Source organism: Phaseolus vulgaris, chromosome 2 (assembly GCF_000499845.2).
Source record: "Phaseolus vulgaris cultivar G19833 chromosome 2, P. vulgaris v2.0, whole genome shotgun sequence".
In the NCBI taxonomy this organism is placed as follows: Eukaryota; Viridiplantae; Streptophyta; class Magnoliopsida; order Fabales; family Fabaceae; genus Phaseolus; species Phaseolus vulgaris.
The window spans coordinates 3,922,614-4,026,647 of record NC_023758.2 but is presented as its reverse complement, the minus strand read 5'-3'; the positions used below and the strand labels follow the sequence as shown (position 1 = coordinate 4,026,647).

At 32.8% G+C, this 104,034-nt stretch overlaps 17 protein-coding genes across 45 annotated transcripts; 11 read left to right on the top strand and 6 right to left on the bottom strand.

Moving 5' to 3' along the window:
- Window positions 1-7,485: 7,485 nt before the first annotated feature.
- LOC137810355 (probable RNA helicase SDE3) lies at window positions 7,486-12,427 on the top strand. 3 transcript variants are annotated; one of them, XM_068611581.1, is made up of 5 exons: window positions 7,486-7,639; window positions 8,107-8,920; window positions 9,016-9,189; window positions 10,139-11,590; window positions 11,891-12,427. In XM_068611581.1, exons 2-5 carry the CDS (start codon window positions 8,144-8,146, stop codon window positions 12,200-12,202), a joined length of 2,715 nt encoding a protein of 904 aa, XP_068467682.1. In that variant the 5' UTR covers window positions 7,486-7,639; window positions 8,107-8,143; the 3' UTR covers window positions 12,203-12,427. The 3 variants fall into 3 exon arrangements, with proteins under 3 accessions (XP_068467682.1, XP_068467683.1, XP_068467684.1); XM_068611582.1 differs by having other exon boundaries at window positions 7,595-7,835; XM_068611583.1 differs by lacking the exon at window positions 7,486-7,639 and adding an exon at window positions 7,838-7,939.
- Window positions 12,428-12,727: 300 nt separating this feature from the next.
- LOC137809870 (non-specific lipid transfer protein GPI-anchored 19) lies at window positions 12,728-13,512 on the bottom strand. Its single transcript, XM_068610931.1, has 3 exons — window positions 13,161-13,512; window positions 13,014-13,073; window positions 12,728-12,927 (listed from the first exon to the last, which is right to left on the bottom strand). The coding sequence occupies exons 1-3, from the start codon at window positions 13,468-13,470 to the stop codon at window positions 12,728-12,730; spliced, it is 570 nt and encodes a 189-aa protein (XP_068467032.1). The 5' UTR covers window positions 13,471-13,512.
- Window positions 13,513-14,383: 871 nt separating this feature from the next.
- Window positions 14,384-15,729, bottom strand: LOC137810361 (non-specific lipid transfer protein GPI-anchored 20-like). Its single transcript, XM_068611588.1, has 4 exons — window positions 15,370-15,729; window positions 15,118-15,144; window positions 14,971-15,018; window positions 14,384-14,750 (listed from the first exon to the last, which is right to left on the bottom strand). The coding sequence occupies exons 1-4, from the start codon at window positions 15,698-15,700 to the stop codon at window positions 14,569-14,571; spliced, it is 588 nt and encodes a 195-aa protein (XP_068467689.1). The 5' UTR covers window positions 15,701-15,729; the 3' UTR covers window positions 14,384-14,568.
- Window positions 15,730-18,543: 2,814 nt separating this feature from the next.
- LOC137810354 (non-specific lipid transfer protein GPI-anchored 5-like) lies at window positions 18,544-20,117 on the top strand. The gene is made up of 3 exons (XM_068611580.1): window positions 18,544-18,916; window positions 19,842-19,898; window positions 19,987-20,117. The coding sequence occupies exons 1-3, from the start codon at window positions 18,598-18,600 to the stop codon at window positions 20,103-20,105; spliced, it is 495 nt and encodes a 164-aa protein (XP_068467681.1). The 5' UTR covers window positions 18,544-18,597; the 3' UTR covers window positions 20,106-20,117.
- A 3,951-nt stretch (window positions 20,118-24,068) lies between these two features.
- Window positions 24,069-25,274, top strand: LOC137810351 (non-specific lipid transfer protein GPI-anchored 5). Its single transcript, XM_068611578.1, has 3 exons — window positions 24,069-24,529; window positions 24,808-24,864; window positions 24,953-25,274. Exons 1-3 carry the CDS (start codon window positions 24,208-24,210, stop codon window positions 25,075-25,077), a joined length of 504 nt encoding a protein of 167 aa, XP_068467679.1. The 5' UTR covers window positions 24,069-24,207; the 3' UTR covers window positions 25,078-25,274.
- Window positions 25,275-25,495: 221 nt separating this feature from the next.
- Window positions 25,496-29,822, bottom strand: LOC137810350 (protein CDC73 homolog). 4 transcript variants are annotated; one of them, XM_068611575.1, is made up of 4 exons: window positions 28,658-29,779; window positions 28,264-28,346; window positions 28,040-28,157; window positions 25,496-25,807 (listed from the first exon to the last, which is right to left on the bottom strand). In XM_068611575.1, exons 1-3 carry the CDS (start codon window positions 29,658-29,660, stop codon window positions 28,065-28,067), a joined length of 1,179 nt encoding a protein of 392 aa, XP_068467676.1. In that variant the 5' UTR covers window positions 29,661-29,779; the 3' UTR covers window positions 25,496-25,807; window positions 28,040-28,064. The 4 variants fall into 4 exon arrangements, with proteins under 4 accessions (XP_068467676.1, XP_068467677.1, XP_068467678.1 ...); XM_068611576.1 differs by lacking the exon at window positions 25,496-25,807 and adding an exon at window positions 25,809-26,217; XM_068611577.1 differs by lacking the exon at window positions 25,496-25,807 and adding an exon at window positions 27,153-27,799.
- A 303-nt stretch (window positions 29,823-30,125) lies between these two features.
- LOC137810352 (uncharacterized protein At2g34160-like) lies at window positions 30,126-31,138 on the bottom strand. The gene is made up of 5 exons (XM_068611579.1): window positions 30,935-31,138; window positions 30,769-30,817; window positions 30,558-30,620; window positions 30,411-30,475; window positions 30,126-30,335 (listed from the first exon to the last, which is right to left on the bottom strand). Exons 1-5 carry the CDS (start codon window positions 31,073-31,075, stop codon window positions 30,231-30,233), a joined length of 423 nt encoding a protein of 140 aa, XP_068467680.1. The 5' UTR covers window positions 31,076-31,138; the 3' UTR covers window positions 30,126-30,230.
- A 1,244-nt stretch (window positions 31,139-32,382) lies between these two features.
- On the top strand, window positions 32,383-37,160 carry LOC137810349 (uncharacterized). Of its 2 annotated transcripts, none has more exons than XM_068611573.1 (6): window positions 32,383-33,149; window positions 33,351-33,516; window positions 33,657-33,833; window positions 33,924-34,007; window positions 36,399-36,480; window positions 36,574-37,160. In XM_068611573.1, the coding sequence occupies exons 1-6, from the start codon at window positions 32,776-32,778 to the stop codon at window positions 36,999-37,001; spliced, it is 1,311 nt and encodes a 436-aa protein (XP_068467674.1). In that variant the 5' UTR covers window positions 32,383-32,775; the 3' UTR covers window positions 37,002-37,160. The 2 variants fall into 2 exon arrangements, with proteins under 2 accessions (XP_068467674.1, XP_068467673.1); XM_068611572.1 differs by having other exon boundaries at window positions 32,398-33,149; window positions 33,654-33,833.
- A 2,089-nt stretch (window positions 37,161-39,249) lies between these two features.
- LOC137810347 (uncharacterized) lies at window positions 39,250-46,522 on the top strand. Of its 13 annotated transcripts, none has more exons than XR_011080886.1 (9): window positions 39,250-39,469; window positions 39,721-39,897; window positions 40,396-40,689; window positions 40,780-40,887; window positions 41,136-41,306; window positions 41,983-44,005; window positions 44,898-45,030; window positions 45,609-45,727; window positions 46,202-46,522. XR_011080886.1 is itself a non-coding variant. In XM_068611569.1 (9 exons), the coding sequence occupies exons 3-9, from the start codon at window positions 40,560-40,562 to the stop codon at window positions 46,307-46,309; spliced, it is 2,700 nt and encodes an 899-aa protein (XP_068467670.1). In that variant the 5' UTR covers window positions 39,250-39,469; window positions 39,721-39,897; window positions 40,528-40,559; the 3' UTR covers window positions 46,310-46,522. The 13 variants fall into 13 exon arrangements, 11 of the variants coding, with proteins under 11 accessions (XP_068467670.1, XP_068467669.1, XP_068467668.1 ...); XM_068611569.1 differs by having other exon boundaries at window positions 40,528-40,614; window positions 44,915-45,030; XM_068611568.1 differs by having other exon boundaries at window positions 40,528-40,614; window positions 40,777-40,887; window positions 44,915-45,030.
- Window positions 46,523-48,211: 1,689 nt separating this feature from the next.
- LOC137810346 (protein CDI) lies at window positions 48,212-49,783 on the bottom strand. The gene is made up of 2 exons (XM_068611559.1): window positions 49,538-49,783; window positions 48,212-49,320 (listed from the first exon to the last, which is right to left on the bottom strand). Exon 2 carries the CDS (start codon window positions 49,306-49,308, stop codon window positions 48,529-48,531), a length of 780 nt encoding a protein of 259 aa, XP_068467660.1. The 5' UTR covers window positions 49,309-49,320; window positions 49,538-49,783; the 3' UTR covers window positions 48,212-48,528.
- A 3,968-nt stretch (window positions 49,784-53,751) lies between these two features.
- Window positions 53,752-57,500, top strand: LOC137810345 (growth-regulating factor 4-like). Its single transcript, XM_068611558.1, has 3 exons — window positions 53,752-54,243; window positions 54,818-55,187; window positions 56,904-57,500. The coding sequence occupies exons 1-3, from the start codon at window positions 54,051-54,053 to the stop codon at window positions 57,292-57,294; spliced, it is 954 nt and encodes a 317-aa protein (XP_068467659.1). The 5' UTR covers window positions 53,752-54,050; the 3' UTR covers window positions 57,295-57,500.
- Window positions 57,501-64,193: 6,693 nt separating this feature from the next.
- On the top strand, window positions 64,194-73,450 carry LOC137810344 (ASI1-immunoprecipitated protein 2-like). Its single transcript, XM_068611556.1, has 11 exons — window positions 64,194-64,726; window positions 65,996-66,791; window positions 66,925-67,010; window positions 67,120-67,214; window positions 67,407-67,709; window positions 67,835-68,332; window positions 68,521-69,211; window positions 69,322-69,552; window positions 69,660-69,784; window positions 70,866-71,260; window positions 71,841-73,450. The coding sequence occupies exons 2-11, from the start codon at window positions 66,027-66,029 to the stop codon at window positions 73,110-73,112; spliced, it is 4,461 nt and encodes a 1,486-aa protein (XP_068467657.1). The 5' UTR covers window positions 64,194-64,726; window positions 65,996-66,026; the 3' UTR covers window positions 73,113-73,450.
- Window positions 73,451-75,936: 2,486 nt separating this feature from the next.
- LOC137810342 (uncharacterized) lies at window positions 75,937-78,130 on the top strand. Its single transcript, XM_068611554.1, has 5 exons — window positions 75,937-76,072; window positions 76,279-76,420; window positions 76,924-77,017; window positions 77,651-77,731; window positions 77,818-78,130. Exons 1-5 carry the CDS (start codon window positions 76,039-76,041, stop codon window positions 77,959-77,961), a joined length of 495 nt encoding a protein of 164 aa, XP_068467655.1. The 5' UTR covers window positions 75,937-76,038; the 3' UTR covers window positions 77,962-78,130.
- A 1,066-nt stretch (window positions 78,131-79,196) lies between these two features.
- LOC137810339 (pentatricopeptide repeat-containing protein At5g13270, chloroplastic) lies at window positions 79,197-84,744 on the bottom strand. 3 transcript variants are annotated; one of them, XR_011080883.1, is made up of 4 exons: window positions 84,589-84,744; window positions 80,485-84,086; window positions 80,194-80,233; window positions 79,197-79,571 (listed from the first exon to the last, which is right to left on the bottom strand). XR_011080883.1 is itself a non-coding variant. In XM_068611552.1 (2 exons), exon 2 carries the CDS (start codon window positions 83,944-83,946, stop codon window positions 81,649-81,651), a length of 2,298 nt encoding a protein of 765 aa, XP_068467653.1. In that variant the 5' UTR covers window positions 83,947-84,086; window positions 84,589-84,744; the 3' UTR covers window positions 80,383-81,648. The 3 variants fall into 3 exon arrangements, 1 of the variants encoding a protein (XP_068467653.1); XR_011080884.1 differs by having other exon boundaries at window positions 80,485-84,081; window positions 84,589-84,705; XM_068611552.1 differs by lacking the exons at window positions 79,197-79,571; window positions 80,194-80,233 and having other exon boundaries at window positions 80,383-84,086.
- A 2,766-nt stretch (window positions 84,745-87,510) lies between these two features.
- Window positions 87,511-89,913, top strand: LOC137810340 (protein RGF1 INDUCIBLE TRANSCRIPTION FACTOR 1-like). The gene is made up of 4 exons (XM_068611553.1): window positions 87,511-87,665; window positions 87,791-88,036; window positions 88,624-88,839; window positions 89,108-89,913. The coding sequence occupies exons 1-4, from the start codon at window positions 87,663-87,665 to the stop codon at window positions 89,339-89,341; spliced, it is 699 nt and encodes a 232-aa protein (XP_068467654.1). The 5' UTR covers window positions 87,511-87,662; the 3' UTR covers window positions 89,342-89,913.
- Window positions 89,914-92,632: 2,719 nt separating this feature from the next.
- Window positions 92,633-97,730, top strand: LOC137810337 (pentatricopeptide repeat-containing protein At1g06710, mitochondrial). Of its 8 annotated transcripts, none has more exons than XM_068611547.1 (4): window positions 92,633-95,785; window positions 96,039-96,169; window positions 96,258-96,317; window positions 96,996-97,730. In XM_068611547.1, the coding sequence occupies exons 1-2, from the start codon at window positions 92,915-92,917 to the stop codon at window positions 96,078-96,080; spliced, it is 2,913 nt and encodes a 970-aa protein (XP_068467648.1). In that variant the 5' UTR covers window positions 92,633-92,914; the 3' UTR covers window positions 96,081-96,169; window positions 96,258-96,317; window positions 96,996-97,730. The 8 variants fall into 8 exon arrangements, with proteins under 8 accessions (XP_068467648.1, XP_068467643.1, XP_068467644.1 ...); XM_068611542.1 differs by having other exon boundaries at window positions 92,781-95,785; window positions 96,993-97,730; XM_068611543.1 differs by having other exon boundaries at window positions 92,781-95,785; window positions 96,242-96,317; window positions 96,993-97,730.
- Window positions 97,731-98,942: 1,212 nt separating this feature from the next.
- Window positions 98,943-103,654, top strand: LOC137810338 (uncharacterized). 2 transcript variants are annotated; one of them, XM_068611551.1, is made up of 8 exons: window positions 98,943-99,069; window positions 99,337-99,389; window positions 99,959-100,229; window positions 100,316-100,377; window positions 101,273-101,468; window positions 101,547-101,643; window positions 102,418-102,500; window positions 103,239-103,654. In XM_068611551.1, the coding sequence occupies exons 2-8, from the start codon at window positions 99,342-99,344 to the stop codon at window positions 103,244-103,246; spliced, it is 765 nt and encodes a 254-aa protein (XP_068467652.1). In that variant the 5' UTR covers window positions 98,943-99,069; window positions 99,337-99,341; the 3' UTR covers window positions 103,247-103,654. The 2 variants fall into 2 exon arrangements, with proteins under 2 accessions (XP_068467652.1, XP_068467651.1); XM_068611550.1 differs by having other exon boundaries at window positions 99,029-99,213.
- Window positions 103,655-104,034: the final 380 nt, after the last annotated feature.

Here is a 104,034-nt window from a genome sequence, read left to right as displayed (position 1 = left end):
TTTGTCATAACAATCTTGTCAGATTCAAATGACACTTTAACCCTAACTTTGCTTAGTAATGCCACAGAGACCAAATTAACTCTAATTGATGGCACATGTAGCACATCATTCAAAGCTAGAGTTTTACCAGATGTGAGCTTCAAAAGAACTTTTCCTTTTCCTAGGACAGGAGTTGTCTTGGAGTCACCGAGATATACTTGTTCTTCTCCATCCCCCACACTTGTGTAGGAGGTGAACACATTTCTGTTTGCACAGATGTGTCTGGTAGCCCCAGAGTCTACCACCCATTTGCTCACATTTGTCACAAGGTTTACTTGTGAAACGACTGCCACAATAGTATCTTCCCCTTCGGCTAGATTTGCCTTAGGAGGATAGTCGTTTTTAGCCCTATTTCTGCACTGAGGTGCATGATGACCTGGCTTTCCACAGACAAAGCAATTACCTTTTTTCTTGAAAGTGGGGTTAGTTCCACTGGGACGAGAGAATTTGTTATTAGGTTTATTTTTGTGATCAAATTTTTTCTCGTACCTTTTTGGAGCTGGTTTGTCTTCTATCACGTTTGCTTTGGCAGACAAAGCTTTGGCCTTTGCAGCAGCGCACTCCTTCGTGTTTGTGTCTTCGATGATGATGTGGGTGATCAAATCTGATAGAGACATCTGTTTCTGTCTGTGCTTCAGTTGTTGTTTGTAATCCGTCCAAGACTGCGGAAGCTTTTCGATCAAGAGTTCGGACACGAATTCATCTGGCAATTTTATGCTTTCAGTTTTGATATCTTCAATCAGCTTGTGATATTCGTTTATTTGGATTTGGATGTCTTTGCCTTCGATCATCTCCCAGCGGTAGTAGTTTGCAATTACGAACCTTTGTCTGACGATGTCTTCAGCAGTATATTTGAGGATAAGAGAATCCTAAATGTCTTTCGCATTCTTATAAGAAGCATAAACATCGAACAGATCGTTAGATAACACACTGAGTAAAGTGTGACGACATACCTTATTCGCATGGATCCAGTCGTCAACTTGTTTCGCAGTCGTGGTTGAGTCAGGTTTGGCAGTTGTAAGTGCATGAGCAACTCCGTACATGTCCAATAGGGTGGACACGCGTTCTTGCTAACGTCGAAAGTTCTGACCGGTGAAGACTTCAATTTTGGAGACGTCCGGAAATGGTTTCACAAAAATGGTTTGCGTTGTGGAAGCAACATTTGATGTTTCCGGAGCAGTGTTGTCGTTGTTGTTCGGATTTTCAGCCATAAGTCCTTACGATTGTAGTAATATAGGCTTAAAAACAAACAAAATTGGTTTCCCGAGGCGTGAGTAATCACTATCCGTAAGGACTTATTCGCGGTGTATTGCGCAAGTCCCCCAGAATTCAATAGGAACTTCCCGGAGATTTCCGAGGATCAGAACTAGCAAGTTACTCCTGATAGAGTAAGAACCCAATGTATCCAGAAAAAAAAATATAATAAAGTAAAATAATGAATGAAGAGAGAGAAAGAGAAAAGTGTGAATAAGGGGAGGAAGAGGAAAGGTTGCAGCTTTTAGTTGCTGAAAAAGGAGAGGTAAAGATTCTCGTGCCTCTTATTTATAGGCAAGGTGAGAAGCTCAACAACCCACTAGAAGAGGAGAGTGCGGTTCAGGTGGAGGTGACGCCGGAGACGTGCCGGTAAAGGTGGAAGACCCAACTTGCAAACGAAAAAGGGAAACCCTATCTCGCAACGGTAAGGGATTTTGGATATTTCGCAGAGTTGTTGCATTTCCGCAACCTCTTCCACAACCTCCCTTCCACTACCTCCGAGAAACTCTGCAACGGTAACATCTTCCACTACCTCCGAAAGATCTGCACATACTCTGGTTTTTTATGTTTTTTATTTTGCAATATCATGGATTTGTTTTGCAACACAAATTACGTGCTAGATCGTCTATCTTAAAACATATACTAAAAACTAGATGTCCATAAACGAATTACATACAAGATGATATTCTAAAGGCAATTGCTTCCTGCACCATATCACTGCACCCAATCACAGGGGAAAAACCGAAAATACACTTAAAAAAATGGGGTACATATAAAATTACATTTCGGACTTCCTTTTCTAGAACACAATAATCTCTTCCGGATAATTTTTTCTGGAATTTATTATTTTCAGTTCCGGATTTTTTAATCCAGAATGGGATTTTGATTTTCTTTTTCTGGATTTTTATATCCGAAACACAAAATTCTCTTCCAGATTTATTTTTCCAAAATACATTATTTTCAATTTCGCATTTTTATTTCTGGAATAAAGGGTATTTTCGGAATTTTTTGAAATTGTGTTGGGTGCAGGTTCAAAAGTGTTAAGTGGAGGGAGCATTTGCCTATTCTAAAACTATCTTAAAACATATACTAAAAACTAGATGTCCATAAACGAATTACATACAAGACGATATTCTAAAACACATCGAAAAATAATGTTATAAATTATTTTCATCTTTATAAATATGTTTTTTATTTTTAATCTTTATAGTGTTATATACCGTAATAATGTTGAGTTGTTAATTTTGTTGAAGTATATATCATTGTAACTTTATGCGACATCATCCATTAGAATTAACAAGAAACTAAAAGAATTAACAAGAATGAAAATACAAAAATAAAATAGAAACCAGAATCATTGTTTATGTTACGGGACGAAAATGTTAACTAAAAAAAGTCAATTGATTGAAATGGAGTAACAACAGTATGCATTCATATGTAAGGACTTTCAAAAAGGATCTGATACTAAGAGAAGGGGATTTCTTTTTGCACCCCACGGTTTCTTTCTACACCCCATGTAGTGTGTATGACACTAAATTAAGTCTAAACAATAACAAAATTGGAATTTTAACATAGAAATACAAAAAGAAAGCATGGCTTGTACAAAGAAATCCTTTGGATATGATAGAGTTAGGACAAACTCTTCCTCCACCTCCTTATTATGAAAAATCGATTTTAATATTTTAATATTTTTTAAATAATTTTAAATAAAGTATAACTTTACCTTCACCTGTCCTCATATATTCATTTTATTCGCAACATTCTTCTTCAGCCGCAGCAATTGAGAGAATAATCTCAATATTTGAGTGTGTGAAATGGTTTAATAGACGATTTATTGTATTTGTAGTTCTTATTGTAATTTTTTTTTTAGTTTTGTACTCAATTTTTGCACCTTGTTGACTTTTTTTGTTTTGTGACTTTTAAAGAAATGAAAAAATAAAAATAAAAACACAATTATCATCACTAAAAACATCACAAAACTTATCTTAATCACCAACATTCATCACCAGCCACTACAAACAATTACCTTAAAAATGAAGAATAAAACACTATATTATTTACAATACTCAAAAAGGTATTATTAAAATTAGAAAAAAGTATGAAGGTGGAGAAAGAAAGAAGGGATAGAGATGAAGAAAAAGATTTGCTTATAGTGAGAGATATAAATATGGACTTTAGGACATAAAGATGTGGCAGTTTGAGGATATATAAATAGAAAAAAAAAATACATTTTAGATGGTAGAATTTAAAGGTATATTTGAATTCAAAAATAATATTTAGATTTTACAATTCAAAATAGTTTTTTTACCTATAAAACAGAGAGAAAGAATCTAAATATGATATAGAGAAACAAGTTAATTTGTGGAGATATTATTTTTAAATAATCTGGAATTTTTTTTCTAAAATAAAAAAAATTGAAACTTCCAGAAGAAGTTTGTTGCAACTAAGTTGTTATGTATGTCTAAAACTTTCTCACTGTTCACGTGTTTATTGAAAATGGGAAAAACAATATTATTGAAGAAGATTCTTCTCTCAATACCTTTATTTTTCTATTATATATATAAAAAAATAAAGTTTTTTGTTTTCATTTTGATTTATATTTATTTAAGTATTCTTTTGGTAATATTTATGCTTTGAGGTGTAAATTTATATCAGGAATAAAATAATAAATTTTTATGTTTTAAATTATGATTTTTAATTGCCAGAATAACTTATTTTCACAAAATGGACTAAATAATTAAAAAAATTAGAAGTTACACTGTTATATGAATCACATTTGAATATCTAAAACTCATAAAATAATTTTATTATAGTTTTCATTTTTTTTAAAATTATCCTACAATGTATAAAGTATCTACAAAATACGGAAAACCATATATACACTTGTTTATTTTGGCATTTGTCCAAGGTAATTTTTTGTGCAGAAAATTGATTAGAGCCATACTTATAGTAGATAATTAATTATAGTTAAAAAAACAACCTCACACATAATATAATTAAGACTTAAAAAAATAATAATAATCGATTATGTAAAAAAACATCATCTTTCATAATCAATTAGACTTAAAAAATTATTAAATGATCCATTATGAAAAAATAACGTCTTTCATAAATAATTAAGACTTAAAAAATAACAAATCAATTATACCTAAATAAAGAATGTCTTTCATAATTTGTTAATTCCAAAAATTAAAACTAATCTATTATATTAAATTTGTAATCGATTATGTGAGAGATTTTTGTTTTCTGTTGTAAATTTTATTTTACAATTTATTTAAATATTAAATTAATTTTAAAATATATTATTTTTTAAATTTATATATGAAACATATTCGATTATATATTATATATAATATAATAAAAACAAAATAACATTAAAAGAATAAAAATGAAAATATTAAATACTACATATACTGTTATTTATAAAAAAATTATAATAATTATTGTTATAAAAAATTATTATAAAAATAATATTATCATTTAAATTTAATACAAAATTAATTTCTAATTATACTTTTTAAAATTATGAATATTTAAATTATTTATTTTATCTAACAATTTTTAATTTTTACATATATTTAAAAATTATTACAATTATGAATATTATCATTTTATTTTTAATTGAAACACAATTATTTTTTTGTTAATTTTTTATGTCAAATATACATAACCTATTTGTATTTTTCCAAAGTCAATACATACACAATATAAAAATATAATATTTTAATTACAAACAATTAAAATACACAAATAAATAAATTATATATTTTTAAAAAATGATAAATTGTAACGATGTAATTTGTAATTTTTTCTGAAAATAATAATTACTCAATAGTATACAAAATTTCAGTTACCTCAAATATAGACAAAAAAAAAACATCATAATTTATTATTTAAATATTTTTAAAACAATAATAAATTTATAAACTTATATTTTACACATTTTAATAAAATTAAAAATTTTCTCACAACCATTATATATCACTAGCGGGAACACAGGCACTGACGTGCCTGTGTATCCGCATTTTTTATTTTTTTAGTATTTTTTTATTTTTAAAAACAATTTCTCTTAATAACATTAAAATGAGAAGTTAAAGAGTAGTTTGTATCCGCATTTTTTATTTCTCTTTCTTTAGTATTTTTTTATTCTTCAAAAACAATTTCTCTTAATAAGATTAAAATGAGAAGTTAAAGAGTATACCGTTAAAGAGTAGGTTAATAAAATAGTGGAGAGTGGTAATTAAAAGTTACATATGGTAAAGAGAATGAATGAATTTTCAAAATTTAAAATTCAAAATTGCTATTTGAATTCAAAACCGTCTCTCATAGAAAATAATTAAATAGAATTTGAGTTTCATATTTTTTTATAATTTTTAATATTTTATTAATTATGGGTAAAAATATATGTATTTGGTAATAGTTAAAATTTATTTAAAACTACAAACTCAACCGAAAAAATAATTAAATAGAATTTGAGTTTCATATTTTTTTTAATAATTTTTAATATTTTATCAATTATAGGAATTAAACCAATATTTTTCATTAGGTCTATAAACAACCAATAATATATGACAATCATTACAATACATATGACACCATTAAACAATAAACCAACAAAAGAAGAAAATGCAATGAAATCTGCTTCTTATCTTCACCTTGGACCCTTGGACCTGTATGGAGACTCGTTTAAATTGTTCCCATCTTTCGCACCCAAATCTAATGTTCCTTCGTTGAGCGCAACAACGAAATATAACATGTAAAACATAGATTTAAGAACACGATGACATACCTTCCCTACATAATGCTCTCTGGTGAGCAAACCTATTTTGAATGTGGTCTCTAAAATCATAACTTATGAAAAGTTGAGATGATTTCAAAAATCAAAACCTAAAAGAAGAAAATATAGAAGAAGAGCAAAGATAAAGAAATGGTGATGACAGAAATCTTAAAAATCAAATTGGAAGTAACTTTTCCATAAAATATGAGGAAATGATAATATAGTTTAGTTAATGCTCCGTCTTGTTGAGTCCTTCTTATCCCTCTAGTCACATGTTTCCATCACAATTTTAGAAGACAAATTAGTGTTTTACAAATTGAAATGCATATAAAGAGAATTACCAAGCGCGCAACTTTTTTGAGTCTTTTCGTTCCCTCTAGTCACAAACTTCAATTACAATTTCATGAAACAAATGTCAAATTAGGGTTTCACAAAGATTAATAAAAGAAATATGATTTTACATGAAAGTGAAAAGGAAAGAGAAAAGAAAGTGAGAAGTATGGTAAAAAAGAATGTGTTATGTGTAGTGGAGAACAATAAAATCGGTTTCTTAAATTAATTTTAATAAAAAAAATATCAGTTTAAATCAGAAAAGTAACGTACCAAATCTCCACTCTCCTGCTGGTCCACAAAATATTACAAATATCTTTAATTTTTTATTTAATAGAGAAGAAGATCTCTAAAACAGAAAAGTAACTAATCAATCTCTCCACTCTCTCCCCTATATCCATTCTCTCCACTCTCTCCACTATCTCCATTCTCTCCACTCTCCAGTTAAATAATAACAAATAAAATAAATTTTAAAATTAAAAAATTATTTTATCAATTATTGAAATTATAAAATGTCCAAATAACCAAAATAAATTAATACAATAAATTATTAAGTAAGGATAAAATGGAAAAAAAATTAAAAGCAGTTAAGAAGGGAATAAGAAATGACACAATAACCATAATACAATAATAAAAGTAAATATTAATATAAGGATAAAATAGGAAAAAAAATTAAGAACAGTTAAGAGGGGAATCCCCTTTATATATAGGTATAGAGGTATAGATTAATAAATTTTATTAAATATTTCTCACAAATACATCATAACATACTTCAATTAAAATCATCTCACTTACTTTGCACTCTTATTTAAAATTATTCAAAATTCACTCACAAATCTGTACCAATATGTGCATATAATCGAATCCAAAGAGTGATTTATTCATGCTAAATACAACCTATATTTTATATTTGGATTAACTATGCTTTTTACTAGTTCCATTTTCTCTTTCTCTATTTTTCTTCAGTGGTGCTATAATTTTTTCCCCAATTTTTTTCAATGTATATAAAAAATAGTGTCTAGAATTCAATTTTTGTAGCATATATGCTTAATTCTTAGAAATATGGAAGAATCATATTAGAGATTAGAATAAGAAAAATGAAAAAAAGCAAAGAATGAAAAGTTGCGTTGATTTAACAGTGACTATGATGGAGTGGGAAGAGTTGAAGTATATATGATAGCATCGATAACGAAAGAAACCATTTTGCAAACTTTATTCCTTTTCCAAACTTTTGTTAAGGTAAGGAGTGAGGAAAAGGAACAGTTTGTTCCAACCAAAACCCATTTTACATTGCGATTTTCAGTGTCTTTGTTTTCTGTTTTAGGATCATACACACGCAGCTTCAATTCAAGGGTTTTTTCTTTTTTGTTTGGTTTTTTTAGTTATTAGGTTGTAGCATGACAATTTGATTTAGGTTGTACTGAAAGAAAATTAGGTAATAGAAGAATGAATTTGGATTTACTTTTAGAGAACAGGAGAGAGTAATGCTCAAATTTTTAACAAATGCATGTTGTGTGTTTGTTGTTTGTTTCTCTCGTGGTATGAACCTCTCCTGTTATTTGTAAAAGGAGATAACTGTGGTCCATGATTGTAGTTTACTCGAGAAGAACGAAACCTTGTCGTTTTGTAGTTTTCCTTTCTCATAATTTCATGTGTTTTTGCTAAAATGTTGTCCTGTATTTATTTTTGGGTGGTGTTTTGTGTAGAGAGATCTTGGAGTTGGAGGTGGTGTAACAGTGTCCGATGAGTACTGCTGGATGGTCCGATGAGGAATGCTCTGTCATTGGAGATAAGGCAGAAATTGGGTTTCTAGATTTTGAACAAGAGAAATCTGTTTGTAGTTATGGTGATTGTGAAGGGGTTCCGGTTATTGTATCTGCCCCATTTGCTTTTGTTGATGGCAAGCCTCGATCTGTGTTCGTAGGGGACACTGCTGTGGATTTAATAACCGTCAGGAATACTACTGATGAACCTGTGGACCTGTGGGGTGTTCATATTTTTGCCTCAAATCCTAAGGACAGTTTCACTCTCTCTCTCACAGAACCTCCATCGGAGAATTCAAATGCAGAGGAAGACCAGAGTTGCTTAGAATCTTTCTCTTTGGAGGACAGGGTGCTTCAGCCTCGTGAAAACCTAAAAATATGGTTGTCTTGCAAGGCAAAAGAAATGGGCATGTATTCATCAGTTGTATATTTTGATGCCGGAGATGAAAAAATTGAAAGGGTGGTTTTCCTCTTAATTGAAGACAAAATCTCCAAGTCTTTGGCTTCTAATAAGCCTTATTCAAGAGCAAGGAGAAAAGACAAATTTGTGGTAGATACTTATGTTGCAGGTTCACGTCCTGCAGGGAAGCCAACTCGAAGATACGTAAATAGGCTTCCAAAATATGACATTCCCAGGGCTATGAGAGAGTTGCTTGAGAGTAATCAGGTCCCCCAAGTTGTTGAAGAAGGTCTTACAAGAAGGACCTATTCATCTTATTTTAAAGCATTAATAATAATGGAAGAGATTCAATTGGAGGTAATTTTATTTTCTATACTTTTAGTTTCTAAGAGTCATGAAAACTTACTGATTTTTTTTTCTTTTATTTCCTTGTCTCTGGCTTCTACTTTCAGGAAGACATGAGGACTTATGACATGGAATCCGTATCGATGAGGAAGAGGAACAATCAATTTTTGTCTATGGAGGTTCCTGGGCTTGCTGAGAGAAGACCATCTCTGGTTCATGGGGATAATATCTTTGTTAAGCTCGCATCTCGACGTGGTAATAACACCACACAGGTTTATCAGGTTTGGTCCTTTTATATTTTCTTTATGTAAGATAGAGCCTGATCTGGTAGATTGTAAAAACACATGTCTTTGCCATAGTGTTATCTTGATCATCGGCCAAAGAATGATATCTCATTTGTGTTGATGTATGTATGATGGAGATATTTGTTATGTGTGAGTCATCTTCCCTATCTACGACTGCATTGACAAACTTTATTCAGGGATAGCTAAGATAGATTAAACCACTCTTGCAGTGGTTTTCCTCTGAGTGTTGGTTGTAAATCTTGAATAAAATTAAAGCCAGCTATTATTACGGAAGTGTTGAATAATAAAAGTGATAACTTTGTCTAATAGATTTGACATGTCTATCCTCTTTTTCTCTTGCACCCATACTAGTCTGCTGGAATGGAACTTGAGAGTCCCACAGACTATTTATTTTCATTTGTATGAAGATTGAAACAATTTAGAAAGATAAAATAAAAGATTGACGAAAGAAAGAAGAAACAGATATGGACTTCTGTTTGACCTGACTGCATGAGTAGTCTGCAGAAAAATGCAGCATATGAATTGTAATATCCAAGCCATAGAGGACAAGTTCAGGAATTCACTCTCTGCTATGTGTTACTGCACGAGTGAGTTGTATTGATTTGCATGATTCTAATTGCGAATGAAACGATTTCTGTAACCATGTGTATGATCTTTAGAGTAATTTAAAGTGCTGTTTACTTTGAGGAAATGTTTGCTTACCTTTGGCGGCTTAATGAGATAATATTTAAAAAACTAATCAATTATTTTCCAGAATTCAATCATTACGTCTAAATAATAAAGTTAATTATGTTATTCATTAATTTTGTGCATCTTTTATTTTTATATATAATTATCAAATATGATTTTTCCATTAGTCTACAAATGTATTTATCATTTACAGTTCAGACTCTTCTCTCTATAAAATTTATGTGAATTTCTCCAGGGCTTTATTCACCGAGTTGAAGCTGATGAGATTTATTTGAAGTTTGATCCTGGATTTCACTATTACCACAGGGATGAATATGTCTATGATGTTCACTTCACCTACAACAGGATCAATATGAGAAGGTTATATCAAGCAGCTGAGGCAGCAGAAAACTTGGGTACGGACTTCCTTTTTCCATCTACTTCATCCAAAAAGAGACACATTAAAACCACTGCTCTAGTACCCATATCTGGTACTTTTAACGAGGAGCAAATTTGTTCAATCAAAATGATTCTCGGTTGCAAAGGTGCACCGCCTTATATGATTCATGGACCCCCTGGTACTGGAAAGACAAGCACAGTAGTGGAAGCAATCCTGCAGCTCTACAAATATCACAAGAATGCTCGGATTCTTGTGTGTGCACCCTCAAATAGTGCAGCAGATTACGTACTAGAGAAACTCCTTGCTCAACAGGACATTGAATTGAAAGAAAATGAAATATTCAGGCTCAATGCAGCTACCAGGCCATACGAGGAAGTCAAACCTGAAATTATCCGCTTCTGCTTTTTTGATGAAATGGTATTTAAGTGTCCCCCAGTCAACGCCCTCAGTTATTATAGGATCATAATATCCACATATATGAGTGCTTCTCTTCTTCATGCCGAAGATGTTGCCCGTGGTCACTTTTCCCATATTTTTTTGGATGAGGCTGGCCAAGCTTCTGAACCTGAAACCTTGATCCCTGTATCCCACCTCTGCACAATGAATACTGTTGTTGTTCTGGCTGGAGATCAATTGCAGTTGGGTCCAGTAATATATTCCAAGAAAGCAGATGAGTATGGGTTGGGGGTTTCATACATGGAACGATTGTCTGAAGTTCCTCCATATGCCAGTGGAGATACAAATTATGTAACACGATTGATTCGGAACTATCGATGCCACCCTGCAATTTTACACCTTCCTTCAAAGTTGTTCTATTGTGGGGAGTTGATTGCCTGTAGAGATTCCACAACTTTCATGACCATGGGGGAGTTGCTACCTAACAAGGAATTCCCTATTCTTTTCCAAGGCATCCAAGGATGTGATGAAAGAGAAGGAAATAACCCATCATGGTTCAACCGAATTGAAGCTAGTAAGGTAATAGAAGTTGTCAGGAGGCTGATAGCCGGAGGGAATATAAAGGAGGAAAACATTGGTATAATAGCTCCATATAGGCAGCAAGTGTCAAAAATAAAACAGACACTTGAAAATCTAGATATGCCTGACATCAAAGTGGGTAGTGTCGAACAATTCCAAGGACAAGAGAAGGAGGTTATTATCATATCAACAGTTCGATCAACTATCAAACACAACGAGTTTGACAAAGTTCACTGTCTGGGCTTTTTGAGCAATTATAGAAGGTTTAATGTGGCTATGACTCGTGCTATATCATTGCTGGTTATAATTGGGAATCCACATATAATCTGCAAGGTAATTCATTAAATCCAACAAAATGTGACTATCTTAATTATCTAAAAGGAAGAAAAGAATTGGATGATTCCAAAGGAATCCAACCACCAAAACTCTCTAATGTAGCCAAAAAGTAGAAGCCAATTGTAAAAAACGACAATAATTATGGTCAGTGTATCTTTTTAGCGGGATAATTATGGTTACAAAATATTCAATGATGTTGATAATATTAAAACAGGTTCAAACCATGATTGTTTGCTAGATCCTTATCCCTGATAGCTATGGTTGTTTATGAATCATTCTTCATTTGTGATTTGGCAGGATGACCATTGGAGTCAAATGTTGTGGTACTGTGTGGACAATTCATCTTACCAGGGTTGTTCTCTTCCTGAAAGGGTGGAACTGTATGATGATGAGGACACTGGAGAGAACCCATGCTTGACTGAAGATAATGCAGAATGGGGTCAAGATTCATCAAACAATGCAGAATGGGGTCAAGATCCATCAAACAATGCAGAATGGGGTCAAGATTCATCAAACAATGTAGAATGGGGTCAAGATTCATCCCAGATGGGGCTCCCTAAACCTGTTTACGATGAAGCTGAATGGTCTGATGGCTGGAGAAGTAATTAATCCAGCACGTTGGACTTCAACTTGGACTATATTTTTGTGTCTATATTCCTTTTTTTTTTGCGTCTGTTTATACTCCATGCCTGCAGTTGGATCCTAGATTCTGAATCCCCCCAGATTTTATACAACTTTAGCTTTTAGGTAATGCTTCGGGAACGTGGTTTTCTGAGTTGTTCTGGCTTTTTTACCAGCCCTCCGTTTATCACCAAAAAAAGGGTTTCTAGTTCATTTCTTCTTTTTGCAGATATCTTTTTGCAGTAAAGTTTATCGTCGGTGCACCACACTATTTTTAGTCTGCATGAATTTATTAATACTTGTAGGAGTTGAAACAATAAAGAGGAAAATAGAATAAGCTTTTTCATAGATTAATTTTAGTTTGCCGAATTTATTATTCAATATAGCCCTTAAACACATGAAGTTACGTAAAGTCTGAAATGTGAAGTACATGCAAAGAAATAAAAACGTGCATGCAAACAAGATTTGGTGGAGTGTGATAATTTTGCATGTATTCAACAACATTTACAATATTCAACAACTATTTATCCCATGAACATGAAAATAACAGCAAAAGATGGCTAGGAATGTTGAGAAAGTGGCGAGTGGAGTGAGGGTTGAAGAAGAAGAGTGACCATGAGGAACTGTTCCTGCTCCACCGCCCAAAATGGGTGGCCTTGTCTCAGAAGACCTTCCTCTAGTGCCGGACCCTGACCTTCCTCCTCCTCCTCCTCCTGCACATGCATGCATTAGTATTAATAACAAAGTGATTCTTTATTTGTTTCTTGTTCAGGTATATATATGAAGATGAAAGACTCACTAGCAGAAGTTCCGATGGTTTGAGTTGATGGTGTGGTGAGAGGGGGTAGAGCAGAAGAATCTGTGAAAGAAGAAGAACAAGAAGAAGGTGGGAAAGTGAAGAAAGAAAGGAAGAAGAAGAAAGAAGAAATAAGAAAGTAGAAAGTACCTGAAGAGCAGAGAAAAGGGAAGGAGGTTGAGAATGGAGAGGGACAGAGGGAAGAGAGGGAGAGAAGTCTGGTGGTGTTGAGAGGGAAGCCGAGGAAGAGAGGGTCGCGGATAACGTAGCAGAGGCAAGACGATTCCACCGCCGAGGAGAAGGCCTTGCAGCATTTCTCCGAAGCACTTTCTGTGAGGTTGTTCGGTGGATACGACACGTATGCCAGACATGCTGAAAACGATATCAGCTCCTCCCTGCACCCCTCCGCCGCCGCACTCACCACCACGAGGACCAACGCTGCTGCATTCATCACCTTCATCAAACTATATCACTTCAACTGAATCTTCCACATTCACATCTCTTTAACCCTTAAATATCTTTTAAAACAAAAAGTTTATGACTGTTTTTCCGGTATATGTTGTTAAATTTTTTTCATTTCTACCCAACAAAAAGTGTACGAGTCCTTAGTAATATACTCATTGGTTCGTTCGTCATATACCGATTAGTCCGACCGATCTGTCTTATTATGAATTTTCACGTAATTATATATTGGTGTAATAACATTAATTTAGATAAATATATTATAGGAATCAATCTTATTAATACACCACTAACTAATTTTAATGTATAATATTTTATTATTTTTAATATTTTAATTTATTTATTCAATATTTTTTATTATATTATATAAATGTTCTGATAATATTATAAAATATTTTGATTTATATATATGATATTCAAATTTTATGAAAAGATACTATAATATGTTATTAAAACTTGGAGAATCGTGTATCAAAAATCTTATGTTCTTAATGATTTAAGTGTCAGATTATTTTTCAGATTTTATGAAAAGATAAAATGATTTGCCATTAAAACTTGGAGAAACAAGTGTCAAATTCATGAAGGTTAATAAATAGATGACCACTCCCACGGAGTATCTCAACTCAAATTTTAACACTATATTAATTATATACACAGGATGTTCTTAGTGACTTAAGTGTCAGAGAATTTTTTTGAAAGTGGAAATCTCTCATTCTTTAGAGGCTAAATCACTACTCAGAACCCTCTCGAATACCGATCTCATTTTGGCGAAAAGAGAACTTTTTCATAATATGGTGTTAAATTTTTCATTTTGATTTCTTACTAGTCTTTGTCGTTAAAAATGTTTCTTTAAGGAGATAATTGTTAAAAATTTAAGTATGGGTTTAAATTTTACATAGAGTAAAAACAAGTTGATCAAACTCAATAAACTTCTTGAATGGATAAAGCATCAGTGATTTGTAATCCATGCACTCATATATACATTACAACACAAACGTGAAATGCCTTTTGATCTGGTAAATACTCCCCCAATGTGGGTTTGAAACAATCTGAGAAAAACCGAACTGAACAACCACACAAAAACCTAGTATAGTGCTTAAAGAACAGCAAATCCTAATGCAATTAATACAACAGAAGGTAGGAAGCTGTTAGATGACATGGCAGATGATGGAGTCAGATCAGAGCGTCCACTTCCAGTAGTTGCAGACGATGGAGTCAAAGGAGAAGGGTTTGTGTCAGACACTGGTTGCAAGGAAGGTGAGGGAAGTATGGAGGAAGCTGTTCAATGGAAAAAGAAAAGATGCTGACATTAGACTCATAATCAAACTTTAGAAGCTATATATTGAAAACAGTAACGATACTTTTTTAACAATTTGATACAATAATAACAAGGTTATTTTTATTATTTCATATAAACTGGTATAAGTTTTAAACCTAAAAATATGATTTTAAACTGATAAGTTGTTAATATATTATTTTTGTTGAGTAAAGTAAATACCTTGAGGACTAAGAGATGGAGAAAGAGATGGCCCAAAAGCTGCTGGTCCTGCCAATATGAATAAAAATCACACAAAGCATTGGTTAAAATGGAAAGATTCAAGGATTATACTTAAAACAGTAAGTTTTAGGCATATGATGATAGTACCTGGAGCTGGAAGTGGTGAAACTGAGGCTGAAAAATGACAAAAAAGAAATCTTAGTCTCATGGGTAAACAGTATAAGAAGAACTGATTTAGTAAGAAATAAACACTTTTAAGTCTAACTCAATTTTATAAAACTAACTTTAAGTCTAACTCAATTTCATAAAACTAGTTTATAAGATAACGATGATGTTTACGTCCACTTATACTGTGTGAAATATTCTAATCTCTAGTTGATATGGATAGAATGTGCATACTTTTGCATTGAAGTGGAAGATTAGGCAAATTGCAAGCACGAGGAAGAGAGATGGCCAAGGTTCGGTTGATTGGTATTGTAAAGGGAACATTGCCTGTGACAATGAGACAGACACAGTCCATGCCAGTACTTGTGAGAGACTTTATGGAATTGCAGCACTCAGCAGAAGGTGAAGTGCCATTGCCACTGCTGTTTGTGAGGAAATTCATACAAGGGTTGAACACACTGTTTATCATTGATGCGTTGCATGGCGTGGTTACCTGAGCTTTGGCTGGTGCAGCTATCACCAGAGTCATGGCTAATACCACAGTTAGGTGCACAAAGAGCTCCATTGTTTTGGTGTTCAGAACTAGAGTTTGGAAATTGGATAGTGGGAAAGTGCAGGACAAGGAAGTTAATTTATAGAGAGGTGTTGCAGTTGGTTTAAAAGCTCAACTACCATCACCAATAAATGGAATAGGTGAAGAGTTGGAGAGGCAGTGGATTGACTAGACTGAGAGATCGAAAGTTCAGATTGTCAACAACATGATAAAAACTATACTAAAATAAATAAATAATAGAATAAAAAGACACTATCAAAGTTTATATTTAGAATATATTTAATAATTACAAGATGTAAAGATGTAAAGAGTAAAAATTCAATTAAATCAAAGTTTAATTGATTCTGACTTTATCATTGGAGTCTCTACAGTACACACCCGAGAACAATTTCGAATTCAGTTTTATTTTGATTTAGGAAAAAGTGAAATTTCATATCCAGTAACTGAAAACTAGACCAGATCCAATCCTGTAAACCTTATAACCGAAAATCCAGGATAATAGTAAAAGACTAAAATACCAAGATAGAAAGAAACTAGGTATATTTTGTACTTAGTTATTTGAAGCTTTTCATTGCCATCTAAATCATCTTACCTAAATCTGTGCTATAAAATGTGAAACAAAACCATTGTTTATTGATTAGGTGAACTGTTCAGGTGGATAACCGAATCTTAGTAGTTGCTCTCTACTTCCTGCCATTTCTCTGCATTTTTAATATACTTTCTCAAGTCGTTTTATAAGAAAAATAAATAAATAATAACTCATACAACTTCCACTAAACTTACTCAACTCGTTTAAGTGGCCATATTATAATATGAGCACAAGAAAAACATATTGTGAGATTACAAAATTGTCATTTAACATATTATTGCCAACATATATTATTGCATGCAAAAGAAAAAGTTCTCAACATGCAATAATATATTTCAACATATTATTGCAACATATTTGGCAAATTAAAGGCAATTGGGACAAATTCTTCGTGCATAATATCAATTTCAACATGTACCTAATCTATTATTTAAAATGACAAAAATAATCTTAAAGAAAAAAAGTGTAATACTTTTAAAATTTATTTTTCAGAATATATTCCTAAATTTGTATTTCCAGAACATATATTTTTTTTTTAAATATGTTTTTAGATTTTATGTTCTGGATTTTTTTTCCAAAATACATTATTGGATTTACATTTCCATAACACATTTTTTAATTTTAAAATTTTTTTTTAAATGCATTTTCAAATTGTGTTTTAGATTTTCTTTTTTATAATCTATTTTTTACATTTCAGATTATCTATTTCGAAACAAAATTTTAATTTTTAAATTCATAATTTTAAATTCAAAATAGAAGGTAATTTTGAAAATTTTAAAAGATAATATTTAGGTTAAAATTGATATGGTATAGAAAGAATTTTCAATAATTAAACCTAACTAAAGTTTGTCTAGTCTAGGGCCAAAGCCCAAAAAATATGCCTATATACTAGGGCAGTTTCTTCCTGCACCCCCACAATTTTGTAAATTCCGAAACTGACCCCACAATTTCGGGATCTCGGAGTGTGCTACAGATTCATCAATCCGGAAGTGAATCATGTTGCATTCTGGATGAGGGGGTGTTCCGGAAGCAAAGTTTGCATAAATATTGATTTCCAGATTGCTGAATCTGGAAGCCCAATTTCTATTACGAATTGGTGTATCCGGAATGATTTTTTTCAATTATGAATTTCTGAATCCGGAATGCATATTTTGAATTACGGATTGGTGGATTCAGAATGGTTTTTTCAATTATGGATGTTTTGCATTTTTTTATTTGGATTAACACTATTATTCATGTACTACTGGAAGTATCAATCCGGGAGATTAACGGATGTGCCAATCCAAAAATTTACCGAAAGCGCCAATCCAAAAATTTACCGAAAGCGCTAATCCAAAAATTTACCGGATTTCATAATCCAGAATACAAAAGAAAAATAAATGTATAATTTATATAGTGACAGTTTTATCTTTGCGCAATCTTGTGGGGATGCAGGAAGAAAAATGTAGGGGTGCAGGAAGAAACTGCCATATACTACACTCAATTAATTAACCATATAAAAAACTTACTACATATTTTGGTCAAAATATAAACAAAATAAATCGATTTGTCTACGCAAATAAGTTTCGCAGATGGTATAAAAATTGCTTCGAATTATTATTTAGGTGAAAAATTGGTATAAAATATTAAAATTGCAAATCTATAAGAGGAAGGTTAGCGAATGTTCCTACAATAATCAAAAATAGAAATTAATTTAAAAAATTGAAATAATTAATTATTATATTAATTAAATTAAAGATTATTTTATAAATTAGAAAAATTATTATTACCTAAAATAATTTATATTATTAATAAAATAATTTTTAAAATAGTATCTAATTATTAATTATTAAAATTTTATTTATTAATTATTTATATTCTAAATTAGTGAAGACTAATTTAGAATTAAAATATCCATAGTTAAAACATTTTTAAATATTAATAATTTTTTATTTTTTGTAGTATCTAATTCAATTAATATAATAATTAATTATTTCTATAATTAAAATTAATTATTATTTAATAATTTTCTTATAACGTAAGATATGAAAATAAAAAGTAAGTGATTTTTTCTTTATTGGTGGTGTTTTCAAAGTCTACAGCTTTGTAGACATAAAGTGGTTCATCTCTTTAACCCTAAACTCTCTACAAAAAGTTGCATTTAATCATAAAAATCCAAAACTTTGAATTTCTACCAAATTGGTATGTTCATCACTTTCCATTGTCATTTTCTTCCCTATAAAAAGCCATGCTTCCTTCTTCCAAAACCATCAAACACCTTTGCTTCACCCCTCTCACAACAAACCAATTCCAACATTTTCCATCAAATTAAACACTTCAAATGGCTCACACAAGAATGCACACTGCTTTGGTTTTGGTGGTGATTGGCATGGTGGTTGCAGGAGTTGCAGCTCAATCCAGTTGCACAAATGTGTTGCTGAGCCTGTCACCATGTCTCAACTACATCACAGGGAGTTCTTCAACCCCATCTTCTGGATGCTGCTCTCAGCTTGCCACCGTGGTAGGCTCACAACCACGGTGTTTATGTCAGGTTCTTGGCGGTGGACCAGTTATGGGGATCACCATCAACCAAACTCTAGCTCTGGCCTTGCCTGGTGCTTGTAATGTGCACACCCCACCCATCAGTGAGTGTAACAGTGGTAAGTAGGACAACAACTATTTCATTACACAAAATACAAAAATAAAAATCATTGTAGTACAGAGACTACGAGATACTATAATCTCTACCATGTATAATTTCTACGATGTAAGAGAAGAGATACATATCTATTTATTACATGTTTATGATTCATATTGATTGATAATAAAATATTTACGTCTACAAGCATGTTTCAATTTTCTTTTGCAGAGAGATGTTTTTCATAATTGGTTCAAAAACATTTAAGTAGGGCAACAACTATTTCATTACACAGAGTAAAAAAAAAAAAACCTATGTAACATATGACATGAATACTGATACGACACGGCCACTTATATAACACGAACACGGACACTGAAATACATATAATCTCTAAAATGTAAGATACGGAAACATGATAAATCTATATATTATATCATTATGAATTATATAAATTGATAATAAAGATTATTATCAATTATGTTTCAGTTTTTTTTACCAGAGAAGTTTTTTTCATAATTGATTCAAAATGATTGTTACTTATTTTTATAGTCATAATAAAAATTTATATAATAAATTTGAGTTTTTAGAAAATTGATATGTCTCCTTTTAAAATTGTGTTAGAACCATGCTAAAAGTTATTAGAAATTTAACAAATATTTATTTGAATTAGACACTTCACCAACATCCATTTTACAAATATCTTAAGAGTATCAGTGTTCAATATAAACACACTTTTAAAAGGTGTGTCGGGTCTCATAAAGAGACATAATCATAAAGAGGATTCTCAGTATCAAACCTGAATATGAGTATGAATATTGAGACAGTGTATATGATCTATGGAGGAAATGAATAGAACAAAAAAAGAACTATAAACTCAATAAGATAACCATGATCTGTTTTGATCAAAATTATTTGCTAACTTGACATCTTTTCTCCATCTACAGTGGCTGCTTCAGCACCAAGAGGAACAGTAGCTGAATCTCCAAATTATGCTCCATCAGGTATTGAATAATGTTAAATCTCCACATTTTGAGCAACTATTTTGGTTGATGCTTCACGGTTTCATAACCCATTTTGTTCCTTCTCCAGGATCCAAAACCCTGCCCCCAACTGGTGGCGGCTTTTCCGCCGGAGATTCCATAAAGTTATCGATTCCTCTGATAATTATTTTGGCAGCAACATATGTCTCAACTTTCACAGCATACTGATCCTGTGATCAGTTATTTGTCATCTGCTATTTTTTTGCTTGTTTTGAAATCATTTGGTATTATTGAGTCACCTTAGATTGAAGGGTATTCATTGGTTACATGGTTTTGTATAATCAGAGATATTTGCTCTCTATCCATTATCAATAAAGATGATTTAACTTTGTGGCACTGTCAAACGAAATGAACTTTTAACTGAATCTGAATTTATCCACTGTAAAAGTCAATCCACAGACTAAAAAGCCATACTTGGACCATGGGAACTACTTCAAGCACTTTCGATCTAACACATATCGATACGAACACAAAAATACGTATAATTTCTAAAATGTAAGACACGGGAAACACGGATCTATATATTATATTGTGTGAAATAGTTGATGTGGAGAGAATGTACATACTTTTGCATTGAAGTGGAAGAGTAGGCAAATTGCAAGCACGAGGAAGAGAGATGGCCAAGGTTCGGTTGATTGGTATTGTGAAGGCAACATTGCCTGTGACAATGAGACACACACAGTCCATACCAGTACTTGTGAGGGACTTTATGGAATTGCAGCATTCAGCAGAAGGTGAAGTGCCATTGCCGCTGCTATTTGTGAGGAAGTTCATACAAGGGTTGAACACACTGTTTATCATTGAAGCGTTGCATGGCGTGGTTACCTGAGCTTTGCTGGTGCAGCTACACCATAGTCATGGCTAATACCACAGTTACGTGCACAAAAAGCTCCATTCTTTTGGGGTTCAGAATTAGAGTTTGGAAATTCAATAGTGGGAAAGTGCAGGACAAGGAAACTAATTTATAGAGAGGTGTTGCAGTTGGTTTAAAAGCTCAACTGCCATCACCAGCTCAACTGCCATCACCAATAAATGGAAAAGAGTAATGATATATTGTCACATGGAAAAGAGATATATATTGCCACCCTCTGACATTAACATATATTTGATGCTGCAAACGTAGCAATGATGTGACCGAGTGAGATTACGAGCAGCGCGAACTTTAAAATAGGGTAAAAAAAAATAATACATCGATTCTTAGAAATATCTGGCTGGGTAGTTCTGGTAGGGTTATTACACTGGTTAAGTCATCTAATTGATGTAATATATGATTTTTATTAAAAAAATGATTTCTTTTTCATGAAAAGTGGGTGATTATAAACGTCACATAAGTAACCATTTACAGACACACGCGTAATCAATTTTGCGTGTGCTACGGGTCATATATTTGAGGGAGAGGATGTGTGAGGAAAGTGTGAAGAAAGTGACGGTGTTTGGATTGAGGTATGTTAAGGTGGGATGTGTGAGGAAAGTTTATGGGAGTTTGTGAGTGATGTGATGGTTATGATGAAATTTTAATTTTGTTTAAAAGTGTGAATTGTTACTTTACAGATTAACCCTTGCCTATTAAAAAAATTAATAATAAAATGAGTTGTTTTTGTTTAAAAAGAAAAAACTTTCACACATTTCGTAAATTTAAAAATTATAATTAAAAAAATATATGTTAAATGTAAATATATATAATATAAAAACTATAATTAGAAAAAAAATATGTATTCAACAAATTAAATAAAAACAGAACTTCAAGTAATAAAATTGAAAAATAAATCAAATCTAAAAAAGATATTATTTTTTAATATTAAAAATCCTCTAGAAATGAAAAATAAAAAATACTACAACAACAAAAATATAACGTAATTAACAATAAAAAAAAATTATAAAAATTTATAATAAAATAAATTATAACTCATAAACATAATAACTATATATAGAAATATATTAATATAAACATAAAAAAAATAAAAACAAAATTTCAAATAATTTCTTTAAATATTAAACATATACTATAAAATTAAAAAATAAATCACATCTTATATAAATAAAAAATTACTATTTTTTAATATTAAAAAACTTCACAATAAAGCAATCTAAAAAATACAACATAACAAAAATATAACTTAATTTACCATAGAAAAGGATTTCATAAAAAATAAGGATAAAAACGTATTAGTAGTATAATCCGATATAGTTTAATAATTAATTATTATTATTTTTATTAATATTTGTGTTAGTTAAATTTATTTAATAACTAATATTTATAATAAAGTGTAGTTTTTATTAATAAATTATGTAAAAATACGTGAAAATATATTAATTATATTTTCAGTTTCTAATGAATAATTTAAGTTAGAATAAAATTATTTTAAGTGATGGATTGTTTTTAGGGATTTTTTTGTATTAAAAAAATTAAATATTTAGTATAAAATAAAATGAAAAATGTTTAATATAACCTTTTGGTGAGGACCATGATCCAACACAGGTAATATTTTCAATTTTAATTAGATATAGTATATTTTTTTCTTTAAAAAAAACTAAATTCAACCACATTTAATAAAATATCTTATTAGAACTTGAAAAATAGGTATCACCTGATCTACTCTAATAACTAATATATAAATGAAATATTTTATTTAACTATATTTTTCTTTACACTGATTTATAATATTTTATAAAATAATAAACAAACTTAAAACTTTCTTAAAATTTATTATGATTTGTTTCTTCATTTTAAATATTATATATATATATATATATATATATTTTAAACATTGTACAATAAATTTTTTAAAATAGTAATACATTCCAATGAAGCATTGTGATACATTCAAATGAGGGTAAATTTGGAAATAAGGGATGCTGACATGGCTTTCCTTCTACATCTCTTCATTTTGAGGGAAGAAGATATTTACTGTTCACAGGTATATCCTCTCCTTCACTTCCCTGCACATCCCTTGATCCAAACCATGTATATCCACTCACATCCTTCCTCTTGAACAGTACATCCATGGAAGCAAACAGGGTGTGTTAGTGACTGGGGTGTTAATAAGACATTTTTTAATGAAAAATAATGTGAAGAGTTGAAGTAGGTAGTGTATTGGTTAGGTCAAACAAAAAGTTGAGAAGTCATAAATATGATAAAAATTAAATTAAAATAAATAAATAAATAATATAATAAAAAGATATCGTATTAAAGCTCAATAAATAGACTCAAAATATTTAGAATATATTTATTAATTGTAAGGTGCAAATAGTAAAATTCAATTAAATCAAAATCTAATTGATTTTAATTTTATTATTGGAGTCTCAAGTACATACATCAATCCGAGTGCAATCCCAAACCCAAAAGCCGAAAGTTGATCTATCTTAAAAAAAAAAAATCATACCCAGTAACTGAGACTAGACCAAACCCAATTTTGTATACCTGTAGTCGAAAGCATAAGATAACAGTAAAAGATTGAGATACTTGGTATTTTGTAGATATTTGAAGCTCTGCAATGGCATCTCAAACATCTTACCTCAATATGTGTTATAGAATGTCAAATAAAACCATGTTTATTGATTAGGTGAGCTGTTCAGGTGGATAACCGAATCTTGGTAGTTGCTCTCTACTTCCTGCCATTTCTATGCTTTTATAATATACTTTCTCACATGAAAAACATATTATAATAATATATAATAAACATCTTATTATAATAATATATAATAAGATTATTGATGAGTTAAATAAAATTGTCATTTAATAGGATCTTCAATATATTATTGCATGCAAAAGAAAAAGGTCTCAACTTTAGTAACATACTTGGCAAACTAAAAGCAATTGGGGGAAATTCTCCCATGTCAATTCCAACATGTAACAAAAATAATTGATATTTAATGAGTTTCTCCTAATAAAAGTGAAAATAAAAAGTAAGTGCACGTGTTTTTTTCTTGATTGGTGGTGTTTTCAAAGTCCAAAGCTTTGTAGACATAAAGAGATCGTAGAGGGTAGCCTCAGATGCTTTAGTTGTTTATCTGTTTAACCGAACTCCCTTCAAAAAGTTGCACTTAATCATAAAAATCCAAAACTTTGAATATCTAACAATTTATAATGCCACCCCAAAAATACCAAATTGGAGGAGTGGTTCACCCACATCACCTTCCATTGTCATTTTCTTCACCCCTTTCCCTACAAAACCCCATGCTTTCTTCTTCCAAAACCATCACACACCATTGCTTCACCCCTCTCACAACAAACCAATTCCAACATTTTCCATCAAATTAAACACTTCAAATGGCTCACACAACAATGGACACTGCTTTGGTTTTGGTGGTGATTGGCATGCTGTTTGCAGGAGCTGCAGCTCAATCCAGTTGCACAAATGTGTTGGTGAGCCTGTCACCGTGTCTCAACTACATCACAGGGAATTCTTCAACCCCATCTTCTGGATGCTGCTCTCAGCTTGCCACTGTGGTACGCTCACAACCACAGTGTTTATGTCAGGTTCTTGGAGGTGGTGGATCAACACTGGGGATCAACATCAACAGAACTCAAGCTCTGGCCTTGCCTGGTGCTTGCAATGTGCAGACCCCACCCACCAGTCAGTGTAACAATGGTAAGTAGGACAACAACTATTTTATTAGACAGAGTACAAAAACAAAAACCTAGGTAAACAGGGACACAGATACATATAATCTCTATAATGTAACACACATGGAGGATTCTCCAGTTAAACCTGTAACAAACTTGAGTATTGAGTATGAGTATTGAGACTGGTATGTGTATGGAGGAAAAGAATAGAACAAAATAAGAACTATATACTCAGCAAGATAACCATAATCCGTTTTGATCAAAATTCTTCTGCTAACTTGACACCTTTTTCTCCATCTACAGTGGCTGCTTCACCACCAACAGGAACAGTAGCTGAATCTCCAAATTCTGTTCCATCAGGTATTGAATAATGTTAAATCTCCACATTTTGAGCAAGTGTTTTGGTTGATGCTTCACGGTTTCATAACCCATTTTGTTCCTTGTCCAGGAACCGGATCCAAAACCCTACCCACAACTGACGGCGGCTCTTCCGCCGGAGATTCCATCAAGTTATCGATTCCTCTGATAGTTATTTTGGCAGCAACATATGTGTCAAGTTTCACAGCATACTGATCCTATGATCAGTTATTTGTGATCTGCTATTTTTTGCTTGTTTTGGAATCATTTGGTATTATTGAGTCTTCTTAGATTGAAGGGTATTCAATCTATTCATTGGTCACCCTATTGGGTTACATGGTTTTGTATAATCAGAGATATTTGCTCTCTATCCATTATCAATAAAGATGCTTTAACTTTGTGCCACTGTCAAACGAAATGAACTTTTAACTGAAACTGAATTTATGCACTGTAAAATAAAAGCCATAATTTGTTTAATTGATATAATGCATGACTAATATTTTAAAATGAAAGAGCTAGCACTCAAAAATATTTTTATTTTGGATGGGTAAAATGATATCTCTAATGTAAGAAGTCTAAAACATAAATCATAAAGACAAACTTTTGTTTAACTTTTAGTTGAGTAATAAATATCAAAGAGAAAGAAAGAGATAACCTCTAAAATTAATATTTAAAGATTATTCAAAAACCAATTTAAACGTGTATTTTATCAGACAACTTGGAAACAGAACAAATATCATATCATACTCATAGGTACTTGCTTCCTATTAATTTACATTTATTTAAATAATTTTTTATTGCTATGTTACACATATTTAGCAGGTTTGGCCATAGAATGGCATCTCTCATATTCTTTGTCAGTCATCTTCTATATCATCTCTGTTGACAACCATCATTCAGGGAAAGCTAAGATAGATTAAACACTCTTGCAGTGTAGGTTGTAAACCTTGAATAAAAGAAGCAATAAGATTATTAAAGAATTGTAGAATATAAACAAGTGAATACTTTGTCTAATAGATTTGACATGTCTATCCTTTTTTCACTTGCGCCATGGAATGGAACTTGAGTCCCACAGACTATTTATTTTCATTTGTACTAACATTGAAACAATTTAGAAAAATTAAATAAAAGCTTGAAGAAAGAAAGAAGAAACACATAGGGACTTCTGTTTGACCTCAGTGCATGAATAGTCTGCAACAATATTGTTTCCTTAGCAAAAAAAGCTGGTTATGTTTAACATAACCTATTTTCAAACATGCACTACATGTCCAACTTGAAACTGGGACAACACGACAACATCGTCACCCTCACTAACGTTGTTTTGGTTCGTTTCTAACTCCCCAAATTTCCTCCACCCTGTTTCGTTGAGAAATTATTAAAGGCAAATTGTCATATCAGTTCACAACCAAAATCGAAAATTGTTACTTGAGTTAGCAAAATAACAAATAGCACTCCAAGTTAGCATGAAAAGAAAAAGGCTTGGTTTCACAATAGAATAACGTAGTCTCAGGAAATTCGCTCAGCAGGATAAATGGATAAAAATTTAAAATGCACGCACAGAAACAAAGAAATTCATCTGCAGTGCAATGGAGGAATAAGCCCATAAAACCATAAATCCATTTACAGTGCAATGGAGGAATAAGCCCAAAATCAACTACCTTTGCTACCACCCTAGCAGCTTCCCTCACCCTGTTTGGTTGAGAAATTATTACATGGTCCTAAACCAATTAATATTGTACCGTTAGTTTCTTAGAAAATAATATACAAGACAAGAGAAAAAGTTTAACCACTTTATTCTGTTTCAGTTTGTTCTTGGGTTTCTGGCCATTATAGAGCAAACCTGGCTCATGCTGAAGAGATTTATTTTTCCTTTTCAAACCAGCTCAAACCCCGGCTTAAGCAAGCTATTCAACAGGCTTCAATTCTAGACCATGTAGCACAGACACAAATATGAACACTGTAATCTACAAAATGTAGGACATGACAAAACAGATGTGTTTATGAACATCATTATGATTATTTAGATTGACAATTAAGATTTATATATTCAAATATAACAATCTGAACATATTGTTACTAAATAAAAAATGAACCTAATCCATTTATCTAAAGTCTAAAACATAAAAAGAGGATTTAATTCATTTAAGATATTTCACCCCCTTCTTGATCATCATTGAAAAAGACAATGTAGTCAAGGTTCATCTAGAGACAAATTAGCAACTTGAAATAATTCTACAATATACGAAGATATGATACAAGAATAAATAAAAATGTTCTTAATAATACATATAAAATTTAAACATTCATGATTATATAGGATTCACTCCTTATATGTATAACTACAATACAAACTTACACAAGTTTCTAACTTACAAAACAAAACACCGTGTTTGCCCTTATTTACATTGTGTGGAGTCGTGTCAAATGCCCAAAAAAACATTTTTTTTTTTAAATATGACACTTCAACATAGTGTTTGATGTGTTATGTGTGTCTGTATCTGCTACATGTGAGACAAAGGAACACACCATTGAAGGCATGTCTAAGTTTCATTTATAACAAAACTGATGCATTGACAGACTAACACGACTTCCAAATAGGCACAGCAGAACACATGAATAAATAGGTAGCATGTCATGAACCACATGAATATGGAAACTCAACAAGTAGGAGGTACAGACAATCACATTTCATGGAGATAACTATTAGTGTGTTTGGATTACCGTTTCAAACGGTGGTTTGCACTTTCCAAGGTACTAAACAGACACAGAAGATAAGTGTTGGATTGAAGCAAAGGAGGGCTTAACTTAGTTTCAATTCAACCGTTTTTCAGACACATTGTAAATATTAAATGTCCAACTTGAAAGCATGACAAGACAAATAGACAAATGAATAAAGATCTAGAACTCTTCGCAACTCAATCTCTACATCTGGCAATTCCTGATGAAAAATAGAAGTATGTTCCAAAATAAGCACAGAAATTAACCTTATATGGACAAAAACTAGGGTATAAATTTGACAACGAATCTGTAAAAGTTCATTGCAGGTGTAAAGATTTCCATCCATTTATACAAGGCAAGTTATTATAAATACTTATCTCATAATCTGATAAAACATGAATATGACAGAAAGTACAGTCTTGCAGTCCCAAGGAACTTCAAATCAAAACTAAGTACGTACATGATATCTAAATATGGCACAAAAATCAAGAACGTGATCTTGCGCGTACAAATTCTTCTAGTCTCTCCCACACATCCAATGCCGCAGCCCTGTCCTGATGTCTCTTATTCTTACTAATCTGCAAATGGCAACAAGTTAAACATGCGATTAACCTACAAGTTTAACAAGTGAAATCACAATATAGCAGAATACTAGATTGATATAATAATAGAAGAAGAACCCACTGAGATAATCTTGACATTCCACTGCTTGACATTCTTTGCTGACTCCAAACTATCATCTTCAAATCGCATGAAAAATCCAATAACTGCAAGAATGGATGAATCACAAAGGTTCAGACACATATCGACAGTTTTACAACATGTATGAGTGAAGTGTTCAATTCATGTTTGAATTTATGACAGGATTCTTAACACAATTTTAAAAAGGAAAAATACATTAATTTTTAAAAATCTCAAATCTTTATTTTCAATTTATATAATTCATAATTGTGTCCATAACTAGCTTACAAACAATCAATGAGAAGCAAGCAGGGATTGATGTATATGTGTCTGTGCTATATAGCTTACAAACAATCAATGACGGTATAATATACAGAAGGAGTGGAGGTGGACTTACTTTTGTTGAAAATTTCAACATGGTCCTTGAAAGGCCATTCCTTAAACTGCCACTCCTTGCCCAACACGAAAACAGCAACAACCCGATCCCAGTCGTCGGGTTTAAGAGTAGAAGGCTTATCCCTCACTTCATAAGCGGTCACAACCCTATCCCTACTGAGCTTCTTCTGCACAGTGACGCAATCGGGCCTGGCACCTTTCATCTGCTTCACCTTAACATCAGTGGGTATATAAACACCGTCCTCCAAGAACTCCTTCACGTTGTAGATAGTGATAAGCGTCTGAAAGGCACTGGGGACCAAGATGATGGGGACGCCCTCCCCAATTTTGGTGCCCTTCAAGTGCATCTTGGGCTTCGGGGTGGGGTCGTAGCCGCCCATGTCGTCGGAAAACCCTAAACCCCTGTCATCGGCGGCCATCAGGCGACTCTTGGCCACGAGCCCGTCCTTCCTCTGCTGCGACTCCATCCTCTGGCGGTCCTCCTCCCGCTTGGTGGCGGCGACGAGGACGCTGTAGAAGTCGCGATTCTTGCACTCGAGGAGGGCCTGGCGGTCCTTCAAGGGCCTCTCGACGGAAGTGATGAGCGAGATGAGGTCCAATTTGTCGGGCTGATCCTGGGGCTGGGCCTGGGCCTGGGCCTGCGAAGGGAGGAGGGTGGATTTGGGGGCGAAGGAGGGGTCCTCGGGGCGGTACTCGATGGAATCGGTGGAGGCGAGGGTGCCCTGGAGGTAGTGGAGGAGGGGTTTGCGGTCGGGGAGGGTGACGGAGGGGATGCCGACGGCGAAGGTGTTCTGGATGTACTCGGTGTGCTTGAGGTGGTGGTTCTTGATGTAGTGAACTAGGGTTTCAAGAGTGTAACGGTTGCCCTTGGTGGAACGAAACGCGGTCTCCACCCAGCAGGGGAAGGTGTACTCTTCTCCGAATCGGAACTCATTGTTGAGACGCACGATCTTCTCCACTTCCCCTCTCATCGTGAACTCTCGAAGCGCCGACAGCGGATCCATCGCTTTCCGCCGCTGTCACTGCAACCTGCGCTCATACGATAGATTCTCTGTTCCCAATGCTCTGTTCACCTTTCGCTACTATTCATACTAAATCAACTTTTATTTTCTTTGTGTTTCCTTATGTAGTGTAATTTACAATGATTTTTTGTTAAATGGGTACATTTTTTTTATTTCCAAAAGAAACGTGTATGTGAAGTATAAGTGTAACGATTTTCAAAGTGTATATCTTTTTCTTCCAGATATACATTTTATTTTAATTTAAAATTATATAATTATCTAAAACTATATTATTTAAATTAAAAAAATGCAGATAAAGCCCTGTTTTTCACTTGTTATCTCTTACAATCTTACCAAATTCATAATTCTTTGTCAAAAATAAATCAGAATTTCATCTTCACATCATTGTAAATTATTTTACTATGGACTCAAGTAAAGAATGCTGGAGAGAAAAAAGGGCAAAGCATATAATGATCCAACTTCAGTGATTCGAATTATGAGAAATTGCATCTATACAAGGAACACTTTTTACAAGAGTAAAATGGTTTTTGAGTCAAATATGGTAAACTACACTTAGGAAGATGCCTTAGTATCATCACTGCTTTCATTCTCAATAGTTCTTTCATTCTCAATGGTGCTTTGTTCCATATCTGCAGCCTTTCCCAGCAAAATCCCAAGCTGTGTGAAGAAATCACGTGTTATTATTATGTGTTCATAAATTCAAAAAACTGAAAGATCATAAGGAAAACCCACCTTAGCCTTTGGAATCCCACGACCTTCTTTGTCTTCCTTGGAACAAACAGTGGATGTCATGATATCTGCGTCACATACACAACTGAAACTCAGAACAATATCTTTAGGGTTTAGGCAAGCTTTGTAAGGGGACAAGACTTCTCTTACCTTTCTCAATTGCCCAACCGTTACTTTTCAAAATCTCAGAGATGATCACAACAGTTGGAATAGCTGAGATTCAATTTCAATTGAAGTTAGAAAAACAAAAAGTGTGTGATTACTTTCAATTAAAAAAAAAAAAAACCTAATCGCAGAAGTAACAGGCAAAATGCATCCATCAAGAAAGTAAAAACGCAGAAAAAGATTCAAGAATTTATACCCATGCCAAGTGCACAGAGCTCGATGTCATTGTCCTGCTTTATGTACTTCTGCATTGGAAAGAAACACAACAAGATTGAGAAACGAAGCCATTTCATAATCCAATTTCCAGAATCCGCAATGCACATGTTGATAGAAAGTACGAAGAAGAAAGAGAGTGATGATACCTTGGCGAGATTGAGGTAGAAGAAGAAAGGTTTCTTGGTTTTCGAAACCTGAATTCGAATTATCTTCTTGCCTTTCTCTTTGACGGCACTAGTGTCGGCGTTCTTCTTCTGAGGAGCACCCTCCATTATCTCCATTGCCATCAGATTTTGCAGTACGCTACTATCACTGATGAAAACCTTCTTCAACTGTACAGTTTCCGTTGACGGAGACGCTTTTATAGGAGTCCTTGACCAAACCGAAAAGGACACGTGTCTACCTTGGAGGAGTAAAAATAAGTTATACTTACCTAACCATTAATTAAACAAATGTTATAATGTACTAATTATAATTATTATAAAATCTAAAAAAACACTTTGTTATCTATTTTTATTGAATTCTATGTGTCACAAACACTACCACAACATTAACAAAGTTATACGGAAATATGTATAATTTCTAAAATATAGAATACGGAGACACATTTATATATTATTGTTCTCGTCGGTTGACTAACTCTATCTCTTCTAGCATTTGTTCTATCTCTTGTTATTCTGGAACTGAACTGTGTTGAAACAGATGAGGCCTTACTAGTTGATTGCACTTTGACGATCAAGTTAGTAAAGGGTTTACTATAATTTAAAAAGTATTAAGTTTTAGTTTTAGAAACAACGGACTTTTACATGGCTTTTATAACTTACCTCTTGTAACAGTTTTCTCTCACGAAAATCTAATCTCAACTGAAAGCATACTCAACCGGAGAAACATATTTTGTTCAGAGACGCCTTTTCTCAAGGTGCTACAACAAAACGAAATACTGTATCCAAGTAGTAATAATAACATAATAATCACCTACCAACAGGACATCAACTCATGCGCCAACATCAGGGGAACATTCTGTTTACAAGGGCGTCCTACTCATGGTGCAACGTTAACCACTACGTGCCCTATAACACACGAGCTTAAGTTAAAAGAAAACATTTACTCGACCTAGACTTCACACGCACTAAACGTACCCCTAGATCCACAAATATCCTTTATTAATAGCTTTATATTTACGTATAAAAGGTCGCTTCAATTATACCAAAACAAATTTGCTGACCAAACTAGGTCCAACAACCGAGCTAACTGCCTACTCCATGTACCAAAATCCAACCTCCGAGCACTAAGCCCTGAACGATCTCCAGTACAATTATATAATTATAAATTATATAAATTGATAATAAAGATTTATCTACGTAAATATGTTTCAATTTTTTAGTAAAAATATGTTTTTCCATGTATGGTTCAAAAGTATTTGTTTCTTATTTATATAATCATAATAATTTATACAATAAATTTTAATTTTTAAAAAATTAATATATTTTTTCTTCAATCCAATAAATATTTTTGATATAAATAAAGTGTATTACAAGTATCAATTTCCAATATATATGTTGAATACTAACACAGAGCCTCTTAAATTCGATTTGCAAATGACCTATTCAACACAGCTGTTATCCAATAAAAAAAAGTGGATAAGAAGAAATTTACGCGGCATTTGGTTTGGATTTAACCGGAGAAGGGGACTTGAAGCGGCGAACCTACCAAATGTGTTGCAATATTTAATGCAAGTAAATCGACGGCAGATAGGGTGCCACGTGGAGAGTTGGTCTGAGCGAGAGAAACAGGGGAAAAGAGGCTATCCTGTTTTTTGCGTTTCGATTGTTGAAGATGGAAGAGGGCGAACTCGTTGGGTGTGTGCTGTGCAACACCGTTTTCTTCATCATCTAATTCGATTTTTAGGTAAAGAAAAGTTAGAGATAGATTAAGAGAACAGAAAGAGAGAGCGATAAAGAGAGGGATCTTTCATTTTCTCGGGAAAATGGAGGATTCTTTCTTTGACATGGTGGAGTTTCTGAAGAAACCCTCGATAACGGAGACATTCGTCGACATTTTGCTATGCGCCGTTCCGATTTGGTTGGCGGTTATGATCGGCCTGCTCATCGGCTGGTCCTGGCGCCCGCGCTGGACGGGGCTCGTCTTCCTCGGCCTCCGCAGCAAGTTCCGATTTCTCTGGACGGCGCCGCCGGGGTTCGGCGCTCGCCGCCTCTGGTTCGCCTTCACCGCGGTCTCCGCCTTCTCCATATGCCGCACCTACTGGTTCAATTTCAAAGGCAGAGCCAAGGCCAAAGCTCAAGATCCCTCGCCTTCGCAATCTGATATCTCCGACTCCAACGCCACCGACCGCACCAATCGGTAGCTCGATTTCCACCTCTTTACTGTCGCCTGTTTTGCAATTCGCATTGATAACATTGTTGAATTGGTGTTTAATTATTGGCTTTGTAATTTTTCTTAGTACCAGCTGTCAGATTTTATGATTTATTGTGCTGTGTTGGTGGAAGAAGAATTGATCGGTTTGTTGTTTACTTGGCTAATTGGTTAATGCACAATCATTAGGTCCGGTGATTGGGCTGAGGAGAGGGGGCAGGACACTGTTACACAAGCTGATTTGGAGCATTTTCTTCTTCTTCTTGAAGGGAAAGATGGAGTGATGGACCGGCAATGTTTTATGGAGAGGTCAACACCAAACATGCAATACAAAGCTTGGCGTCATGATCCTGAGGTAGATTCCGAGGTTCAATTTTCATCTGTCTATACATATCTTGCAGCACCATCTATATTTGATGATTATTTCCTTTTGTATTTTCACTTCTACCTTAGAAATAGATCACCGTCTGATGTTGTATCTGGATCTGTTAGCAGACAGGTCCTACAGTTTACCGTAGTAGAACCGTCTTTGAAGATGCCACTCCAGAGTTGGTGAGGGATTTCTTCTGGGACGATGACTTCCGTCCTAAATGGGATCCTATGCTTGCATACTGCAAAGTGTTGGAGGAATGCCCTCGTAATGGGACAATGATTTCTCACTGGATTAAAAAGGTATTTACCCCAAAGATCTTGAAGACTGTTGTATTTTAACTGTGCAATGATACGGTTTTCTGATTCTTCATGTACTCCTTTTGTCTGTAGTTCCCCTTCTTCTGTAGTGATAGAGAATATATTATTGCTCGAAGAATATGGCAGTCTGGAAACACGTACTATTGTGTCACTAAGGTATGGCTCTAACATGGTTCATTATAATTTTATGGCATTTCCTCTTGTTTATACTCCTCTCCCGGTGACTAGGCCACAGACTTCTATCACTGGAAAAGAAAGTCCCACTTATGTGATGACACTAACAGTGAATGTTTCGATTTCTCGCTAGAAACAATTGAGTAATGAATTAGGAAAGGAATAAGTGGAAATTGGTCCCACTCCCTCTCCCCTCACAAATTTTAAACATTTTTTTAACTAAGTTTCACGCATTGAGTTGATAATTTAATTTGAACTAGTTATTTTATTAATGTAGTTATTCAGCATGATAACAGCAGAATGGCCAATCCCAAATTTGTTATGGTGGTTAGCAGGTAGTATGAGGGTTGTGCTATACTGAAGTTTACACATACAACAACAGTAGTTGTATCTTACTATGTGAGATTGGCTACATTATACACACAACATCATTAGGCTCGATTAAAAATCAAAGTTTTAGGGATAATATTCTCCATGGTATCTTACTTCATCTATAGGATTCAAAATATTCTCTCTACTCTGCCCACCAGTGTCCTCAGTACCTTTTCTGTATATGCCTAAACTATCCTAACCAATTTTCTTATGGTCTTTCCCGGATAAGTGCTACATACATCAGTATCTCCTTGTATATAAAGTGTTGATATATCTTCCTGCCAACCTTACCCTTAATATCCATAAAGCGATATCTAATAATACATTCTGATTATTTTATAATATGCATTTATATCCAGGTCATAGATAGAATATCTCGCCAACATAATTAAATAAGAACAAGATAATTAGAGGAAAATCAGGAAGGACAACCCCATCATTATAGAAACCGAATTGCAACTCTAAAGGGACAAAACTCACTATAAATAAAGAAGTGAAACCATGGAAAAACAAGACATTAATGCTGAATGTTCTAGATTAAGGGATCTCCATATCTCTTGGTTAGAACAATAATCATTTTATAACTGTCCCCACACATCTTTACACGCTAATACTCTTCTCTTTTTATTCTTTTATAGCCCAACATACTGTAGAGTGTGGTTTGTTTGTGGATTGGATTGAATTGATTTTGAAGGAAAAATCTCTCTTCAAACACCTTAGTTTTGTTATTTGATTGTCCGGTTGATTTGATACTTTGATTGTAAAGTTCAATTCAATCCTATCCAATTTATTTTGAGTTAGACTGCATTGGTTTTTTGTTTTTGGTTTTTGGTTTTTTGAAAGAGTTTAGAAATATTAAAATAAATTATGCAATATTGAGATGCGCAAATTAATCCTACATAAAAAAACACATCTCATGTAGTTCACAACATAGTTCAAATTGTAAGTTAAAGATAATCTCATAATCTCTTAAAAAATAATATATACAATAGGTGACAAAGTCCTAGTAAATACAAGTTCTTAAGTGCATGGATATTATAACTACTGAATATTTTTTATTGAATACACAACAAAGTTTATTTTGGATTTGTTTTCAAAATAGATTCTCACTTTCAATTTAATCCAATGAAAAAAGATGTTATTTCCTGGCTTTTTTATTTCAATCTGATTACCACAATTTTGTATTGGATTGGTTGATGAACACTCTTAGTAGAGTATAGATGATCGTATGATGATAGAACTTTCCTTTGAGTTTTTTTAAGTACTTTGTGATCTCAAATAACTCTCAAAAGTCTTTCTCCGTTTTAGTTATCCAACTTGTATCCTCTGAATGACATTATTAATTTATCCACCATTTTGTATTATTAATTCAAGATACTTAAATTTAGAAGCTTATGTTATGGTATGACATCTCCCATTTTTATGTCCAAGTTATTTACCTATGTGTCTTGTTAAAATTGCAAAACACACACCTTGTCTTGCTCCAGTGAAACGGAAACCTTTTTTATTCCAATGTCTATCTCCAATGCTCAAGTTTTACCTTTCTTCCTTGCTTTTTCAATCAAAATATATTATTTGCAAAAAAAGCCTTTATTTTATGTCCCTAATATGCATTTTTATGACTAGTTAAACAAATAAAGGCTTGAGACTAAGTCTTGATGCAGACCTATTATTATAGGGATGTCTTTAGTCTAGCCATCATGACTTCTCACACTTGTAGTTACTCAATCATACATGTCTTGTGTGGTTGTATAGTCTGGATATAGGCCATGTAAATACCATTTTTTCCCAAAACTTCTCTTAACTCATAATCATATTTAAGTATCTTTACTTTGCTATCTTTCCTAGTATATATTTGAATTTGTTCAAGCAATTTGAATTTATTGTTTTCCATGTGTCTTTCATTAAATGTGTTGTTAATTACAAAAAAGACGCAAAAATAGATATAGAATATTCGAAGTAACCACAATGATTTTTCCTATTCAATCTCCAATGTTGTAGGGGGTATCCCATCCAAGTTTGCCAATACGGGATAAGCCCAGACGTGTGGAGCACTACTTTTCTAGTTGGGTAATCAAACCAGGTAAGAACTGTCAGAACAATTATTATTTGCTCGCTAACCTTAAAACAATTCACTGTTGGTTGTTTAACTACTGATTATGGGAAATCGATGCAGTGGAATCTCGCAAAGGAGATGGTCAGCTGTCTGCATGCGAGGTTACCCTGTTACATTATGAAGACATGGGGATTCCCAAAGATGTTGCCAAGTTGGGAGTTCGCCATGGAATGTGGGGAGCTGTCAAGAAATTGCACTTAGGAATGAGAGCTTACCAGAATGCTAGGAAAACAGAGTCTTCTTTATCAAGATGTGCATTGATGGCAAGTAAAACAACCAAGATTTCTTCTGACAGCAACATCTCAGAGCCTTCGTCTTCCATGGAAGATGGGATGCAAGCCACGTCTAATACCGCACAAAAGGGTCATGGCATTGATTGGAAGTGGGTGGCTCTAGGTGGCACTGTTGCCCTGGTTTTGGGTCTTCATAATGGGGCTGTAGGGAGAGTGTTGTTATTGGGAGCAGGGCACAGAATTGCGCGGAGGTGAGTTGTCCAGGATCTGATCAATGAGAAGAATATCTACTTATCACCATTCAGAATATTCATCATAAATATATTTAGACTTTCATTTATCAGTGTCGAATGCTAATTTTGCTTTATTATCATTATCATCACCATTTTTATTTTATTTCTTCTATTGGTTTCATCGTCTCGCCCTTGCCATTTAGAATGATAAGCTGCAATTTCATGCTATTGTGTTTTTTTATGGAACAAAATCCTGTAAAACTGTGAAGCACAATTGTCCATATTTTCCCAGGATCAAAACAGAATTAAGCATAAGGGACATAATAATATAATGTTAAAGATTTTGTCGGATTGAGGCGATTTTAGGTTGTAACAAAAGAAGAAAAAAAATGGTGTCGTGTCGTATCTATTATAAAATCCTAAACTAGAGCTGTTGAGCTCAATAATTCTGTGACTGCACTTCTGAATGGGGGAATGCATGTCCTATGATATCATGTTCTGCGTTATCCAACATTTCGTCAGGACCTTCGACTAGGGAAACATGATTTTGTCCAATTTTCTTTTTCACAATTGGACAGCTCAAAATTATAAATAATTTAGTAACATGTTGGATGGTAGTTTTCACACATGACAATCTTAGCAAATATTTAATTGATACATAAAAGGATCAATTTATTTAATTGATACATAAATTGATCAACAAATGAAATGCAAAATAGAAACATCTTTTACAACTTATATTGTTGTGTTATGCACTTCATTTTTCAGTACCACGTTATGTATCCAAAGGAGTCTACCAGAATATAAAAATAGTTTGCATTTTTAAAGGGGAACGGTGAAATTGCAAACTATTTATCATAAATAATGATACGAACATTTATATTTATATGACACAGACAAAAAATATATATATAATTATAATATGATACAGATTTATATATTATATAAATTGACAATAAAGATTTATATGTATGAATGTTTTATTTTTTTTAATAGAAAGATGTTTTTTTACTAGTTTAAAAATATTTGTTTTTTATTTTTATAATTATAATAAAAATTTATAAAAAATAAATATATTTTTTATTTTTAAAATTGTGTTAAAACTGTGTAGAATGGTTAGAAATTCAATATATATTTTTTGAATTAGACATTTCACGAAATACTTATCCTACGAATATTGGTGTGCGATACGTATGTCCGACACAAACACACTACATTATTTGAGAGACGTGTCTGAACTTAAAAATTTCAAATCATCTCCTAAGCATATAATTTTTTTGCAAATAGAAAAGATAAGTAAACACAAATCAAATCAAGCAATTAGACACGTCTATATGCCAAGAGTTGTTTATGATTTACCGTACATGAAATTGAAAAGAAAAAGGTTGATGATATAATAATTTTAAGTTCTATTTCAATAAATGAATTAATTGTACTTTTCCCTCTACTTCTTCAAATGACAATAACTGAATCGTCATTGTTTATATTATTGTGGGAATCTCAGCAAGAACTGAGTTAAAATCAGCAGAGAGATGGAAGCAGGTTGGCCAATCTTCAGAAGTTGTTTGGGGAAGAAGTTGTCTGTGACCGAATTTTAAAACATGGTTGAGAGAATAGTGTTTATTAAAAGAAACATAACTAACCATTTTAAATTTACAAAATAAAAAATAAATGTTAGTTTTCTTTTAATAAATACATGTGTGAATTACTTTAATTAATAAAAATTAAATAAATCTTAGTTATTATAAAGTTTAGACACTCATCTTACATGATGTGTTTGTGTCAGACAAACATATTTGACACCGACATTCATAGGACATGTATTGGTATTGGTAAAATGTTCAAATCAAAAAATATTTGTTGGATTTATGACAATTCTAATACGGTTCTAACACAATTTTAAAAATAAAAAATACATTAATTTTTTAAAAACTCAATTTTATTATAATTTTTTTTATTATAAATATAAAAATAAAAAATAAATATTTTGAACCAATCATAAAAAAATCTTTCTATTTTAAAAAAATCTAACACATTTATGTGAAAAATCTTTATTATCACTCATATGATTCACAATTAAATAATATATAGTTTCGTATATTCGTGTCCCGCATTTTAAAAATTATAAATATTTTTTCGATTATGGTATATTAGGATCTTGTGAGTGTCTTTACTATATAGATTAGTAGTTAGTAGAGTATTATAAACAAAATTAGAATTAAAACTCTTGTAGTGATAGTATATATATAAAACAGTGACGATGAAACGCTGCAAATTGCAATGATCGAACGTACTGGGTGGTCAGTGGCAGAGAGTGTGTCCACGTGGCATATTCTTAACCTCACAGAACAGAAAGAAGGTGGAGAGCTTCATGTAACTGTTATACCAGCACTTGTGCTTCTGCACCTGCGCCCCAACTCCATTCTCTTTCTCTCTCTCTTCTCTTTTTCTTCTCTTTTGTTCCTTTGCTTACTGGATCAATCAAAACTGGTACCCTTCTCTCCTTCACTTCTCCTTTAAGCTTCAAAATTAACTCTTCCATTATTCTATGAACTGAGTTTGGAGTTTGAAGTGTAGCTTCACAACTCATGTTTCCAAATTCCACACCCTAATATCTATCTAGTATACTTCACTAGCCTAGAATCTATTGCTTTTTTATAGGATATATTTGAAGTTTGTCATTTCCTTGCTATTATACTTTTTGTGTAAATGGTTATAGTCTTGTGTTTGCATATATGTAGCCAAATGATCGACTTGAATCCTTGCAAATTCTAGTTCAACACAAGGTGATGGTGGTGGTGCCCTTGTTCTTTGTCCATACTTGAACCCCATGTGGTGCTTGTAAGCTGAGTCATGAGGAAGTGTGCCCCAGATAAAAATACCATTCATAAGCATGTACCTCGCAACCTGAGCTTTTGGTATGTTTGATTCTTTACATTACCTGTGGCAAGAAATTGCTTTTAACCTCATTCCAACTTTCATGTTTTTTCTGCATATTTCATAATGCTTAATGGTGTGGTAGCTTCTCCTCCTAGACTTGTTGCAGATATTATTAGATTCACTTAAAGGTCTAAAAGTTATTACTTTTTGCATTTGTGAAACACTTGGATTAAGAATGTTAGCATAATGTCTGGTTGAAACAGTTAAATTTGTATGGGATAAGGTGTGTTGGGAAAATTAGGACTAATTCTCATTCTTTAGTGTAGATACAAAATGGTCACTTGCCGAAACAATAAGCAGATAAAAGAAAATAAAGCAAAAAAGAATAATGAGTAACCAACCCATAATCCAGTCAAGTAATTTGGTGCTGTAGGTTAGTGTTTGTAATCAGTTGTCTCAACATCTTTAGCCTGCTTTTAGAATTTTCACTTGAAGTGCTACGCTGAAGGTTACTCTTAATTGTAATAATATTTCAGGATCTTTTTGTGAAGAGTTTATGCTTCTGAAGATGAGTGCCGAAAACAAGAAAATAAAACCAAAGACTGATATTGAACTCTTTTTCAATAATGCTAACCAGTGCGTTTGGAAAAAATTGAATAATGACTCAGGTGCAGGTGCAAATGCAGCCTCCAGGGTGGACATGACATTTGCTGCCACTGACCCCCTATCTGAAATAGTTTGGTCACCAGATAAAGGTTTGAGTCTTAGATGTGCCGATTCAAGTTTTGCTGATAAAAATACTTCTCTTTTTCGGGATGTTGGAACGAGCTGTATGGTTCTTTCTCAGCCACAAAATTTTACTGGTGGTAGTTCTACCACTGATAAGCCTTTAGATGATGACTTTGCGAAACCTTTAGCAGTTGTATGTGCCAAGGGTGATATTGCTGAAGCAGATGCTCCTACTAGGCATGCCACAGGTGATTCAGGTGTCAAGGCCAAGTTTAAAGCCTATGAAGAAGATGATATAGGTAAGTGTATAGATGCAAGGAAAGGAGGCTTTACAGTAGATTTTTGGGTTTGAATAAACGTTACCGAGGGAGGGACAAAGAAATACATCTATTATCCTAATTAGTTAAATACTTAACTGAGACTTAGTGATGCGGAACATGAAAGCTTTATATAAAAAAAACTGGGACTTGTGATTTAGAATTAGTGTCTTTCTGGTCACTTTTTTTCCTGGAATCATTTTCTCAATCCTACAGAACTCATCTGGCAGGATCTGCTTATCATGAAGACATAGTGAACACCACAGCAACAACACGTAATATGCTGAATGATGAAAGTGAGAATCTGATGAACAATTGTGAAAAGACTGTTGGGGGTCAACCCAATATTGGAACTGATAACATATCTGGGATAGAGGGAAACAAATTTTCTGTTATTTCAGGTATGTTTTGTCATCAAGGTAGTTAAAGGTGAAGCGCGCTCTAAGGAATAGCTTTTTATTTTATCAGCAAAGAATAAAATGGGACACGTCAAAAGGTGTTACAACCCTTATACATGAACCAAATAGAACCTACTACCTAGCTTACACACCAAAAACATTACAAACCAGCCGATAGTGTAAACTTAGGCTTCCTAAAGATTATTAAATAATAACCAGCAGCAATGTCTGCATGAAAGAGAGTCACCAAAACACACAAGACTTACCAAAGAAAGTTTTAAACATTAAAGCAGTTAGATATGTGAATATTTGCATTGATTTTCCACATATTAACTATTAAAGCACAAAATTCATAGTAAAAATAAAAGGTATCTTTTTGGTGCCTTTTAGGTACTGTGAGGGTAAGAATCTGGACATTTTAGATTATTTGTGCTCATGTTTGTTGTACATTCTAATTTGTTTAATATTTGTTAATGGTTTTTAGCTGAATAACACAAAAGAATACCTGGTAGCTTTGCAGCCTGTTTTTATGAATACACAGGCACTGAAATTTGAAACATGTCTTTTCTGTTTAAACAAGGAGATTTATTGGAATTTTTGTTTTTGTTAAAGAAAACTTCAAAAATTCTTCCCTTTTGTGAATACCTCTGAAATGTATTATTTGTCAATTTTTCTGCAGGCCAGGCTGACAAAGGGCCATTGGATAATTTATTACTTCAATCAGATGAAATCAAACATAACATGGACCAAAATCTTTCTCCAGGGAGACATTCTGAAGGAGGTGTAGATATTGGTCTTGGAAAAAAGGCTGTAGTAACTGGTAATTTACATACTGTGGTTGAACCTGTGGTGGAACTCAAAGGCTCTGATGCTCCAGGAACTAATTTAGCATCCTCCAGCAGGAGACCTTTAGAAAAACTGGAAAGCAGTGCAGAAAATGATTTACAAACTGTCAAATTTGAAGCTGCTTGTGCTGGAACAAGTGGAGTTAATGTTAGTAGTAAGATTGAAAACAAATTTCAGGACAATGAAATGATGCTACCATGTGATAAGATTCTTCCAGCCATGCATTCTCCATGTCATAGCAGAATTCATATGGCAATAAACAAAGGCAAGGAAAAATCTTTATCAGATGGGCATGCAAATGTGATATTGTCAAAGGAGGACAATGACAGCCATTCAAGTGTTGAGAGCTGCAACAGTGCTGGCATTTTTCCAACAGGTAAGAAGAGACGAAACTTTCAACAACAGTTGATAATCGGGAGTAAAAGAGTGAAGAAGCAAATTGAAGAAACTTCGGGTTCCAAATCCTATGTTAAACAGGATAGCTCATTCATGAATTGGATTTCAAACATGGTGAAAGGACTCTCTCAATCAATTCAAAATGATTCAAACACTATGGCTGACAACAAACTTATCACATGCAATCAAGATTCTGAGCCAAAAATTACAGGATTCAAATCCATTTTTCAGTCCATATATTGTTCAAGCTTGAAGAATGTAGAAACAAGAACCTATCATCAAGAAGGAAAGAGTAGTGAAGATTTAGAGCCAGGTAACATGGAACAAGGAATAAATGCTACTCCTATAACCTGTTGTGCAGAGAACAATAGCCTTTCCAAACTGTCTTTGCAATCGAATAAGTTTGAAGTATCTACTGGTGGAAGACTTGAAGCCGGTCCGTCGTCACAACCTCAGATCAAACCTCTAAATTTTTTTAACTGTCAAGAAAGCAGCAAAAGTAACCCACTGGAGACTAAAAATAATTCTATCTTTAGCCTTAGTAGGGACAAGGAAGAAGTGGGTCCACATTCATCTTCAACCAAACAAAACACAGATAATAATAATAACATTGATTCCAATGTGATATCTGACAAGAAGGAAGAAGAGAATACCTGTCACATAAGAGATAATCTGGGAAGTCTCTGGATAACTCGTTTTTCGCCAAAATTCACTACTCCCTTGAAAGAACAACCCACCAATGAGACAGAGGCCTCTACTGATCTCAAGGAAGAGAAGGGAAACAATGATCCTAAATCAAAGTACAAGTTCAAACCCCTTTCATCTTCTCCAGGAATCCGAAATTTAGAGCCAATGTCTTCAATGTTTGCAAGGAGATTTGGTGCCATCAAACATATCATACCAGCAAACACACCTGATAATGCCTCACAGGTTAATATGTTGTGCTTGTTTTGTGGAACAAGGGGCCATCAGCTCTCTGATTGCTCAGCAATTGCAGAAAACAAGCTGGAAGATCTCCAGAAGAATATAGATTCATATGGAGGATTAGAGGAATGTCCTTGTCTGTGCATCAAATGTTTTCAGCCCAACCACTGGGCAGTTTCTTGTCCCACTTCAATCTCAGTTAGGAAACCTGAACTGAAAGCTAATACCTTGGTTAATGATTGGGGAAAACATTTCATCCCAAGCAATGAAGAGAGTGTGAGGCTTGATGAGGATGACCGAGTTTTATCTGGTGGTTCTGTTAATAATGAAACTGATCAACCAGCACGTCAAGCTATTACTTTGAAGCGGAAAGCAAATGAAATTATGACCTTTAAGGCAGAGAGCAATGAACATGTTTTCAGAGAAAATCCTTTGTCAACTCCATCCAAATTGACTGAAAAGCAGATTTCATATTTGCCAAAGAAAATATTTGATGCAGTGAAAAAGCTTCGATTGTCCCGCACTGAAATCCTGAAGTAAGTAATATCAGACAACACTTACACTTTGTCATTTCATATGATGAGAACTAATTATTCTTAATCCCAATATTCATGGTTAAATCATTATGACATCGGTATAAGGGTAGATGTCAGATATATAAAATCATTAGTATATACATCCATTTTATGGCAAAAAGTGTAAACAGTTTTATTTTCCCCACATCATTATTTCTTGTGAAAAGAGTCATTCTGTTTTGTACAATTTGATCTAACAGATACTTAACATGAGTTGAAACTGTCTTATCATTAGGTCATCCATAACTCGATTCTCATCTATTGTCATAGGAACTCCAGAAAAAATTGATGTATGCATAAAAGTAAGTGAACTTAGTTATAACACCTTTACTTTTTTGTGTGAAAGAATGGACTTATAGAAATATTTTCACAATGTCCTGAGAGGATCTCTTTGTGAAAAACTACAATGTAACACTTCAAATGTATTCACTTTTAGTCTTACATCTGCAAAAATGTAAAGAAGCTAACTAAAGAAACATGTAAGTGTAATAGAAGAAAAGTTTGCCAACAAATAAAAGGAGTTAAAGAGGAATCGTGTATAAAAAGACAAGCACAGTCACTAAGTACAATAACAATATTGAAAATGAAAAAAAAACAAGGGGAAAATAACAGGAAATGAGCTTACAAAAATAGCATCAAAAGCTACCTGCGAAATAATTATTTGCAAATACTCCACTTTTGCCTCTTGATGTTGATTGGGAAGGGGAGATATTGCTAATATTTCTAGCAGGTAAAGGGTTAACTGAAAATTAAAAGGAGAAATAAAACCAAAGGGAGTGTATTTTTGGATAGCTATAATACAGTATACTTTTGTCACTTATAAAATAAGTGGATCTTTGTGGTTACTTAACAGACTGTCATTTACATCAGATGGATAGATACTCGTGGCTCAATCTCACAACTTGATGGCTTTTTCTTGCGCCTGCGGCTTGCGAAGTGGAAAGAAGGGAATGGGGGAACTGGATACTTTGTGGCATGCATAAATGGTATGATTAAAATCACTCCTTATTCTTTGCTTGCAAAACAAGCATGACTTATGTTACATGACTTCTGTTGTTTTTTTCTGACTACAAGACTACGAGGCTCAGACACGCCTCTTAAATGGTGTGTCCGTGACACCGACACTCGTAGGACACACGTATCGGTGAATTGTCTAATTCAAAAAATATTAGTTGGATTCTGATAATTCTAACATGATTTTAACCCAATTTTAAAAATGATAAATACATTAATTTTCTAAAAACTCAAATTTATTGTATAAATTTTTATTATGATTACAAAAATAAGGAATAATTTTTGTTGAACTAGCAGTGAGAAACATCTTTCTGCTATAAAAATAATTGAAACATACTTATGCACATAACTCTTTATTGTCAATTTATATAATTCATAATTATACAATATATAGATCTGTGTTCTCATGTCCTACATTTTTTAGATTATATGTATCTCCGTGTCTGTGTCATATCCGTGCTCGTGTCGGTGCTTGTGCTACACACCTACAAGATTGTTGTGTTTGTTTCTTTATTATTTGTCCTTCATCCTTGTTCTTGTTTATCAATAGAGACCCAATCCCGGAGACAATCTTCAGAGCAGAATACAAGAAAATCTTTTTCAGTGAAAGTGGGGAGTATCAAGTGTATGGTAGAAAGTCAGTATATATCCAATCATGATTTTCTTGAGGTAATAATCAGTATTTATTAGCTTTTCCGCTTGTTTTTATTGGTTCCCACATCATTTTTACTCCATAAACTACTGTGAGATTCAAGCTATGATGAATTATACGAGATACATGAGATTGTTGGGGGAAACAAGCCCCTTTAAGCATTGAGGATTGAAGCAAAGAATACATTAACACCACTAACAATATGTCATAAAATAAAAATAGATGAAGAACACAAGTAACATGATTCAATACTTCTTGCCTATAGCATTGGAACATCTTAGTAAATGTTCATTATCAAATAAGATTACAAGTTTTTTTAAACAAACTTGAGAAAACTCCCCATCTCACTTGGGTGAATCAAATTCTAATGATTTATCTTTCTGATGTTTCCACAAGTGGGTTATTATTATAGAAGTGTAGCTGATTTGGTTCAGTGATTTACAAAAGCATCATCATGGGAATGGTTATCTAACTACTATTTTGTTGAGCAGGAAGAAATCATGGAATGGTGGTTCAACACCTCAGAAGCTGGTGCTGAGATTCCATCTGAAGAAGATCTAACAGAAAAAATTAAAAAGAAAATTATGTTAGGTCTCTAGGCATTTAATATATAAAGTGTTAATATATTTGTTAACGTACACGAGTTCATTCTCTCACACTATTTGTCATCCAATTGATTGTATATTAAAGGAAGCTTAAAATTGATGATGGTGGCAACCCATCATTATGATTTTGTGAATGTGATACCAACATTCATATACAAAGCATTGCTTCATCTTATTATGCAATGAAAGTTACACAAGATTTCATTATCCTGGTGGATGTTGTGTTGGGAAACCAAACTCCTTGGACTGTTTTTATTTAGATATCAGTTTTGTAATGCACTAACACCAGTACACATCTGTCTATAGTTTTGGACGCATGCGTAGGTTGAGATAATTAAGGTGAATTCTACTTTCCTTTTTTATTTAACTAACTTAATCATTCAGTAATTATATAATTATTTCATGTTCAAGTGAAAGATCATTGTGGCAGAGTGGCGGACACTTCGAAACTGCTGTTGTATGAGGCTCGGACACGTCTTTTACATGGTGTGTCCGTGTCAGACAAGTGTCCAATTCAAAAATTATTTGTTACATTTCTGACAACTCTATAGTTATGTACACGAATCTTTATTGTCAATTTAGATAATTAATAATTATATAATATATAGATTCGTGTCTTCGTGTCCTACATTTTAGAAATATAATTAATAATTATATAATATATAGATTCGTGTCTTCGTGTCCTACATTTTAGAGATATAATTAATAATGATATAATATATATATTTGTGTCTTATATTTTAGAGATTATATGTATCTTCGTATCCTTGTATCCATGTCTTGTTAAGTAATTAATAATGGTAACTAATTGTTTAACAAAAAAAAGTTAAAAGAGAACTGATGGAAACTAAAAATATATGCAAGTTATAGAATTATTTTCATTAAAATAAGTGAATTTTATTCCTAAATAATTGATCAAGGTATAAAGTAATGGTCGACCAACATAGATTGATGAATGAATTTGATTGACACAATCAATCCAACTAGAATTCAATAAATTGAGTTTAATCATCATCTTAATTCTGTTTTTTTTACTATTATTAATAATTATTATTATTTCTGATCAGGTGAAATACTATATTTTTAAAGGTGATCAATTGTTATTTTTTTCAAAAATCCCAAATTCTGGATTTTCGCATCCGGAATGAAAAAAAAAAGTTTTTAAATGGCATTCGAGAAACATTTATGTGTGGTCAAATAAGACTATTTTCTGGAATTTCTCATCTGAAATGAAAAAAAAAAAGTTTTCAAATCTCAGCATTCTGAGAAACATTTATGTGTGGTCAAATAAGACTGAGGATGGACATATCCGAAAGACACATCTCAGTTTTAGATTTGCACTTAGAAAATTAAAGATAAAATAGATATTTTTATTGTAAGATTTGGATATGACAATGGTAATACCAATCAGGTTGAGGAAATGAGCACGAACTCTTAATGAATATAAGAACTTCATCTAAGTCAATCTTCTTTTGCTCTATTCTCTCAAGTTAATCAAAACTGTTTGATGTATGAATATAACAACTTCATCTAAGTCAATCCTCTTCTGCTCTATTCTCTCAAGTTAATCAAAACTGTTTGAATCTCACATCCATTAGAAATCATTCGATTAAAACATTTCATATATAAGTGTTATAAACCGGAGTTAAGCTTAAAAGTGAACTTCTTAATAAAAAGAAACAAACACTTGATCCCAGCCAAGCAAGTCATGCAGTATATTTTTAAGGAATAATGGTATTTTCTAATGAAGTTATAATACTACACTTTTTACATCAATACATGCAATAAAATCACAGTCTCTAGAGATTGAGAAAGAGTTTTACAGTCCACAAGCAGAAACTGAGATCTATATTGGAACTCACCTTAAAAGATAAAAAATCAAGAGTGCACAGCATATAATCTCTACGAAAGCTCCATTAAAATATTGAATACAGAGTAGTGTGTGTACCTCTCCCTTAAAGTCCTAGAGAGATCATTAAACAAATAAAAAATGAATTACATCATCAACAGCATTTTCTTCTCTGAAATGTCTATAAATATAATAATGTAATAATGTTAAGAATACCACTAAACTCTAGTTATAGACCAGCACTGATTACACTCCTGCTCTCATATAACATGAATCACCAGATCCCGATTTTTCACATCCAATTTGACATAAAAGAATAATAATACATTACTATAATTGATTATCAGTAAATAACTGATTGAATCTAATTGGCAGATTCTTTCTTGAGTTGCTTCTGGTAATCTTCCTTCTCATTGACCCAGAGATCAGCAAATTCACAGTTTTTCCAAGCTTCAAACCATGGCCCTCCACGAGTATAATGAATGGCCTTGGGCAAAGTAAGGGGATCCTTTTCAACAGTCTTGTTATGTCCCTCGAGAAAGTTCCAAACAAAGGGAATGGATCCAATTTCATCATCCTCCAGCCATTGAAACCTGTGAAGAAAAGCACCTGTCTGTGTGTTGACAGTGTCAGGAGTGAGAACTCTGTTCTTTGGATGACCACAGTTATAGAGAACCATTGAAGACCAATTCTTTCTTGGATACACAGTTTGCACTGCCCCATCCATCTTAGTAGTCTCCTTTGGAGCATAATCATGCTGAACACACATGATAGCATACTTCTCCTCAATCAAATCTCTGAGTTCCTTGATATCAGCCAAGTAGAGAAAATCACAATCCACAAACATGGCCCAGCCTTGATAATTGGCAAGGCAAGGTGTCAAGAATCTAGAAAAGGAGAACTCAGTGCTCTCAAACTGACCCCTCTCACGCCAATACAAACCCTTCTTTCTCAGATCTGACTGCTTAATCGGTATGATCTCAACAGGAATTGAAGACCTTTTCAAGATGGAGTGCCGACACACCTCAAACGCAAGATCTTCACTCGGGTCATATCCAACAAAGATCTTGAAGGCCTTGTTCTCATTCTTCACAGTTTCAGCCAATGGTGCTTCATTCTTACCATTACCATTACTCAAACTCATTTCTCAATATGCCTGTCACCCAACAAATCAAACATGAACGTGAACAACAAATCACACCACCCATTTGCCTCTAGACAAGAACAACAACAAAACAAGAACAAAAATCCAATCTTTTTCATTCCCAACATCACCCAAATGCTGTAATGCAGCATAATGCAAAGTTAACAAAAATGCATGGTGAAGAGATCAAATGTAAACAAAAAAAAAAGGAGAAGAAGGAGAAAGATACCGAATTGAGATAGCAGCACTGAGGGTTGGACTTGAATGGAGAAAAATTGATTTAGAAAACGGATATGAAGGAAGATTGAGAGCGAGAATTGAGCAATGACGCACATGCAAACCGACAGTGGTGGAGCAATATAAATAGCATACCATTCTCAAGGAGATTGGATTCGATCACACGCTTTCTTCAATCAACTGGCCCAACCCATACTTTTACTCTTTCTTACCCCTTTTCTTCCTCAATTCTCACCTCACTTTTCTCTTTTTCTGTGAATCAATCTTCTGTAATATAGTGGATTCCACCATATTGAAATTGCATGGAAAGATGTGATATGGAGAATTAAAAAATTAATTTTTAGTTAAATTATAAATAGAAAACTAAATTTTGCTGCTATTTTTGTTTTTTTTTTCCTTTTTTTAGTAATATTTTTTTATGTGATCGCAGATGACTTGTTGTTACATGTCAGTATAACTGAGATATCAAGTTGCATAATGATACCTAACATGCATTTTTATAAAAAAAAAAACTAAAAAAAGTTATGTAACCAACTACCACAAGCAACCAAAATAAAGAAGAAAACACTATATTTTCCGTCATATTCAAAATGATATTGTTGAAATTAAAAAAGTACGAAGATGAAAGAGAATTTGTCGAATTTTCCCATCCAATTTAGGGAGTTTCTTCCTGCACCCCTACATTTTTGTTTTCTTCCTAGACTCCTATATTTTTTAAAATACTGAAATTATCCTTTCACAGTGATTCCAAAATTGAGGTTCCATAAGCAAAAAGTGTTTCCAGGACAAGGATTTCATAAGAAAAAATGTTTCTATAATAGGAAATCTGGAAGAGAAAAAAACCATTCCATAATATCTTTTTTGAAATACATTTTTGATTTTCAGATTGATAAATCTGAAATTAGTAAAATGTGCTTCGGAAAATATATTCTGGAAATATTTTGAAAATAACAATCCAGAATTCATTTTTAAAAAGGGTAAAACAGTTTTCTTAAAAAATAAGGAGTGCAAGAAGAAAGTTGTTAGAGGTCCAAGGAAAGATCCTCTGAGCCTCTAACTGGAAGGCCCACACACATACCAATATAAGGGTGTTTCTTCCTTACCTCAACAATTTCTCCTTGCATCCCATTATTTTGGAAAAAAAAATTTAAATTTTTTTTAAAATGACTTCCAAGATTTAAGTTTAAATCAATCTTATAAAATCAATTTATAAAATAAGGTTATAAATTATAAAAAAAATTATCATGAGATGGGTGTGTAATCTCTAACATGAGATGAAAGGAAAGAAGGGTGAGAAGTTATTTTTATTCACTTAAAATTAACCTTATAATATATTTCTAAATTAATACCTATCTTACCAAAATTGAATTAAAATCATTCACACGATCTAAACTTTTACATAATATTATATTGATTCACGCATTATCATAATAAAATGTATAAATGATACAATTTGTTCATAATATATATATATATGGATTACTAAGTAGTAAAATATTAAGTAAATGTTTGGACCAATTTTTTAATAAAATATATGTTTTGAAAAGTGATTAAATAAATTAGAGTTCAAACATTTTTTTGACATGTTGATTACTTTTCAATGTTCCCATTGTTGGGCTTGTACAGCCTGCCAAGAAAGCCCAAAATAACTGACTCAAATTCTTACTACACCTGAATTTTTTTAACCTGACCCAATATTCTTTTAAATTTCCAAAATTGCCCTTCATTCTATAATTGAAAATCTAAAATTAAAAATACATATTCTGAAAAAAAAAATCCATAATTGATTATTCTATTTTAGAAATGAAATTCTGAAATAGAATTCAAAACTAAAATCTCTCTGAAAAAGCAATTACATAATGTAAAAAGTACCAGAAAACAAAATCCAAAAACATACTTAAAATTTTTAAAAAATCAGAATGTATTATTTTTTATTTAAATGCAATTTTATTATTTCAAATAGAAGTAGGATGCAAGTTTAAATTTCATCCACTGGAAGTAAATTGGCAATAACTGAGTATAATAATCTGGGAAATGATTCATCTAAATTTAATAGTGAGAAAAGGTCCACATCATATCATACATTAACATCACTATGCCAAATGAATCTAGTTCACTTAAAAATCAGTACAAAGAAAATCTCATGAGGAAGCAAAAAAAAGTTATTCTCTCAGTAAAGTAAATCATAACTTCTTTACATATTATAATATTATAAAGGTGTGGAATAAGTGGAATAACACTTTACCTAATTCAATGTATACATAGTTTAAAACATTCAATCATATATAATTATTGTTTCTTAATATTATTACAATCCATAAATCATCCTATAAAAGCAATTTAAAACTGAGAAGTGGAATGAGAGAGTTCAATCAAGCAGTGAAGAGGTAATGCAGGGTTCTTACAACTTATGAGAGAATTAATATTTTTTATTGAGTTGTTATTGCCTTCTCTTTCGTTATGGTTGTCTTCCTTTGAGATCTAAGAGAGTGAGACCCTTGCAATGATACTCCGACACTAAAATCACATAAGATATGTTCAATTAGTTCAGTTTAGAGTAAAAAATTATTATCTTTCATCAGTCTCCTTTTATTTATATTTTTCTATTGGATCTTATTCAAGATAATTAGTGTAAGTCCAATGATAATTAACTATGTTTTGTAACTTTTAATTAAGGTTAAAACTCAATTAAAATTAATATTTTTAACTTATAATTTGACGTGATTGTTGTCTTTTGCTAATAGACCACCTGATCGTTTGAGTTAACCGATTACTCAATCTTCCGATACACACTTGTAGAAATTAGTGTTATCCATATAAATAAACACATGAGAAGATTTATAAATCACCTGATCGTTTGAATTAACCAATCACTTGACTTTTCGATCACTGTACAATCGACAATCGACCTTCCGATCACTGTACAATAGTAGTATCCATATAAATAAATCTGAATTTACATAAAATAATAATATAATGATAATAAGGGAGACCCTAGAGTTAGAGGGTGGTACATGGTACATAGGCATAGGGTGTTGATACAGAACCCCAAAACTAGAATATGGTGCATTTGCATTGCTTATATTTGGACCACATCTTGGTGAAGGTGAGGTCCCACATCGAATGTTACCCGCATTCCAGCAACCAAAAGGTGGTTTCCTCCAGCGGTGGCCATTCCAAATTTCAATTTCACTTCTGCATTGGGCCCATGGGCCCGGCCCTCTCTCGCCCCCATCACGTGTGGTTGCTGTCAGCTAAAGAGGTGACAACACGAGGTGGGTAAGGAGAACACATGCATGTGATATAACACGCCCTTTTCTTACCGATCCAATCAATTAACATTGATTCTTTCCCACATTATCATCATCAACTCTTTCAATTCATATCAAAAATTTCAAATTCAAAATATCTATTCTCTTAAATTCATGCTTTACTTCTTAGTTTTACACTGTGTAATCTCTTCAACTGATATGATATGAATCATTCAATGGAATAATAATAATAGTGTCCCTCAATGCAAAACCTAATAAAGATAGTATTTTTACTTTAAGGGTATCTTTCCCTTAAGGTGAAACATTATTTGATTTTCAGGGTACAGGAGTAAAACATATGAACAAAACAAATGGTCTTGTGAAAGAAACCAAGGTAAAAAAATATACAAACACAACATGGAAGACAAAGACTGTCAGCTAGAAAGTAACATTATAAGGTTTGAAAATAATTTGTTGTCAAAGAATATAAGCACCTATGTACCATTTCTCTTAACTTTCCTTGTTCCCCAAAATTGTGTTTTCTCTCTATACCATACTCTCTCACTGTCTCCTTTTTCTCAAAGTAATGTTTTCACTTTTCACCGAGAAAACAACTCCTACACATCTTGTTTGTAACATTTTATGCATACTGCTTTATCTTTATTTTTTACAAGTAAGTGTAAAGAACTATGGATTTTACTTCACTGTTGTTTTTTTGGGTACATTGGTTAAGGTAGAATAATTATGTTGGGTATGGGCAGATGATGGTAATCATTAGCATCATCATGACACTTGGATCCTCCACCATTTGACCAACATCAATTTACAAGGTGATTTCATATCTTAAACACTAGATTACAGTTAATTCCTAACCCAATTGGTTGAATCATGCATGATGTAATCTTTATTTGAAGTACATTGGTTTTAAAAGAACTTGTAACCTAATTTCCTTTCTTTTTTTCTGATGCCTTTTCTCTTAACCCCTGAATACAATTTGTTAGAGGGTGAAATTTGAAGTGAGAAAGTAGAGGGAAGGGGAAAAGAGGAAAGAAGTAATTAGGTGAAGAGTGATGATAATAATTACAGAGAGGAGTAGATGAGGGTTGCAATAAAGGGAGAAGAAACCAAACCTACTCACTCACCTAAACTAAACTAAAAAAGAGAGAAATGAATAATAAAAGGAGAAGATGATTTAGAGTTTGTTTGAGAAGAGAAGAGAAGTGAAGAGGAGAGAAGAGAAGAGTAGAGTGGAGGATGAATAAGAGTGGGGGAGGAGAGATGAGTAAGTGGCCCTTCACAGTGTCTCAGTGGCAGGAACTGGAACATCAAGCTTTGATTTACAAATACATGGTGGCGGGTCTTCCTGTGCCTCCTGATCTCGTCATTCCCATTCAGAACAGCTTCCATTCCATTTCCCAAACCTTCTTGCACCATCCCTCCTCTGCCAGTGAGTCTACCTATTCATATATTTCAAACTCACCCATTGCACATTCATTTCTTGCATTAATCCTTTCTTTTTCCTTTGTTGTAGATGTAGACTCTACACAATGTCTGAGTCTATGGTGTCATTTTATGTAGTATCTCAGACATTGCATTTGCATATTGACCCCCTTTGTACTAAAACACCTGCACTGAATTTGGGTAGGGTAGGGGTACCTCAACTCTGTTATATGGTAGGATGACAACTCACCATACCATATTTGGTAATGTGGTTGCAATTAAACATACCTGTGCACTTTGCATTATATTTCTCCTCTTTCATGAGGATTTCATATAGGAAATTGTTGAGATAAACTGAGATTTGTGATTGTTGATTGCTTATTTGGTCTCCCATTCTTTATAACTAACTAGATGCTACAGTCTGATACACTCAGTGAACTATGCAGTTCTGTAGTTTTTTTTACCTATGCAATGGATATGTATGTACTTCACATTTTGATGTCTTGTCTGTGACTTGGGGCTTTTCTAGATACAGGTGATAAAGTAGAGGTGGGAAACTAACTGTGCATGTAAATTTTCAGTGAGTTATTGTTCCTTCTATGGAAAGAAGGTGGACCCAGAGCCAGGAAGATGCAGGAGGACTGATGGCAAAAAGTGGAGGTGCTCCAAGGAAGCCTACCCAGACTCCAAGTACTGTGAGCGACACATGCACCGTGGCCGCAATCGTTCAAGAAAGCCTGTGGAATCACAAACTATGACACAGTCATCATCATCCACTGTGACATCATTGACAGTAAATGCTGGCAGCAGCAGCAGCAATGCAACTGGAGATTTCCAGAACCTTACTACCACAAATACATATGGTAATCCCCAAGGCACTGGCTCTGGAACAGACCAAACCCACTATGATCTGGAATCCATTCCCTATGGGATCCCAAGTAAAGAATACAGGTATGGACATCTTTATTATATTTCACACTGTTTCTTTGCTTGGAGAAAGGAAAATTACTTATCACTAGAATCATTTTGCTTGGCATATTTTAAGAAAGAACCTATACTTGTGCCTATTGTTGTATTTGATGCAGATCTTTGATTTCTATTCCATGCAAATGAATTTCTGTTGTATAGATCATGATATGCTTAGTTTTTGTAATTTGGGCTCACTTCATTTCCAGTAAGAAATTATTGTTTACCTTGATAATTCCAGGTAAGCATTGGATGTCAGAATGGCAGCTTTTTCCTGGTTATTTCATTCTAATCACTATTCTGGGCCATGATGTCTTTGTGCAGCTTTCGAATTCTGTAGCAATTTATGAGAATGGTGGGGCTGTGTTTGTCTTTGGTTATTTTGTTGCAGATGTCTGTAGTCGCTTGATTTTGTTGTTAGAATGTTATTACTGCAGAAGAATCTTATAAATTCTTGTTCTGAAAATTTTGTCAAAGGGCAGAAAAAATTGTTAACTACCTGAATTTTTCTGTCAAAAATTGTTGTCATGTTGAAGACAGGAGTTATAGTTCTTTCCCTAGATCCTAACGTATTTAAGGTGTTCTGGTACAATTTATGTTTTGGTTTATTTTCTTGTCTGTGTGATGCTCTAAGGTTGGAGTAGATTGAATGTGGAAAGCCTCATGAATTGAATTTACCCACAAAGTTCTTAATGGGTTTGTTGACTCAATTATGTGGGAGGAAGATGGTCTTTAATTGCCTTTTTTTCCTTCCATTGATTTATTCCTGTATTATGAATTGCACTGTGAAACATCCTAGGATGCTAGTTGCCTAGTATATTGTCTTTCTGCAATATCTGTCATGTGGGGATAGTGGGAAAGGTAGGTGCACTGATTTATTGTCCTACCATTTTTTTTGGTAAAGAAAGGAAATGTTACGTTTTCCTTTATTCATTTGCAATCACTTTTGATTCTGCTTCATGTGATTGTTGTCTCTAAAATCTCAAAATCAAATAATGGCACATTTATATTATATTTTTTAATAAAAGATAAAGACAGAATATGTCTCCTCTAAAGTATTGGATGCACAACCTTTGACAAGAAAATCTGGTATTGGATTTTTTCGGAATACATATTTTGCTTATTCTTTCTCTGGTTCTTTTTATGAGATAGAACTAACTAATACAACAAAATTAAGGAAGTTAGTTAATTTGCTTAGTAGTAATAAGTAAAAATTACCTATAACATTAATGTAACATTTTATTTTATTTTATTTTCAAATCCTTTTACTGGTTTTGATTCTTTTAGTCTTTCTCATAGTTAATATATTTATCATCTAAATTTTTACTGGCTATGCATGTGAATATATCAAACTAAGGCACGAATATGTCAGATCATTTGAATGTGCTCTCATTCCATTTTCATTACTTATTTGTCTGATATAAATCTGTTCAAAATAATGAGGTCTGAATGGCTTCAGTTTCACTGAGTTATGCTAACTTTATAGATGGCTCTGCATTGGTGACCTTGTCTAATGTGTTGCTCTTATCTTTCCATGGTTTTGTTATTGTTATGGTGTTGCCATTATCATCAATGTGATTATGATAGGGACTTTCCACCATTCAAAGTGGTCAATTAGGCACATTGTGTTGGGAATCCCTCCTTATTCTAGTGGGGACCAATCTTGATAACTGATGATATGATCTTATTTGAAACAAACAGGTATTTTCAAGGATCAAAAGGTGATGGTGGTGAACATAGTTTGTCATCCAAAACTTTTGGAAGCAACAACAAGGTGGATGCCTCTTTGATGCCAATGGGAGTAGCCTCATTCTTGAGATCAAGTAATAATTCCATGTTGCAGGGAGATTATCAGCAGCAACCTTCTTTCTTATGTAGTGAATATGGCTCAGGAGAAACTATGAAGCAAGAGGGTCAGTCCCTTCAACCTTTCTTTGATGAATGGCCTAAAAGCAGGGAATCATGGTGTAGTCTGCAAGATGAGAGATCCAATCACACAAATTTCTCCACCACTCAACTCTCAATATCCATTCCTATGTCATCATCAAATTTCTCTACAACTAGCTCTCAATCCCCACATGGTGAGATTTAAACAAGGCCAACACCTGAATTCTGTAATTATATTGTTGCAGATAACTGAGAACCATTTCAGTACAATGTTGTTAAAGAACACCATAGAGACTAAGTTTTCTTGTATTTTCTTTTCACTCTATCTCCTCAGTTTTGTGTACTCTCTCATGAACAACCTCTTCTAGTGGTTGCATTGCATTTCAATACAAAAACGCTATTTCCTCCCCATTTAATGGATAGTGAATGAGGTAGCTGGTTTTGTTGAAGAATTAACGCATCCCTGTGAGGTGCAATGGCTCATTTTTGTGGGTTTGGGAGGGTGAAAAAAACTTTAAATTTGGTACTTCTCTACTCTATTATTACCTGATGCTGATACAAGAAAAATCTACCACCATATTTTTCAATTCAATTAAACATGTTATAGATTGAACGATTTGAAAGTACTTTTCAAATCTGAGTGATAACATCGTTAGTGTCAATTACTGTATTTGAGGTAAGTTCCGTCACGGTTTTGTTCTTGAAAGACACCTTAGTGGATTAAGAGAGGAAGGTGCATTTAAATTATCTTTGATCTAGATTCCTAAACAATGTGAGACTATATATTCTAAAGTAAACAAGAACACTGCATTAACACTTTTTTTTGCACCTCCCTCTCACACTCACACTACCTCATTACTGTTACTCTTCTCCATTGCTACTCATTTTCATTTCAAACTCCCACACCCTTCATCACCATTTCAACAGTTTCCGTTCTTGTCTCCGTCCACACCTTCATCGACAATGCATTGATATGCTGGTAGTAAACATTGGGGTGCAGGAAGCAAAACTCAAAAAGTGAATGGGATTATATTTAAGCCCATTGGCATAACAACACGTGGGTCTTGCTGGGCCTTGAATGCATTGATATAATATGGTGAGACAAAAGAAGAGACAAATTCTCTTTTCGTTCTCTACCTCACATCCATTCTAATTGTGAAAAATCAATTTTAACCTTCTTAAAAAAAATTCAAAATGAATAATAACATTAGTTGCACCTCTATATCCCAATGCATCTCTTAGAGTCGCAACACTTTGATTCTTCTTCAGTCACCGCGTTTGATAGAACAGTTCCATCATTTGAATGTATATAATAAGATATGGGAAAGATTCGTTGTATTAGACGTTATCAGTATAAAGATAATTTATTTTTTTAGTTTTGTACTCCATTTTTGCACATCGCTAGATTTTTTCTGAGTTTTGTGACTTCCAAAAAAAAAACTAACAGAAACACAACCTACATAACTAAAAAGGAGTGGCAAAGTGGGGCAGGCCGTGCGGGCTGGCTCGCTGAAAAAAAACGCGGAGCGTGTTGCTTATTTCAACCGCTGACCCGTTTAGGTCCTTTCCGCATAACTCGCAACCCGTGCAGGACGGGGCGAGTTGGCCCGCATAACCCGCATAACTTTAAAATGTATAATTTTTTTTTCTACACCCCATATTTTCTTCATGTAGCCTAATATTTTACATTTTGAAATTCTTAATAACATCTTACAACGCATGTTTCATGAAAATAATATTATGAGACCATTTACCTAATGCATCTAAAAATCAAAAAAATTATTTAAAAATTTAATTTTTTAATAAATATTTCTTATGCGGGTCAACCCTTATGCGGGACGGGCTAGAAAAATCAGCCTGCAAATTCTATGCGGGGTAGGCCAAATGCAGGACGGGTCTATGCAGGACAGGTCAGCCCGCATTGTCACCCCTACTAAAAACACCACAAAACATACCTCAATCACAAAAATTCATAAACAACAAATAATCATCTTGAAAACAAATAAGAAAGTATACTTCCAATCAAACTTAAAATGGTATAATTAAAAGAGTATGAAAGGTAGGGTTGTAGGGTGAACCTCAACCTCTAACTTCAATTTCAATTTCTTTATCTTCCTCACGTACGCACTGACGTGGATGTGTTGAACTAGAGTTATGCATTAATACCATAGCATGTGTGCTTTGTCACCACTTAAAAAACTATAATATAAAAAGATAGTAAAAATTTCAATTTATGTAACTTTTTTAACAAGGTTTGGCCCTATTAATATATCTTAATTAATTAAGTCACCCTAACCTAAGAGCTATTAAAACTACCAACTTATAATAAAATTACAAAATTAACCTTAACTATTGAATTCTCACAAAATTACAATAATGCCCAAAGCATTTTTCTTCTTTCTTTACCAAAATTTTAAACACCATTTTTCATAATTTTTTTTAATAATGGGGGTTATCCACTCATTTAAATTCTTTCATTCTTATTTGTCATTTTTCATAGAATTTCTATTAAATGCATCTTGAACTCATCATTTATAAATGAATTTAGATTGTGTTGCTAAAATTTGACTATATGATAAAATAATAATATTTAAAAGTTTAATAAGTCGACTTTTGGATCACAGAGTAAACACATTTTTTTTTAATTCTTTTGTTTTAAAAAAGACTAAATATTTTTTTATTTTTTTTTACGATTTTCTATTGACTTATGAGATTTTGATCAATAAAAAAAATTATTTAAAAAAAAATCTAATAGGTGATTAAATCACCACATATAAGAGTCAAAATAAAAATAAGTAATTTTTGTTTTGTTTTATTAAACAATAATGTATAATAATAGCAATAACCTAAAACAATATCATAAAATAGTTACTTTAGCATAGGTTTGAAATTGGAAAAAATTTTGTTGATATTATTTTGGAATTGACAAAAGTTTGAATAAAAATTAAAAAGTATTTTGCGTATTTGAATGAGAATGTTTTATGAGAGTGATATTTATACATACGCACAAAATTCATAAAAATTTAATAATAAAATAATTCATTGAGATTTGTATGATCTATTGTTTTTTTCTAGTGAATAAACTTTTATACCACCAAGTTTTGCTCTCTTTTAAAGAAAAATGCTAATTTAATATCACAACAAAATTTATAATATTTAAATTTTTTTATTCAAAATCAGAATATTCGTTACACATATATACTGGGTATAATATATTATTTAGAAAAAAAACATGTTATCTTTTAGAGATTTTGTTCTTCCAAACCTATAAATAATACATTTTGTAATTAGTATTAGGAGTTCAAGTATGAATTTGATTTTAGGTTGAATAAAAATAGGTTGAATAAGAATAAATATGAAGAATAATACATAAGAATTTTTTTTATATATATATTTATTATCTTAAAATTTTAGATTAGGAATAATATTTGACTTTTTCTTTATATGAAATGTCTGTGAGTCATTCCATAAAACTAACTGATATACATATTGTCAATATAGTGGAAGTTAAAGATAATTTTTTTTTTCTTCAATCCATTGAAATATTTTTTAAAATCAAAATCATGGATCTCCAAAGCAGACAATAACACAAATAAACTTTAAAATGAATAAAAAAAAATAAAAAATACTTCCTTTTATTCGTTTTATAATACTTCTTCTTCATTTATTCTAAACTTTTTTTGTATCTAGGCTTTGAAAAATGTCTCTAATTTCTAAAAAAAAATATTATTTTTTAATTGACATGAATTAGAGCCGTTGGAAAAAAGGAATGGTTAAATTTGTTGATACCTAATTTCACAATTAAAAAATCACCCTTTCTTATCTTCAATATCTATTGACTTTGCACTTCATTCTCTTCACCCCTTCTTTTCTAAGTCAATGGCATCACCAATTTACAGTGTTCTTCTATGTTGTTCACTAAATTATATTATTTTTTCTCTAGATTTACATTGATTAATGTTCACATTTTTTATTTTTAAAATAAACACACGTGTGTCTTTTAATAAAATAGCTCTTATTAAATAATCAATGTATTTTTTTTTTATAAAGTGGAACTCTTTTTCTACTTAATTTTATTTAAAATAACATATTTACTAAATTATGAAAATTAAAAGTTGAAAATTTGGAATACTAAACTAATAAGCAAGAAATTAAATTATTTATAATTTTTTTTCATCTTATGAGATACCATATAATTAAATCATTTAATTTTTTATTCTAAAAATTATGTTTTACACATTTTTTTTTATTTAAAATTATAAGAAAATGCAAGTATGAGAAAAAGATAAAGAAAAAAACTTGATTATGGTCCAATATTATAATAATCTCTCCAAAGAATGGCTTTTATATATAAAACTATTTAAAGACTATGTTTTCACTATGAGACATGATTCGTATGTCTGATGTTAAAACATTATTTATTATTTTAAATAAAATTCTAATAATTATAAGTAAAATCATAAAGATTCAAAGTTAAAAGTGTAACAAATTTGTTTTACTGCTGTTAATTCTTTTATTACGGTCTAACTCTATCTTATAATATTTTTTAATCAAGTATCTGTTCTTAAAGTAAGCATTGCATTGTTCTTAAAGTATTATTATAATATAAATATTTTGTAAATTGACTAAGCATAAAAGTACGTAAAGGAAATAAAAAAGGAATCGTGTTCTCCTAATTCAAAGTTGAAAAATTAGTGTTTTGGATCTTTACGGAACATAAAAAAATAGAAGAAAAGAAAGAGAAAAAAAGTGTGTTCTCTTATATTATTTAAAAAATTGCTCCACCACTCAAAAGAACCACAAAAGATAAATAAAAAAGTGTGTTCTCAAATTAAATTATGTTGAGTTTGAAATTTATATCAATTCAAGGTATTTGTGACCCTAATTTATATTAATTTTTTAATCTCTTCTCGTTTCTTTATATTTTATATTTTTGTTTTCTTTTGTTTCCTTTGGGAGTAAAGACTAAATTAAAAAAAATTGAATTATTATTTTTGAAATATTTTTGAAAGTGAAGAAAAATTTATAGAGAAAAAAAGATATCCAATGAGTATTGACAATTCAAGAGTGTTGAATAATAAAATGACGTCTCTTATACACAAATTTCAAATTTCAAATATTAAATAATAAAATGAAATATATTAATAAAGATAAAAAAAAATATATAAAAAATATGTTATGAGAATAATCTTCCTTATATATTGTTATACATTTGTAATTTTGAACTCTCTTTTAAAATTAAATATAAATTAAAAGTTTTTAGTTGACTGAGTAATAGAAAAATTAAAGTCTTTTCAATTGAATTATCTAAAAATAATATTAATTTGCAATACACAATATTGATGGAATGTTTATCTATAAAGTATTTTCAAATACTCAAATTAGTAAAAATTTAAAAATAATAATGAAAAGTGAAGAGAAAGTGTTTTTTTTAAGTGTATATATTTATAGGTTTTTATGTCTTCATAGATAATTTAGAGTATAAAAAATATATTTGATTTCGCAATTACAATGAAAAATCACTTATTTTTTTTATCAATGTAGAATTTAAACTAATTAAAATGTGTATTTTTATAAATATAAAAGAACTAAGCTAACAAACGTGACGTAACTTGTTAAGACTGATATTAATATTATTATTTTCTGACTGCAAATATTAATATCATCATTATTTGGACTTTACAATATATTATGCATAAAATATATGCATGTTTAATTGAAATAATTATTTTATTAAATTAAAATAATATAATACTTCTTATTCAGTTTCTTCTTTCTCTGTATGCTTTAATTTATGTCTCTCAAAATATGATACTGTATACGTAGTTTCACATCAATACAATATGTTTACACGTACTTTATACGTACTTTATACTCACTATTTATTTATTTATTTTTCTTATAACATCATTTTCAATCATACGCGAGTCTCTATTTTTTCAAAACGTTTATTCATAAAAAATGAAAAATATTAATTTACTGTTTGAAACAAATATTGTATTTTCCTTTTCATTATCATGTTAAATATTTTTTTTTGTCAAAACAAAATTAAAGGGCCAATTTTGCTTTTAAATACAATAAATACTTTATATAACTACTTAGAAAAAAAAAGAAAACTAACATCCAACCGTTTGATAATTTTAGTTTTAATTACTTTTAATTTTATTTTGGTTCAAGTGTGTTTTTAGGTACTTGGGTATAATATCATAAATTTTTGTCTATACATATGGATTAAAAAATTTATTTCTTTTTATTAATTTTTTTTATCTATTTATATATTTTATGAAAATTTTATCAAGAAATGTAGAATAAGAATCATTATTCTGCTTCTAAATTTAAATGACTTTAAACTAGATTATTCAAGTTTAATCCTCTTATTAATAAAAGATATATTTATAATCTATATTAGTTATTTTTTTATATTTTGAATCTTAATCAATATTATATAACTTTTAAAATTTATATTTTTTCTTAAATATTAATATTTGTTTTTATGTTAGTATAGTTTCACTTAGGAGTCAATTTTTTTTTTTTATAGTTTCACTTTCATTTAAATATAATACATGGTTTAGGAGAATGGCACTATTTTAACATGTATTTGATTTAGTATATTATTTTATTTTTTAATATCAAATTTTAAAAACTAATTTAAAATATGTAAACTTTTAATATAATTTGAACCAATTTTAAATATTTACAATTTTCTCACTATTTTTTATAATTAAAGAGAATATAAAAAGTAAAATTCATATTATTTTATAATATATCAACAATAGCCTCCGAGGAATGACATAAAATGTGAGGCAGAGACGCTGCCAAAGAGGTCTCATCAATCCCCACGCGCACCCTCACCACGCGCGCCCTCACCACGCGCTCCCCTTCAGCTAACACGCCTCACTAAACTTACACGTGCGGAATGCTCACTTCATTCACCTTGACTTGTTTGTCTTCGTGGGCCCCACCTTTAATAAAACCTAAATAAATATTAAATGACCGAATGAATAAATAATAAATACCCAACTGATGAAAAAATATAAAAAACCAAATATATACAAATTAAACGTGAAAAACAGAAAATAAAAAAGGAAAAAAATTATGTGAAATGGAAATGGCCCAGAATTCTGTTTTAGGGATTTGAAAATTGACTTGATTAATGATGAATTTGATTTAGAAAAGGTGGAATTTTTTTGAAGAAGGGAGAAAGAGAGAGAGAGAAATGGCAGTTTGAGCCAGCTGGGTCAGATAAATGGATTTGGATTCTGATGAAAAATAAAAAGCCCATTTCAAAGATTTCACTTTTATTTATATTTTTGTTGAGATCAGAGAGAAAGTGAAGAGAGAAGAAGAAAAAACGGAAGAAAATTTATTATATATAATTTATCCATGAATTAATTTTATTGAGTATAAATATATAGGAGTTTGTTGGTTGTATGAAATTCCGTGTCTCAATGGGTGTGTGTGTGTTTTGCTGTGAAATTTGCATGCTCTTCATCTCATCTCTGAACCCTTCATTTTGAATCTCCATTTGGTGGATCGTCACAGATACTCTAAACTCTCATAACCCCAATTTCCAAGGCGCAGATTTCCGCCACATCGCGCTTTCATCTTTCTCATCGGAAGAATTTGCCTAACGAAAGGTGAGGCTTGCAATGCAAACAAGATGGGTTCCATCTCAATTTTTATTTTTTTTTTATGTTAGGGTTTTCTTTTTTAATTTTTATTCTGATTTATGTTTACCCTCTTGAAATATATTTTGCTCCTTTTGTTTTGTTGATTGATTGGAAATGTTCTTGTTGTGTTGAGATGAATTGATTGGGACAGTAGGGCACTTGTTGGTTGTTACAGGGGGAATTTTAGAATAATTCACTGCGTGGTTGGGTTAGGGTTTCATTTTGTCTGTGGAATGGGTTCTGGGACCTGGGGTTTTTTTGTTTTTTGGGGACCCTTTAGCACACTTCAATTAGCATTTGTGAAATTGTAATCTCTGTTAGATTCTGGGTTGAGAGAAGCATCTCATGAGTGGTACCTGCTTAGTACCTTTTTTATGTAAAAGTTGGGATAATGTTTGTTAGTGTGGTTTGGATGTAAATTCTGTATACATTGAGCAGTTTCCAGATTCTTGAACCTCGGTTATGGGTAATCAATCATCGTAATATTCCAGGAGAACATGCGGAGATAACAGGGTAATTGAGAGGCTGCTCCTTTTCTTTTATGGTAATCCGGTTTTTGTTTTGTTGCTCTGAAATATCTGCCATATTGAGTTACTTTATGGTTTATTGAACTGGAGGGGTGGGCAGATAAAATAGCATTAAAATCATTATGCCCGGCAAGTTGCCATGAGATAAATTTTGTAAGCATGTATTGTGCGAAAACTGTAGAAGTGGGCGATTATATGCATATATGAATGTATCATGTGTGTGCATTGTTGGTCTTGGTATGCATGTTTGGTTTATTGTTTTCTTATTTCCTGTTGTCCTTGTTGAGAAGCTGCTTATCTGTGCAAAATTCCATGGGTACAAAGAAAAACTATATTTCTGGAATTAGTTATAGTCTTCATCTTTCTCTCTGTTTACAACTGTTGAGTACATCCATGTTAAAATGTTGCAACTTTACCCCGTATCCAAGTAAATCCATGAATGGCACTATGTTCACATATCAGAGAAAAAGATAACTCCAGTCTCAGAACTTTAAAATATGGTTCACAAATATGATACTATAACCTAATGCAGCTTCTGTGCATTTGAATTCTGATAAGTCGTTTGTGTTAATTATAGGGTGTAACTTAGAGAAAATTTGTTATTATTGGTTTGGAGGTATACATAATCTCTGCGGAAAGCAATTGTGAGTGTCTGAGTCAAAATTTTCATCTTTCCTTTAACTTGTGTTTTGTTTTGATTATGTATCAGCTCAATCTGGAAAAGGTTTGTCAAAAGTTCCATGACTCAGAACACTGATATGAGAATTGAATCGGGAACTTGCAATGTGTGTTCTGCTCCTTGTTCATCTTGCATGCATCTCAATCATGCTCTCACGGGGTCAAAGGCTGAAGAGTTTTCTGATGAAAACTGTCGCATAGGAGAGGCTATTGATCAGTACTCTATGGATGAGGACAATGCATACTCTCTCAGGAGCAGAGCTTGTGAAAGCAACACTGTCAGTGAAGCAAGTAATATGCAGAGTGTTAATTCAAGTCATGACGCACTGTCTGAAAATGCCAAGAGTAGACAGATCATTCCGAATAAGTATCAGGATTCCAAGCATTTAGAAGGTCATGATGACAACACTTCTTGTATTAGTAGAGCCAGTGATACTAATTCAGTGAATGTTAGCCATCAAAAGAATGAAGAGCGAATAATAATGCATGTGGAGAGGGATTCATGTTCTCGTGTGTCAGAGAAATTGTCTGAATGCACCATTGAGAATTTTAGTTCATCATGTACCAAAGAGAGGGAACCTGTTGTTTCTGGTGAGAAATGTATTGTGGTTAAGGATGGTCTTATTGAGAGTACTTCCAACATTTCACTAAAAGTATGCCCAAAGTTAGAAGCAGATACTGAGGTATGTGAAGCTAACAATGAAGATCCTAAATGTTCAGTTCAAGATGGACAGTGCGAGAAAGCTGCACAGCTGGTTAGATCGTCTGCGAAGCAGGAAACTCAATCTGAAGATGAGAGTGATGAATCAGATGTTGTGGAACATGATGTGAGTATCTTTCCTTTTCTCTCTACTGAAACTACATTTGATTGAGATGAAACTAAGAGGATTTGAATGCAATGGCATCTGTGGAGATTCTTAACCTCAAATTTCATTTCTGATTGCATTATCTGGTACATAGGTAAAGGTGTGTGACATCTGTGGAGATGCTGGTCGGGAGGATCTACTTGCTATATGTAGTAGGTGCAGTGACGGTGCAGAGCACACGTATGCATAAGAAACTTTCTCCTTATTTTTCAGTTTTTATTAATATTGTTGCAAATTTATTTTTCTAATAATCAAACTGAATTTTACCATTATTGTTTCTTTGAATCAGCTACTGCATGCGAGAAATGCTTGAGAAAGTCCCTGAAGGGGATTGGTTGTGTGAAGAATGCAAAGACGCAGAGGAGAATGAAAATAAAAAACCGGGTAAGAGTGAAGTTGTATATCTTATCATAAGAATGGCATTTTGGGTCCGACATTTTACACACCCTTTGTACTTTCTGTGAACTGAATTTGCATGCTCTGATGTTGAGTACATAAACGTTCATGCACTCACCCATATATCCGTATCTATGGCTGTATGCTGACATTTTTGTGGAATTAAATTTTGTGGTTCAGATGTTGAAGACAAGAAAATTGTTGAAGTTAGTTCAACCTCACAAGTTTCTGGCAAAAGACTTTCTGATAACATTGAAGTAGCTCCAGCAGCAAAAAGACAAGCTCTTGAATCAAGCACAGGGTCACCAAAGACGTCAAGCCCCAAGAGATTAGTTCCACTGTCCCGAGAATCTTCATTTAAGACCTTAAATAAATCTAAGGTGAAGACTGGTCTTCCGATACCTAGTCGAAACAACTCTGGTGGTAGTGACACTGAGACTGCTCGCTCTCCTTCCATTGGTCCCCGGGGTCAAACTCCAAAGGGTATGGATTTATTTTTCAGATGTTGTGCTTCACTGCAATTTTCTATCTTTCCTGTGTGTAATGATTTTGTATCATATATCCCAGAGTTTCATTTATTCCATGCACAAATTGTTTCTTATGAATAGGTACGTTATTGAAATCTAATTCATTCAACAATGTAAATTCCAAGCCAAGAGTCAAACTTGTTGATGAAGTTGTTCCCCCAAAATCAAAAGGGGGTAATGAACATGCTTCAAAGAACATGGAGATGCCTGCTCGGATGACTGGCAAATCGACATTATTCAAATCTCAAAGTTTGGGGCGAACAAATGCAACTGAATCAAAAGTTAAAATGCTTTCACCCAAGTCTGCAGCTATGCAGGATTTGAAAGGATCTAGACATTTAAAAGAATCAGGTGCACTTGACAGGAAATTTCCATCTAGGATTGATCGGCCTGTGGTTAGTTCTGTTGTTTCCAGTCCTAAGGGTGATCAAAGGCTCACACCTCGTGCTGAATCCAGTAAACCTTCCGCAGTGAACAACAATCGAGAGGTGAAGGTTATTCAGGATGGAAAAGCAAGTGCATTATCAAGGTCAATGAGCAGCATAAACCGGAAAAGTTTGGAGCCTCAAATTATTTCAGGTGTGATCTCTATTCCTGCTATTGTATTTTCTTTTTTCTTCGGGGAGGGTGAAGGGGTTAATCTGCTGCCCTTGATATTTTGGTTTTATTTTCAGGTGTGGCATCCTTCTTTCAGTACTAGGTTTTGTGCTTCAAATGTGCTATCTTATAATGTTATTTCTAATTTCATTTTTCTCTGAATTTTACAGAGAGAACATCAACCCGTGTTGATGAAGCTCAACAGGATGTGCTGCCTCGAACACGGGAGACAGCTAATCAGATTGAGAAAAGCAGAGATAGTTCTAGTGACCGTGTAAGGCCAGTTGTTCCTACTTCTTCAAAAGGTCCATTCTGTCAAAAGTGTAAGGAATTTGGCCATGCTATCGAATGTTGCACCGCTGGCACTACACAAGAATCTGGTGCTGAAATATCTGTAACTACATCAAGTAGTTCAAAAGATGAGATGCATAAAGGCAATATATTGAAAGCTGCTATCCAGGCTGCTTTACTTAGAAGACCTGAAATTTACAAAAAGAAAGAAGTATCTAACCAAACCGATGAAGTTTCTACCTCAGGCACAGATTTGAATTGTGAAGTGACTTCAAATGACCCCATCTTGGTTTCCAGCACACCGAAGAATAGTATGTCTGTTGAAGAAACCCCTGAACAACAGGAAATCCTTGAGAACTCTACCTCAGATTCTTCCAAATGTTCATCTGCCAATGATTTTAAGCAACTCAAGTCTTGTCCGACTGATTTTCGATCCCAACCAGGAAAGTTAGGTTCCATTTGTCTTGCAGCTGGAAAACCTGTAGTGAGAGACATGTCTGATAAAGCCATGACATTGTCGATTCTTCCTTCGAAGACGTTGGCCTTTCCTGAATACGAATACATCTGGCAGTATGGAACATCTTATGATGAACTAGCTTGTCTCTTGTTCTGGATTTCTCTTAGGTGTTTATTAATTGTCTTGTTTCGCAATATGCATAAGCTTTGTTGTTTGTTTGCAGGGGTGTCTTTGAAGTGCATAGAAATGGAAAGCCTCCTGATTTATATACTGGACTTCAGGCGCATTTATCCTCTTGTGCTTCTCCTAAGGTTCTTGGTGCAGTGAACAAGTTTCTACCTAAGGTTTCTTTCAATGAAGCTTCTCGCACGAGCTTGTGGCCTTCACAATTTCATCATGGTGGTGTTAGTGAAGATAATATAGCTCTATACTTCTTTGCCAGTGATGTTGAAAGGCATGTATACAGATATTATTCTTATATTGACCGTAGACCATGAAATGGAAATATTTATTTCATTTCTTAGTTGTAATAATTGACTTTTTAATGATATTCTGACACAGTTATGAGAAACACTACAAGGGTCTTTTGGATCGCATGATTAGAAATGATTTAGCACTTAAAGGAAACTTTGAGGATGTTGAACTGCTGATATTCCCTTCCAACCAGCTTCCTGAAAATTCACAGCGTAAGGAATTATTCCATACATTTGTCAATCAATCTAACATTCTAAGCTATGTGTGAAAGGTTACTTGCAAGGTCAGGCTTTGTTGGAAGTTTATGCTTTGATTAGTGTTCATGTACTGCTTAAATTATTTCATGTGCAATTCTCGGTGAAAGATTATTTGAGAATTCTCCACGAAGAATAGCATTCTTCTGTTTTATAGTGCACCTTATGTGTTTTCTTTTGGGCCAGTGGTTATTTGTCATTTTCATGAGTGATGATCTCATTTATTTTGAGTCAGTATTATATATTTCTTTTTATATGATATCGGAATTCTGTATAGGAATAGTATCTATGCAATGCTTAAGGTTGCAAAAAATATGAATTTTCTATGTTGTTTTTGGACCAAGACAAAAACAATAATTTGATAGTGCATTCTTTAGGCACTAGTGTCACTAGTGCTAAATTTCAGTCAATCTTAGTTCCTCTTTTGATCATTATTGGATGTTTGATATAAAATAATTTCTCGAGCCTTAACCTAATAACTTGAGCTTTTGGGAGGTTCTCTACTGATATTAGATCCTTCCATATTGTCTTTTAGTTGAATATAGGAAGCAGAGGTTGTGACTCCAGGTTTCTCATTTTTGCTGATGACTTCTCTCAGAGGCCACTGTACAGTCAGCTAGTCTGTGGCACAGGGGTTAGCATGGTGGAATGTTAGGATTGAATCACAAGATTGGAACTTGAGCCCCACATTGGAAGTATGAGATTTGGGTTTTTTTGCACACCATGGTGGCTAGCTTTTGTGTTGTGGTTCTCCCAATGTTTGTATCAGTTGGAGAATCAAACCCTTTATAGTGAAGTGGTCATGAATTCGATATTGCTTGTCATTCTTAAAAAAAATATTAGCACACAATAGGTGTGCTCTTTAAGGAGTCATGTTAGATATAAAACCATTCAATTTTAGTGGAGGGTTTGTCCTTGACAAATGGGCATGCTTGGCTTGCAGTTTAGATGACTGATTGTGTGGCTGTTTTAAAAAGAAAATAATTGTTTAAATTCACTGTCACACGTTTGGAATGCTAATGATCCTATTTTTTGGCAGGCTGGAATATGTTGTTTTTCTTATGGGGCATATTTAGGGGAAGGAAGATGAATCATTCAGATTCTACAAAAAAGATTTGTATTCCCAGTTTGAATGGAATGCCGGTTGAGGAGAAATCTTCCTCTGTTGTTTTGATGGTACCTGAGACACACTGTTTGCCAAAGTGCAAGGATGAAGAAACAGTTGATCGGTATAGAGCATGCAATGCACTTGTCCCGTCCACATCCACAGACCAACATCCAACCACCAGATGTAGGAATGTTGATGTCAACGACCAGAGACATTTGGATTTACAAGTAAACATAGAGAAGCTAGATGGTAGGATTGGATCAAAATGGGTTCCAACCAGCACAACTCTGTTATGTCAAGATATGAACTCCACTGATTCGTCCCTGGTAATGCTTTTATCCTTAAATACTTAAATTTGATAGTCTGAAAGCTTTGTTTTGAAGTTGATAAAAATCTACTTCAATGCATGGCTGACGTCAACGTTATGATCTGGTTATTGTCCTTCATACTGTGTATTTTGAAGAAATGCTGTTAGTGGTGTGTGGAAGCAAGTCAGAAAAGGGCCAAAAAATATAGTGGATATTGTGTTGAATGGCAAAAGCATGGCGGTTGTGATAAAAATATTTCTTTATGTATATGTCAGGAGGAAATCCCGTGTTTTGTCTCTCATCTTGTTGCTTTTAAGCTATGCTGTGAAGTGTAACTACCTTGAGATCACCATTTAAAAAACCATTTTGTGAGTAGTAGTTGTTATCATTGATGTCTATCTTCTCAGTTTGTTGAAAGATGTTTTTGCTTTATGCATAATTCCCTGGTTGTATGTCTATCATCTTTTTGCTTGTAAGCTATGCTGTGAATTGTAACTACCTTGAGGATCACTATTTAAAAGACCATTTTGTGAAGAGTAGTTGTTATCATTGATGCCAATCTTCTCAGTTTGTTGAAAGATGTTCTTGCTTTATGCAGAAAGCTAGTGTAGCTGAACAGGGACAGTGCAAAGACTCTAAACCTCCTGAAGCTATGGGAAAAAGTGCTAGCAGCAGTATTGTGGAAACAAAAACTGATTCTGATGTTTTTGTCAAAGAAGAGAAAACGTTGTCTGTGATTCCTTCTGAAGAAGCTGCCGCTTGCAATATTACTAAGGATACAATTTCTGAGAAAATAAACACTGATGAAGACCAGCAAAGGCCTAAGGAGAGACAAAAAGGGCATCGTCACTACAATATTGATTTGGAGGCAAATATTGACGATGAAGAAACAGGTTATGCAAGCGATTTAAGTAAGGATAAAAACTCAATAACAAGTATTGGTAGTGAAGATAAGAAAGGGCCTATGGGGAAACAGAAAAATGATCATTATATTGACTTAGAGGTAACACTTGAGGAGGAAGGAACAGATTTTGTAAACAATATATGTGAGGATAAAATTTCAGAAAAAATGGATGTTGAAGAAGATGGGCAATTTCCCAAGAGGAAACGGAAAGATGATCACTATATTGACTTGGAGGCAACTTTTCAGGGAGACCCAAGTGCAGAAGGGATCAACTGTCAGATACCTAATGATAAAGTTAAACATGTAGATCTTTCTGACACAATCATGCAGGGTTCTTCTGTCAGTTGTCAGAAAATGCCATGGACTCAAGGAAATGTCAAGTTAGAACACACAGAAAGTTCTGACAAGAAGCTTAAGACATGTTTCTCTGGGATCTATGGTTCTGGAGGTAGAGACTCTTTTAATGACAGTATTACATCTCTTGGAAATGATCTTGGTTCCGGTTCTTCAGTTGAGGACAAGGGATGTGTGGAAGCTTGTGATGAGAAAATTATCAGGGAGGACTTAGGAACAATGGAAAGAACCTTCTTTCCAGTGGGCACACACAACATTAGCAACTCAGTATCTGTGCTGAATAGCTTGTCAACCAAAGGGGTTGTTGGTGAGTATGATAAAGGATTCCAAGATGGGATTCCCAATCTAGAGCTCGCTTTAGGGGGCAAAACAAAAGCACTTCCCACACCATCTGCGCCAAAGGGTATGCTGCCCTTCTTAGTAGGGCCAGTGGAGAGGCAAAATAACCGCCCAGAAAGTTTGGGAGAAGTGCAGGAGGATGATGGTGTTGCTGCATCACTTTCCCTCTCTCTGTCCTTTCCATCTCCAAACAAGGAACACATAAAACCTGCAGAGCTTTTACCTGATGGGCAGCGTATGAACAACTCGTTTTTCCTTTTTGGGAGAAAATAAATCTGCTGGTGGCTTTATATATATATGTTGGAATCATGTAAATTATGTTATCTTGTTCCGGATGGCCCAGCCTGTATGATAGATAGATATATAATGTTCCAGCCCCTCCCTACACAAGAAGGAGCCATTGTCCACAACAAGAGCCAATAATTTTTCTTTTCTCTTTTCAATCCTGTCACATACATGTTTTTATGTTAGCTTTTTTGTTTGTTTTCAGAATGCATAGTTTACGGCTGTTTGTATATATAGAGAGAATTGAAGCCGGCATAATTTCAGATATGTTACTAGGAACTTGCGGATGACTATTTTTATGGCAGGGTTTCCTCTGTTCCTGGCTCCATGCTCTGTCTTTTTTTCCATCCTTATATACACAGACACACACTCGGTAAGCTCTTAATTGTTGAACAAGTTCTATGTTGAAATTCAACTCTTGTTGCAGAAATTGAAGTTCATGATTTCATGATACGATTTTAAGAGCAAATCTTAATGGCAGTGTTGTAACGCTGCTTTGTTTTGTTGCAATGTGATTTGTGGTATATGCATTAAACAACCGTGTTGAGTTGAAATTTGTAAACCTGCAATCATAGCAGTCCTTAACAATTCATATTAGCTTAGAGAAACAGATAACTTATAAACATGGTGACATTTTCATCCAATTAAATGAAATTACATGGAAGATTAGACTAAATTATGTCATTAGTGTTGGAGACCCAACATTTACTATAGGATATTTCATATAAGTGGATATAAATCTCATCACCTTATAAGTTGGTTTGGGTTGAGTTAGACTTAACATTTCTTAATATGGTAACAGAGTCAGGTTCGAGTCTATTTTAGCAATTTTTTGTTAAGTTTATCATGTCATCTGTTATTGGACTCTTATCGGATTATTTATAATATATAGTTGAGAGTTTCTTCTTGCACCCCTATATTTTTCTTCATGCACTCCTACATTCTTTAAAATACCAAATTATCCTTTCATTAGTTTTATGTGATTCTGGAATAGAAGTTCCGTAAGCAAAAAAGTGTTTTTGGAACAAGGATTTTGTAAGCAAATAGTGTTTTTGGAATAGGAAATCCGGAAGACAAAAAATTATTCCATAATATCCTTTCTGGAATGCATTTTTTTAATTTATGGATTTTCCCGAATTAATAAAATGTGTTTTTGAAAAATATGTTTTGGAAATATTTTAAAAATAATAATTTAGAAGTCATTTTTAAAAGGGGTAAAACAGTCTTATTTGGAAATGATAATGATGGGGTGTAGGAAGAAATTTGTTAGGGTGCAGTAAGAAACGGTCTATAGTCTCACACACGAGTTGGTACTTTCGACAAGAGGGGAGTGTGTTAAAAATTATACATTGACTAGAGATTATTATCATTTCATAGATAAAATGATAATGATGGGGTGTAGGAAGAAATTTGTTAGGGTGCAGTAAGAAACGGTCTATAGTCTCACACACGAGTTGGTACTTTCGACAAGAGGGGAGTGTGTTAAAAATTATACATTGACTAGAGATTATTATCATTTCATAGATAAAATGATAATGATGGGGTGTAGGAAGAAATTTGTTAGGGTGCAGTAAGAAACTATATAGAGTTGGTACCTTCGACAAGAGGAGAGTGTGTTGAAAATTATACATTGACTAGAGATTATTATCATTTCATAGATAAAATGATAATGATGGGGTGTAGGAAGAAATTTGTTAGGGTGCAGTAAGAAACTATATAGAGTTGGTACCTTCGACAAGAGGAGAGTGTGTTGAAAATTACACATTGACTAGAGATTATTATCATTTCATAGATAGTGTATAAGTGAATATAAACATCACTTTATAAATATGTGTTATAAGGTTAAATTAGACTTAAACTTCAATTCTTAATAATTAAAATAATATTACAGGATTAATAATTTTTTTACGGACAAAATTAAGTTAAGTGGTTTTTATAATTGTGTAGAATAAAAACAAGTCATCGTATTATTTAAAATGTTCTATGGAACAACTTTGAAAAGTTTAATTAATTAAAACAATGTTTACTATAATATTTTTATGTTTTGAAAGATATTAATACTTCATAATTGATTCCGATGATCTTGATATAAACAAAATTAAAAGAACACCTTTTAATAATAAAGTTATTGTTTCTTTTAAAATAAGTTTGTATTTATTTCTTTGATAATACTATTAAAAATAAATATACATTTATAATCCTGTATGAGTAATGGTATATTTTTCTCACAAATCTTTCTTGTACTTTATGAAGAAAATGTTTAAATAAAAATATAAATATATTTAATATTGCTTCCTTTTCATATATATGATATTTTAGAATATTGAAAAATATCTGAAATATGACTAAAACACATTTAGTATATCTATATATATTAAATAAATATTTAAGATGACAAAATGATCGTACTGGTTGAAGACTAAAATTGAAATATTAACAAAAAGTGATTTAAAAAATGGTGAAATTTTTATTTTAAGTTATGAAAATGCAGATAGATAATTAAACAAAAAAATTGTGGTGACGAACAGTGATTACTAAATCAAAAGTAAATAATTTAGAACACAAAATCTAAAAATATATTTTGAATTTTTTTTTCATAATTTAAAAATGTGTTACAGAAATTAAAATCCAAAAATGTATATAGAAGAAAAAAAATCCAGAACACAATATAAAAATATATTCTGAATAAAAATTTCAATATTAAAAAATATCTTCTGAAAATTCAATTCAAAATATTCTAGAAAAAATTTACAAAAACAATTTTTTCTAACCCCTCATTTAAAAGGTTATTTTCGTCTTTTGAAACATGATTTTCGTTTTTCGTCATTTTCAAAGAAAGATTGGTGCAGGAATTGATATTAATACTTCAAACATTTCTCACTCACAAATTTCTCTCTTTCTCTTTCTTTCTACCATGGCTACTTCTTTTGCACCCTTCTCCATTTCAGGTTAATCAATTTCTCCCTCTTCGCATTCTTCGTGTGCTGCATCACAAATTCTTTTCCTTTTTATCATTGTTTTTCAGGCATTAACATTGATTTTTTAGGGTTTTTTTTCCATCTGGGTTTGTTAATTTGCGTTTTTTTTATGATTCCCAGCAGTGATTTGAGAATATCTGTGGAATAAATCTTGGTGTTCTTGTATTTTTGAGTAGGAGGATCTCATGTGAAGTCTGGTGAGCTGTTGTTAACAAGGCGTAACCCATGTGGGATTGGACCTAAGTTCCCAGTTCAAAGGAGATCAAACCTTCTGATCAAGAAGAACCATCGCTCTTCATCAATTTGTGCTGAATACCGGTATGCCATTTTCACCTTATTTTGCATCTGGACTTGTTAGAAATTCAGCAAAAAAAATCATGTTATTGTGTTTTAAAATAAATAAAAATCATGTTATTGTGTTTTAAAATAAAAAAATTTCATGTTATTGTGTTTTAAAATAAATCAAACCATCATAACACTTGCCAGTTTTCTTGTTGAACCAGATATGGTTCTGTCTGTTCATTTATATCTCACGTTTATATGATCTGCTTGGAATCATTTTATAAATCTTTAAACATGGAGTTTCAGGAATGGAATCTCTATTTAATTTTTGGTGTTCCCTGTATTGGAAGAAAAAGAGTGGTAACAACTAGCCACTTTGGTGCTAATTTTTATTTCATTATTCTTGAGATTGTTTTGGTGCCAATTGTGTTTTAAATTCTGGGTCCTTGGAGAAATGGTTGGAGTTTTCTCGTGAGCTTATCTTATTAGTTGGTTGTTTTGGAAGATTATGCAAAGATCTATTGTTCTTTCTTGTATAGTGATAATAGAGGAGGTGGAGGTGAGGATTTTCTTGCTGGCTTTCTTCTGGGTGGTGCAGTATTTGGAACTGTAGCTTATATCTTTGCTCCCCAGGTGATTCCTTTTTGCTTTAATTTTAAATTTATTTATGACTACAAAATATAACTGGAAACAATGATGATGAACAAGCTTGATTATACAATTGAAAAAAGGGATAGTATGATACATTAACTGTGGTAGATAACTTTTGAAAAAAAATAACTTTTATTTCTTCACTCTACAAGGAAATTAAGTCATTACTGGACTGACTCAACAATGGACTTGTGAACTTTATCATTGTTGTCTCATTACTAAGTGGAACATTTGTTTCATGCTCCAATGGATAATTTGTTCTTCTGAGGAGAGAAAAGGAGTTACTGAATTTTCTCTTGTATATGCTATATTGATTATGACATCAAATTGCTGTGATGATAAACTAGAGTCATGAAGTTATTTTTATTCACAAATTTGAAAAATGTCTATGTAGTGTCACTAATCTCCATCTTCTAATCTAGTCTTATTTTTATGTCTCAAGTACTATAAACATTCTATCAACAAAGTTTTGAATGCTTTTTTTTTGGAGTTGAATTGCTTATAAGTTTTAGCAAAAAGACATATTTGCATCATCCCTCTTATTGTTGTACTCTTCTTGCCTCTATTACTGTTTACACTCATGGCATTCTTGTTCCCATTTTGGTCACTCTTCAGATCAGAAGATCTGTGCTGAATGAGGATGAGTATGGGGTTCGCAAGGCAAAAAGACCAATATATTACGATGGAGGGTTAGAGGTAATTAGGCTTCATTTGGCTTTTGATTAAACTTCCTTGTTATTGGAATATGCTGAGGTTCTTCTTACTGTTATTTTTGAAAGCAGAGTACCAGGCAGACCTTGAACGACAAGTTGAGCCAACTAAATTCTGCCATTGATAATGTATCTTCCCGTTTGAGAGGTGGCAACAAAAAAGTGCCTGTTGCAAAGATAAAAGAAAATGATCCTGAAATGGAAGCAAATATGTGAAACGCATTCAGTTTGATGCTGTGGTCAATGATGTTTTAAATTCGTGGAAGATAACGAATTGAAGAGGATAAAAGTGTTGTTGTTACTGAACCCTTATAGTTTTTTCTTATGCTGTCAAATTTGAACTTGCAACCCCTTTGATAATGGATCATTTTTGTTTCTGTTCGAATGTGGAGCATTCTGCAAACATACTTGGCGTTACTTGTTTCTTATTTGGAAAACTTCCAAATAAAATTAACAAGAAAAATTCTTCTTACACTCAATCTTTTTAACCTGCACCCAACAGTTCTAATTTTTCAAAAATACTTTCATTCTGGAAATAAAAATTCAGAAAAAAAATTAAAATCTCATTTTGGATAAGAAAACATGCAATACAAAAAATTTATTCCAGAAACATATTTTGGAAAAGGAAATCCGAAATGTATTTTTATATGTATTTCATTTTATTTAAGGATATTTTTGTCTTTTTATACTGAAATTGAGTGCAGGAGATAATTGCCAATTAACAATTTTAGAAACCAACCAAACTCAAAATAATAAAGTAACTTGACAAACAACAACAAAAATGTTGCTGTCCAAGCAATAGTTGTAATCTCCACCCATAATGTAACACACTACTCCCTCAGTTTCCTTTTGAAGTATTTTTAGAAAGAAGTCTTCTAATGCCACACACACACACTCTTTCTCTATATTGGTTTTTGTTTACAATTATTAAAATATTCTTAGTTCATTGGGTAATATAAAATAATTTATTATCATTTTTTTATTTATTTTGGTTTTGTTTTATATAAAGAACCATTTTTTGGGTATACAAATTTTTTATGTCTTTCCATTTAAATCTTTACAATTTTTTTTTCTTTCATCACAAATTTAATTGCACACATTTTTCTTTGATTTAAAAAACACAAATTTTAATTTTATGAAATTAAATCGTTTGTAAAACACTTATTTTCTCTACTTTTTAATGTTTTTATTTTTAATTGGATGAGAACATCTAACTTTTAATTTAGAGTATGTTCAAACACCTAAACTTTTAGTCTATTAGATACCACAAACTTTACCTTTATTTTTTCTTTCGCTCTTAAATTTGTTTCATTTAAAGAATTCTTCTTTTATCACACAAATTTTTACCATTTCTTATAAATTCAACTAATTTAATATCCATCAAATTCGAGGAAAGTACTTTCCCTCATTTGCAAAAATAAATGTTATAAATGACAAACTGACAACTGAAGTGGTAAATTGAAAAAAGTATATTATAATATGGATAGATAGGTATATGAATATTTTAATTAATTTACAACTTAATTAAAAGCACGCATTGTTGTGGTAAGAATCTTGAAAGCATATTGCACTTTTTTATGGGTGAGCATCATTATGTTCTTCATTTACTATGTCAAAGGCATTGTATTAGTCCAATGTAATCAGCATATTCTCCTCGCTGTCAGTATTTCATCTATGCTTTTGTCCCTCCATTTTAAATTGAATATTCTGATTTATTGGTTTGAGCTTCATTGATCAATCTTTGACTCCTAGGATTTACAGAGTTTGCGTGATACCTTGGTATGAGGTAGCTGAACAACCATCAGCATATGCAAATAAAAGCATTCCTGAAAATAGGGAATTACATTCGTTTCCAACTTGCAAATGTAAAACTTCACAGAAAATAGAAAAGTGAAATGAATGATATAGCAGTCTCTTTCTACTGCTGCAAAGGGAAGACAATGAAAAAGAAATAAAAGCCCAAAATTAGAGAACTATGCACCTAGCCCAAAAAAGTTAAAAGCTAATTGTCCCGATCAATTGTAACCTACATCCAATGCACAGAAAATATCTATTTTATTCTTAATCGTTCGGATATCTATATTGTAACATAAAGGTAACCTACATCCAATACTGCACAGAAAATGTCTATTTTATTCTTAGTCGTTCGCATATCTATATTGTAACATAAATAAGACGGTTGCAGATACGATGTGAAAATCCAGAAAAGGTGACCTGGGCAATTTGAGGTTTAAAAAAATGATTGGTACAAATTACAATTGATCTGGTGGAGGGAGAATTAGCCAAAGTTAAAAGAATAGAACTACAGGTTCTTCAAGTTGTTGTTAACCTAGTATACCTCCAAGAATATTTAAGGTGTGTAAAACTCACAACTATCTTAATGTTTGTGCAAATGAAAGAGAACTTTTGATCATTTTAGCATTTCCACCAAAAACAATATAAACTTACCTAAATAGATTTTCCTTGCATGCTCCATTCATGTGCGCAACTGTTAAAAGGTTTGTTAGCAAACCGAGCTCATAAGCGCTAACAAGACACCATGATTGGCAGAAAGGGATATCAACCAAGATTCCAAATGATCGTCATGCACAAAATAAATTGCAGATGACCAACAGAAAAACATAGTTATGAATCATGTTAAAGCCATACAGAAAATTTTCTTAATAAGTGAAATATTTAGCATTCATAAATCATAGCACAAGGATTTTGACATTATTTATAAGATGGAATGGATTATACATTGAGGGTAATGGTTGGGTCTCAGAAACATTGCAGCTCCCTCGCCGTGGTTGTTTTTGGAAGGAATCCTGTTCCATGTTCAGTAACTTTTGAATGTAATCCAGTTAGCAATCACATGCTTTCAAATATTCATAACCACTCAACGACAATTTCATCTTTATGTTCAACAATGACAGAAAGGAAGACAAGCAAACAACATATGCAAATGAGCACTCGATTACCTAGACTATGGAGCTTGTAAAATGTATTCATTACATTAAGTCCGAGGTTATGAAGTAACATTTACAGGTGAATCCTAATGTGCTCTCTTTAATTGGGGGAAAAACCCACATCATCGATGAAATAGAGTGCCTAACAGCATGAATACACCAAGAACGAGTAATGACTATCGCCTACGTATTCTTTTATTAAAATTATTGCCTACATACTAAAGAATATAAAATTAGCACTATTACAAAAACTTACTACTAACTAAGGCATAATTTTCCTAAATTTCTCAAATACTATTTTAATATGTGTAGTTCCCAAAATTCAATTTCACCACAGAATTTTACATCAACAAAATAGGGTAAAACTGAAACTTCCAGCCATGATCTGAGGGGAAAAGACAGCCTTACAAACGCAGTCAGACATAGATAAGGAAGAGGGTCATTCCTGCATGGAGAACAGCGACAGCAAGGGAGACACAACACAATGGCAGAATAAAAGAGCTTGGGTTGCAGGTTTAGCTGGTGGAGAGTCAGATCACAGCAGAGATAAAGAGGTGGGGTGAGTGGCATTGGCAGAATCATGACAAAGATCGCGTGGCATTGGGATTTGGGAAACTTGGGTTAGAGTTTGTACACCAAATGGCATAATTTGAGACACACAAGGCAGCTGAAAGAGGGTGAAGTGGCTAGGCAGAGAGGTGGGTCCGCCAGAGCACCTGAAGATAGAGGGCAGGTGAACTTGCTATGTGGACAAAATTGGAAAAACAGATGATGGATAATGAAGGAAAAGGAGATTTGTAAAACGCATTGGTTTATGATGCCTTATCTACAGTAACCCCACACAAGCTCTGCATATCCAATAGTCCATATAGAATTTTAGATGATTCCATACTGTCATTGATGCACCATTAAGAAAAAGTAAGCCGCTAAGACCTTGAAACAAACTAAGCTGAAATCACCAATAATCACAGCAAGAACAATCCCCTGAATTGATATGATGAAACCTGGTGGCATCTCTCACAACTAATTCACGACCGGTTACTATTGAGACTCTTTTTGCAAAATCATGGCAGTCTTTGCAGGATCGTGTATTTTTGAATACCATAATGGGGCTCTCAGCTGAGGTGCATATGAGACCATACGCTATAGCTAATCTCTCACTATGATCAAGAAGCTGCTCTTTGCGTTCAGTAAAGTCAGATAGAGCATCCTCTTCGTTGAGAAGGCACTCCTCATCCCTTTTGAAAGAAAAATTGAGTTCTTTCAATTTTGAGTATATTTGTTCTGTTTGAGGATGGTGTCTATCACCTACCACAAAACGGTGGACTTTACCCTTCACAATAATCCAGCTGCAACTGACTTCCTTCCTCACGTTCCTTTCAGTCATCATCTTCCTAAATTTGGCTGCCTCATCCCACTTCCCAGCCAAAGCATACAAGTTGAACATGATCACATAAGTAGCAGAGTCTAGTGGGTCCAGGCGAATGATGTTGTCAGCAGCAATCATCCCAATCTCAAGATTCCGATGGCTCCAACATCCTCCCAATAAACTTTTCCAACTCAGCACATCAGGTTCAAGTGGCAAACTCCTTATCATCTCACGAGCCTCCTGTAGCATTCCAGCACGAGAGTATATATCAATCATGCAATTGTAATGATCAATTATTGGGTTCACACCATATTTGTCGCTCATTGAATCCAAAAACTGCTTCCCCTCCTTAACTAAACCCGAATGGCTACAAGCATTTAACAAACCTATGAATGTGATGGCATTTGGCTTTACACCAGACCCCTGCATCTCTTTAAAAAGCCTTAAAGCTTCAGAAGCTTTGCCGTGGTAAGCATGAGCACATATTATAGCAGTCCACGCAATAGTATCAGGTTTATCTATTGTCAAAAATGCTTGATGTGCGTAATCCACTTTGCCACATTTTGAGTACATAGTGATCATAGCACTCTCCCCGGATAGGAATGAAACTAGCCCCTTTTTTATTGCATCTGCATGGATTTGAGAACCACAGATCAAATCTGAGAGACCGGAGCATGCTTGAAACATGTTGGTATAGATGAATGAATTTAATAACACTCCTTTACTTCTCAGTGTCTTAAAAACCTCTAGAGCCGTGTCAAATCTACCACTTTGGCAGTATCCAACAATTAAAGCACTCCATGAATAATCATTAGGTTCACATATGGTCTCAAAAGCTCGACGTGCAGCATCAAATCTTGCACACTTAACATAGAAGTCCACAAGTGGAGTACCAACCGAGACCTCAGATTCCAACCCAAGTTTTATACAGTAACTATGAATTTTCCTTCCAGTATATAAGTCTCCTAAAGCAGCACAAGCCTTGAGGACAATAGAAAAGACAAATTCATCCAACTCTGCACCTTCACTTATCATCTTGGCAAATAACAACATAGCATCAGTGTGCCTTGCAGCTCGAGTATAACCCACCATCAACCCAGTGCACGCGACAACATTTTTCCTAGTCATCTTATTAATGCAAACTTCAGCACCATCCAACCACCTACACTTGACGTACATATTGGAGATTAATGTCTCAATAGAAATATCAGCAGCAGACCCGATCCTTATCAAATGAGAATGTATCTGTTTGCCAAGGTCTAACATTGAAGGATCTGCAAAAGACATAATAAGTGTACTGAAGATAGAGAAGTTGGGTTTAATCCCCAAATCCAGCATATGCAAGAGCAATCTAACAGCTTCATATGTATGCCCTTCCTTTGTGTAAGCTGATATAATGGTGGCCCAAGAGAACAAATCCCGATCAACCATTTTATCAAAGAATCTCTCAGCAGCGGCAAAACTTTTACAGTCACAATGCATTTGAAGGATGCAATTGTCAATGAATCTATTGCTGTTGGAGATTCTCTGCAGTCTGCTATGAAATAATCTTCCATCAGGCAATGCTCTCAGCCTTCCACACATTTTAAAGAGATATTCATAAGATTGGAGATTAATGGAAATACCCTCTCTGTCCATTCTTTCAATAAATTCATGCACTTCTCTAACCTTCCCTTGTTTGGTCAAAGAAATCAAATGCAAGTTTTCAACTTCGCCTTGTTTATTTGGATTGGTCCTCAATGAAGCATGACTGCTTTTCAAAGAGATCCGTGAAGGGATTTGAGCAAAATTAGCATGTCTAACATTATTACTTTTATCATTAGCTACCACTCCCAGCGAAGAACTGGAAAGCACCCAAGAGAAGTGGCAAGTTATCGAAGACATTTAGTTTGTTTGAGATTTGAAAAGTGTTTCCCTGTACAACTTCCAACAAGAGAACTCAGTCCAAGAAAGCAAGTCAATGGTGCAGATTATATACTAGCAATTCGAGTATTCGATCTGGTTCCTTATGTTAGAAGCCTGATCTGATCAAAAAAGAAAAGAGTGAGAGAATCATGGGTTAGATAAAAGCCTAAGAAAAAGGCAAGCAGTGGCTTAGTCAGTATGCTAGAAATTCTAGTCGCTTCATTGATTAAAGTGCTGTTAAGATAAACTTATCCATGCAAAACTAATGAAAAAAATAAAATCACTAATGTAGAAAACATCGGTTAAATACTTTCTATATTATTCTAGAATCACATGGGACAAAGAAAGTTTAAACATTCTATGATAAACTCTCATACAAAATCTACTTTAAGTTAAAGGGGGAAACAAATCCGCACAAATTACACTGAATTGGGTCACCACCACAGAGTGTAATTGGAGTTTGGCTTTATCAAAACGCAAAAGCATTGAAAATCACTCATATTATGATAGAAACTTAAGGAATATCAGAAAAGGGACAGATTGTAAATCATAGCAAAAGCAACCAAAGCATCATGCTGGAATTGAAAGAGCGCTATTGAGACACAATACGAGAATGACTACCTGTTCAAGTTCGATTTCAAATGCCTCCGGCGAGCTTCCGACCACTCGATTGTGGAAGGTTCGGTGGTGAAGGAGCGGTGCTAGGAGCAGAGCTGAACCCAACAATTTCTCTTAATCTTCATAGAAACTTTTATACAGTAGCAACAAGATGCAAAACGCAGACGTTTTGGCATTTTTAAAAATTAAATAGTTATTATTAAATGTTGTAATTAAAAATCATAAAAGAAATTTAGATATATTTTAATTTGTCTTATTTATTATTGTTTCTTTTGCTAGAATTAGCATCTTTATGTTTATATAATTGCAATTTTCTCTGTTGAATTTGTTTTGGGTGTTATGTGTGATGAAGTTTATAATTTTTATGCATTTACTTTGCATGTATATAAAATTATTTTCTAGGGCGTACATTGTTTCAGAAGTATAAAAACTTTTTCATTTTTATTTTACTTTTTAATTATTATTATATATATACACATTATTAATTTCGGTTTCTTCAAACAAAATATTATAAAAATTCCTTTTTTAGTGTAACATGTTTAATTTTAAATTTTTGGGTGAAGGATGAAACCATGAGTACAATTTGCCTTCACTTTTTGGCAGTTTCTTCCTGCACCCCTACATTTTTCTTCTTGCACCCCCACAATTTTGTAAATTCTGAAACTGAGTCCACAATTTCGGGATTTGGGAGTGTGCTACAGATTCATTAATCCAGAAGTGAATCATGGTGCATTCCGATGAGGAGGTGTTCCAGAAGTAAAGTTTGCATAAATTATTGATTTCTGGATTGTTGAATCCGGAAGCCTAATTTCTATTACAGATTGGTGGATCCGGAATGATTTTTTTTAATTATGGATTTCTGAATCCGGAATGCATATTTTGAATTACGGATTGGCGGATCCATAATGGTTTTTTCAATTATGAATATTTTACATTTTTTTTATTTTGAATTGACACTGTTATTCATGTACTACTGAAAGCATCAATCTGGGAGATTACCGGATGCGCCAATCCGAAAATTTACCAGAAACACCAATCCAAAAATTTACCGGATTTCATAATCCAAAATAAAAAAAAAATAAATGTACAGTTTATAAAATTGTACAAAACACCATAGGCAAATTGGGCAATTACTTCCTGCACCGTATCAATGCACCCCATTTCAGTTAAAGACAAAAATACCCTTAGATAAATAGGATTATACATTATGGATATTCTTTTCTGGAATATTTCCAGATTTTTTTTTCCTGAATGAATTTTATGTATTACGGATCATGGAGATTTTGAATTTTAGAATGTATTAATTTTAGTTTCGAATTTTTATTTCCAAAATAAAAGACATTTTCATAATAAAAAAAATTATGTTGAATACAAGTTAAAAATGATTAGATGTATGAAGAACTTGCCGGCAAATTGTTGCTTTACCATATCAATTTCAACATGGACAGAATTTATAATTTAAATGACTAAAATATTTCTCCAAAATGATGAAAATATCTTATATGGAAGGAGGATGTGGATAAATTATTTTTCCTAAACTCTTTTTTTTAATAATTTTTTTATTTAGATTTTCGGAACATATTTTTTAATTCAGAAAATTATTTTCTAAACTGTATTTTCAGATTTGATGTTTTGAATTTTCTTTTCTGAAATGTCTTTTTTGGATTTCCTTTTCTGAAACGAAATTTTAATTTTTAAATTATATTTTTTTGAATTTATAATTTTCAAATCTAAAATAGAGGATAATGGATAAAATTTAAAAGATGGTACAAATTGAAATAGTAAAAAAAAATAAACAATTGGCAGTTACTTCCTGCATTCAATCATTTTGGACATGTACTCGATTTTTAAGGTAAAATGACAAAAAAAATAAATTTGCAAATCAAAAATATTTCTATAACTTATTTTTCATAACACATTTTTAAATTTAGATTTTCGAAACACTTTTCTGAATTTCATAATTATTTTTTTTTCTGGAATTTTCTTTTCAAAATGAGATTTTGATTTTCAAGTTTTGTTATAGAATTTTATTTCCATAATACAGTCTTCTATTTTAAATTTACTTTTTCAAACTTTGAATTTTGAATTTAAAAATAAAAGATAATTTTGAAAATTTCAAAAGGATATTTATAGATAACAATTGACTAAGCACTTTATCACTCCCACATGTGCTTCCATCATGTTCTTTCCATTAATGTTTCAAGAGTTCTCATATTTACCTATTTAACTCTCACAATATTTATACACTAATTCTCATATTTTGCTTCTGCATTAACTATATTTTTTAAATAAGTATAAAGTTTTATGAGCCTCATTTGGAAATAATAATAATAAAAATAAATGTTGTTTTATTACACTCTTATAACTATCTGATTCAATTATTCAACCTAAAGACTTTTTTTTCTTCAAATAACACATTTCTTAGAATTAATTTTCTGGATAACATCATTTTTTTTATTTCTGTGCAAAAGAAAAAGTTTCATATAATTTTAAAATTATAACTTATACACCTATTTTTTTAAAACCTAATAATATAATTATTCACTTAATTTTTTGTCATTACATATATATCCATAATTTATTTTTTTTAAAAAAGAACCAAAGGTGAAAAATTTATTTTCTCTCAACAAAAATGCAACTATCAAGGGAATTAATTCTGTTTGTCATTTGAGAAAATAAGTCTAGGTAACTTACAAATAATCATTATAAAATTAAAAAAAATTATTGCATACAATAATTTAAGATTGTCTTCATGCTATTATTATTTTTATTATTATTATTTTTTGAAATAATTAATAATAAAGTAGGCCATCAATTCTTGATTGTGAAATAGGTAGGGTGCTTGGTTTGGGTTGGGAGTGAGGTTTGGATGTAGACTTTGAAGAAAGGCACAATAATAAAAACACTAGCTTTACTTTCTGCCTTGATCATCACCCACCCACCACTACAACCTTATTCCTCCTTCTCTCTCTTCTCTGCCATAACATACCATATTCAGACAAACTTCTTTTCTTCTCATTTCTGTTTCTGCCATAAGAGAAATCAAACACAAAAGTACATCCACAACAACAATCATTATGGTTGGTCTTAGTAGTGTTATTAGTACCAACATCAATGCAACACACACGTGTGTTTTTCTTTTCCTTTTTTGTTTCTTTCTTTTCTCTTAATTGTTCTTTGTTGTGGATTGTGTTGTGTGGATTAGGGGGGTGGAGGAGATGCAATTGGGGTGATGAGAGGTCCCAAAGAAGAAGAAGATGCTATTGGAGATGATGAGGAAGAAAAGTGGCCACCATGGCTTAGGCCACTTCTCCAAACAAGTTTCTTTGTTCAATGCAAAGTCCACTCAGATTCCCACAAAAGTGAATGTAACATGTTTTGTTTGGACTGTGTGAATGGAGCCCTTTGTTCTGCCTGTCTTGCTTCTCACAGAGAACACAGAGCTATTCAGGTAAAAACATGCTTTAAAAATTTAGTTACTTTGCATAGTGATGAGCTTTTATGAAAAAAATTTAGTTACTATTGAAGGATCTATGATTTTTCATCCAATTATGTGGTGATTTGAACCACCCCAGAGGGTAAAACTCAAGGATTCTGATGCCTGTATTCTGATTGTGTAATTTTGCTGCATTATCACTTTGTCAGTGATGAAACCCCTTTTGATTGATCCTGAAAAAAATGGTTGTCTTTGTATTGGTTTCATGTGGGTGGTGGTTATACATGCCATCCAATGCTGAATTATTCATTCCAAAGTCAACTATGGATGGCCAGTTAAAGTTAGCACTTTGAATTTTCTTCCATTAAAGAATTGATTACTGTCCAATTTGAATAAATGGCCATTGGTTCATGATGTTGTGTATTAAGAAGTGTATTATAAATTGAGATTTGCACATGTGAGATTTTCAACCTGTGAGATAAACTGTTTATTATTTTAACATTTTGTTATTTTCTTTTATTGTAGTCAAACTAAATAGTGATGATTTATATCTGATGGCTTGTTCTTGTATTCTTCTTCTATCTCCTAATGACTTTTCAAAGATAAGGAGATCTTCATACCATGATGTGATAAGGGTGTCAGAGATACAGAAATTTGTGGACATAGCAGGGGTCCAAACTTACATTATAAACAGTGCCAAGATTGTGTTCTTGAATGAAAGGCCTCAACCTAGGCCTGGCAAAGGAGTCACCAACACCTGCCAAGTCTGTGAGCGCAGCCTTCTTGATTCTTTCAGCTTCTGCTCTCTTGGTTGTAAGGTATTGTGTATAATAATACTGTTAATTACTGATTATATATATTTGCATGCAGAAAAAAAAAAGTGACTGATTTTGCTGATTATATCATGTCATAAGAGAAACATGTAAAAAAAAAGAGATTTGATAATAGAATGTCTGCATTATCATCACAAATCTGTTAGTTTTTTTTGGCCCTAGCAATGCAAGTGTTTAAGTTGCTCTAGTTCTAAGAAAACTGGTACTATTACACTAGCCACCACTTTTCAAGTCTTCAATTTTTTCCCCACAGATAGTTGGAACCTCCAAAAAGTTCCGGAAGAAGAAACTGTTTGCTGAGACAGATGGGTCGGATTGTGAAGAATCAATAAATGGCATCAGCAATGAAAGTGCAAGAAACAAAATCCAAAGCTTCACACCATCAACACCACCACCAACAGTGGTAAATTACAGGTCTGCTAAGAGGAGAAAGGGTGTCCCCCATAGATCTCCAATGGGGGGTGCCCTCATTATAGAATACTACTAAACTAATGTCATACAGTAGTATTAGTACTGTATTAGTAGTACTGGTAGTGTGGTGTCATGGGTCGAGTTCGATCACGATCACGATCACAGTATAAACAGATCAAATATCGATCATGTAATAAAAACTAGTATAGTTTCACTTAATTAGGAGACAAAATACTAAACAAAGACCGGAAACAAGACTAGATACAGAATAAAGCAGGAAGAAATGAAGCATATAAGGAAGAACGTATGATTGAAGAAGATGATAACCATTTAGCTAGAAATTCTTGTATTTCTGGCAAACCTGAGGAATCATCTCATGCCTTATAAGGTTACAATACCTGAGCCACTGTTCACTGAGGCCGGTGTTGGAACTTCTTCACTGTCTTGTATACTGCAAAATATAGGAGGAAAGTAGTAAAGAAAAAAGTATAGCTCAGAAATAAAATAACTATAGAATATAGTTTAATTATACTGGTGTAAGTAAGAATGATATGTGTTGTTATCAGATGCAGAATATGTACAAAATGTTGTATTTTAGACCATAAAAGTCTTCATAATGATTATTAAAATGTTCCACTTGGTTTGGTATATGTCCATACTCATGTTCCCTTTCAAAGACTTGAAAGTGTGGTGTTGAATTGTTGAACTGGTTGAGTGGCTTAAAATGCAGAATGTGTTTGGCTTCTGTATTGTTCCTCTTTCTTGCTTTTCATGCTTCACTTCTTGTTACTACCTGATTAGTGTAATGCATAGAGGAGCAAATAACCAAATTTATTTAACATGTTTAGCCCTTTTACCACTTAATTTCTTTCTTTAGAAGCTTAATTATATATATTAAAATCTCAATCTCATATAATCGGATTACAAGGTTTCCACCTACTTATATATTATAAATTGTTCTATCTTTAGTCGACGTGAAATTTCCACACATTTCTTACACCAAAGTTACCAACTCATACATGAGACTATATATTATGATTGATACGATAATGACCGATAGAAGGTGTTCTGATAAACTCAACTAACAATCTTTAAGATAATGCAAAATGATTGATATTATATTGAGAAGATGAATTTAAGCTTAATCTTTAGTTCTTAAGTACTTATTTTTTAAGTTCGGTAAGATAAATTAAGTTGAAGCAATAATGGTTTAAGATAAATAATGAAGTTATTATTATTAACACATGACAAGGCATCCACAAGAGAGTGAAACAGACACTACAAGAATAATAGAGGGACCCACAGAAGAAGAAGAAGAAAAGAGTACTTTACCAGTGCATTGATGACCTTTGAATATGCACTCCATATTTGTGTGAAAAGAAAAAAATGTTCTTACAGTTTTTAAATAAAAAGAATTGTGGATTAAAATACATTTTGAAATCTGTTTTTTTTTTAAATATGTTTTTGGATTTGAATTTTTATAATATTTTTCAGAAATTTTTTAAATGTATTTTTTAATTCCATAATTACTTTTTTTAAAATGTATTTTTTATATTTTAAAATTGTTTTTTCAGAATGAAGGACGATTTTAGAAATTAAAAAGGGGATAAGAATTAGCCAACGTTCAACAATTACACCAGCCTTTGTTATTATGTTTAATTATACTTTTAAATTCACCATCCTATGTTGTATAAAATTATCAATAATAAATGCAAGTTTGGTACGTAAAAAACTGTTTTTGTACTCGAATTATCAAAATAAAATGAGATATTAAAATGTTCTCGTAAAATTTAAATTCAAAATTTTGTTTAGAAAATTCAATTATAAAAAATTATATATTCTTTTAATTCTTAAAAAGTAGTGTTTTATTTTATTTTAATCTCTATAAAAAAATCTGTTTATTTTGTTAGTTTAAGATTGAAAATCACCACATTCAATGTAATTCTACATCACATCTAATGATCACAATAAAGTCCAACAAATGACCATAAGCTAGGCATTTTCTCCCTATATCATTTAAGATATGCAATTTCTCCTCACATTATATTATTTAAGAAACATATTTATCATAAAATTTAAAATTCATATGTATAAATTTGAAAGTGACGGTTATATACTCCGAATTTAAAAATTTATAAAGTTATTTTCGTATTTCAATTAAGTTTTTGAAGATTTGAGTAAATTATGAGTTTCAAATTTTTAATTTTTATGTTTGAAATGATATGCTGTAAATAGTGTTGAGAATCGAAATTCAAAATTCATTTTTATTTGTTTATGGATCTTGACTTTCAGAATGTCATTTGTGTTGTTCAGATAAACTTCTAGATGGTCAAATTCAGGGTTTTTTGACCATGATGAGGTTTTTTTTTTTTTTTTACCAAAATGGGGTCCGTTTAAAAGAAATTATAAATTAAGGCAAGTTTGCCAATTCGGCATGACTTCATATGCAGAAATCGTTCCAATTAGGCACGACTTCTGCTCTGTCGTACTGAAATCGTGCCAACTTAGCATGACTTCGACCCCGTCATATTGAAGTCGTGCCAACTTGGCACGACTTCTGCCTTGTCATACAGAAGTCGTGCCAAGTTGACACGACTTCTGCCACGTCATTTTTAAAAAAAATTTATTGTTTATATATTGGATAGTAAGTTATGTAATGTTAAAAATTAATTTGATACATAATTTTCTAAGAGTGTTAGTTTGAATGAACAAAAAATTGGATAATCATGTATGGATCATGTTTGATGGTAATGTAATACAATAACTTGATTATTTGATTAATTAAAAAATGAAGAAAATTGTTATTGAATTTGGAAATAAATAGATAAATAAAAAATTATTATATTTGAAAAATAAATAGAGAATTATTGTTGTGAATTTGCAAAATAAATAGCTTGAGAAGTAATGATTTGACATAACACGTAATGATGAGAATAAATTAATTTTTAACATTACATAACTTACTACTTAATATATAAACAATAAAATTAAAAATAAAAATAAAATTATGACGTGGCAGAAGTCGTGCCAAGTTGACACGACTTCAGTATGACAGGGCAGAAGTCGTGCCAAGTTGACACGACTTCAGTATGATAAGGCAGAAGTCGTACCAAGTTGACACGACTTTAGTATGACATGGCAGAAGTCGTGCCTAATTGGAACGACTTCTGCATATGAAGTCGTCTCAATCAGACACGACTTGCCTAAATTTGTAATTTTTTTTAAACGGACTCCATTTTAGTAAAAAAAAAAAAAAAAAAACCATCATGATAAAAAACCGAAATTCAAAGGTGATATATTAGTTCCGAACTTACCTATCGAGATATGAATATAAAAGGTTAAAATCTTTTAAATGGATAAAACAGACATTTTACTTGTGTTGTGTTGGATACATTTTGAATTGATATGGTGTGGAGAGAATCAGCAAAGAAACAATTAGGTTTAGTCTAACAGTGAAAAAATTAGTTAATTTACACAAAATTAAAAATTCAAACTTGATTACAGTTCAGTGTAGAAATGCAAAATTGAAATGATGAAGAGTTGTTTGAAAATGAAATGGAGTTAAGGGTTTTATTATTTTGTTTTGTTCTTTCTCTTAAACCCTAGAACAAAGGGTTGGTTGGTTGGTGTTTGTTGTTGATTTTGATTGATGATTATGAAGAAGAGAGAGTTGAACAATCTTTTCTCTCGCTCTCTCCAATTCTTACACCCAAAACATCACTTCTCCAATTCCTCACACCACCCTCTCCCAGGTCTTCTTCCCTCCGACGACGATGACACTTCGCACGATTCTTCCCTCCTTTTGTCGCACCACTACGCATTCCTCCGCAACGCTTTGATCAATTCCTCCACCCACTCCGATGACTCCTCCAACGACGCCGTATCCATGTCCAACGCAATCAGAACCGGGTTTGGCTCCGAAACCCGAAATTTCTTGAGGCAGTTCCGGGGCAAGCTCAGCGAGTCTCTGGTTGTTGAGGTGATGAATCTCGTTAAACGGCCTGAGCTGTGCGTCGAGTTTTTCCTCTGGGCGAGTCGCCAAATCGGTTACACCCACACTCCTGTGGTGTACACTGCGCTGATTGAGCTACTGTGTTGCAATGAGGTTCATCACAGAGTTTCCGACATGTTTTTGATGCAGATTAGGGATGATGACAGAGAGCTGCTTCGGAAGTTGCTCAATGTTCTCATTCAGAAGTGTTGCAGGAATGGGATGTGGAATGTGGCGTTGGAAGAGTTGGGGAGGCTTAAGGATTTCGGGTACAAGGCTTCTCCTGCCACTTACAATGCTTTGATTCAGGTTTTTCTTAGGGCTGATAAGTTAGATACTGCGTACTTGGTTCAGAAAGAGATGTCCAATTCTGGGTTTTTGATGGATGGATATACTCTCAGTTGTTTTGCCTATTCCCTCTGCAAAGTGGGGAGGTTTGGGGATGCACTGAGTTTGATTGAGAAGGAGGGGTTTGTGCCTGACACAGTTTTTTATAATAGGATGGTTTCTGGGTTGTGTGAAGCTTCGCGTTTTGAAGAAGCTATGGAAATTTTGGATCGAATGCGGTCGAATTCCTGCATTCCCAATGTTTTCACATATAGAGTTTTGGTTTCTGGTTGTCTGGGGAAAGGGCAGCTGGGTAGGTGTAAGAGAATTCTTAGCATGATGATGACAGAAGGCTGTTATCCTAATCGGGAGATGTTTAATTCTCTTGTACATGCTTATTGTAAATCTGGGGATTACTCTTATGCCTATAAGTTGTTTAAGAAAATGGATAAGTGTGGGTGCCAACCCAGCTATCTTCTGTATAATATATTCATTGGTAGTGTATGTGGCAACGAGGAGCTGCCCGGGTCTGATGTTCTGGAATTGGCTGAAAAGGCTTACAGTGAAATGTTGGATTCAGGGCTTGTGTTAAATAAGGTAAATGTCAGCAATTTTGCGCGGTGTCTCTGTGGAGCTGGAAAGTTTGATGAAGCCTTTAAGGTTATATGCGAAATGATGAGCAAGGGTTTCATTCCTGATGATAGTACATATTCTAAAGTGATTGGTTTTCTTTGTGATGCCTCCAAGGTAGAGAAGGCTTTTTTGTTGTTTGAAGAAATGAAGAAGAATGGCATTGTTCCCAGTGTTTATACTTACACTATTTTAATTGATAGCTTTTGCAAAGCTGGTCTTATTCAACAGGCTCACAAGTGGTTTGATGAGATGTTAAGAGACGGATGCATCCCAAATGTCGTGACTTATACTGCACTTATTCATGCATACCTGAAAGCAAGAAAGGTGTTTGATGCAAATAAACTATTTCAGATGATGTTGATTGAAGGTTGCAAGCCTAATGTTGTTACGTATACTGCTTTAATTGATGGTCATTGTAAGGCTGGGCAGATTGATAAAGCTTGCCAGATCTATGCCAGAATGCAAGGTGACATGGAATCCTCTGACATTGACATGTATTTTAAGCTAGATGACAATGATTGTGAAACACCAAATATTATTACATACGGGGCTTTGGTGGATGGCTTATGCAAAGCAAACAGGGTTAAAGAAGCCCGTGAATTATTGGATACCATGTCAATTAATGGTTGTGAACCTAACCAAATAGTGTATGATGCTCTCATAGATGGGTTTTGCAAGACTGGAGAGCTTGAAAGTGCACGGGAGGTGTTTGTAAAGATGTCAGAGCGTGGATACAGTCCGAATTTGTACACTTACAGTTCTTTAATTAATAGTCTGTTTAAAGAAAAACGATTGGATCTTGTTTTGAAGGTCTTATCCAAGATGCTAGAAAATTCTTGCACTCCAAATGTTGTTATTTACACAGAGATGATTGATGGGCTCTGTAAAGTTGGAAAGACAGATGAAGCATACAAGCTCATGCTTAAAATGGAAGAAGTGGGTTGTTATCCAAACGTCGTAACTTATACTGCAATGATTGATGGCTTTGGGAAATTAGGAAATATTGAACAGTGTCTTGAGCTATATACTGGTATGTGCTCAAAGGGCTGTGCACCAAACTTTATAACCTACAGGGTCCTGATAAATCATTGTTGTTCCACTGGCCTTCTTGATGAAGCACACAGACTTCTAGATGAAATGACACAGACGTATTGGCCAAGGCATTTGTCAAGTTACCGTAAAATTATTGAGGGCTTTAACCGAGAGTTTGTAATCTCAATTGGGCTTTTAGATGAGCTGAGTGAGAATGAATCAGCCCCAGTCGAGTCTTTATACAGAATTTTGGTTGATAAATTTATCAAGGCTGGAAGACTGGAAGTTGCGCTGAATCTACTTGAGGAGATTTCATCATCTCCAAGCCCTGCAGTTGCCAACAAATATCTATATATTTCCTTAATTGAGAGTCTGTCCCTTGCAAGTAAGGTTGATAAAGCTTTTGAGCTTTATGCAAGCATGATAAATAAGAATGTTGTTCCAGAGCTTAGCACATTTGTCTACCTCATCAAAGGCCTTACCAGGGTTGGTAGGTGGCAAGAAGCTCTACAATTATCAGACAGCATATGCCAAATGGTTTGTTACACTTGCTCTAACTTTGCGAAGTACAAAACAACCCAAGGATAAACTTTCCATGACATTTTGCTGAGTTATTTTAAACATGTTAACATTAAGTGCTTCCTTTATGCATTCAGTGGTAAAAGTATTTGTCAAACTCGCCATGATATTTGTTACACAACCGCTCTGTAAATCTACTAGATCCTTTAGTTATTATTTATGCATGTTTGTTCTGACCCTGTTTACTTTGCATTTTCTGTCGACATTGCAGGATATTTGCTGGCTTCATGAGGAGGTAACCGATGCGGATTAGATTTTTGATGTACAGAACTACAGATAGAATGTGAGTTATACAACTGAGGGAAAATGAATGCAGGTAGGATGGAAGAAATGGTTAATCTGGTAAGTGGTTGCTGTTTCGTAATCTCCAATATCTTATGATGCCTTTCATTTGTTATTGATTTTCATCTGCAGATGTGGGTTTTTGCAGAAACATGGGATTTTGAAGAAATCATGTTCTTTTTCCTCCTGTCGTTACATCATGCCAGAGGTAATGATTTGATAATCTATGATCAAACATACTATTAGATGCCAAGGTATATCAAAATTAAATTTCTATCCTTGATATCTTTTGGAGCAAATTACGTCTCAATAATGTTTTTGTTATTCGCTAATATTCTAAGAAGCGACAAATTATATTAAGTGTGACGTACTTGCATTATATAACCAATAAACTGAGATTGATATAAAGATTTTTTAATACAATAAGTTGTCTGGCCTTTATTGCAATGAATGGATATGTTCACCTACCTCCTAACAAGAGGTTTTTCCTCCAATCATTTGCAAACAGAGGTTCATTTGTGGTTTCAAAGATCTATTTGTGGTCAGCCATTTGCGTGCCAGATTCATTTCTGATACAAGAATAGACCATTCTTTATTGCTGTTTGTTTAGGGTTTAAGGTTTTGCTGTTTTACCATGTGCTAATTTGGAAATTCTGTGAAATCTATGAGTACAGAAGAATAGCAAGTCATTTGTGATTTTTGTTACAATAGCCAATCATCCGCTATTAGCAAATATACTTACTATTTTTTTCTCAAACTAGTTATGTTCTTGGTTCAGTTGTGAAACTGGTAAAGTTTAAAGGGAAAGTCATCTTCAGTTGTTATATTTGTTGTCTAGTTTTGAAGTTCAGAGACAAATAATCATCTGTTTTTTATTATGAAGTAGCTTGGGAGCCAAGGAATCAGCTTTTAGGGGATATTTTTTAGGAGCAAGGACTTTGGGAAGTATATCCTTGGTTCAATTTTTTTTGCTATTCATTTGAGAAACTGGCCATTAGAAGGAATTTGCCAAATGGTCTGGTTTTTTACAGACTATGGTGGTGTCTACAGGTGGGACTTGCATGGGTCAGAGTCCACACTCTTTTTGGTGGTCATGGGTGGGTCTCCCACTCACTGCGTAGACCTTTCCGGATCCTAAACCTTAAACTTTAAACCCTAAACCCCTCTCCGACATCACAATGGGAAGGTTTTCATGCACCAAACTTCCTTTTTGTTTGGTGGCGAATGTAAATAGATTACAGCACCAGGATTTCTAACCCTCCGTTTTGGTCCCTTCAAGAAACAAGTGCAAAGAACAGGATCAAATGCGATGCTTCTTCACTTTGGAATGTTTCTAGAGCACAGAAGCTCCCTTGAAAGCTTGAGGCAGAGATAATTACATCATTATTTCTTTACCCATATATATGTTTTGTGGATCTTTCACCATTTAAAGGGAGCTAGTTGATTTACTTCTAGAACAACTACGGCTAATGATGTTACCATTAGTTTGAGCATTAGCTGATCTTGTGCATGTACTACCATTGTAATTCATTATGTATAAAAATATACATGAGGAGGATCCTACTGCACACATCATATTCTATTTTGTGCTTAATATTTATTTCATTGTTCTTTTCACTAAGATTTTATTTGACTTTTATCATTTTTTTAGACAAATATTGATATTTGGATAATGTATAAATGAAGAAAATCAGTAATTTAAATGGTTCTTCTAATCTCTTACAAACTAAAAAGATGTGTAAATATCATTTTAAGACAACCCCAAGAAAGGTTGGTTCAATTGTAGACAACCTCTGAAATAAGTATACACTTATTTACTTTATTATTTCATTTACATCATCATCCTTATTTTTTTTTAAGAGCACAGCATAAAATACGCATGTGATACCTTTTAAATAGAGTAACATTATATATATATATATATATATATATATATATCAAATTTACTCACATTTTTTACGACTTACAATTTGCATACGTCATTCTTCTATTTTTTTTTATGTCTTTATGTTGTGCAATTTTTCAATATTATTTTAAATAGAGTAATATTATTTTGTTACAATGTTTTATCAACACTCATTTTATTATATATTACCTGTGTTATTAATTATATATTTTTCTTTCTTTGTATCTCCATCACTAATTAATACTTTATTTCTTTTACAACTTGTACCTTGATTTGTTCATAAAGTCTAATTTCGACTAGTTTTATAAAATATAATTTCGACTAACTTGATTAAGAAGTGAAATTTACATTTAATTCAATCTTATAAAATCGATTTATAAAATGAATTTTGCACTATTAAATGTTCATATTTTTTTATCGATGTAAGATTTTCAACATACCTCTTTTACGTTCAAATTTGTTAACTCGTGCGTGCGTGACTATATAATGAATGATCCGATAGTTGTTAATTTGTGCATGAGACTATATAATGGATGATCCAATAACGAGTATACTGATAAAATCAATAAATTCCCATTAAGATAGACACTAAATGACTTTATACCATATTAAGAGGTTAATATAAAGTTGACTTATAAAATGAAGTTTACATCTTCTTATATATTATTAATGTTTGTATTTCTAGTCGGTGTGAGATATTCAACAAGTTTTTACAAATATTTAAAAAAAAAACATAGATTAAAATGAATGGTTAAGTCAAGAGTACAATTTTTTTTATCAGTATTGTTGACTAAGAAAGATGCAAAAGGTTATAATGAAAATAAAGAAAGATGAATATATAAAAATAATTTAATAAGATAAGTCTATAAGTTAAATATTATAATAGTCAACAATAATTTATATGGTGAGTCAAATAATAGTTTCCTCAATCTATCAAAAAAATCGACACTCAAAAATACAATAATTTAAATAATTTTCATCTTCACTTTGTTCTCTCTAATTACTCTCTTGGCGCCGCAAATTAAATGCTTGTGTCGTTCGGTTTCTCTTTTAGGTGCCATTCCGATTCTCTCTTATTCTTGTCGTGGTTATCCCTATTCTCTTTGTTGTTTGCTGAATCCTAACCCGGTTTTGTTCGCCTCTGCTTCTTCTTCCTCTCTTTCTACGTTCTTCGTTGCAATTATGCATTCACGTCTCTGTTAGTCTATTGCTTTCTGCCTTCACGTTTTGGTTTCTCGCTTTATCGATTCATCTTCTTCCGTTTCCCACTTTGATTTTCTCATTTTCAAATTGATCTAATTGATGTTTTTCATGCTTTTAGGATCCATGGATTTTAGAGATGGAGCTCACAAGTTTTCTCGGTTTATTGTTGCTGTAAGTCTTCACCTCTTCATATCCTTCAGCCCAATCTTCCATCAGTACTACAACTCTCTGCAAACTGTATTTCAAAGAAATTTTGCATAATGAAAGTTAGGTATTCAATTTTTCTTAATTGATAAAATAGCTAAATTATTCAATCTTTTTTTAGGCATATATGAATACTGATTTTAATTTTGTAGTTGCAATATCAAGAATACTTAGTAATATTCTGAGAGATATCTATTTCATATTAAGGGCTTTTAGTAGAAACAAAGTATTCATTCAATTTTATAGCCAATTGTTAGTTATTGACTTGAGTTCTAATTAAAAGTTGTTTAGAGACCCTGTGATGTTCTGCAGCTAATTCTTTGAATTTCAAGCACTTTATCTCTTTCAAATATCATGCTGTCTTAGACACATCTTTAACTTCAATAGAGATTGACTTCAAAGTATCTAAATACATCTTTGATCTATATATTGTTGAACACAATGATATTTAACGTTAAGGGTTAGTCTATGCAACTGAGAATATCCTTTTCCATTCAACCTAAAATTTAAACGTCCATTCATTGTGGGTTGTACAGATTGGAGATCTCTGGCTTCGATTGCTATGGTACTTTCTGCAAATAATTGTCAGCACATGGTATTCCATAGTAGTCGTGGGTAATTTGTTGGAAAGCTATTTCATCTCTCGTGGAGTACTAGAGAAATACAAGTCTCATCATTCAGAAAAGGTTCAGTACCTTGCCATTGTCATAGAAAGTGAAGAAGCCTATCAGATTTCCGAAGTTGTTAAACTGTTGAAGTGGCTGGACTCTATTGGTGTGAAGAATGTCTGCCTCTATGACATGAATGGTATGAAAGGTTTGGAGAATCAGTGATGTTAAAGTTTCTTTTACTCAGGTCATATAATAGTTTTTTCCTTGAACTCTTCATTCTAGGAGTATTGAAGAAATCTAAGGAAACCATATTTCAAAATTTGAAGAATGCAAAATCCATCGAGGTACCATATAATTGTTTCTTTGTTAATCTATTAATAAGTTTGACTCCGGTTATGATTTTAACCTGCATGTGACTGGTTTTCCATAATTTTCACATGTTAATCAATTTGGATCCCACCTTTTCCTCATTTTATTTTGATTGATTCTTTGATTTCTTTCTACTGTTCAATATAGGGGATGGGGAAGGATATAACCAAACCTTTATTTAGATTCTGGTAGATGATGTATCCTTGATTAAATTGGTTTTACACATGAAATTGGTTGAGTACATCTGATCTCATTTCCGTTGTCCTTTAAAAAGTTCATAATGATGGGGCTTACTTATAGTATTTGACTATTTGTGGTGCATTATCTAAGAAATTATTGATAAGAATATGAAATACATAATTCTGTTTATGTATTATTAGCTATGTGGCTTTCTAATTGAGACTTGACTTGATGCACATTTATGATATGGTGAAAATTAATGGAGATAAAAGCAAAGAGAAGGAAATGAACCTAGACAGTTATTATTTATTTTAGGTTCTTTGATGGTAGGTTAAGAATTGGAGTGACAGAAAATAGGAATGAAATAGTACCTTTGTACCCCCTAGAATATTTCTCTAAAGAGGAAGTGAGAAAGGAGAAAAAAGACTTTATACAGGAACCGTCTTCTTTTCTTTTTTTTCTTCCAATAATAATAAAAATGTTGATAATTTCTTCCTTTTCTTACTCATCTAAGCAAAAGAAGGGAAAGATGATCATTCTTGTCATTTGTTTTCTTTGTATTTTCTCTCTGCCTCCAGAAAATGCATTAGTAAAAAATATGGATCATAAATGCCATTGCTGTCAAGCATAAATAGTAACTTCTGCTGCCATGTCACTTGTTTGATCTGATCTAGCATTAACTCAGTGCAGGAAGTTAGTCAAGTTGTCATTCACCATGCTCCAGTTCACATGACTATAGAGTTTCTTTCTTATGTGGATGGGAAGGAGGCAATGGCCAAAGCAGCTAACTTGGTTTTTGTGGAGAACATGACGCGGCATAACTTCGGTGAACTAGATGCTCAAATATTGTTAGAACCTCACTTGAATGAAGCATTGCAAATTGTTGGTATGTTTGCTTTCTAGACCTACTAATAGTTTAAGAGTTGACTGCCTTGTTGAAAAAAGTACTTATCATTATTATCAGGTAGCAAAGGCCCCGAGCCTGACCTTTTACTGGTTTATGGACCTGTGAGGAGCCATCTTGGTTTTCCTGCATGGAGACTTCGCTATACAGAGATCGTGTAAGTTCTTAGAGGAAACTATTATTTTTTATTATATCAGTGAAAGTGATAAAACGTTTGTTTTTTCACATGAAATGAAGCTAAAAGCGGTAGTTTTGTTACATTGTCGTTCTGTTCTGAATTAGTTCTTAACTTGGAATAGTCGGTTGATCATTTATAAATGAAATTAGTTTAAATCTCGGTCTGATTCAGCTCGTCTTTTATGCTCTATGTTCCACTCTTCTTTTATGGAGCAGTGGCTACTCCATAATTCTATTTCAGAGACATTATACCTTCAAAGTTAAACGTAAACCTCCTTCCCATGCATCATAGGCTCTGCTCTGTAGGTGATGTGAGGACTTGTTTATAATTTTTTATGAATGTTGACTATACAACTATACATGAAAACTCAATATTAAAAGTTAGTATCTCATGATCGCTTAAGAAAGCTATATACATTTATCTTTTATTGTTAGAAAACTGAGAACCAACAGCCTCGAGTACTACACAGTTTTTTTCAGAAGATTTGGATATTTAGGACCTAAAGGACGAACCACAATCCACAATGATAGAGAAAGACTGAAAATTTCTATTTTTCATTTCTGTACAAATGATTACAGCATACACACACACAAAGAATTCTAGTAGACAGTACTAGGCAAAGGGCCAATGCTACCAAGGTTCAATCAATTTTGGTTTTGGGCAAGACTTGGATCATGCGTATTCTGATTTATTTTTTACATTTTTTTCTTCCTTTTGATAGATTCTTCTGACCGAATTTTGTCTCTATTACAGACATATGGGATCGTTGAACTTCATGACATATGGTTCCTTAATCAAAGCCATTTACAACTTCACGAAAGTGCGCCAAAATTATGGTAAGTATTCTCTTAGTGAGTCATTTACTGGTCAACCATGGTTTGATCCCCAATAAATTAGTATCTCCATTTTACTGTTTGGATCTCCCTTAGTTTGCTAAATCATGGGAGATTAGCCTAAAATGGATCCCAGTTCTCAAGGAGAAATAAATACTAACGAATAGCAGAGTATATTGAAAGACATCTCCGTACTTTTATGTATGATGTTGCCTTTGGACTACCGGCTGAATTAGTATTAAATAGAGTTATGCACTATAAGGATCGGACACGTCTCTTAAATGGTGTGTCCGTGTCAGATACACGTGTCAAACACTGACACTCATACGAGACTCGTAGGACATGTATTTATTGGATTTTTAACAATTTTAGCACAGTTCTAACACAATTTTGAAAAGGAGAAATACATAAATTTTCTAAAAACTCAAACTTATTGTATAAATTTTTATTATGATTATAAAAATAAGGAACAAATCATTTTAAACTAACCATCAGAAACATCTTTCTGCTATAAAAAAAATTGAAACATACTTGTGCACATAAATCTTTATTGTCAATTTATATAATTATGAATTATATAATATATAGATCTGTGTCCCCGTGTCCTACATTTTGAAAATTATATGTATCTCCGTGTCCGTGTTGTATCAGTGTTTGTGCTATATAGGTTATGCGTTATCCATAGACTATTACAATTTTGTATTCATTTCGTCATTCATATTTTTCCCGGGATTACTACAGGTAAGTAGAGAAGGAATTAACTGCACTAGCAGCACAAAGCGCTGGCTTGAAGATTAGAAAAGTAACTAGCTAAGATATCTTCATGGAAAAAGTGCTTTCTCATCCTGCTAGAGAGATAGAATTGCAAGTGATGACGAGGAACAAAAGGTCTCTGCTAACCAGGGTGTATTTTTATTTGATGCCACCACGGGATACTGATATTCCTCACAGGTATATCAAAACCCGTTAACATGGTGAAACTGAAGTAGATATTTTTGTTCATTAGACACGCAGTGAAACCAGGTTTGTTCCAACCATGATCTTAGTTCAACTGCATATAGAACATGTACTCATTAAATTTATATTTTGAATAATGTATGATGTTTTAAGGAACAAAATAAGAAATTACGATATAGTAAATCAATAGAAACAATTAAGTTATGTGTTTTATAAGATAAAAATAAATAAATGATAATAGTTTAATATGTTTGTAGTCCCAATAAAATTAGAATTTTTTTATTCTGGTCTTTATAAAAAAATTTCTTTGTTTTTCATCCTAGAAAATTGAAATAACTTTTAATTCTTATAAAATGTATGAATTTTAGCTGGTTCCTTTTTTTTTTAAATTTCATCTCTAAAATTTTAAATAGTTGTTTTAGTTCTTAATATTTATTTCAAGATAAATAAAAAAATTATTTACAAATTTTAATAATATTTTCAAGTGATGCAAGTATAATTTACAATACTAATGTGTATCACTTATGATTATTTAACTTTTGTTCAACATATGAATACTTAATTAGTGTTACAGAAAAAG

Coding starts and splice junctions, on each gene's coding strand:
- LOC137810355 (XM_068611581.1), top strand. CDS start 8,144: ATGAGTACTGCTGGATGGTCCGATGAGGAATGCTCTGTCATTGGAGAT. Junction 8,921..9,015: donor TGGAAGAGATTCAATTGGAG/GTAATTTTATTT, acceptor TTCTACTTTCAG/GAAGACATGAGGACTTATGA. Junction 11,591..11,890: donor ATCCACATATAATCTGCAAG/GTAATTCATTAA, acceptor GTGATTTGGCAG/GATGACCATTGGAGTCAAAT.
- LOC137809870 (XM_068610931.1), bottom strand. CDS start 13,470: ATGAAGGTGATGAATGCAGCAGCGTTGGTCCTCGTGGTGGTGAGTGCG. Junction 13,074..13,160: donor CCCTTTTCTCTGCTCTTCAG/GTACTTTCTACT, acceptor CTTCTTTCACAG/ATTCTTCTGCTCTACCCCCT. Junction 12,928..13,013: donor AACCATCGGAACTTCTGCTA/GTGAGTCTTTCA, acceptor ATGCATGTGCAG/GAGGAGGAGGAGGAGGAAGG.
- LOC137810361 (XM_068611588.1), bottom strand. CDS start 15,700: ATGGAGCTCTTTGTGCACCTAACTGTGGTATTAGCCATGACTCTGGTG. Junction 15,019..15,117: donor TTCACCACTTCCAGCTCCAG/GTACTATCATCA, acceptor TCATATTGGCAG/GACCAGCAGCTTTTGGGCCA. Junction 14,751..14,970: donor TCCATCTCTTAGTCCTCAAG/GTATTTACTTTA, acceptor TCCATTGAACAG/CTTCCTCCATACTTCCCTCA.
- LOC137810354 (XM_068611580.1), top strand. CDS start 18,598: ATGGCTCACACAAGAATGCACACTGCTTTGGTTTTGGTGGTGATTGGC. Junction 18,917..19,841: donor CATCAGTGAGTGTAACAGTG/GTAAGTAGGACA, acceptor CTCCATCTACAG/TGGCTGCTTCAGCACCAAGA. Junction 19,899..19,986: donor TCCAAATTATGCTCCATCAG/GTATTGAATAAT, acceptor TTCCTTCTCCAG/GATCCAAAACCCTGCCCCCA.
- LOC137810351 (XM_068611578.1), top strand. CDS start 24,208: ATGGCTCACACAACAATGGACACTGCTTTGGTTTTGGTGGTGATTGGC. Junction 24,530..24,807: donor CACCAGTCAGTGTAACAATG/GTAAGTAGGACA, acceptor CTCCATCTACAG/TGGCTGCTTCACCACCAACA. Junction 24,865..24,952: donor TCCAAATTCTGTTCCATCAG/GTATTGAATAAT, acceptor TTCCTTGTCCAG/GAACCGGATCCAAAACCCTA.
- LOC137810350 (XM_068611574.1), bottom strand. CDS start 29,660: ATGGATCCGCTGTCGGCGCTTCGAGAGTTCACGATGAGAGGGGAAGTG. Junction 28,347..28,657: donor TGTTGAAATTTTCAACAAAA/GTAAGTCCACCT, acceptor CCATTCTTGCAG/TTATTGGATTTTTCATGCGA. Junction 28,158..28,263: donor GGAATGTCAAGATTATCTCA/GTGGGTTCTTCT, acceptor TGCCATTTGCAG/ATTAGTAAGAATAAGAGACA.
- LOC137810352 (XM_068611579.1), bottom strand. CDS start 31,075: ATGGCAATGGAGATAATGGAGGGTGCTCCTCAGAAGAAGAACGCCGAC. Junction 30,818..30,934: donor TCTACCTCAATCTCGCCAAG/GTATCATCACTC, acceptor TTTCCAATGCAG/AAGTACATAAAGCAGGACAA. Junction 30,476..30,557: donor CGGTTGGGCAATTGAGAAAG/GTAAGAGAAGTC, acceptor TATGTGACGCAG/ATATCATGACATCCACTGTT.
- LOC137810349 (XM_068611572.1), top strand. CDS start 32,776: ATGGAGGATTCTTTCTTTGACATGGTGGAGTTTCTGAAGAAACCCTCG. Junction 34,008..36,398: donor CGTACTATTGTGTCACTAAG/GTATGGCTCTAA, acceptor CCAATGTTGTAG/GGGGTATCCCATCCAAGTTT. Junction 36,481..36,573: donor TAGTTGGGTAATCAAACCAG/GTAAGAACTGTC, acceptor AAATCGATGCAG/TGGAATCTCGCAAAGGAGAT.
- LOC137810347 (XM_068611560.1), top strand. CDS start 40,416: ATGCTTCTGAAGATGAGTGCCGAAAACAAGAAAATAAAACCAAAGACT. Junction 44,006..44,914: donor TCCCGCACTGAAATCCTGAA/GTAAGTAATATC, acceptor CATTTACATCAG/ATGGATAGATACTCGTGGCT. Junction 45,728..46,201: donor CCAATCATGATTTTCTTGAG/GTAATAATCAGT, acceptor TTTGTTGAGCAG/GAAGAAATCATGGAATGGTG.
- LOC137810346 (XM_068611559.1), bottom strand. CDS start 49,308: ATGAGTTTGAGTAATGGTAATGGTAAGAATGAAGCACCATTGGCTGAA.
- LOC137810345 (XM_068611558.1), top strand. CDS start 54,051: ATGAATAAGAGTGGGGGAGGAGAGATGAGTAAGTGGCCCTTCACAGTG. Junction 54,244..54,817: donor GCACCATCCCTCCTCTGCCA/GTGAGTCTACCT, acceptor GTAAATTTTCAG/TGAGTTATTGTTCCTTCTAT. Junction 55,188..56,903: donor ATCCCAAGTAAAGAATACAG/GTATGGACATCT, acceptor TGAAACAAACAG/GTATTTTCAAGGATCAAAAG.
- LOC137810344 (XM_068611556.1), top strand. CDS start 66,027: ATGACTCAGAACACTGATATGAGAATTGAATCGGGAACTTGCAATGTG. Junction 68,333..68,520: donor GGAGCCTCAAATTATTTCAG/GTGTGATCTCTA, acceptor TGAATTTTACAG/AGAGAACATCAACCCGTGTT. Junction 69,785..70,865: donor GCTTCCTGAAAATTCACAGC/GTAAGGAATTAT, acceptor ATTTTTTGGCAG/GCTGGAATATGTTGTTTTTC.
- LOC137810342 (XM_068611554.1), top strand. CDS start 76,039: ATGGCTACTTCTTTTGCACCCTTCTCCATTTCAG. Junction 76,073..76,278: donor TGCACCCTTCTCCATTTCAG/GTTAATCAATTT, acceptor ATTTTTGAGTAG/GAGGATCTCATGTGAAGTCT. Junction 77,018..77,650: donor CTTATATCTTTGCTCCCCAG/GTGATTCCTTTT, acceptor GTCACTCTTCAG/ATCAGAAGATCTGTGCTGAA.
- LOC137810339 (XM_068611552.1), bottom strand. CDS start 83,946: ATGTCTTCGATAACTTGCCACTTCTCTTGGGTGCTTTCCAGTTCTTCG.
- LOC137810340 (XM_068611553.1), top strand. Junction 88,037..88,623: donor GAGAACACAGAGCTATTCAG/GTAAAAACATGC, acceptor GACTTTTCAAAG/ATAAGGAGATCTTCATACCA. Junction 88,840..89,107: donor TCTGCTCTCTTGGTTGTAAG/GTATTGTGTATA, acceptor TTTTCCCCACAG/ATAGTTGGAACCTCCAAAAA.
- LOC137810337 (XM_068611547.1), top strand. CDS start 92,915: ATGATTATGAAGAAGAGAGAGTTGAACAATCTTTTCTCTCGCTCTCTC. Junction 95,786..96,038: donor CAGACAGCATATGCCAAATG/GTTTGTTACACT, acceptor TCGACATTGCAG/GATATTTGCTGGCTTCATGA.
- LOC137810338 (XM_068611551.1), top strand. CDS start 99,342: ATGGATTTTAGAGATGGAGCTCACAAGTTTTCTCGGTTTATTGTTGCT. Junction 99,390..99,958: donor TTTCTCGGTTTATTGTTGCT/GTAAGTCTTCAC, acceptor TGGGTTGTACAG/ATTGGAGATCTCTGGCTTCG. Junction 100,230..100,315: donor CTGCCTCTATGACATGAATG/GTATGAAAGGTT, acceptor TCTTCATTCTAG/GAGTATTGAAGAAATCTAAG.